Raw genomic sequence first — 144,179 nt, 5'->3', positions numbered from 1 at the left:
GTGAGGTACTGAAATGAGGGAAGATAATGCTTTGCAGGCAGCTTCACTCATAGCTGCTCTAATAGAAAATTCTCTCTCTCCTGTAGAACCAAAGTCACAATTCTACTGCAATTCCTCCTGCCCGTTGGATTTCTCCTGTCAGCAATTCCTCAGGCAGCATGTGCTTCAGGTCTTCCCAGAATTGTGTGCAGGGAATCACTTGCATCCAGGAGAGTCCAGCCCACGGCAGCCAGCGCATCAGGATTCTGATGAGAATTGCAAGAGGCAAATCACAGAAGGGCGGGAGAGAGAAGTCTCCAAACCCTTGTGTGGGAGCACAGGGGTGCGAGAGACCTCAAGGGAATTCTCCAGCCCAGCCCGGAGAGGATCAGCAAGCCCCAGGGAAGGCAACACAGGAGTGGGAATGAAGGCCTACTCCACCCAAAGGGGAAAAAACTGTGTAGAAACAAAAAAAAGTTTGAAGAAATTAGAAACCTCAAGATTTGGAATAATCCCTAGTAGAGAAGATGAGCCAGTCTGTAGCCTGAAATCAAACTTCACAAACCGGAGGGCCCCTTCCCAGGAGAAGCCACATGTGTACAGTGAGTGTTGCCAAGACCTTACCCAGAAATCCTATGTCCCTAGTCAACAGAGGACACACTCCAGTGAGAAACTTGATGTGTCTAAGGACCATGGGACAGGCTATCGCCTCAAGTCAACTCTCATCAGACACCAGAGGATACACTCAGGGGAGAAGCCACATGTGTGCAAGGAGTGTGGGCGAGCCTTCACCTGCAAGTCACATCTCATCAAACACCAGAGGACACACTCGGGGGAGAAAGCACAGGTGTGTAAGGAACGTGGGCGAGGTTTTAGAGACAAGTCAACTCTCATTACAAGCCAGAGAACTCACACAGGTGAGAGACCTTATGTATGTAAGGAATGTAGGAAAGGCTTTAAGCAAAAGTCACATCTAATCACACACCAGCTCATACACTCAGGGAAGAAACCTTACGTATGTAAGAAGTGTGGGAGAGGCTTCACCCGAAAGGCATATCTCATCACACACCTGCAGATACACTCAGGGAAGAAACCTTACATGTGTAAGGATTGTAGGCGAGGCTTTACCCGAAAGGCACATCTCATCAGACACCAGAGGACACACTCAGGGGAGAAACCACATGTGTGTAAGGAGTGTGGGCGAGCCTTCACCTGCAAGTCAGATCTCATCAAACACCAGAGGACACACTCAGGGGAGAAGCCACATGTGTGTAAGGAGTGTGGGCGAGGCTTTAGCCAGAAGACAAATCTCATCACACACCAGAGGACACATTCAGGGGAGAAACCACATGTATGTAAGGAATGTGGGCGAGGATTTAGCCGTAAATCAACTCTCATCACGCACCAGAGAACACACTCAGGGGAGAAACCTTACACGTGTAAGGAGTGTGGGAGACCCTTTGGCCGAAAGTCAAGTCTCATCAGACACTTGAGGGGACACACAGGTGATACGCCTTATGTATGTAAGGAATGTGGGAAAGGCTTTAGCCGAAAGTCAACGCTCCTCGGACATCAGAGGAGACACTCAGGGGAGAAACCTTATACCTGTACGGAGTGTGGGCGAGACTTCGCCTGGAAAGCAACGCTCCTCATTCACCAGAGAACACACTCAGGGGAGAAACTACATGTGTGTAAGGAGTGTGGGCGAGCGTTCGGCTTGAAGTCAGATCTCATCAAACACCAAAGTGTACACACAGGGGAGAAGCCTTATGTGTGTAAGGAATGCGGGCGAGGCTTTAGCCAAAAGTCAACTCTCATTACACACCAGAAGCTACATTCAAGGGAAAAACCACATGTCTGAAAAGAATGTGGGCGAGACTTTAAGTGAGGACTCACCAAAGACCAGAGGTTACACTCAGGGGAGAAGCCATATGTGTGCAAAGAGTAGGTGTGACCCTTTATCCTGTAGTCAACTCTCATCAGATCCAGAGAACACACAGGTGCAAAGCAAGGACTGTTGAGACTGTACTGTAGTATCTAACTGCACAAGTGTTTATACATTCTATAACCGAATGGAATAAGAAAACCAAAAGCTTTAAATCGTCTAAGATTGCTTGACTTTCTCTGCATATACCAGTTCTTTCCAACATTTGGTTGTCCTTTTGTTGCAGTAAATTTTATTTTAATAACCACAAGTCCCTTTTGTGTCACTCATTTGTCGTTAACAGCACTTCTCTGTCATTGAGTTAATTCGGAATTATAGTGACCCTGTAGGTCTGAGTAGAATTACCCTTTTGAGTTTCGAAGACTAACTGTGCAGAGGAAGAAAGCCTCACCTTTCTGCTACCGAACTTTGGATTGGAATTGTTGACTGTATGGTTAGCAGCTTGACATGTAATTCACTAACCCACCGGGACTCAAAAGTACACGGAATTCCAATTGATAAGTTGGTTGACTGAATTCAACCTTAAGAAAAAGTTGTGAACACGTTTCTCAGTGAGTCTGGTCTGATTAGGAATGGTAGGGCTTGGGTTTGGAGACAGATGCCTGATAGAGTGGTGGGTGTACCACGGGATCACCTTTTCTTCTAACATCATCTTTCAAAAGTGGCCCTTTAAAAACATGAATTCTTATTGTGAACTAATTAAGGGTTCACACTTCAGAGCATCAGTATTGTGTAGCTTGCCTCCTGCCCCTCTGGTTTCTTTGGTGGAGTACTACCTTCCTCTTCACCCAAGTGAACACATTTTCCCTGTATCCTATTGCTACATCTTCCCTCCCCACTTTGTAATGTAGCCTGTGTGCTTTGATGTGAAGACATTTGCATTAGGGAGGGCTCTCTAGTGAAGCAAAATCAGGAGACTTAGGATTACATAGATCTATACAGCACAAAGGAATATCACAGCTACTTAGTCCACACAGCTGTCCAGAGGGCTCAGTTTGATGCATTTTTGTGGAACGGTTAGTATACTGCAAGTCCTTCAACTCAGTGGCTGCTGGGTGCAAAGCCAAGGAAGCAGACAGCAGAGTCTCCCCACCAGCAGTGCAGGCACTCAGCCCACAGGCAGCAAACAGCAGGGTAGGTCAGCAGCAGCAGCTCAAGAAGCGAAGCAGGCCCACCCGGATACTACAGGATTCACCAGCCTAAAGCTCACGTGATGGACACACCAGCAGTGTGGTGAATAAGGTCTCACAGGAACCTCCAGCCCTAGTTACACGATCCATGGGTTGGCTGTCCCACAGGTGGTGTAACTCACAATTAAGGCACAGAACTAGCTAACGTAACAGTATGCTGGTTCTATCACCAGAGAGGAAGAGAGAGCGTGTTGGGCCTTGCTCAGCCATTTATCTCTTTGCCCTCTAATCAAACTGCAACCTTATTAATCCCACATGTTCCTATTGGCCAGGTTGGCACAATAAACCTATCACAACCTTTGTGTTGTTTTTTTTACCCTATTATCTATATACAGTGGAGTCCTATAATATTTTTTTCCGTGTGATTTGGCTGATTTCACTCAGCATGTTTTCAAGGTGCATGGAGACCATGAGAGGCTTCGCAGTTTTATCACCATCCATTAGCGATGGGTAGTATTGCATTGGGTTTAAGTACCAAAATCCCTTTATACATTTTCTACTGTTGGCCACTGAGGTTGTTTCCCTCTTGCTATGGTAAACAGTGCTGTGGTTGGCATAGGTGTGCACAGTTCTGTTCATTTTGTGGCTCCTGCCTAAGGAGAAAGGATTGCTGAGTCCGATGGAACGTCTGTCCCTAGTTGAGTGAGGTAGCACGGTATCACTTACAATAGTGGTTTCACATTTTTATAGTCCCGCTGGCAGAGTATGAGGGTTCCAATCTCACCACAACACCGCCAGCATTTGTTCTACTCTGTTTTTTTTAAATTTTTTACTTTGCTGTCAATGTTGATGTAAGCTGATACCTCATTTTATTTCTTGAGAAATTGTGGTTTGGCTTGAGACCACAAGTTATTTTTAAACTTCCTTACTTACAATATGTTATTTAATTGTTATTAATCAGGATGTAATACATATATCATTCTCTATTTCAGTCACATCAAGTACAATGTACAATTGCTACCACAATCAGTTTCCACTCTTTCTTCGTGATTTCCTTGACATCGTCTCCCTATTACTCCCACCACCACTGTACCACCACTTTTATATAAAGATATAGAATCACATAGTATAATTAATAAGCTAACAGTGTGTAATTATGTTGTTTTTAAATCAAATCAGTTGTTTTTTTAAAAACATGCAATTTTGTTCATGTGTCAATTTGAAGAGTGTCCATAGAGATAGATAGGTCTATAAGAAATGTCCTTAGCTGAATTAACTCGGAAAAAAAAAAAATGTCTGGAAACCAAGTGTTAAAAGTCTTCAAAGGGTTCTTTCTTTTTCTTGTTTTTCCCCTTTTCATGTCGTACGGTTAGGTGAAGGTCCACGGAGCAGAGCAGCTCTCTCTTCACTAGTTCACGTGCATTTTGTTTCATGGCATTGATGGCTGTCCTCACAATGCGCATCACTCATTCCCTTCCTCTCTGTTAGTCCTCCTCCTCCTTTGCTCACCCTTCTGAGTGCTGTCCTTGGGGAAATGCTGCCCTGTGATCTCACAGGGTTGATTATTCTAAGGCATGTGCACTCTAATATTCCTGTTCCACCCCTAGGTCTGTCCATTGCTGGGCGGAAAATGGAACTGGGAGTGGGCGAAGCTCAAGCCATCATCTATTTGGATGGCAGTCCAGGGCTTTACCCACTGCCCCACCTAGAGTCCTTCTGGATTGCAATAAGAAGGGTAATTGATAAAAATGGAACATGAGTGACCGGTTGGTAGGAAACAAATGGAGTTGGATCAATTGTGAATGACAAATGTGAGCGCAGGATTGCTGTTAATTGCCATGTAGAGTATGCCAACTCTTAATGAACACATGTGTTCACCAAGATGGATTAGCACAGCTCCCGGGGGGTTTAAGGCTATGGCCCTCTAGTTGCAGATTGTCAGGAAATCACTAGGCCTGTCTTCTGAACCTTCACCCTTTCACCTAGGTTTCCAATGCAGCGTGTGTGTGTGTGTGTGTGTATGAAAGTTTTCTTGTGTGTGTATGAAAGTTTTCTTGGGATTCCAGCAGGGAGAAACTGTCAGTCACAAGAGAAGGCAAAACAAAGACAGAGAGAAGGCAGCATACTCCTGATAGCTTCACCCAGAGCTGCTCCGATAGGAAATGCTCTCTCTTGCAGAAACAAGGTCAGAAACCTGCGTTCCACCTGCCTCCTTGATTTCTCCTGTGTGCAATTCCTCAGGAAGCATGTGCTTCTGATCTTGTGTACATAGAATCACTTGCATCCACGAAGAGTCCAGCCCAGGGCAGCCAGAGCATCAGGATACTGATCAGAACTATGGGAATGAAAACACAGAAAAGCAGGAGAGAGAAGTCTCCAGCCCTTTGTGTGGGAGCACAGGAGAGAGACCTCAAGGGATTTATCCAGCCCAGCCTGGGGAGGGTCAGCAAGCCCCAGAGAAGGCAACACATTCCCAGAGTGTGAATGGAGGCCCGCTCTGCCCAAAGGGGAAACAACTGTGTGGAATCAGACAAGGGTTTGAAGAGACTAGAAACCTCAAGATTTGGAATAATTAATTGTAGAGAGGATGAGCCTCTAGAGGAAAATCTGCTTCTCTTTGTGAACAAGGAACATTCAAGTTCATGCATCACTTATTTATTTTTCAAACCAATTGCCTTCGCTTATTTATTGTTAAACTCTCAATGCGGAAGCATAAAAACCAAGGAGGAAATTAGATATTTGCCAATACAAGTTCATTTAATTAGAATTATGCAAAACTCTTACTGAAAGTCAGCATTACAGACTGCTAGTGCTCTTGTGCCTACGCATGAATATCCATCAGGGTGCCTCAAATAGCTCATGTGAAAATAGGATTAAGAACATGTAAAGTTTCCAGTAGTTGAAGCCCCTCATATAGGTTTCAGAAGAGATATTTCTACTAGGGCATTTACCTATGTTCGAAATATATCTATGTTTGGGAAGGAGCCACAGGGGCAAAATTGTGAAAACTGAGTGAGACCCAAATAAATTATGAGAAGGAGTCATGGACGGTGGGCGCTCAAGATCCATGATCTTGGGTGACACCAAGGTCAACTGGCTTAACATAGACTACCATGCCCAAAAATTAAGTTACAGGAGAGTAGCCAGTCATGGTGCAATATAGCACTGATGAAACATAAAACTGTCTCTAGTTCTTTAATGCTAGCTGCCCACCCCTCCCACAAATATACTATCATGACTCCAATACTACGTACAAATCCAGCTAGAGCAAGGTACAGGAAATCCATGACATATATACCGCTCAGGACAAATAATGAGAGTAGCCATACCAGGAGTGTAGGAGGAAGGTGGGGGGAGAAAGGGGAATCGATCAACATGTAACACACATTCCACTAACCCCCACTTAAGGAACTAACAACAGAAAAGTGGGTGAAGGGACAAAGCGACCAATGTAAGACATGAAAATAGTAATTTATAAACAATCAAGGGTTCATAAGGGAGGGAGTGTCGTGGAAGGAGGGGGAAAAAACTGAGGAGCTGATACCAAAGGTTCAAGTAGAAATGTTTTGAAAATGATGGCAACATGTACAAATGTGCCTGACACAATGGATGGATGGATTGTGAAAAGGGTTGTAAGAGCACCCAATAAATTGACTTTTTTAAAATGAAAGGTTTTCATTATTGAGTGGTATGGATTAATCTGGCCAGGTACTACAAGTAGGGTTGGGTCGGTCAGTCACGGGCCTCAGCAGTGTCTCTGAAGTCCCAGGGCACTGTAGCCTGGCAGTAAAGCATCTGGGACCCAGTGTCTCAGGAAGCTCCACGGGGGTGACTGAGGGACAGGCCTTTTCCAGCACAGGAGCAGGAGCAGCAGGCAGGTTGGGTCCAGTGTCAGGGCAGAGGATTGGAGTGGTAGGGCTGGGGCTGCTCCCAGGCCGTTCAGTGGCCCCAGGTTTCTGGAGTTCAGTTTGTGGAGAAGTGGGCACTGCTCACGAGACACACTTGGGTGGAGGAAACTTGGTGGACAATAGCCTTGATCCTGGAGTTTCATGGCTCTCAAGCAGTCCTTCAATCCAGAACTTGGAATTTTACATTTCTTTTGTGACCAGAGTGGGATTAGTCTCAGCAGAACAGAGACTGCCTAGTCTGCTTGGGCCTTGTATTTATGGGTTTTGTGGGCTGTGGGGATGGGTTCAGCCTGTGTCCCTGTTACTGGGGCATAGCTAGGGCAATAGGTCTCAGGGTTTATGGTGAGTGAGGAGCGCTTGCTAGGTCCTGCATTTCTGGGTTCTGGTGGTGATCCAGTACCTATGGTGCACATGAAGGTTTGTTTTTTGTGGCACCTGGAGACATCCCAGGTGGTAGTGAAACAAGGGAGGGGATAGGAACTATCTCAGGATAAGGTGTGTCTTTGTTGGTTGCCAGTTTGGGAAGTGATTGGAGGTGACCTTTGTCAAAGAGTAACAGTGCACACTTGAAGGTGAGAGCAGAGGGGCTGAAGAGAGGAGGGTGGGTGTCGGGGCATTCCACTGGTTACCATGTCACCTTGTGTCAGGAAGGGGTTAGGGAAGCTGACTGGGTGGCTCCAAGACCTTTTCTCAGAACTGGTGGCTCAATGCAGTGTTTGAGACAGACTCCTTGGGGACAACCTGACTATAACAACTATTCCTTCTGTACTAGATCTCTAGGTTAGTTGTGATAGGAATAGAGTTAGCTTTCAGAGACCCCTGACATCACTGTCTTTACGTGTGGATGCTCCTCCAGGGTGTGGGTGGTTGTTTCCACCCACTAGCTGCTCCCAGGAAGAAAGGCGAAGCTATCCATGCCTGTAAGGATTGAATCTCAGGAACCAGGTATAGGGTCAGGGCAGCTAACCCCTAACAAATTGATCATAGGCCTGGTAATCGCAATGATACAGTGATAATAAGTAAAGATTAGTAAAGTCAGAGAGAATAAGGAGAGAGAGAGAGAGACTGAAATAACCCAGTCAGCATGCTACATTTCATGGTAGCATGCTCACCTCAGCTCCTCTTGGTGGTACGGGGCAGGAGTAGGACAGCGAGGGCAAGAGGGAACAGGGAAGAGGAACGGAGACCAGGCGATGGGGGAGAGAGGACCAGGAGAGAGAGCGCTCTATTTCTAACCAAGGCTTATATATCTTTGGGGGCCGTGCAAGCCCCCTAATTACAGGTAAAGACATCTGTCACAGGATGGCGTTGCACCATAGGTTATACAGCAATGAGAGGGGGATGATCTAGGGGGTTACATGCAATAGGAAGGGGATGGGTGGATCCTAGATTCAAGATGGCGCTTAATCTTGATTGCCCTTGAATGGAGACTTGAGGTAGCCTAAGCTTTCAGGAGAAGTAATCCATTGTCCTTAGCAGGGAGTGAGTGCCACTTGTGGTGGGACAAGTCAGAGGACTGAATGACTTCAGGAAGGACATCTCTAAGCATTTGACCTCCTACCTGTACTGGCAAACACCCTCTGATGTTTGACATATCTTTGGGGGAAGGCAAAGCTAGGGGAAAGTCTCTTTATAATCCCACAGTGTAGGGTTGTTGAAGCAGACACTACTTGTAACTTGATAGCGGTGGATTTGGCATTTGGTTTCCAAAGTAGAATCTTAAGTTAATTCAGGTGCCTAAGTGTTAATTTTAGGTAGCTTGTTTGTTATTGAATATTCTATAGAGCAGTGGTTCTCAACAATCCTAATACCTCGACCCTTTAAAACAGTTCCTCATGTTGTGGTGACCCCCCCCCCCAACCATAAAATTATTTTTACTACCTCATCACTAATTTTGTTACTGTTATGAATCAGCTGACCTCTGTGGAAGGGTCTTTCAAACCCCAAAGGGGTCTTGACCCACAATTTGAGAACCGTTGGCCTAGGTTCATCTACATCAGTTTTAACTAATATGACTGGTATTACTGCACACCCCCGCCCTGGAGAGGCACTGGTGTGAGATAGAGGACATTAAATTCATATAATATTGGTTTCCAACCATTAAGACTTAATGAAAATACAACTTCAATACTCCTATTGGAAACTAAAAAAATTAACATGAATATTTTAATAACTAATTTCTTTAGGCCGTTTTTTGTGTTGTTTTAATTTCTCCTAAAATTATCGTTTAAGAAGTCCAACCTGAGGACACACAGCGGGGCGTGAGTTTGGTGTAAATACACCACAGTGGGGCAAACCAAGAAAGAAACATAACAGCAATGGGTGCAAAGCCAAGTCCAAAAGCTCCTGAGGATCCCCCAAATAGACTTCAGATAGGAGGGGAAGTTCCCCTAATTTCCCAGGACTGGTGGGGAGCTAGTCCCAAAGGCCAGTGGACAGACACGGAACTATGTATGCTTTCTCTGTTGTTTTTTTGCCAGTTGTTTATTTTTATTGTTTTCCCCTTTTTATTCAATCTTTTGTTTTCTTTTTGTTTTGTCTCCATTATTGCTGGTTTGCCTACCTATATAAGATAGACAAGCCTGAGGAGAAAACAATGGGACCAAGGTTTGAGGGACCTGCGGGAAGGCCGCTAGGGAAGTGAACCATGAGCAAACAATGTCATAGACTGGGGAACAACTAGGGAATGAAATCAACAATGAGAAGGCTGTAGAGATCCTGGTAGTGTTGAGCAACAGCAGTCTAGCTAAGAGGAATTACTAAGAGACAGAAGAAGGACAAGTGTGATGGTGGGACAAGAGGAAGGTAAAAGGAAACAGGAAAGATCTAGGAAGCAAAGCTATGAATAGAGGTATAAGCATAGGTGTGTACATATATAAATATGTGACAATATATTGAGATAGTGGATGCACTTTGGTCCTCTGTTCAAGCCCTTCCTCAACACAATAACACTTTGTTCTAACAACCCGGCACTTTGCGATGCTCACCCTCCCAGCACAATTGCTGAAGACAAAAATGGGTGCACAAGCAAATGTTGTGAAGAAAGTGAATGGTGCCCGGCTATCAAAAGATATAGTCTGGGGTCTTTAAAGCTTGAAGTTAAACAAGGGGCCTTCAGGGAAATAGGTGAAAGAGCTGGGAGGGAAAGGCCATTTATAGAGGTCTATACAGACATGTACATATGCAAATATACTTATATAAGAGGATGGGGAAATAGATCTATGTGCATATATTTATAGGTTTAGTATTAAGGCAGCAGAAGGACATTGGGCCTCCACTCAAGTACTCCCTCAATGCAAGAATATTTTCTTCTATTAAATTGGCATTTAAAAAATAATAAATAAATTGGCATTCTATGATGCTCACCTTCCCGACACAACTGCTGAAAACAAAGCGGGTGAATAAGCAAATGTGGTGAAGAAAGCTGATGGTGCCCAGCTATCAAAGGATATAGCATCTGGGGTCTTAAAGACTTGAAGGTAAATAAGCAGCCATCTAGTTCAGAAGCAACAAAACCTGTTGGGAGCCATCGCAGCCATGCTGTCTAGCAAAGCTACAGTCTGGTGGAAGAAGCTTCTGCAGAGCAGAGCTTCCCAGGGAGGGTTTCCAACATCCTTCAAATATTTGCTGTTGTTAAATCCATTCTTGAGAATTTTGTGCATTGTCAGGTTTACCGCACCTGCAATGTATGCGAGGGCAGTCTTGAGAAGTTCAAATGAAACCAGATCTAAAACTTGCTTCAATATGACGGTGCTCTCCTTAACTGAGGCATTGGAGAGGCTTAGACAGCAAGACATCTTTGGGAATTCTGAGAAGGACATTTGGGAATTGAGGGAGAAACCCCAAAGTTGAGGTCAGAGGAGAAAATGAAACCCTTAAAAAAAAACCCTGGGTTCCATTCAGATTAGGTAGTGGGAGACTCTTTTGACCTCCCCTATATAGAGGAGCTTATAGACACCCTCCCCCAACTGATGCCCCTTTATCTTCGACAGGGGCTTACACTGAAGGAGAGAGAATGGTTAACATTAATAGAAAACAAATAAAAAGGGAAACATTAAGTCTTTGGCAAAGAATCAGACAGTTTGGCCTCATGGTGCCTTGGGAGCATAAAGAATAAAAGAGACATAGGTAGACAATGGAGCAGTTACCAGGGATAATTTGTAAAGGAAAATATTTGAGAAGCATTTAATTCTGCTTGTAGATATTAGGGTTCGAAGTAGCACATGAGGTAGTTTCATTCTGTTAAGTTAGTCAACCAGGAAAGAAACATTGTGGGAAAACATAAGGCAGTGAGTAGGATATGAGTCTAACCAAATCTTCTGAACACCTCAATCAAGAATAGCAGGTATCTTATAAGACAAGGAGTACAGAAAGAAAAAAACAGGAAGATGACAGAAAGTGATAGGAAAAAGTACAGACCTTACAATTATAAGGTTTATTTGGACGCGAAAATAGAATCAAAGGCCCAATTAACGAAGTTTAGAAGCAGGCTTTATTGAGAAGCTTGAGGGCGGGTTCAGCAACTCAGGGTATTGAGCTATTGGAGCCGCACAGGGGGAAAAAATCCTGGTGGCGTTTTTATACCCACTGCTGGCAAGCAAAGCTGGGGAGGATCAAAGCTGGAGAGGATCTCCGCGCACAGGTGCTTCAGAAGGGAGAATGTCGTTAATCTATACATCAGGGACGGGTGGAGTGACCATATCTTCAGAAAATGTTCTGGCTTTGGGACGAGCTGGTTCCCAGAATTTGGGGTTGAGCAGGAGAGGGGAGGTCAGTTAGGGGTCAGTCTTGAGAGCTAAGACAGAAGTGCAGGAATCAAAATGGAGTCTGTTGTGCCAAGACGGGTCAATAATGGCCTTTCCTCAGATTTTAGTGGAAGCAATAAGGGTGACTATGGAGTTAATTAAAAGGCATTGTTTTTATGTAGTGGTCTGCAAAATTTTTATGGTATAAATAAAGCTGTGTGGAAGAACTCAGCAGAGATTGCTTCCTCCAGAACATCTCTCATGTCTGCCTCGTCTCTGTTCGCTGACTCCACACCTCCTTCAGCTATCCACTTCAACCATCCCGGAGATGGACTCCGGCAAAAGCCCACATGGAAGAAGCACACTAGCCTGTGTGATCATGAGGGGCTGAAGGAATCAGTTATCAGGCTTCAAATACATAAAATCATATCATTGTGTGATCACCTCCATTATACGTTCGCTGAAGACAAATGGGTGCATAACAAAATGTGGCAAAGAAAGCTGATGGCGCCCAGCTATATAGCGTCTGGGATCTTAAAGGCTTGAAGGTAAACAAGCAGCCATCTAGCTCAGAAACAACAAAGCCCACATGGAAGAAGCACACCAGCCTGTGTGATCACGAGGCGTTGAAGGGATGAGGTTTCAGGCATCAAAGAACAAAAATCATATCATTGTGAATGAGGGGGAGTGGGGAGTGCGGACCCAAAGCACACCTGTAGGCAACTAACTGGACATCCTCTTATGGAAGGGTGGTGGGGAGGAGACCAGCCAGTCAGGGTATATTGTAGCAACAATTACCCTTCTTTTTTACAATTACCCTTCTTATTGCAATCCAGAAAGACTTCCGGCAGGGCAATGATTAAAGCCCTGTCTACAGTCCAAATAGATGATGGCTCACAACCACCAATATCGTCACAGAATGGTACTGCAGTCAGCTTCTGTAGAAATTTACAGCCTGCAAAACCCTACGGGTCAGATCTACCATGTATGTACTGCAGCTACGAGCTGGTATCAACCCAATGACCAATACAGATAGCCCACACTCAAAACCTTTGTGACACGCCAGCCATGTTAGAATTCTCAGAGGCAGGAAGGATCTGGTGCTGCTTGTGCTCTTAAACAGCTTCTCCTACAGCGGGCCTGTCCTTCTCCAAAAGCCCTCCAAGCCGCAGGCACTCACACTAATATATTCTCCCCTACCATTTTGCTATTACTTGGAAATAGCAATTCCTGTGACAATTTCTTACGGAAAAGTTCATGATTTTTCTCAGAATAAAGAAGAGCTGGGTTTCATGCCTGCAGACAGTGATGACTGCCAGAGCCCTGGAGATGCATCCACCAAAATTGAATCCAAAAGATTTTACATCCAACACCTGTGATGTTCCTTCCTTTTGCATCACTGCTTAGGCCAGGTGTCCTCAAACTATGGCCTGCGGGGCACATGTGGCTGATGAGGAAATTTATCCAGCCCACCAGGTGTTTTAACCCCGCTTGTTTTTTTTACTTCAAAATAAGATATGTGCAGTGTGCATAGGAATTTGTTCATAGTTTTTTTTTAAACTATAGTCCGGCCCTCCCAAAGGGTTTAAGGGACAGTGAACTGGTCTCATTTCAAAAGTTTGAGGACACCTGGCTTAGGGCTTCTGAATCTGAAGAGGGATTCATGGACTAGTATGGGATTTAAGGACTCGAGTTGGAGTAGACCAGGTTTTCCTCATACACAAGTACTTCTGGATAGAAAGCTTTCTTATACATATTTGAGTCTCACTGAATTTGTCTAGTCAACCCAGCCTAACAAATTACGGTGCCTTGGGAGTGGGGTACTAGAGAATCAAGTCATGAAGTTTGAGAGTGGAGATTTGTCTGACCTCTTCCTTATTTCAGTTTTCCTGCTTTGGGTAGTCAGAGGTCAGATATATTCATATGGCTTTAATGGGTGGTTGTCAGGAAAGAACATGACAATAAGTTAACATTTTGATTCTTTTCTTTGGATGTTGTCTTTGGTTGTTCCTGTTTGAAATGGCAAAAATCAATGTGATAAATGCAACATTTGAGTTCAGGGAGTGAAACCATCCCTTGAACAGGGAGGGCATGGTTCTACGTCAAAATAGCTGAGAGAAGGGTTGGCCCTACCTTGAAGCAGCCAAAGGTTTAAGGCTATAATACATATGAATGTGATAGTTTAGATAAGAATCGGATTTTAGTATTCCAAGGTTTAAGTTTAGGATCTGGCTATACTAGGTTTAAACTGATTTCCTCTGCCATTGTAGTTAATACAATGTGTGATAGAAGTAATTATTGGTAAGTATGAAAATGGAGAATTTGTAAGCCTACTGCTTGGAGATTAAATTGGATCTTTAAATGGGTATAGGACAGGCTTGCAAAGGAGGCTCCACCCAGTGCCTTGAGTGCTCAGTATATTTGCATTCAAAAAGACTTCCTAAAATCTGAACATGCCCTACAGAAGTGTCTGCAGGAGAGGAGCAGTCAGGGTGCAGTGTAGTAATGATGAAACATACAACTATCCTCTAGTTCCTAAATGCTTCTTCCCATCCCACCCCTCACTGTCATGATCCCAATTCTACCTTACAAATTTGGCTAGACCAGAGGATGTACACTGGTATAGATAGGAACTGGAAACAGAGGAAATCCAAGACAGATGATCCCTTCAGGACCAGTCGTGAGACAGGCAATACCAGGAGGGTGGGGGGAGGGATAGAAAGGGGGACCGGATCACAAGGAACTACATATAAGTTCCTCCCTGGGGGACAGACAACAGAAAACTGGGTGAAGGGAGATGGTGGGCAATGTAAAATATGACCAAATAATAATTTAAAAATACGCAAGGGTATATGAGAGAGGAGAGTGGGGAGGGAGGGAGAAAATGAGGAACTGATGTCAGGGTCTTAAGTGGAGAGCAAATGTTTTGAGAATGATGAGGGCAATGACTGTATAAATGTGCTTTACACAATTGGTGCATGTATGCATTGTGATAAGAGTTGTAATGAGCCCCTAATAAAAAATGATTAAAAAAATAACTACCTAAAAGAGTTGTTGACATTCTGATGAAATTAAAGAGAAAAAGGAAGCTTTTTCTTTGAATTTTGAACTAGTGGTTTGCTCATAAATTAAGACAAACCTGGAACCAGGAAGAAACGCCCCTGTCTAGAAATGAAAGTTAAGGGGTTTCTGTGGGCAGCCTGAAATGTCTGTTGGGTGACTGCCTGGACCACTTGTTGGGTGGTAGTGGGAGAAATGCAGCAAGAGAGAGGGGTTGAGTCTGGTCACTGACACCTGTGGACCTAGTTCAGAGAGTAGAGAAGACTAGAGCAGGTTGGCTGGTCTGAGGTTTCTGACGGGGCCCATTGTAAAGGCGACGTGAAGTTGACCAGAACCAGACCAGATGAAGATTTTTGAGCCTGTGACTTGGCACATATTACTGCTGATTTTATGGACAGGCAGCGTGATTTGATTTTGCTTATGGATGAGGATTCACAAGGTTCCAAACAGAATGTAGATTCTTTGCATCAAAAGCACAGCACGCTTGTCTCCTCCGAGTACTGGGTTGATATAAATGGGCAGTATAGAAATTAGATACCCAAAATTGGGGCGATAAAGACATCAAATGGCTGGCTAACAGACTTTCATAAGTGCAGGAATATATTCATAGGATTAGGGTGTAAATGTTCATATAACTTCAATGCATAGATTACTTTTGTTTTGTTTACATAGAATATTATGTTTACATGAGGCTGGCACATTTTAAGGTGTATGCATTTCAGTTTTATTCCATTAGACCCAATATGACTATTATTGTTTTGCTTAAAAATTATGTATGGGTAAAGAGTTGTAAAAACGTGTTAAGTTGACAAGGAGTGTGCTCTGGGGTACTTACAGAATTTCATGTCAACTTGACATGTAGAAGTGTAGGGTTGGAACCTAGACTATCAATCAGGTCTGATGGCACCTCCTTGTGGCCATGGATTTCTCACAAGGATGGTCCAGAGAGCCTTCCCACCTTTGTCAGCCTGCTTTCCCCTTCTGGCTTGCTGACCCTGATGGGTACCGCAGGCATGGAGATGTGTCGACAGCCAAGAGATCCACAAAACTTTGCACCCACTAGCCTCTGAAGAGAGTAGTGGGCAAACAGGGTAGTAACCCATCTCTGGGGTGGGTACAATGTCTCCACAGGAAAGGGAGAGAGGAACCAGACCTAATCCCAGAGTGCCAAACCGTGAGGGCAACATACCGGCATGGAGCAGCGAAGTAACAGAGAGGACTGTAGGGTCCGCCCAATTCAAGTTATGTTGGTCCCCTGCCCTGGAAGCATGTACTACAGAGGGCAGCACTACACTACAAAGACACAGTCTGGGGAGAGTGGCAGGTCTGCTCAGACCACATGGGGGCAAACTAAGAGGGAGAGAGAAAGAGATAGAGTGGACGCCACCCAGCCCACCAGCCTTGGAGCTGCCAAAGCACACAGAGGACCATAGGGCCAGCCTCACCACAAGACACAATATCCCCTCACCTACCCACAGTGTTATGGGGAAAGCGCTGGATACACAGTGTGGGAATTGTGCAAAGTCTGACCCCACACACTGGGACAAAACATGAAGGGAGCGCAACAGAGCAGTAAGGGGAGCAAAGCAACAAAGACCTTAAGGAATCCCGAAACAGACTTCAGAGTCTGGGATTCAGGCCTTGGTACCTGATTGGACCAAATCAGAAAGCATTCGTAAGAGTCAGCAGAAAGTCCTGGAACTATTTATAGACCTTAACAATTTTTTTAATTACGTCTATGTAGATAAGATATGTAAGATAAAAAATGGGACCAATGGTTCCGGGGGAACATGGGAGAGGAGGAGGCAAGCGCAAGGGAGTGGGAGCCAACAAAATCAGGGACAAAGGAACAAGAGATCTAAAATCGATGGCAAGGAGGGCATAGAATGCCTGGTGGGGTTTGACCAAGTGCAATATAGCTGAAAGGAATTACTGAGAGCTGAACAAAGGTCTAACATGACAGTGGGACAGGAGGAAAGTAATAGGAAAAAGAGGAAAAGAATTAATAGGCATAGAGAGGTATAAATATATGCACATATATATGCAAATATATTAATATATAATGATAGGGATAGAGGTCTATGTACATACATTTATATGTTAAGTATTAAAGTAGCAGGAAGACATTGGGCTTCTACTCAAGTCCTCCCTCAAAGCAAAGCTTGAAGATAAACAAGCGGCCATCTAGCTGGGAAGCAACAAAGCCCACAAAGAAGAAGCACACCAGCCTGAGTGATGACACGGTGTCAACAGGATCTAGTATCTGACATCAGAAGACCCAAAGCCCATCTGTAGACAATTAGACATCCCCCCACAGAATGATCACAAAGAAGGGACGAGTCAGCCAGGTGCAGTATACCACCGACAAAGCATACAACATTGCTCTAATTCCTTACTGCTGCCTCCCCACACTATCATGACCCTTACAACACAGCTAGATCAGAGTATGTACACTGGTACAGATAAGAGCACTGGATACACAGAATCCAGGGCAGATTAACCCCTCAGGAGTAGTAATGGAGTAGTGATGCCATGAGGGTAAGGGGAAGGTCAGGGGAGAGAGGGGAGAAACGAGAACCATTCACAATGATTGTCCTATAACACCCCCTCCCTGAGGGAGATGAATATCAGAAATCTGGGTGAAGGGAGACAGTGGACAGTGTAAGATATGAAAACAATAATATTTACCATGGGTTCACCAGGGGATGGAAAAAAAGGAGATGATATCAGTGACTCAAGTAGAAAGAAAATATTTTGAGAATGATAATGACAAAAAAAATTTTTTTAAAAAGAAAATGATAATGGCAACATATGTACAAATGTGATTGATATAATTGATGTATGGATTGTTATAAGAGCTGTAAGAGTCCCCAATAAAATGAATTAATTTTGTAAAAAATAGAGGTATTGATAAAATACAAAGCCACAGTATCTGGTGGACTTCAAATACAGGTGACAGTCCATGTGTGAAAATGGCAGAGGTATAGAACGTGAATCGGCCCACCTTTGAGTGAATGATCATCAGGACCAGCCAAAAGCTGATTAACATGCATGGCAGTCAGTCCTACCTCCAACCTCCAACTTTTTCATGAATTCTGAGAGTAGCCATCCTCTCCATGGAGCAATCTACTTCTCCTCTCACGCTGGTAATTCATTGCAGCGAGTACAAAGAACTCTCAGGTGGTGGAATCAAGGGCGGGCACGCGTGCACACACACAAACACACACACGGTGTGATCAACAGAAACATGAGTGAAAAGAGAGATGGTCGGTGTAAGATATGAAAATAATAATTTATAATTTACCAAGGGTTCACGATAATGGGAGGGTGGGGAATGAAGGGAAAAAGGAGCTGATACAAAGGGCTCAAATAGAAAGTAAATGTTTAGAAAATGATGGCAACATATGTATACGTATGCTTGATAGAACTGATGTATAGAATGTTATAAGAGATGTAAGAGCCCCCAACAAAATGATCTTAAAAAAAAAAGGATTGAACTATGAAGTTGAATGACATGTGAATTCTGTCCCAATATAACTATTTATATTTTAAAAGGAGTTAGGTCTGAACATAAACCGAAGTCCCTACATGTGAACTCCAGCTATGGGGTGCGGTATTACAGCCAGGGAGGTGAACGGTAATGTATGATCCCTGTGGGATGTGACCATACTTTTTTTTTTTTACTTTTTTTTTTTGAAACAATTTATTGGGGCTCATACAATTCTTATCACAGTTCATACATATACATACATCAATTGCATAAAGCACATCTGTACAGTCTTTGCCCTAATCATTTTTTCTCCTCTTTTCTTTTTTTACATTTTATTAGGGACTCATACAACTCTTATCACCATCCATACATATACATACATCAATTGTATAAAGCAAATCCATACATTCCCTGCCACAAAAATTCTCAAGGCATTTGCTCTCCACTTAAGCCCCTTGCATCAGGTCCTCTTTTTTTTTCCCCTCCCTCATGTGCCCTTGGTAATTTATACATCGTTATTTTGTCATATCTTGCCCTATCTGGAATCTCCCTTCCCCCCTTCTCTGCTATCCCTCTCCCAGGGAAGAGGTCACATGTGGATCCTTGTAATCAGTTCCCCCTTTCCAACCCACTCACCCTCCACTCTCCCAGCATTGTCCCTCACACCCTTGGTCCTGAAGGTATCATCCACCCTGGACTCCCTGTGCCTCCAGCCCTCATATGTACCAGTGTACAGCCTCTGTCCTATCCAGCCCTGCAAGGTAGAATTCGGATCATGGTAGGTGGGGGGAGGAAACATCCAGGATCTGGGGGAAAGCTGTGTTCATCGGTACTACCTCACACCCTAATTAACCCATATCCTCTCATAAACCCCTCTATGAGGGGATCTCCATTGGCCGACACTTGGGCCTTGGGTCTCCACTCTGCACTTCCCCCTTCATTTAATATGGTATATATATATATACATATATACACATACATATATACATATACACATATATATACATACACACAAATATCTTTCTTTTGCATGATGCCTTATACCTGGTCCCTTGGCACCTCATGATCGCACTGGCCGGTGTGCTTCTTCCATGTGGGCTTTTTTGCTTCTGAGCTAGATGGCCGCTTGTTCACCTTCAAGCCTTTAAGACCCCAGACACTATCTCTTTTGATAGCCAGGCACCATCAGCTTTCTTCACCACATATGCTTATGCACCCATTTGTCTTCAGAGGGATGTGACCATTCTTAATGTGAATTCATACATGGAAGTAAAAAGAGATTCATGAGATAACACTGGCCATGCACCAGTAAATGCTGAATCGGAAGGTGGATGCATGAAATTTGCATTAGATCCCCAAATCTAAAGACATTTGGTTTACCAAAGGCTGTCACCTACACAAGGAACCCTAACTGCATGCAGTGCCTTCACATAAATTTAGCCTACATTTAGGTCCCTAACGCATTTCCCAGTACTTTGGACCATTAAATCACAATGTACCAATTTGGAAATCGTACAAGAAGAGTCAGTTTCCAAAAACAAGACTGTGATGGAAAGGAGATTATGAGTCCAAGGAGCCATAAGAGAGGCAACTTCCCACAGAATGAGCTGGTTTTCCCATGAAGAATTAAGGAAGTTGGAAGAAAGGGCTGGCAATCTACTTCTAAAATAATTAGCCAGTGAAAATCCAACGAAGCATACTTCTACACTGTTAGCCACGGAGGCTTCTGATAACACTGGCATCAACTCCACAGAAATGGGCTCAGTTTAACTCTGGACGGCAACAGGAAACTCGGTAGGCCAAAAGGTGCATCGATGGCATAGATGGAACCCGAGTCCTCGTTCTGGTGCTTGGTACTGGGAATTGGACAGATTTTGACAAAGGGTAGACCTGATTTGCCCCTGTGGGTCCCAGACTGAACTCTTCATGGGAGGAGAAGCCTCATCTTTCTCATGGGAAGTGGCTGATGGTTGCTGATTGCTGACCTTGTGGTTAGCAGCCCCAACTATAACTCACTGTCACCAGGAAGTGCTTAGTGGGGACCAAGCTGGTGGCACTGAGATTGGCATTTTGGTTTCAAAGGGGAGTTGGCCAGCTCAGCTAACTTGTCTCAAGAGTAACTCAATGAATCGCTTCTCGGCCTTTTGGCTAAGATCAAGTGTAGTATCTGTTCTTATCAGTTTAATATCTGATACATCCTCTATCTGAGGACAATATATTAAATGGATTTTTGGAGCAGGGAGTTGGAATAGGAGCTTGCTCCGTCCACTCCACGCATCGACCTGGTGTTGCAGTGCCTCTGGGAACGGTGCACCAAAAAAAAAAAAAAAAGAGTAACTCAATGAGGTTTCCCCATGTTAAGAAAAAGCTTGCAGTCGTTCATTTCCCGAACAGAACATGCTTGAATTTTTGGTCTCTGTTCAGTTTTTTCAAATCAATCCCAAGGAAAATTGGATCATTGTTACAAGAAGGATCAGCCAGCCCTCCTAACCGTTCTCAAAATATCTCCCACCTCTAAAATCTCTAGGAACTGTATGCAGACCTGGCAAGCTCTCGCACACGCCCAAGAGACCTTACAACAGAATATGACCCGCCCTGCCCTAACTCAACCACCATCTGGGTTGTCTCCAGCCCGTATCATATACACACACGCCCACCTTACTTACCCGCCCAATGCCGGATTCCCACCACGACAATCAAGTATGCAGCACCAATTAAGCGCTCTCCACCAGAAAACTGCCAGGTTTGCTAACCTAACCTCGCACCCACCAACGGGGATGGGAGTTTACTTGGTGCTGTCTGCACCCACCCCCACATGGCCCACTGTATGTCCACCGCCTCAAAACCGAAATTCAAAGTTCGGGGTCACTCCTGGCCCAGCCACAGCACGGAGAAGGGACTCGGAGCGCACTCCAGGACCCAGCCCGTCTCCCACACTTTCCCCGCCCCACACGAGCGTGCAGAGCAGGGCGCCCGCCCCACAAACCCAATCCCAGGAACCAGGGGACATTGAACTCAGCTCCGCTCCGACGCCCTCGGGTGTCGAGGACCCTGCGGGCGGGCTAGTCAGTCAGTCAGCGGCGCGGGCTTCCCCGGAGCCCGTCCGCACGGGGCTCAGGCTGCGGCTCCCTCGGCCGCCACAGGGGAGGCGGGGCGGGACAGGGTGATCACTCCGTCCTCGGCTCCCGGTCCCGCACTCAAAATACCTGCTCGTCACCCAACAGCCACTGCTCCGTGAAGTGCCCCTCCGCCTTTCTAAAATCCACCCCAGGGAGAAGCTCCGGAAGCCGCTTTCTCCGAGAACCCTGCCCCGCCCCTCGCCGCGTGAGACGTCGAAGCGCGTCGTTCACCAGGCACGGCGCGGGCGCCCCCTACTGTCTGGGAAGTGTTGTTTGGACTGAGCGTTTTCTACTGAAGTAGAACCCAGTTGAGAGTGGTTTTTGTTCCCCTCGCCTGTTTCCCTTAGTCAAGGGCAGGCCGATTTGGGGCTTCCCGATCCCTGACGCAGCCCCGGGGTGGTACTTCACTCGTCAAAGTTTGGTGGAGACCACACTTCCCAGCTGGCGCTAGGGGGCGCCCGCGTCAGGCCTGGGGAACGGACGCGCCTCTGACGTCATCACGCGCCGGGGACCGAGTTGGGGCGCTCCTAGAAAGCGGCCTTGGAACTTGTGGCCAATGTGGACCTTGGGCAGAACAGCTGAAGGGAAGCTTCACTGAGCAGTGTCTGCGCGGTGACGAGCAGGTATTCTGAGGGAGGGACCGGGAGCCGAGGACGCGGTGACCACTGTCCGGCCAGTCCCGCCTGCCCCGCGGCGGCTCTGTGGCGGCCGAGGGAGCTGCAGCCTGAGCGCCGTGCGAACGGGCTCCCGGGAAGCCCGCGCCGCTGACTGCCTGACCCACGAGCGCGGCCGCGGAGTCCTCGACGTCCGAGTGGCTTTTCCCGCGCGGTCACGAGGCGCAGGGAAGGTGGGCCCAGCGTCGGAAGGGGAGGGTTCGGGCGGTGGCCGGGGCTGCGCTCTGGGGGCTCAACGTCCCTTGGTTCCTGGATCGCGCTCTGGGGAAGGCGCGCTGCTCTGGACGCGCTTCTGGGGCGGGAAAGGGCGGGAGATGGCCTGGCCTCTGGAGTTGCGGGCTGCTCTGTGTCCATTTGGTCCTTGGCTGTGCAGCACTGTGAGTGACCCCAAACTTCTAATTTATTGTTTGAGGTAGTGACATAACTCCAGGACAAGGGGCATAGAGAGGGCTACTCGGGCCATGTGTTTCCGGGTGTTTGGGTTGAGGGGCGGGTGCAGAAGGCACAAAGTTAACGCCCATCCCCTGATGGTGGGGGCACGGTGAGTGGCCCAAGCCTGACAACTTTGTGGTGGGAATCCGGCCTTGGACGGGTACGGAAGCGCATGTGTGTTAGATTGCGGCTGGTGACATCCCAGATGATGGGTGAGTTGGGGCAGGGTGGCATGTGCCGGGTTTTATGCTGCCATAGGAAGGTGTGAGGAGTTGAGATTCCTTGGGTTGTGGTCTCTTATGTCAGGTGGTTTTTGTTGGGTCAGGGACAGCCTGTCAGGGCTGTCTGGAAGGAAGCAGGAAAGCAAGTGCTGAACACCCACCCACCCACACACACACACACAAACTGGAAAGCAAGCCAGAACCGACCGGCAAGATAAGACAGCCCGTACCAGGAAGTGAGACCAGATGCACGGGGTACAAGGGAAACCGCATGAAGGGGACAATTCTGGGAATGACCAGCCCCCATTTGCTGGTTTTCACGCATTCCGAACATACTACACACATTGGAGACATTCTTCACGCCCCTTTAAAAACTCCAGTCCCAGGCTGCTCAGCGGGGCTTCCTTGACCTGTTTGCCCAGGTCTCAGAACCTGGCCAGGAGCTTTGCTCCTCGGTTATCTTTGTCCGTCTCCTTGTGCCTCAGTTTACCTTACAAGGTCCTCAACCCTTCTCGCTGCTTGTACCAGAAAATGAAGCTGATGAACTTTTTTCGGAATTGGCTCCAAGAACAACCACCTTTCCTCCCTGCCTGCAAAGACTGAACAGTTAGACTAAGGAACAAACATGATAGTAGTGGAAAATCCCCAGCAGCTGCAGCACCAACCTCTTCCCAAAGATACCCTCTTCGGCCCCTCCTTTAAAAACCTACTGCCTGGCCTTGGCACAAGAAACCCCATTTTGTGCCAGGCACTTCCACCTTAGTTTTTGAAACGTGCCCCTCACCGGCCTCCCTCTCCCTTCGGTAAACCACAGAGGTCCAAAATGGCATGTTCTTACTAACAGGATGCTTGGTCAACTCATCTGCTCAACTCCTACTGGATTCCCTGATAAGTTTAACAACTGCTTCCCTTTTGAAAACCCTTGTGTAAGCATGCCCCTGCCCCCAGCTGTGCTTGCCAGCATGGGGTATAAAAACACTGCTAAAATTTTCCACTGCATGGCTTCACTAGCTCAATACCCGGAGTTGCTGAACCTGCCCACAACCTTCACAATAAAGCCTGCTTCTAAAACCTTGTTAATTGGATCTTTGGTTCTGTTTCAAGCCCAAATAAACATTACACCTACCACTTTCCTCACTGGGCAGGACTTCTCTGTGCTACTTGCTAGACTACGAAACCTCATCCGGGAGCTTCTTTTCTAATAAAGAGCTGTGCCAGCCTCAACTTTTTCCTCTCATTGTTTGTCCTCGTGCCTCAGTCTACTTCCCAGTTTGTGCAACGGAAAGAAACGGGGCAAAGGCAGAAAATAGTGTTGAGTCAGGCACAGGTCAGGGATTTTAGGAACAGCTTGACCTGCTCTTATAGGACTGAGACAGCTAGCTTCAAAGGGCTCCAGGACAATGAGCCATCTTTTGGGAATCTGGTGGAAAGATCAAGACCATCTCTGAATTTCACGAAAGGAAAGGAAATTCCTGCTGCAGAAGGAAACCCCTGCAGCTGCAGCTCCTGCCCCTCCCTTCTCCTTTCCCTTCCTGACCAGCTTAAAAAGTTGCTCTTCACCACAGATGGGCATGATTTCACTGGCTCCTTGCTAGGATCTGTTAACCCTGCCCAGGAGCACAAATTAAACCTGTTTGCTCTTTTCTGGCCTGACCTCGTTCTTATACCCTCGGTGACCCCTCACAAATAGTTTTATTTGAGAACTCATGTGTAAGGTTCATGGGTTCTTAGTTGGGTCCAGAGAAGTCACATTGTCCTGGCGAGAGGTGAAGAGTTTTAAAGCCTGGATCTTGGGGAGCGAGTCCATTGTTATTTGTGTAACATGGTTGAGAGGTGCCAGAAACAAAATCAGCCGAATTTTAAGTAAGTAGGTTTTATTAGGGAAAAATTCCAGCCTGGGCGAGGTCCTGCAGTCCACAGCATCCGGGCTGATGGAGTGGTGCTTCTATTGCTGGGGAACATGTGGCTGAGCTGATTTAAGCCGGTATAAAGTAGTCAGGGATTGGAGAACACATGCATGTCCGGGTTTCTGGCTAGGCAGAGGTATCTTCCTGGTTTGGGTGGTCTGCGCTCCCGTGGTGTTAAATGCAAGATCAGGAGAGTTGCATCAGTCAGGTCTGGCTGGCTCCACAAGGGGGTGGGGGGGTGATGTCCAGAGGTCAGTCACTGTGGCTGATAAGAACCAGCTTGATATTGATCCGGCCAATTTGACTGTCTGCAAAACTGGGACTAAGTAACAATGTTAAATGTTATCTGCAATGGTGAGCCTCCTGAATCTGGGCTTGGAAGGTCACCAAAGGGGAGGGGGAGGGGGAGGCTTGGAGTGGTTTTCACTTGCTCAGGATCTTTTCCTCTTGCTTGCCCCACCAACTCCCGTTTCGCTTAACTTAGGCATGTGAGCGAGCCTGCCAAGTCTGCATGCAGTTGCTAGAGATTTTGAGAACAGTTAGAAGGAATGGCTAAGGTGGGGACTGAGCATGATAGTGGGACAGTAAGATAGTCAAGAGAAATACAGGAAAGAGCTGGGAAGCTAAGGGCATTTAGCTGCACATATGCAAATATATATGTGAGGTTGGGGAAATAGATCTACATGCCTATATTTATAGGTTTAGTATTAAGCTGGTGGAAGGAAATTGGGCCTCCACTCAAGTACTCCCTCATTGCAAGAAAACCTTTTTCTATTAAATTGACATTCTGTGATGCTCACCTTCCCACCACAACCACTGAAGGCAGAAGCTGCTCCTTCAGTGGGAAAAACACCTCTCAGCCTGACTTGTTGGACTTGCAATCTACTTTCAACCATAGTCTTTCTTATGCAAACTGACTCTTGTACTTTGTCCAAATTGGCCACATTGTGTTTTAATGTTGAAAAGCACTAGGAAGTACTGTAGGACCAAAATGTAGACTAAATTTATGTGAAGGCACTGCATGGAGTCAGGGGTCCCAATGTAGACCACAGTCCCTCAGGAACCACATACTTTTAGATTTTATGCTCGAATGTCAATTCCATGGAACCACCTTCTGCCACAGCATTTATTAATTCATAGCCATTCTTGTTTCATCAATCTCTTCTTATCCCGTTGTATCAATACACCTTGAGAATTGTCACACCCCGCAGGGATCATTCACTGCTGGCATTGTCATTGACCTCACTGGCTATAAAAGCTACAACCCATAGCTGGAGTTCAACTATAGGTACTTCAATTCATGAGAAGAACTCATTTTAAAACATAAATCCTTTGGAGACAATTCCCGTCATTCACTTCCATACTTAAGCCGTATTAAAGAGAGTTGTATAATCCTCACGATAATCAGTTCTAAAACATTTTCTTCCTTGTTGTATTCATTATTAGCTCCCTATTTCCCTCCAGCCTCCCTCCCCAATAACTGTTACTCCAGTTACCGTCTCGATAGATTTACCACTCCTGATGTTCATATACAGGAAAACATCCAAATAGAAAACAATAAAAGGTCAGCAGAGAAAGACCAATGGCTATATCAAAAGAAACGGGAATAAGAAAACATCCATTGAGAAAAAAGCAGTAAATATTAAAAACTAGAACAAATTTAAATGGGTCAAAAAAGAAGCAAATAGTCTAGTTTACAATACTCTCTGTCTTAAGAGCAAGGCTATGCACATTCCTCTACTCTTGGAGGGGATTCACCAGAGGCTTAAGGGACCCTGCGGCCTGTTGTCCCATCATTATCCATTGCTTCTGCAAATTGAGTATTGACAATTTAAGCTCTGACGCCACTGTCACTCACCACTGATAGGTGAGGATTTGAGCTGGCCTTCCTTTTGGTCCCCAGCCACCAGTGTGGGTCTTTGCTGATCCAGGGGGACAGAAGTGATTATCATCCGGTGGCAGTCCCTCTTAGACACTGCTTGTGAAAGTTAACAGTAGCTGCACTGTGTCAGACACGCTGACAATTCAACTGCTCTGTCTGTGTCCTCACCGCTTTGATCAGAGCTGTGTGGGTGAGGAGGGTGCAGTCATGTTTTGCAGGAAAGAGCGAGTGTCAGGGAACAGACGTGAGGGCTTCTCAACCAGAAATGAATCAGGGTAGAAAATCCAGGAACCCAAGTAGACTGACACCTCTGCTTGTTGACTGAGGATAATGGGAGAGGCCAGGATTCCCTGTGAGGAGTCCTGGGCTTAGATCCCACCGTAAAGGACCCAGCAGCATTAAATTGCTTCTCCATCCCTCAGGTCCTGGGTACCGGAAAACAAGAGAGGCTTTCCTCAGTGAGGCCTGACATCGTCACCCCCACAAGCAGCAGAAATCCACCTGGAAATGAAATAACTTCTGTCTGGGCCTGTGGCAGAATTTCCATGCAGCCACTGCACTGACTGGGGACATTACATGTCCTGGTTCCTACACTCAGCGAGAGCAGGCTGGAAGACCTTGGCGGCTTGAAGGGACGGGGAAGATAAGGACACCATGAAGAAGCTCACAGAAGGTGAGAGTTGCTGAGGGCCTGGGAGGTGAAGAGGGGACCTAGACTCCAGATACAGGTGAGAACCCTATAGAGCCCACAGCGAGTAAAGTAGCTCCAGCTTTTTCTCCAATAATCAAAACTACTGACGGATCATTCTGGGTTTGCTCTCTCACAGCTCCTTTCTTCCCTTAGGCTTGCCTTCTAATGACACCGACTGGCCCCAGGAGAAAAAGCAGAAGTCCCAAATACTGGTGAGTTCTAATCAGTTCATTTTCTGAACTGCTGTTTCATTTCTACCAAATAGGCCTATCTTCTCTGTCTGACTATAAGCGAAGGCCCCCACCGTTTACAGTTCATGTTATGTGCTGTATTAGTCTCTTTTTTTGGTTTGTTGGGGGTTTTTTTTGGTCATTTTCTTGGGAGGTCTTAGAGATAGTATAGCATTCCATAGTTCAATCAAGCTGTATTTTACAATTGCTACCTCATGCAGTTTGAAAACATTTTCTTTCCTCTTGAACTCCTTGATAACAACTCCCCTTTATTCCCTCTCCGCTTTATTCCCCAGGAACCCATATTATTATTTTTTGCCTATAATACTTTTTCCCCGTGTCTTACACAATCCAGTGTATCTGTTTACATACTCTTCTGTTGCTCGAGCCCATGAGTGGGTTATACAGGTATCAATGCTATCAGTCCCCCCCTCTCCCCGCAAGTTCTCTCCCAACACCCTCAGGGAACCATTACTCCTGTCACTCTTTGAGTCATCATTCTTGACTACCATGCACCAAGCAATCTTAAGTATACAAATCAACATTCGCAAATCTAATATCATTAATAAGGTAAAACAAATAAAAGGGAAGACCTTTTAGGAACTAGAGGATAGTTATGTGTTGCATCAGTACTATACCGCTCCCTGGATTTATCATCCCTTCCATGTGACCCTTCTGAGAAGAACTGTCCCATTATCTTACAGAGGGCTTTAGGGTCTCCACTAAATTTACGCCCCTTCTCATCAATTTGGTTTCTTGTTTATGAACTTCTGATATTTCTTCCCATTGACACCTCATGATCACACAGGCTGGTGGGCTTTGTTGCTTCCTACTAGATGGCCGCTTGTTTAACTATAAGCCTTTAGGACCCCAGACATTATATCCTTTAATAGCCAGACAGAAGAGCTTGCTTCATCACATTTGCTTATACATCCATTTTGTCTTCAGCAATCATGTCATACAGTGCCTCATCATTAGAGTAAACTGTTCTTGTACTGAGTTAAGATTCAAGTAGAGGTTGGGGGAGCTAACATAGCACACCCATCCTTGGGGTGTCTGGGACCTGGAGAAGCATCACTGCTTGTCAATCCCCCCCAGAGCCCCAGCCCCAGGGCCATGTCTGCTGAGCCCACAGAGAGCCAAACCCATTGCTGGCTCCCATTCCCCCATCAGGCCACACCGCTGCCCCTCCCACACCACCCCAACAGACGACCCAAGCTTCCTTCTGCTGTGCCAAGGATGTTGCTTCGGTTATTTAAATGAAAAGGAAGTGGAACTCAAAAAAAACCAAAAGATTCAAGTAGAGGCTCAAAGTCCATCTGCTTCCTCATTGCATTTGCTTATATACATATATATAAGCAAACACATATATATTTACATATATGTATTATTTTTCCTACTTTCCTCTTTGTTTCCTTCTGCCCCACTAGCATGTTTACCCATCGTTCACCTCATGGTCATTTTTGCATTTTATTTCTGTTGTTGGACAAACATACCCAAGATTAATATTAGGTATCCAGGGTAGTCTAAAAAGAAATATATATATTTTTTAATCGTTTTATTAGGGACTCATACAACTCTTATAACAATCCATACATACATCAATCAATAGTGTAAAGCACATTTGTATATTCATTGCCCTCATCATTTTCAAAACACTTGCCCTCCACTTCAGCCCCTGGCATCAGCATCTCCCTTTTTCCCCTCCCTCCCCCCCCACACCCTGCTCCTCCCTGTGACCTCCTCCCTGGGGGATGGACAACAGAAAAGTGTGTGAAGTGAGTCGTTGGACAGTACAAGAAATATTTTTTTAGACAGAATAGTTATACATTTTAATATACTGCTAAGTAAATTACTCTACCAAAAAGTCACATCACTACTATTGAGTTGATTGTTATTCATAGGGATCTTCTACGACAGGGTTGAACTGCCTCTATAGGATTCTCAGGCTGTAAACCTTATTTTTGGATTGTTCTTTTCATTTTTATTGGGACATAATCCATATATCATACAACTTAATTGTTCAGTCATATCAAGAACAATTGTACAATCATCACCACCATCAGTTTCAGAACATTTTCTTTCCTTCACGCCCCATGATTAAATCACCTTTAAAATCAGTTGTGTGATCACTGTGTTCTAGTGCTTCTTCCCTCTCCCACTTCCATTGTGTCCCCTCACCTGCCCCCTCTCTTTCCCCACTCCCAACCTCTACACCCCTACAAACCACTGCATCAGTTATTATCTCTGTGCATCCACTCTGTCTGTGTTTCATAAACTGGCAAACCCAACAAACAATAGAGAACAAAATGAAGTGGTACGGATAAAACCATAGCAATATAATGATAAAATACCAACAATGAGTGAGTAAGACAGAAAAGACCTCCATCAATATTTTTTAAGCCAAGGAAGGAATTTTTGACATGGAACAAGCAAGAAATCTTAGCACCTTGAACAAATTCAGGTTGTGTCTAGAGGGAGGTCAACTGACCAAGTTTCAAGGTCGAGCCAGCATAATCAGGATTACAATACTCTCTGTTTGCTAATCAGGCCTTTGCAACCTCTGCCTGTGGCTAGAGGGGATCTTCCAGAGGCTTAAATGACTCTGCAGATGGGTGTTGGCCTCCCAAGGTCCTCTACAGCAGGGATCCTCAAACTTTTTAAACAGGGGGCCAGATCACTGTCCCTCAGACCCGTTAGAGGGCCGGACTATAGTTTTTTTTTAAAAAAAAACTATGTACAAGTGCCTTTGCACACCGCACATAACTTATTTTGAAGTAAAAAAAAAAACAGGGCAAAATCACCCGGCAGACAGTAGAAATGGTCCTCTGCAGGTCCCATGTGGCCCGGGCCCCAGGCCGTAGTTTGAGGACCCCCTGCTCTACAGCCTTCCACAAATTGTGTGTTCACGATTGTAGCTCTGATACGTTTCCCTTCCTCATATTTGAAGTTTGTTATTATCATCTTTGAAGCACAAAAGCTGTTGTGCTCCTTCCATGTGGACTTAATTTGACTCCTCACATAGACAGCATAGTTGGCTGCTTATTTGAATACAAGCCTTTGTAGACCCTAGCTCCTATTGTGATTGATATCCAGGCGCCATCTGTTCTCTTCTGCACACTTTCCTGTAGCCCCCTTATCGTCAGTGATCATTTCATGAAGGCAAGTATGGAGCCAGGGCCATGTTATAAAGAACAAACGGTTCTTGGATATGGGCTAGAGCTAAATAACAATCAATCCTTCTCTCCCCTCCCTTCCAAAAAAAGTAGAAGCCCAGAGTCCATCTAAGCAGATGGCATGTGCATGAATGATGTTTATTTTGGCAGTCGTCTTATGACAAAATAGAACCCCGATAGAACCAACTACATCAGCACCAGCAAGAAGCCAACCAGCCAACAAACAAAATAAAAATGAAACAAGCTAAAGACAAGAAAACAAAACCACATAAAAAGTACATCATTGTGAATAACCCCCTCGCATAAAAGGCGATTGCACTGATGGTATCAATTTTCACAATGACCCAACCCCCCAACATAGAAATCTTTACTAAAACCTAGAGCCTCATCTTTCTGCCCTGTAGGGGCTAGTGGTTTTGAACTACTGATGGTGTGGTAGTAACCCACTACCCATCCAGAGCACTATGCATCTGTGGACATAATACTCTATCATATCCTATGCCCTGGGCTTCTTTTTGCTTTTTAATTTTTTATCTTTTTAAACAGTACAAATAGCATAATAAGAATATTTTTTCAGCTACCATTATGTAGCTTCAGCAGGCATCTATAATGGCCTCTTGTCCCAGGAATATGATATAGTGTCAACTCAGAATATCCACTTTCCACTCCCCTGTTCCCTTCTGACATCAGCTGCCCACACAGGACTGCTTCCTCTAATTCTCAGCAACTCACACTCACTGTCACCGAGTCTGTTTCCACTCACAGCAAAACCCTGTGGAACAGAGAAGATCTGCTCCTGTGTGCTTCCGATCCCATCAGTCTTTACCAGAGAAGAAAGCCTCATCTCCCCTCTCTGACCCGATCCACCTAGAATTAGGTCAGCTCTAGAAAGTTGAAAGGTACTGCCTTTCAGATTGCCACATGGACAGATTGTAGGTTTATATTTGACGGTCCACACAGCACCCTCCCTTTCCTGCTGGCTACAAATCTGGAGTGTCCCTTTTCCCTTGAGGATGTCAGTTTCACACTTGGTATCGCTCCGCGGGAAAAGCTCGTGAAGGCTACATCTGACCTGTGCTTTATGGAGAAGGAACATCTGACTCTGAACCCAGCTCAAGGCTGATTGCTACAAGGCAAGCGCTACCCATGCTTCCACCTTCCAGTGTCCTGAACCTGTTCTGACACCGACCAGTCCTCCTAAGACCCCCTACTTCTCCGCTGCGTTTGATTGGCCTGCAGCAGCACCTCTGCTCTTTTCTCCTCACAGATCAGGGTATACAGTCACAGCCAAAGGACTTGTAAAAAGAACTGTGTCTTCTGGAAAGAATCAGATGAAATTCGTCAGGTGTAGACTCTTCAGGGTGAACGGTTAAATTCTCCTTGTGAATGCAAGGGTGATGTTCTGATGGGTCACTGCCCTTTTGTTGTTCTTAGAAGATGTGTGTGATCCGAATGCCTGATCCCGGAAGAAGTTCTTTTGAGCGCAGAGGACAGCTGAGAGCAGCGCACCTGATCCCAGGAGGGGTTCCTATCTGTCCAAGGGTTGCTCATCTTGTGCTGTGGTTCTAGATTACTTGAGGTCTACCCAGATGTTTTTCACAAATGTGGGTACAGGCATGTCCATCATGTGTGAAGAACGTGCTGGAAGAACTAGATGAATTTCCTCAGATGCAGATTCTTCAGGGCCCCCAGTGAACTCCGGTGGTGAAAATTGATGGTGTTTTGCTGCATTGATTTCTTATTCATTCTAGGAGCCAATTACAATCCAGGATGTCACCGTGCTTTTCTCGGAGGCAGAATGGAAGACACTGAGCTCTGAGCAGAAGACCTTGTACAGAGACGTGATGCTGGAGATTTATAAGAATCTGCTCTCCGTGGGTGAGGATGTGCTGTTTTCCCTCTTTTACCTCCACACTTATTCATTGGGCGCCTACTGTGTGCCAAAGAATGAGCCCTGGATCAACTCACTGAACCAGGGGTCAGAACATCATCTGTATGATCCACATTATGCCACTTGACTCAGTTGTCGCTTTACCATAGGGACAACTTTAACCCCTTTAATTAGATGTACCAATGCAGTAAGTTATTTGGATATGTTTAGGTAGCCTCGATTAATTTTGCCCCTTATGTGTTTTATTACATAAATATATATATATGTGTACCACGTAGAAACATGTTTGTTCATGTGACATCCTGTGAGCACAGGATTGTTGTCAGTTGGCATCTAGAGTATTCCAACTCTTTGAATACGTATGTTCACGGTGGATTAGCACAGCTCCCTGTGGTGTTCACGCCTTTGGCCCTCTAGATGCAGATTGCCAGGAAATCACTGGACATCTCTTCTGAATCATCACCCTTTCAGCTGTTAGTGGAATGCACAAATGTTTGTGTGTGCGTGTATATGAACAGCTTGCTGGTACTCCAGCTGTGAGGTACTGAAATGAGGGAAGATAACGCTTTGCAGGCAGCTTCACTCATAGCTGCTCTAATAGAAAATTCTCTCTCTCCTGTAGAACCAAAGTCACAATTCTACTGCAATTCCTCCTGCCCGTTGGATTTCTCCTGTCAGCAATTCCTCAGGCAGCATGTGCTTCAGGTCTTCCCAGAATTGTGTGCAGGGAATCACTTGCATCCAGGAGAGTCCAGCCCACGGCAGCCAGCGCATCAGGATTCTGATGAGAATTGCAAGAGGCAAATCACAGAAGGGCGGGAGAGAGAAGTCTCCAAACCCTTGTGTGGGAGCACAGGGGTGCGAGAGACCTCAAGGGAATTCTCCAGCCCAGCCCGGAGAGGATCAGCAAGCCCCAGGGAAGGCAACACAGGAGTGGGAATGAAGGCCTCCTCCACCCAAAGGGGAAAAAACTGTGTAGAAACAAAAAAAAGTTTGAAGAAATTAGAAACCTCAAGATTTGGAATAATCCCTAGTAGAGAAGATGAGCCAGTCTGTAGCCTGAAATCAAACTTCACAAACCGGAGGGCCCCTTCCCAGGAGAAGCCACATGTGTACAGTGAGTGTTGCCAAGTCCTTACCCAGAAATCCTATGTCCCTAGTCAACAGAGGACACACTCCAGTGAGAAACTTGATGTGTCTAAGGACCATGGGCCAGGCTATCGCCTCAAGTCGACTCTCATCAGACACCAGAGGATGCACTCAGGGGAGAAGCCACATGTGTGCAAGGAGTGTGGGCGAGCCTTCACCTGCAAGTCACATCTCATCAAACATCAGAGGACACACTCGGGGGAGAAACCACAGGTGTGTAAGGAACGTGGGCGAGGTTTTAGAGACAAGTCAACTCTCATTACAAGCCAGAGAACTCACACAGGTGAGAGACCTTATGTATGTAAGGAATGTAGGAAAGGCTTTAAGCGAAATTCACATCTAATCACACACCAGCTCATACACTCAGGGAAGAAACCTTACGTATGTAAGAAGTGTGGGCAAGGCTTCACCCAAAAGGTAGGTCTCATCACACACCAGCAGATACACTCAGGGACGAAACCTTTCATATGTAAGGAGTGTAGGCGAGGCTTTACCCGAAAGGTACATCTCATCAGACACCAGAGAATACACTCAGGGGAGAAACCACATGTGTGTAAGGAGTGTGGGCGAGCCTTCACCTGCAAGTCAGATCTCATCAAACACCAGAGGACACACTCAGGGGAGAAGCCACATGTGTGTAAGGAGTGTGGGCGAGGCTTTAGCCAGAAGACAAATCTCAACACACACCAGAAGACACATTCAGGGGAGAAACCACATGTGTGTAAGGAATGTGGGCGAGGATTTAGCCGAAAATCAACTCTTATCACGCACCAGAGAACACACTCAGGGGAGAAACCTTACACGTGTAAGGAGTGTGGGAGACCCTTTGGCCGAAAGTCAAGTCTCATCAGACACTTGAGGGGACACACAGGTGATACGCCTTATGTATGTAAAGAATGTGGGAAAGGCTTTAGCCGAAAGTTATCGCTCCTAGGACATCAGAGGAGACACTCAGGGGAGAAACCTTATACCTGTACGGAGTGTGGGCGAGGCTTCGCCTGGAAAGCAACACTCCTCATTCACCAGAGTACACACTCAGGGGAGAAACTACATGTGTGTAAGGAGTGTGGGCGAGCGTTCGGCTTGAAGTCAGATCTCATCAAACACCAAAGTGTACACACAGGGGAGAAGCCTTATGTGTGTAAGGAATGCGGGCGAGGCTTTAGCCGAAAGTCAACTCTCATCAGACACCAGAAGCTGCATTTGGGGCAAAAACCACTTGTCTGAAAAGAATGTGGGCGAGACTTTAAGTGAGGACTCACCAAAGACCAGAGGTTACCCTCAGGGGAGAAGCTACATGTGTGGAAAGAATAGGTGCGACCCTTTATCCTGTAATCAACTCTCATCAGATCCAGAAAACACACAGGTGCAAAGCCAGGACTGTGGTGAGACTGTACCTGGAAGTTGGGTCTCAATGAACACCAGAGGAGTCACTGAAGCCAGAACCTTACATGTGTAAGGAGTGTGGGTGAATTTAGCCAATAGTCATTTCACACACCAGAGGATACATTTCAGGGGACAAACCACATGTATGTAAGGAGTGTGGGTGAGCCTTGGGGTGTAATTCAGGTCTCACCAAACACCAGACGATCCACTTGGGTGAAGCCATGTGTGCCCCGAGTATGCGTAAGGCTTTAACCTGAAGTCAACTCTTCACAAAGACCAAGCACACATTCAATTGAGAAACCTTATAAATGCAGAGGATATGTGCAAGGCTCCTTGCACATCAGTCAATACACATGAAGAGGTCATGTGTGCCTCATAAACCAGAGGAAACACACAGGAGACAAGCAGCATGTGAGTATTGTAGGTGATGCTGTGGCCAAACGTGACGTCAAACATCCAAGGATACACTTGGTAGGAAATCACATGGATCAAGACTGTGGGTGAGGCTTTAGCTCAAATTCAGCTGTCATCACACATCACGGTATACTCAGGAGACTGGGAAGCCCCAAATGTAGAACCCCTGGAATAGTTTAAGGAGAAATCTGGCTGCCTGTGCTCTGAATAAAACAAACATGTCGTGTCTGTAGTATCTAACTGCACAAGTGTTTATACATTCTATAACCGAATGGAATAAGAAAACCAAAAGCTTTAAATCGTCTAAGATTGCTTGACTTTCTCTGCATATACCAGTTCTTTCCAACATTTGGTTGTCCTTTTGTTGCAGTAAATTTTATTTTAATAACCACAAGTCCCTTTTGTGTCACTCATTTGTCGTTAACAGCACTTCTCTGTCATTGAGTTAATTCGGAATTATAGTGACCCTGTAGGTCTGAGTAGAATTACCCTTTTGAGTTTCGAAGACTAACTGTGCAGAGGAAGAAAGCCTCACCTTTCTGCTACCGAACTTTGGATTGGAATTGTTGACTGTATGGTTAGCAGCTTGACATGTAATTCACTAACCCACCGGGACTCAAAAGTACACGGAATTCCAATTGATAAGTTGGTTGACTGAATTCAACCTTAAGAAAAAGTTGTGAACACGTTTCTCAGTGAGTCTGGTCTGATTAGGAATGGTAGGGCTTGGGTTTGGAGACAGATGCCTGATAGAGTGGTGGGTGTACCACGGGATCACCTTTTCTTCTAACATCATCTTTCAAAAGTGGCCCTTTAAAAACATGAATTCTTATTGTGAACTAATTAAGGGTTCACACTTCAGAGCATCAGTATTGTGTAGCTTGCCTCCTGCCCCTCTGGTTTCTTTGGTGGAGTACTACCTTCCTCTTCACCCAAGTGAACACATTTTCCCTGTATCCTATTGCTACATCTTCCCTCCCCACTTTGTAATGTAGCCTGTGTGCTTTGATGTGAAGACATTTGCATTAGGGAGGGCTCTCTAGTGAAGCAAAATCAGGAGACTTAGGATTACATAGATCTATACAGCACAAAGGAATATCACAGCTACTTAGTCCACACAGCTGTCCAGAGGGCTCAGTTTGATGCATTTTTGTGGAACGGTTAGTATACTGCAAGTCCTTCAACTCAGTGGCTGCTGGGTGCAAAGCCAAGGAAGCAGACAGCAGAGTCTCCCCACCAGCAGTGCAGGCACTCAGCCCACAGGCAGCAAACAGCAGGGTAGGTCAGCAGCAGCAGCTCAAGAAGCGAAGCAGGCCCACCCGGATACTACAGGATTCACCAGCCTAAAGCTCACGTGATGGACACACCAGCAGTGTGGTGAATAAGGTCTCACAGGAACCTCCAGCCCTAGTTACACGATCCATGGGTTGGCTGTCCCACAGGTGGTGTAACTCACAATTAAGGCACAGAACTAGCTAACGTAACAGTATGCTGGTTCTATCACCAGAGAGGAAGAGAGAGCGTGTTGGGCCTTGCTCAGCCATTTATCTCTTTGCCCTCTAATCAAACTGCAACCTTATTAATCCCACATGTTCCTATTGGCCAGGTTGGCACAATAAACCTATCACAACCTTTGTGTTGTTTTTTTTACCCTATTATCTATATACAGTGGAGTCCTATAATATTTTTTTCCGTGTGATTTGGCTGATTTCACTCAGCATGTTTTCAAGGTGCATGGAGACCATGAGAGGCTTCGCAGTTTTATCACCATCCATTAGCGATGGGTAGTATTGCATTGGGTTTAAGTACCAAAATCCCTTTATACATTTTCTACTGTTGGCCACTGAGGTTGTTTCCCTCTTGCTATGGTAAACAGTGCTGTGGTTGGCATAGGTGTGCACAGTTCTGTTCATTTTGTGGCTCCTGCCTAAGGAGAAAGGATTGCTGAGTCCGATGGAACTTCTGTCCCTCTTTGAGTGAGGTAGCACGGTATCACTTACAATAGTGGTTTCACATTTTTATAGTCCCGCTGGCAGAGTATGAGGGTTCCAATCTCACCACAACACCGCCAGCATTTGTTCTACTCTGTTTTTTTTTAATTTTTAACTTTGCTGTCAATGTTGATGTAAGCTGATACCTCATTTTATTTTTTGAGAAATTGTGGTTTGGCTTGAGACCACAAGTTATTTTTAAACTTCCTTACTTACAATATGTTATTTAATTGTTATTAATCAGGATGTAATACATATATCATTCTCTATTTCAGTCACGTCAAGTACAATGTACAATTGCTACCACAATCAGTTTCCACTCTTTCTTCGTGATTTCCTTGACATCGTCTCCCTATTACTCCCACCACCACTGTACCATCACTTTTATATAAAGATATAGAATCACATAGTATAATTAATAAGCTAACAGTGTGTAATTATGTTGTTTTTAAATCAAATCAGTTGTTTTTTTAAAAACATGCAATTTTGTTCATGTGTCAATTTGAAGAGTGTCCATAGAGATAGATAGGTCTATAAGAAATGTCCTTAGCTGAATTAACTCGGAAAAAAAAAAATGTCTGGAAACCAAGTGTTAAAAGTCTTCAAAGGGTTCTTTCTTTTTCTTGTTTTTCCCCCTTTTCATGTCGTACGGTTAGGTGAAGGTCCACGGAGCAGAGCAGCTCTCTCTTCACTAGTTCACGTGCATTTTATTTCATGGCGTTGATGGCTGTCCTCACAATGCGCATCACTCATTCCCTTCCTCTCTGTTAGTCCTCCTCCTCCTTTGCTCACCCTTCTGAGTGCTGTCCTTGGGGAAATGCTGCCCTGTGATCTCACAGGGTTGATTATTCTAAGGCATGTGCACTCTAATATTCCTGTTCCACCCCTAGGTCTGTCCATTGCTGGGCGGAAAATAGAACTGGGGGTGGGCGAAGCTCAAGCCATCATCTATTTGGACGGCAGTCCAGGGCTTTACCCACTGCCCCACCTAGAGTCCTTCTGGGTTGCAATAAGAAGGGTAATTGATAAAAATGGAACATGAGTGACCGGTTGGTAGGAAACAAATGGAGTTGGATCAATTGTGAATGACAAATGTGAGCGCAGGATTGCTGTTAATTGCCATGTAGAGTATGCCAACTCTTAATGAACACATGTGTTCACCAAGATGGATTAGCACAGCTCCCGGGGGGTTTAAGGCTATGGCCCTCTAGTTGCAGATTGTCAGGAAATCACTAGGCCTGTCTTCTGAACCTTCACCCTTTCACCTAGGTTTCCAATGCAGCGTGTGTGTGTATGTGTGTGTGTGTATGAAAGTTTTCTTATGTGTGTATGAAAGTTTTCTTGGGATTCCAGCAGGGAGAAACTGTCAGTCACAAGAGAAGGCAAAACAAAGACAGATAGAAAGCAGCATACTCCTGATAGCTCCACCCAGAGCTGCTCCGATAGGAAATGCTCTCTCTTGCAGAAACAAGGTCAGAAACCTGCGTTCCACCTGCCTCCTTGATTTCTCCTGTGTGCAACTCCTCAGGAAGCATGTGCTTCTGATCTTGTGTACATAGAATCACTTGCATCCACGAGAGTCCAGCCCAGGGCAGCCAGAGCATCAGGATACTGATCAGAACTATGGGAATGAAAACACAGAAGAGCAGGAGAGAGAAGTCTCCAGCCCTTTGTGTGGGAGCACAGGAGAGAGACCTCAAGGGATTTATCCAGCCCAGCCTGGGGAGGGTCAGCAAGCCCCAGAGAAGGCAACACATTCCCAGAGTGTGAATAGAGGCCCGCTCTGCCCAAAGGGGAAACAACTGTGTGGAATCAGACAAGGGTTTGAAGAGACTAGAAACCTCAAGATTTGGAATAATTAATTGTAGAGAGGATGAGCCTCTAGAGGAAAATCTGCTTCTCTTTGTGAACAAGGAACATTCAAGTTCATGCATCATCTATTAATTTTTCAAACCAATGGCCTCCGATTATTGTTAAACTCTCAATGCGGAAGCATAAAAACCAAGGAGGAAATTAGATATTTGCCAATACAAGTTCACTTGATCAGAATGTGGCAAACTCTTACTTAAAGTCAGCATTACAGACTGCTAGTGCTCTTGTGCCTACACATGAATATCCATCAGGGTGCCTCAAACAGCTCATGGGAAAATAGGATTAAGAACATGTAAAGTTTCCACTAACTGTTGAAGCCCCTCATATAGGTTTCAGAAGAGATATTTCTACTAGGGCATTTACCTATGCTCCAAATATATCCATGAAGGGGAAGGAGCCACAGGGGCAAAGACCCAAGCAAATTATGAGAAGGAGTCACGGACCGTGGGTGCTCAAGATCCATGATCTTCTGTAACACCAAGGTCAACTGACTTAACATAGACCACCATGTCCAAAAACTAAGTTCTGAGCTCTTGGGATATGGTGAGTAGCCCGATGGAGATAAAGTGTGAAGAAGGCTGAAGGTGGGTAAAAACAATTGGACCGAAGGACTCTTCAAGTATCAGTCTTCATACCCTGAGGCCAGAGGAACCGGATAATGGCTTCCACCACTGCCAACTGATCTGAAGGGCATCACATTAGAAGGGCCTAGATGAAGTGGGACAAAAATGTGGATCAACACTTAAAGTACAAACAGAAACAAACTTATTGTTCAGATAGATTCTTGAGACTTTGTCCAAACCATGACTCTTAGTCACCTTTCAGGTTTGGACGTGAGCTTTGCCCACCCCCAGCTCAGTTTTCAGCCCCACAATGGACAGAGCTATGGCTGGAACAGAAACCCTAAGGAGGAGCACATACCTCAGAATAGATCAGCCCTGTGGGATCAGGGGCAGCATTGGCACAAGGAGAGCACTCAGAAGGGTGAACAAAGGAGAAGGGGGAACACGGATTCCCATCCAAGTGTCCCCTCTGCACTTCTCCTGCAGGACTACCTCAGGGTGGGGGGAATCTCCTCACTCACTGTCCAGGTGACCTCCTACCCCACCATGGTAGGAAGGAGACCCCAGAAGCACTTGAGGTCCTTGGGGACCATTCACCCTCTTAGCTGGTGGGAAAAACACACTGTCCATCAACTTGCTCAGCTAAAGGAAAACTCAAAACTCTGGAAGTTTTGGTAATAAATTGGTTGTCCCCTGGGAGAGTCATGTAGGTGGGGCCTCATGCTGCCTGTGCACCCGTGTTCACACACATTTGACCAAGGGGGACAGGCTGGGAAAGCAAAGCTGGCTCCGAACCTCTCAGTGGCAATTGACCTGCAACTCTAGTGCTGTCCTATGTGGTCACATTCCTCCTTTTGAAGTCCTCAAGTTAATAACAAGTTCTCATCCTGCTCACAAGTAAGACCCTGATGGAGGATCCATAGGTTGAACCACGACCCACCAGGGGAAAACCCCTCTCAGTTAGCAGATGAGAGATTGAAATATTGACGAGAAAAAATCTAAGAAACGTGAGTTTATTAATAGGGAATTTACAGGCAGGACGGCAGCACTGCTTCCAGTGGTGGGTGGACGGGAAGGAGGATAACAGATAAGTTACTGTCCAGCTCAAGAAGCTTTGGTAAAGGGGTTCCTAATGAGGCTGATTTATGCAAACAATTTCTGTAGGAAAAGGGATTGGATTTGGGGCAAGGAGATACTTCATTCTCTCCCACCCATATATTGGTATGCTCAACATACATGGAGCTCAAACTCACTGTTAGTCTTCCAATTCTGATTCATGGCCATCCTGTAAGACAGACAAGACCTGCCCCTTCAGGTTCCTGAGACTAAATCTTTACAGGAGTAGAAATGTACAATAAAGACTAAATGAAAACCTCTGACACAAAGCTCCACAACTATGACAATCCATCTATTTCAAACAATACTGCAAAGCGGCAAACAAAAATCCCACAAACAGAAGACAACACTAATGGAAGTTTTTGTCCTGTTGTTCACTCCTCTGGGCCTGTAGCATCTACCCTGACAGTTAAGAGAAGGACCACAGGGAGGAAGAGAGAGAAACAGGAGAAAGGGCAAAAGAGCTCCAGAGGCAACAGAAAGGGAAACTGAAAACCAAACAGCGCTTCTCAAGTGGCATCTGAGTGAGAAGGCTGCTTGGGAGGGTTAGGACTGCGTCTGGTCCCCTTCCCAAACCAGGAAAGACCGGTCCCAGAGAAAACGCTCCTTACCTCCGGAGGTGAATTTATCAGTCTCTCTCCCGGATGATACCAGAACAAGTAGCCAGAAAGACCAGGTGGCACCTCCCTAGAGTTTCCCTCCCTGGGGCAGCCATCCGGTTAAGGCTAACAAGTAAGGGGCCTCGTGGCCATCCCAGATGAGCCCCAAAATGTTGTAAGTCGCTGGAGTTAAATAACCACTTTGCAGCCCAAAGTTCTAATTAGTTGTCTTTAATAGCCAGTGGCTGCGGGAGGACCAGATGTCTCCTAAAGCCCAGCATCCTTAAGTGTTGCAAGTGTTCAGTTTATAAAGGCAAAAAACACATCCTGGATGGCAACTTGATAGATCTGAGTTTTTCCTCACAGCTATACAAGCGAGTCACAGAAGGCAAAGTAAGCGTTAGTTTATAGGATGGAGTGGGATATTCCAGGAATGGTTGACGTTGTGAAGGTCATTCTGACCACAAAGTACAGTCCAAGAACAGAAGAGGGGATGGGTCAGGAGGAGTTTAAAAATCTTAAAATGTTATGTTCGTTATGTAAAGTCAGCTTTAAGAGATACCTATTGGTAGAGTCTACCCAGGAACATCAATACTGGTCCATTGTCTCCCTAGGTTCCCCCCCCACCCATTGTTTAGCATCCCTTCCCAATGTGAGGATGCTTCTCTCAAATCACCCACCATACTCACCAACAGAACTATCACCGTCTCCTCCTATATTTAGATGCTCTCCTCCCCTTAGCTTGGTTTTCCAGTGAGGCTGTATCTCCTTCCATTCTTATGGGGGGACTTGATGGGCTTGATTAGACTCAGCCTTGCCTCAATGTTGAATAGCCTCAATGGATGATCAACTCCAGTTTCTACACTCTTGAGGGAGTAACCCCGCAGTATGTGCGGTCTCCTCTTTTAAGTTGGCTCTTGTGAAGTGCGCAAAAGGGAGGCGATGTATGGCTCATGGAGTGAAGGTAGACTTCAACCCTTTTGTTCAGGAATTCATTCCTAAAATTGGTTCAATTGGCATTTCTCCTGATAGCAGTGGGCTCATACAACACTTGTCCTTTCGTGATTGACTTACTTCACTCAGTATAATTGTTCCAGGTCCTTCCATGTCATGCTTGTTTTATGCTTTCATCAACTCTGGTCCATACACACTATTCCATTGTGTGTATGGACCAGAGTTGCTTTATCCATTCTTCCACTGTTGGGCATTGGGGCTCTTCTACTTTCTTGCTATTGTGAACTGTGCTGCTGTGAACATGGAGAGCATACATCTACTTGTGTTGTGTCTCTTATTCGGGAGGGTATACAATGGGGCTCCTCCCCCCCCCCAAAAAAAACAACAGAATTGCATCGGATAAAAAAGAGATTTTGTAGTGCGCATTTCCCCTGCTAGGCGAGCAAACAGCTCTGAGTTAGTGCACCCAGTGGCATTGCCTGAGAAAGTTCTCTCTGGCCACAATTAATTTTTTCATAAAAGTAATTTCGTTCTAACCTCGTTTTTGTGATGACCGATTTAAGAGAACAGGTTGCAGCTATGAAATTTTGTTTCCTGCTTGGAATAAATGCTGCAGAAACTGTTGTGATGTTACCACAGCTTACAAGGACAGTGCTATGGGAAAAATTCAACTGCTCAAGTAGTTTTCTCATCTCAAAAAAGGTGAAATATTGATTGATGACTGAGAGGTAAAAACTGACACACTGAACGAAGGTAGAATTAAGACAAGGAATGTGAGGTTAAGAGTGGCTTCATTAGAGCAGGGAAAGAGCTCCCAGAAGGTGAAGGGAGAGCAGAGAAAGGGACAGGAGCATCTTGAGCTCGGGGGGGCTAGAGGGGGGAGTTCCGCGACCCAAGGAGTTAGGGAAATCGCTCCTGTCCATGGGGTAGTGGGATATTTGTAGGATTTGGGTCAGAGAAATATGCAAATGAGGTGAAGAAAGCTGCTGGTGCTTGTGCCAATAAGGAGAAGGGAGGTTTCCTGGTGCTGCAGCTGCAGAGTCTGAGACCTTCCCAGACCAGCTTCTTGGAATGTGCGGGAAGAGCCTGCACAGTCCAGCTCTGGCCTTGGGAGGTGGGGGAAGGGGCCACACAGTTCAGCAGGCTATCTTCCTGGAGAGCTGGGGGAAGGTGCTGCACTAGACCAGACCCAGTCCAGACAATGACAAACCTTGTTCTGATGTCCATCATCTTCCCAAATAGATGACAATGCCAACTTGTAGTGCATTTGGAATTCATTCCACCAGGTCAGACTTTAATCAAGAGGTACTGAAAAGATAGCATAACAGTGTATAACAAAAAAGGCCTGCTTTTTGGCAGACGAGAAACTAGTTTTGTCACCACAACAACTACCTCAGTACACCAGTTTTTGGCAAAAATCAGCATGCCTCTCTTGCCGTGTACCTGACTGACCTGACCTCACTCCATGCCACTTCTTTTTGTTTCTGCAAATGAAGACGGACATGAAAGGACAGTGACTTGAAGATGAAGAAGAAGTGATGAAAAAAACAGGGAGGGGCTTTCAACCATCCGAACAGATGAGTTTGAAAAATGTTTCTAAGAACGGAATTGCAGATTTGACAAATGTATTAAGTTGTAGATAAAGATACAGTGTGGAGTTTTTGGCAGGCCCCTATTGGTGAATCACAGCATAGACCCTTAAGAATTTGGAATAAAGTTCTGCCATCCTTTGCAGCCAATTACTCCTTTTGAAAAACAGTTGTTGGCCTGTTACTGGGCCTTAGTGCAGACTGAAGGCCTCACCATGAGCCTGAGCTGCCCTTCATGAACTGGGTATTGTCTGACCCACAGAGTCATAGAATTGGATGTGCACAGCAACACACCATCATTAAGTAGGAGTGGTATAACAAGAGCAGGCTAGAGCAGGATCTGAAGGTACAAGTAAGCTGCATGAAGCAGTGGCCCAAATGCCCCATCTCTACTCTTGTCACAGTACCTCCCTTCTCCCAGTCTGCACCTATGGCCTCCTGGGCAGTTCCTTATGATAAGTTGGTTGAGGAACAGAAAATTCATGCTTGGTTTATGGATGGCTCTGCATGATATATTGGTGTCACTCGTAAGTGGACAGCAGCAGCACCGCAGTCCCTTTCTGGGATCTCCCTGAAGGACAATGGTGAAGGGAAACCCTCCCAATGGGCAGAACTTTGAACAGTGCTCCTAGCTGTCCAGTTTGCCTGGAAGGAGAAATGGCCAGATGTGAGACTGTATACTGATTCATGGGCTATTGCTAATGGCTTAGCTGGATGGTCAGGGAATTGGAAGGAACATGGTTAGAAATTTGGTGACAAGGAGGTGTGGGGAAGAGGTATGTGGATAGACCTCTCTGAATGGGCCAAGAAAGTAAAGATAGTTGTGTCTCATGTGAATGCTCACTGAAGGGTTACCTCTGAAGAGGCAGATTTTAACAATCAAGTGGATAAGATGACACGCACTGTGGAAACTATTCCTCCTCTTTCCTCCACCACTTTTGTCATTGCCCAATGGGCACATGAGCAAGTGGACATGGTGGCAGGATGGAGGGTATGTATGGGCGCAGCAACATGGACTTCCACTCCCCACGACTGACTTGGCAACTGCCATTGCTGAATGCCTCCATCTGCCAGCAGCAGATGCTAACACTGAATTCAAGATATGGGACTATTCCTCGGGGAGATCAACCAGCAATCTGGTGGTAGGTCGATTACATAGGACCACTTTGTCATGGAAGGGGCAGTGTTTTATTCTTACTGGAGCAGACGATTACTCTAGATATGGATGTTCCTTCCCAGCATGCAAAGCTTCTGCCAAAACCACCATTCCTTGACTTACAGAATCGCTTATCCACAAGCATGGCTTCCCACCTAGCATTGCTTCAGATCAAGGAACTCACTTCAGAGAAAATGCAGAGTGGCAATGGGCCAATGCCCATGGAATCCACTGGTTGTAACATGTTCCTCAACATCCTGAAGCAGCTGACTTGATAGAACAATGAAATGGTCTCCTAAAGACACAATTATGGTGGCAGCTAGGTGGCAATACCTTGTGAAATTGGGGCAATGTTCTCCAGGGGGTTGTGTACGCTCTAAACCAACAGCCAATATTTGGTGCCATGTCTCCAATAGCAAGGATCCATGGGTCCAAGAACCAAGGGGTGGAAGCTGGAGTGGACCACTCACTATTACTCCTAGTGATCCCCTTGCAGCATTTTTCCTTCCTGTCCCAGCAACCCTGTGCTTCAGGCCTGGAGGTTCTAGTTCTGAAGGAAGGAACTCTACCACCTGGAAACACATCACTGATTCAACTGAACTGGCAGCTGAGAATGCCCCCTGGCCACTTTGGGCTCCTCATGCCTCTGGATTAACAGGTCAAGAAGGGTGTCACTGGCCTGAGTGGTGTGATTGATTCTGATTACCAAGGGAAAATTGGCCTGGTGTTACATAATGGAGGTAAAGAATAATATGTCTGGAATCCAGGAGATCCCATATGCTATCTCTTAGTACCCTGTGATTAAAGTAAATGATAAACTACAGCAACCCACTCCTGACAGGATGTCTAATAACCTAGACCCCTCAGAAATGATCGTCTGGGTTACCCCACAGAGTAAAGAACCATGGCCAGCTGAGGTGCTGGCTGAGGGCAAAGGTAACACAGAACAGATAGTAGAAGAAGGTAGTTCTGACCATGTGATCATTTGCAAAAGCAAGGTTTGTGATTGTATTTCTTCTTTATATGTGCTTATTGAATATCTTTCCTTTGTTCATGTACGATGTACTAGATACAGTTAGATTTAGTGTGTTTTCATTTAAATGTAAGAAAGATGTATGATGTTAGGTGTAAGTGTAATTTCATTAATGTCTGGAAATTACATTTGGGTAAAGAATTGTGTACAGGTGTCAAGTTGGCAAGGGGTAGACTGTAATAAATTAGGTCTATTGTACTCCTCTGGCCAATAGGAACATGCGGGATTAATCAGGTAATAATTTGATAAGTGGCTCTGCAAGGCTCGCCCCTGTTTATCTTGCTCTCTGGTAATCCGACCAGAATGCTGCTGCTTTAGCTAGTTCTCTGCTTCAACCTGTGTGCCACACTAGCTGGGGGCCAAGCCAACATGTGGATTATGTCACTAGAGCTTGAGGCCTCTTTAAGACCTGCTTCACCACACTGCTGGTGTGTACATCGCTTGAACTTGAGGCTAGTGGATCCTGTTGCCTTGCATTACTTGAGTTTTACATCCCATCTGGGGCTTCGCTAATCTCCTGAGCTATTGACTATTGCTGACCCACCCTGCTGTTTGCTGCCTGTGGGCTCACTGCCTGTGGGCTGACTGCCTGCATTGCCTGAGGGAAAACTCAACTGTCTGATTCCTTGACCTTGGACCCAGCAGCCCTTGTGAGTCAAAGGACTTCAAGTATATTAACTGTTCCATGAAAGTGAGTTGAACTGAGCCCTCTGTACTGCTGTGTGGACTAATTAGCTGTTATATTCATTCTCGTTGGATAGATAGATGATAGATAGATAAAGTGTCTTGGATTTCTCTAGAGAACCCTGCCTAGCACACTCCTCCAGAGGTGAGTGAAGTCATAATTTGTGGTGGCAGTATTTTGTCCTCCCAACTCAGGTAAGAAATGACCCCAGAATCAAGTCCCCACCACACGCTCACATACTCTGCCCTCCCGGGTCTTCTCCTTAAGCGACCTCTGGTGCAAGAGGTGGTGTAACTTACTGTGAAAGCACCTCAGACTCTCCCTGCCCACATAATGCTTCTCTGGCCACAAAATCAAACAACCTGGTCTCTGGGTATGATGAAGTGTTACTTTGTCCTAAATTCTTGCCTAGTCTCTCAACATCCTAAACTTGAATTCCTTTTCCTCTGGTGAATAAGGGGTGAATTTCATCGAAAACCTCCACATATTCACTACAAGCACAGGGCTTCTCTGGAGTAAGCACTCTGATGCCTAGTGAGTTTAGCTTGTAGCTCAAACTTCGCCTGCATACAAGCCACTTCTCCCAAGTGCATTCTCTGGTAGGAAAGAAAATTTGACGGTGGGTAAAGCCTTGTCCACATTCTTAACACCGAGGTGGCTTGCCAACTTTGTCCTCTAGTGTATAAGATTTAATGTCACCAAAAATCTTACTCATCCTCCATACACATGTGGCTTTGACATCTCGAGTTTATCCTTTGATGTGTGATGAGTGTTGACTTGTAGCTAAAGCCATAACCACATTCCGTACACAGGTTCTTGTTTCTTACATGAGTGTCCTTTGGTATTAGATAAGACTCTTGGCCAACGCATCAAGCACACTCATTCATGTTGCTTATCTCCTGAGAGTGTCCTCTGGTGTATGATGAGATGTGACTCTTTCCCACCCCCGTCCCATTTGTGATCATATTCCACCTGTGGAAGTCCTCTTAGTCAGTAGCAAACTCTCACCCTGCTCAAAAGTTGGAGCGTGGCTCTCTGGCCTTTTTTCCTAGATTCCTGACGGAGAACTGGAGTGCGGTGGTCCACTGTGCAACACGTCAAATGGGTCTATGCAAAACACGTGTGCTTTAGCTCATGAAACGCGTGTGCTTTAGCTCATGAAACGTGTGTTCACATTGTCAGGGTAGATACATAATAAATTGAATACTTCTTGTACACAAAAAAGATTTTTCTCTATAGTCTCCAGTGACTACATACTAAACTATTCCATTTATATCCCATCCTCACAGAGATGAAGCTGTGATTGTCAGGTAGAATGGGAAGGTATTACTACAAAGGAATGGGACAAGATCTTTGAACCTATGAAACCTGAATTGTAAAAATGATGAAAGCAAATTAAGTTTAACCCCCTGCCTCACATATACAAATATAAATTTTAGAAGGAAATGTGTTAATGTTTGTCATCTTGATTAGGCAATGGTTCATAGACAGGCTAGCAAAGCATACACGACCAAAGGAATAATACATAAAATAACCCAATCAAATGAAGACCTCCCGTGTTTCAAAAAGCACCACTCAGAAACTGAAGACACCTCACAAATGCGGGAAAGTAGCTGAAGATCAGACATCTCACAAAGGACTTGAAAGGACTGAGAACAAGTAAGCCTGTGATAAAACTGGGCATCAGGGTCAGAGGCATTCAGTAGCACACTATGATAAGCAAAGAACATAACCTTGCTTGCTGAAAGCAAAGAGGATTTGAAGTACTTACTGATCAAGAGCACTTCAACACATATCCCAAACTCACTGCCATCAAGTTGATTCCAACCGAGACGCACTATTTATGATTTCCAGGGCTATACATTTTTAGAGGCGTGCATAGCCTCGTCTTTCTCCCATGGAATTGACAATGTTTTTGAACCTTCAACTTTGTAGTTGGCAGTCCAATGCTTATCCAACAGTGCCACCAAGAAAAATGGTCTTTGAAGCCTACCAGAAAGATGGCTTCGTCAATTGGAGCACACTAGGGACTAAGAAGCTTGGCCTAGGGGTATGCTCCTCAGAACTAAGATATGTAGATAAAGGGTAATCACATTTTTTATTTAGTTCAATCCTGCCTCTAGGGCCATTAAAAATCTCCTGAATGTTTTCCACTATAAACTTTTATCAGTGAGAGAAGAGCAATGAATAAAAACCCGCTGGCATTGAGTCCACTCTAACTCATAAGAACCCTGTAGGACACAGTAGAGCTGCCCCCTGTGCGTCTCCTCGGATGTAAATGTTATAGGAATGGAAAGCCTCATCTTTCTCTTACAGAGTGCCTGATGGTTTAGAACTGCCAACCTTGTGGTTAGCAGCCCAATGCATAATTTACTACACCAGTAGGGCTCCTTAGAGCAATTAATTAGCATATCTATGAGATAAATGAAGCCTCCTTTGATTTTGCATTTGCTTTTCAATTGTTCTTTGGTCTTTGTTGCTGTTGGTGGGTACCATGTTGTCAGCTCTGACCCACAGCACCAACCACTGCTCGATCCAACACCATTCTCACAATTGTTCTGATGTTTGAACCCATTGTTGCAGCCACCAGGTCAACCCATCTTGCTGAAGCGCTTCCTCTTTTTCTATACCCCTCTACTTCACCAAGCATAATGTCCTTCTCCAGGGACTGGTCTCTGCTGATAATATGTCCAAAGTATGTCAAACAAACTCTTGCCATCCTTGTCTCTACATAGCACTCTGGCTATACTTCTTCTAAGACAGATTTGTCCTTTTAGCCGCCCATGGTACTTTCAATATTCTTGGAGGGAGCAGATGTTCTTAGGATGTGCTCTGTTGCTTAGAATTCTTGGGCTGAGTAGCAGAGTACATTTATGGGATGGTCTGTAACTAATTTCCTCTTTCAAGTAACACAGGACTATCGCCCTATTCCATGATTTTCATTCTTCTCAAGGTTATCCATAGTTGGTTATGATCCACACAATCGAAATGCCTTCACATAGTCAATAAAATGCAAGTAAACATTTCTAGAAGGCTCCGCTTTTAGCTAAGTTCAATATGACATCAGCAATGATAGCCCTTGTTCCACATCTTCTGAATCCAGCCTGATCCTCTGGCAGCTCCCTGTCAATGTAGTGCTGTAACCGTTGTTGGATGATTTTTTTTTAATATACATATATCATTTCATAGTTCAATCATGTCAGAGTCGTACAATTGCTACCCGTTTCCAAACATTCTTTTTCTACATGTACTCCTTAAATATCATCTCCCTTCACCCACCTCCACCACTGACCCCTCCCCCTCCCACAGAAACCCTTATTCTATTTGCTGTCTCTATAGGTTCATCAATCCTGTTTCATATACTGAAAAGTGGAAAAATATATAACACAACTTCAAGAGGGTGACCTCCAACAACATGACACCTCTGGGATACATGCTAATATGGACAAGCAAAAACCAAACAACAATACAAACCAAAGATACAGGCAATGTTGGAAACCAGATCAGGTCCGGCATGCATTGTGTGTATGTGTGTGTGTGTTGGGGGGGAAGCAGGGGGAGGGTCTACAATGTTTTTTAACTGTTCAAGTCAGATTTGTCTTTGATGTTTTATACTCATTTTTCCAAAAACAGTTTTGTAACCACTTTCCTCCCACCCCTCAATTGATTGTTAGAGGGGGTTCTCTGGAGACTTACTTCCTATGTAGTTCCACTGTAGCTCTCACTGTCAACCATGGCCTTCTAAATACCAGGATTCTCACAATCAGGCTCTGATACTAGTCCTTCCTTCAACTTCAGATTGTATGGTTTACTATCCTTCAGTGACTGAAGATGGTGTGCTTCTTCCATGGGGGCTTGACATTTCACTTCGATGACTGCTTGTTGGAAACAAGCCTTTAAGACCCCACGCCCTATTTTATCTGCTAGCCTGGCACCATCTACTTTCTTTGCCACATTTTGCTATAGCACCCATGTCTTCTGTGTTTTCTTCCTGAGGGCCGCTATCAAGTAGGGCCATGATGTAAGAATTGTTCTTCAATTGGAGCAGGGAATATGAGCCCTAAGCCCATTCTGTTTTGTTTTCCCTTCTGTTATTTTGTGTTTTTATGTCTATCACTCTATAGTTCGATCTTGTCACACAGAATTGTATGATTGCTTCCATAATCAGTTTCTCAACACTTTTCCTTCCTGGTCTCCTTGATAGTGTCTCCCCCTTACCTGCCCCACCACCTATGTACTACCCACCCCCTAAACCAGTGGTTCTCAACCTTCTTAATGCCAAGACCCTTTCATTCAGTTCCTCATGTTGTGGTGACCCCACCCCCCAACCACAAAATTATTTTTGTTGCTACTTAAGAACTGTAATTTTGCTAGTTATGAATCGGGTGACCCCTGTGAAAGGGTCATTCAGCCCCAAAGGGGTTACGACCCACAGGTTGAGAACTGCTGCCTTAAACCCTTGTTCTATTTGCCATTCCTCAATCCTGGGTTTCATTTACCAAAAAACAAAAAATAACACAACTACCATAGTGTGACTCCCAATGACATAGCACTTCTGAGATATACCCTGCTATGAACAAACAGGCATGAACAAAATTAAAGAGAATGCCCGTCACCCATTTGCCTAAATGATACATAATTTAATAGAGCATATAGGGTGATGATGAAGCAGGACCTTGATTGTCTACCAAGAGTTCACTGCTCTTGGTACAGCTGTCTTCTGCTTCCTGAGACACCATGTATTTTCAATGTAAGTCCTCAGGTTACAAGTGTGTCTGAGGTAGGGTCCAATTGTTCCAGTGGGCTTCCCGCCTGGGATCTCACTGGCGTTGCCTCTGGAGCATATGGTGCATTGCAAAGTTCCAGGATTCAGTGACACAGTGTTCCCTGGTACCTGGCCTGGTTCTCTGAGATTTCCCAAGTCTCCCGTAATCAATGTGGCCCCTTTGTTGCATGTCCCCCAAAGCACTTTCAGTCATTCTTCTCCCACCTGGGGATATGTCCTCCCAACAGAAATGCCTTTGTGTTCCCCCAGACTCCCTTTCCTGTTGGATCATTAGCACAATTTTACTTTCATGTGATATTGGTCTATAATCTGAACATTCTCTTAGTACATTTTCCTTTGGAGTGGGTACAAATATGGATCTCTTCCTGTCAGTTGGGTGACTATTTGTCTTCCAAATGGCCTGGCATCACAAGTAGTACTTCCATGGTTTCATTGGTTTGTTGAAACATTTCCATCAGTACTCCATCAATTCCAGGAGCCTTGTTTTTGGCTAATGCTTTCAGTGCAGCTAGGATTTTTTCCTTCCAACATTGGTACTTGCTCATATACTACCTTCTGAAATGCAGGAATGTCAATTAGGCGTTTTTTGGTACAGTGACTGTATTCTTTGAACCTTTTGATGTTTCCTGTACCATTCAATATTTTGCCTATAGTCTCTTTCAATAGTGCAGCTTGAGGCTTGAATTTTTAGTTGCTGAATGTTTTTCATATATATATATATATATATATATATATATATATACACATACACACATGTACGCTGAACCTGTTCTTCCTTTTTGTTTTTCTAACTCCAGGTCTTTACACATTATTTTACTTTCTTTTCCTGCACTGTCCCTTGAATGTTTTTGTTCAGCTCTTTGACGTATATCTGTCTTTCAGCTGCCTTAGCTATTCTACTGTTACTCTTTGGGCTGCTAACCTCAAGGTCAGCAGTAATTAATCACCAGATGCTCCTCTGGAGAAAAATGGGGCTTGCTACTCCTGTAAAGAGTTATAGTCTCATCGGCAACACACAGGGGGCAGTTCTACCCTGTCCTACAGAATAAACTCTATGTCAATGGGGTTCACTCTATAAATTAAGAGTAAGTTTTAGTGTTTTCTGACATTCACTTTGATGTTTTCTTTTTTAATGACCTTTTGCTCCCTTTAAAAAGGATGTGCTTGGGAGATGAGTCAGTCAGGGTGTGATGTAGCACCGATGAAGAATAGTTTCCCTCCAGTTCCTAAATGCTTCCTCCCCACCAACTACCATGATCCGAATTCTACCTTGCAAGTCTGGATAGAGTAGAAGATGTACACTGGTGAAGATAGGAGCTGGAGGCACAGGGAATCCAGGGCGGATGATACCTTCAGGACCAGGGGTGTGAGGGGTGATACTGGGAGGGTAGAGGGTGAGTAGGTTGGAAAGAGGGAACCGATTACAAGGATCTACATGTGACCTCCTCCCTGGGGGATGGACAACAGAAAAGGGGGTGAAGGGAGACACCAGACAGGGAAAGATATGACAAAATAATAATTTATAACTTATCAAGGGCTCATGAGGGAGGAGGGAGCAGGGAGGGAGGGGAAAAAGAGGACTTGATGCAAAGGGCTTAAGTGAAGAGAAATGCTTTGAAAATGATGAGGGCAAAGAATCTACAGATGCGGTTTATACAATTGATGTATGTATGGATTTTGATAAATAAAATGTTTTTTTTTAAATTATGTCCTCCCACAGCTCATCAGGTCTTCAGTCACTAGTGTTTAGTGAAGCAATGCTATTGAGATGGTCTCAAATTTCAGGTGGAATATCTTCAAGGTCGTATTCTGGCTGTAGTGGACTTTAAACTTTTTTTCTTTAATTAAAAAAAATTTATTTCTTAAGCTTAATTTACATATGAGCAATTAATTGGTGGTTTGTTCCACTATCAGCCGTGGTCTCATTTTAGCTGCTGACATTGAGCTTCTCAATAAGTCTCTTCCCACAGACACAGTCAAAATGTTTCTATCTAGAGAAATCCACATGTATTGTTGTTGAAAAAGATATTTGCTAAGAATTAATCATTGATCTTGCAAAATTTTATTACGCAATTTCCACCTTTATTTCATCACCAACTCCCTATTTTCCAACTACTGTTTCATCTTCTTTTTTTCCAACTTCCACATTCCAATTGCCAATAATTACCAGTGCATTTTCTTATATATTTGATGAATTTTGGCTGAAGTCATTGGTAGCAATCAAATTTCTTCATCACTAGCTTTTGTGGTTGGTACATAAATTTGAATAATAGTTATATTTGTGGGATTTCCTCAAAGAAATAGATATTTTATCACAGGCATTATATTTCAAGATTGATTTTGAAATATCCTTTTTGACAATGAATGTAATGCCATTCCTCTTGTGTTACTCCAGGCATGATTTTCTGGTTCAAAACAGCCAATACCAGTCCATTTCAGTTCACTAATGCCTAGGATATTGATCTTTATGCGTTCCATTTCATTTTTGGTGACTTCTAATTTTCCTAGATTCATACATTGCACATTCCAAGTTCTGATCACTAGCAAATTTTTGCAGCTTTTCCTTCTTGAGTCCTGCCTCTTTGGAAAATGAAGATCCCAAATGTTCCATTTCCATAGGCATTGCTTCATTCATCACATCACCATGGTCAAGTCCAATCCAAGAAAAGCGCTTCTCCTCAGTCACATTTCAAGTACACTCCAACCTAAGGGGCCCCTCCTCTGGAACTATCTCCAACAATGTCTGCTTCCCTTCATTAGGCTTCAGTGTGTGACAATGTTTCAAACTATGAATTGAATCGGGTTTTCAGTGGCTACCTCCTCCAAAATGGGCTGCCAAGTCCTTCTCAGTTATCCATTCTTAGTCTGGAAGCTCTGCTGAAACCTGTTCACTTTGAGTGGGCCTGCTGGCATTTGAGCTTCCATTATCACAGCAGCACACAAGATACCACGTCCAAAACACACACACACACACACACAAACAAGGTGGTGGCTTCTGGTCTTAGGCAAATGTAACTTTCCCCCACTTTGCTGCACATGTTGAATAATATTTGTAATCTTCACTCTCACAATTTTGTGATAATATTCTATTAGGACAATTCTTGAGTACAGTGGGCAAGCTTTCTGAAGCAACTGATCCAGTGGATCCCAAGGAGATCTAGAGTGAGGAGTCGAAGTCTGCAAAGGCGACCTTACCTTCTGCACCTCACACATTCACACTCCTAAGTTCCTTTAAACCTCGGGCATAAGTGCTCTTAGGCAGCAGCAACTTTTGTTTTTCTCTTCTTTTGTTTTGGTTTCCTAATGTTTTGTTTGGCATATTGCCCAGAGAACAAATTGCTTTGATTACATAGGATCGTTTATATTTTTATGAGATCACTTGATAACAGAGCAACAACTAGTGACTCCAGAGGAAGTGTACTTTTGCATCCAAATTGAGTGTATGAAAGAGGCCATTCTACTTTGAGTGAAATTTGAGTCATGTGAGCCAACTTTCGGCATAAGCGAACCAGTAAAATCCATTAGGGTGATCACTGACACTCCTTATGAGCAATAAAGATCAAGTCTGGATAAGGTAGTCACAGTCTACTACATACTAAAAATTCTCATGTATCAAGTTTACATTGGTTCAAGCCAAACACTGTCCAAACCTTGTCATTTTATACATTAGTTTCTTTTGTGACCCCAAGAAAACTTGAAATAGTGCTGTTCTGAAACCCCGTTTCTTTTTCATCTAAAATGGGAGCTAACCAAAGATAAAGGAAAAGGACACTGACACCTGGGGCACCCACTGCCCACCTGGCAAAAACAACGGGTTCCTCCACTGATGTCCTGGTTCTTCACCCAGAATGTTTTGGGGGACAAGAGGTGTAAACTATTGTGAGGGCACCTCACATTCCTTCTATCCGCACAATGCTTCTCCGCCCACCAAAGCCTATTCTCTGAAGCACACTAAAGTGTGCTTTGGTCCCAAATTGTTGCCTAGTCTCTCTGTACACACAGCTTTAACTCTGTTATCTAGTGTAGGATGAACAAATTAAAAGCCTCAACACAATGAAAACACAGGGCTCCTCTGGAGCGAGCCTTCTTATGTTCTTTTTTCTTTAAGTTTTATTGACATATAAACCACATATATAATTTAATAACTTACACAGGTTAAAGAGCTAGCAGTCACCACCAAAATCTTGGAACAGTTTCTTCTTTTTAATATTCATTATTAGCTCCCAAGCCTTCTGATGTTTAATGTCTTTTCTTTAAAGCTAAAGCTTGACCCACACTCCTTGCACATTTGTGATTTCCCCCGAGTGTGTATTCTGGTGGGAAAATAAAATTTGATTGGTGGCTAAAGCCTCGCTCGCACTGTTACCACAAGTATGTCTTTCCCCTGAGTGTATCCTCTGGCGCACAAGGAGACTTGATTTGATAATAATGAACACACACACACACACACACACACACGGATAGGGAACGTCCCACCTGAGAAATCATCAATACCAGCTGACATCACAGGCCTCACCAATGAGAAGCAGTTCTAGCCACCATATTAGGAGTTAATGAGTTTTCTGATGTCTGATGACAACTGACTTGTAGTAAAGTCCCACCTACATTTCTTTCACTTACACTGAAGGGGTCTCCTCTAAGGAGGTTCTCAGATGTGTGATGAATGTTATCTTGCACCTAAAGCCCTTATCACACTCCTTACACATATAAAAGCTTCACACCTAAGTGTGTCCTTAGATGTTTGATAAGAATGGACTTCTGGCTAAAGTTTCAACCACACTCCTTAAACACATGGCTTCTCCCCCAAGTGTATCCTCTGATGTCTGTTGAGAGTGGACTTATGCCTAAAGGCTTGCCCACATTCCTTACACATGTAAGGCTTCACACCTGTGTCCTTTGGTGTTGGATAAGACAGTCCTTTTGTCTAAAGCCTTGGCCACACTCTTCACACACATGTGGCTTCTCCCCTGAGTGTGTCCTCTGATGTTTAATGAGACTTGAATTACATGAGAAGTTGCTCCGACATTCCTTACACAAGTATGGTTTCTCACCTGAGTGGGTCCTCTGATAGATGATGAAAGCTGAGCTGCAGCTACAGCCCTGCCCACACTTGGTACACCTATATGGTTTCCCATGTGCCTGTGTTCTCTGCTGCCTAAGAAGTGTTTTCTGTTTGCGGGGCTGGTAGCACTCACTATATAAATGTGCTTTCTCCCAAAAGAAGTGATTCTGGTTTGTGAAGTTTGATTTCAGGCCAGTTTGGCTCATCTCTATTGCTGACTGCTCCAAATCTTGAGGTTTTAAACTCCTTCAACCCTTTGTGTGTGTCCACAGGGCTGTGCACTCTTTGGGTTGAGTCGAGCTCCATTCCTACCACTGGGTAGTCTTCTCTGGAACTTGCTGACCATCTCTGGACTGGGCTGGAGAATGCCCTTGAAGTCTTTCTACCCGCTGTGCTCCCACACAAGGGTTTGGAGACCTCTTCTTTGTCCTGCCCTGGTGTGTTTTCACTCCTGCAGTTCTGATCAAAATGCTGCCTCTGGGGCCCTGGGTGGGCAGCCCTCAGAAGGAAGTGATTCTCAGTGCACAAATCTGGGAAGATCTGAAGCACATGTTGGCTGAGGAATTGCTGACAGGAGAAAGCCAGGAAGCAGGAAGAACAGGGGGAGATTTCTGACTTTGTTTGTGTAGAAGAGAGAACTTTGTTAGAGCAGCTATGGGTGGGGATGCCTGGGTAGTGCTGACGTCTCTAATTATAGACAGTATTGTTAGATCTCTCTGGAGCTAGAGTTATACCTCAGTCCTTGGCCCTGCACGAGAAAGAATACATGCCGAAGCCTGATTCGTGATCCAAGTGAGTTTTATTAGAGTTACAAGAAGTTTCAGGTTTACATGGTACCCATAGGACTCTTCCCGACCATGCAGCCTGACGGAAGCTGCTCAGCGTCACGCAGACAAAAGTCTCTTTCTCAACTCTGAGGCTCCTGCCTTTTCAAGGATTCCATGGGGAGGCATGGTAGACGACCCCTGATCAACCCCATTGGCTGAATTGAATTCACCTGACCTAGGTGGGCCAATCCAGGTTTAGCGCCCTCCCATGCCTACCGGCAGGAAACCTGAACCTCTGAGCATGTGCAGTGCACCACTCCTTGTTCCTGTGCTTGGCTCTCTGGGCATGCGTTAACAGACATTCCTTATCCCTACGCTAGAACTACCTAACAGTATCTCACTGGTACACAAAAAGTCAGTAGGTTGGTAAGAGAAAGGTAGGAGGAAATACATGTGTGAAAATAGTGGAGGAGTATCTCTTGAAGCTACTCAACTTCTGGCGGATATGGTAAGCACCAGCCCAAAGCTGATTAACATGACATGGGGTCAGACACATCCACCCTCCATCTTTGTTTTCTTCCAATTCTGATATCAGCCATCCACCGTCTGCTTCTCTTCTAGAGGTTATAACTAGTTTTCATTTTAGTTGCCACCTTGGCTATCGGTATGAGCTGTCTCAGTGAGAAATCTTAGGACTGGAAATGAAGCACATTCTAGACCCCTGTCTGAAGTACAGGAGGCTGACCAAGGTGGGACTATGCAAGTAGATCGTGTATAACAGTAGTAGAGACTGGCCACTTTTAGTTACATCCCCAGGCTGTAAGGATGTGGCATCTTGGCAAGAAGAAGAGAAATCTAGGACTACTGGAAGTGTAGATCTCTGCCTGAAGTAGTATCAGAGGCTGAGACAAAGAGACCATGAGACTCACAGGTGCAGCAGACTGTGAGGCAGACCCGTGGGCTGGTTTCCTCGCCCTCCAGGGACAGAGTCCAGGGCTCCATGTGGCTAAGAAGTTGAGGACTAGAGGAAGACTTAGCTACTGGCTGACCAGAGGTGTCACAGTGAACCAATGAGTATATCCTTAAAATTTTATAATCTTGACTTGTGGTAACCTATTAACTCCCTTAATAAAAACCAAACTCACTGCCATTGAGTCGATGCCAACACATAGCAACCCTACAGGATATGGCAGTACAGTCCCTGTGAGTTTCTGAGCCTGTAACTGTTTACAGGAATGTGGGATTATAAACAGACTTTCCCCCAGCTTTATCTTTCCCAAAGACATGGGGGAAAGTCAGATGCTTACAGACATCCTCCCTGAAAGCAATCAGTGACCAGACTAAGGCAGGCTCTTCTCCCTGCTGCTAGGGACAGTGGGCTAAGGCTTGCAACCATTAGCTTAGTTCCTCTAAGTGGGGTTTACACCCTACTGATAATGGATCCCTACTGATATGGAGATCCAGAGAACAGGTCAAACCAGTGGACATCCAAAGTTAGGTTGCCATCCTGAATCTAGGATCCGCCTATCTTGCCACACATAGACCCCCAATCCCTCTTCTTCCTATTGCGTGTATGTCCCTAGATTGTCCCCCTCTCATTGCTGTATAACCTATAGTGCAACCCCTTCCTGTGACGTATGTCTTCACCAGTAATTAGTGGGCTTGCACTCCCCACCAAACTTGTATGGGCCTGTATTAGCAATAACCATTTCTCTCTGCTCCTCCCTTGACTTTTCGTTGCCTCCCTCTCCACTCCTGTTCCCTTTCCCCTGTCAAGGAGTCAATTAGGCACTCCAAGTGTTCCGAGTAGAACTATTCTATAGGGCTTCTTTTTTGTTTCTAATTTTCTTATTGTATGTGGTTATGCCTTGGGCATAACCCACTGAACTTCAAGGTCAGTAGTTTAAAATCACCAGCCAGCTCCTTGGGAGAAAGACAAGGGTTTCTATTCCTGTAAAGAGTTACGGTCTTGGAAACTCACAGGCATAGTTCTACCCTGACCTACAGAACTGACTCAATGGCAGTGAGATGGGATGTTGTTGGTTGTAACTTTTGCAGCAGATTGCCAGGTCTTTGTTCTTTAGTGCCCCTGGATGCATCTTAACCACCAACATTTAGAGTAGTGTATCACAAACTGTATGTCACAGAGAAAACCAAAAAGATCTGTTCCTGTCCTGTAGATTCCAACATATACCAACTCCATCGAATAAATATACAGACCCATGGGATTCCCAAGGGTAGCAATCTTTTGAAAGAACACCCTGTCCCTTGGAGAGGCTGTGAGTTCAAATCAGCAAGTTTTCAGTTAACATCCAAGTGCTTATTAACCACTGGCTCCAGTAGGCCTCCTTTGGATCATACAAAACCCAAAAAGCAAATGCAGGGCCATCAAGTCAATTGACCACAGCCATCCTATAGCAGAGGGCAGAACTGCCATGAGTTTCTGAGGCTGTCAATCTGGATGTGTGCAAAAATCTTATCTTTCTCCCTCATAATAGAAAGTGGGTGTGAACCATCAACCTTTTACTTAGTAGTTCAACACATAAGATGCAACTGGGCTCTTTTGGCACAGAGATGGTGGTCAACAAATAAAGAGAATAATGAGAGAAGAGCACATACTCATACAAAGATTCGCGTGCATTTCCAGCATCACTTCCCTAAATAGGTTCTTCTGCCCAGAGCTCAGTATCTTCCATTCTGCCTCCGTGAAGACCACAGTGACATCCTGGATGTAACGGGCTCCTAGAAAAAGCAAGACATCAATGCAGCCGATTTCCCTCAGTGTTCACAAGGAGCATTTAACAAGTAATCTTATAGAGCCTGCATTTGAAGAAGTTCGTTTAATTCATTCCAGAGGCACAGTTCTTGTCGCAAGTTCTTTGGTCATGACTGTCTATCTGGATTTATGAGGAGCCAAACGGGATGCCAAGGAGAGGCACCATGGAGACCAAAAACCGTATCCTTCATGTTTCATTTTTTCAAAATCATTTAATTGGGAGCTAATACAAATATTACATCATTCCACAATTCAATCACATCAATCATATTACACAATTGCCACCAGTTTCACAACATTCTCTTCCTTCTTGAACTTCTTGATATCAGCTCCCTTTACCACCTCCCTCCCCACCTCAGGAACCCTATACTCCAAACCAGAAAAACATAAAAACATTTAAAGAGGGCTACCCACAATGACAAAATGTATCAGTGATAAACCCCAATGTGAAAAAAAACAGGAAATGTTGGAAACCAGATCAGGCCTGCCCCAGGTGTATTAGAGGGGCATCGAGTGACAAGGTTTTAACCATTCAAGTCAGGTTTCTCACTTTGATGTGCTGTAGTCATCTCTGCAATGCACTCTGTTCGGTAGCCAGTCTATTCCCGTCCCTCCATTATGGATAAAAGGGAAATCACTGGAGGCTTATTTCCTGTGTAGATCTCACAAATGTATCTTGGGTTTTCACTGTCATTCAGAGCCTTCTGCAAACCAGAACCTCACAATGTAGGCTCTGATACTATCCCCTCCTGGAGGCCTACTGCTTTACGATTCTGACTTGTAATCTGTCGGGTTCCCTAATAAGCCCCCATGATTGTATTGTGGGTGAGTTCTACATGGGTACTGTAATGGATTATTAAACCCATCAGAGAAGTAGAATGCCATGGGAGAACAGTTGGCTTCAGAACAGGGTTCAGGACAATGGAGCATAGAACATGTCTGACCTCTGCCTTGTGGAAATTAGCCCTGAATTGTTTAGAGTTGGATTCTCCTCCCTACTGAATCCAGGGAAGTCAGATGTAGCTTCCATGAATTTCCCAAGGGCTACCTATTTTGAGGCTGATAATTTGAAGTAAAAAAAGGAATACTCAAAATTTGTAGCTAGCAAATGTGGTGAAGAAAGCTGATGGTGCCCAGCTATCAAAAAATATAGTGTCTGGGGTCTTAAAGGCTTGAAGATAGACAAGCGGCCACCTAGCTGAGAAGCAACAAAGACCATATGTAAGAAGCACACCAGCCTGTGTCATCATGAGGTGTTGATGAAATTAGGTATCAGGCATCTAAGACCCAGAACAAAATCATATCAATGTGAATGGGGCTGGGGGTGGGGAGTGGTGACCCAAAGCTTATCTGTAGACAATTGGACATCCCCTGTCAGAAGGGTAAGAAGGAAGAGACGAGCAAGTAAGGGTGCAGTATAGCACTGATGAATAATACAACTTTTCTCTAGTTCTTTAATGCTTCTTCCTCCCCACTGTCAAAACTCCAGTTTTCTTTTTTTAAATTTATTTATTTATTTATTTTAACAATTTATTGGGGCTGATACAATTCTTTTCACAGTTCATACATATACATACATCAATTGTATAAAGCACATCTGTACAGTCTTTGCCCTAATCATTTTTTTCTCTTTTCTTCTTTTACATTTTAAAACTCCAGTTTTACCTTAAAAATCTGACTAGAGCAAAACTTGTACACTGGTACAGATAAGAGCCCGCAACGCAGGGAATCCAGGACAGATAAACCCTTCAGGCCCAATAATGAGAATAGAGATACCAGGAAAATAAGGGGAAGGTAGGGAAAGGGGAAAATCAATCACAAGGATCAATATATAACCTCCTCCCAGGGCAATGAACAACTGAAAAGTGGGTGAAGGGAGACAGAAGACGATGTAATATATGAAAATAATAGGAGGGTGCGGGAGGGAAGGAATAAAATAAGGAGCTGATAGCAAGGGCTCAAGTAGAAAGAAAATGCTTTGAAAATGATGATGGCAACATATGCACAAATGTACTTGACACGTGGATGAATGTATGGATTTTGATAAGAGCTGTAAGAACCCCCAATCGAAGTATTTAATAATTTTTAAAAAATTGTAGCTAGCAGTCAAGTTAGAGTATGGTATCATTTCAAACTTGCACCTAGAATTTGTCCACTTGATAGCTGAAAGATAGTACCTTTAAACTGTGGCCCAGTTTCAGGTGTCTAGGATCAGAGAAACTGGTGATGTGCTGGCAGCTGATATAATATTCCTGGAAATAAGACTGTCTATTATGGAAGCCTGAAATGATGGTACTTGAAATTTATTGTCACTATTTTCTCTATTATGCTGTTTAAAAAATCAATAATTTAAAAGCAAAAAAGTGCACAGTATATAAACTGCCATCATTCAAGCTGTCATCGTTGTTAGGTGCCACCCAATTGATTCCATTCCATAGAAAACCAATGCACAATAGGATGAAACACTGCACAGTCCTGTGCCATCCTCACAATTGTTTCTGTGCTTGAGCGCATTATCGTAGCTACTGTGTCAAACCACCTCATCGAGGGCCTGCCTCTTTCCCAGGTATGATGTTCTCCAGACACTGGTCTGTCCTGACAGTATGTCCAAAGTACGTAAGACAAAGCCTTACCAACTTTGCCTCTAAGGAGTAATCTGGCTGTACTTCTTCCAAGACTGGTAGGTTTGTCCTTTAGTACCACAATTCAAATGCATGGATTCTTCTTGGGTCCTCCTTATTCAATGTACAACTTTCATATGCATGAGGCAACTGAAAATACCATGATTTAGGTCAGGCACACCTTAGTCCTCAAAGGAACATCCTTGCTTTTCAATACTCTTGACATCTTGCATGGCAGATTTACCCAATAAAACATGTTGATCTCTTGATTGTTGCATCCATAAGCATGGATTGTGGATTCAAGCAAGACAAAATCCTTGACCACTTCAATCTTTTCTCCATTTATCGTGATGTTACCTATTGGTTATGAGGGTTCTGGTCTTCTTCACACTGTCTTAATTCACACTCAAGGCTGCCATCCTCGAGTGTTTTAAGTCCTCACTTTCTGCAAGCAAGGTTGTGTCATCTGCACATAGAAGGCTGCAAATAAGCCTTCCTCCAATCCTGATGCCACATTCTTCTTCATATCAGTCAGTTCTGATTTGCTGAGCAAACAGAATAAGTATGATGCACAGATACAACTCTGACACACACCTTTTGTGATTTTAAACCATGCGGTATTCCTGTTTTATTCACACAACTGCCTCTTGATCCATGTACAAGTTCCTCAGGAGCTCAATGAAGTGTTCTGGAATTTCCATTCTTCTCAACGTTATCCATAATTTGTTAGGATCTACATAAATGTCATGGCATAGTCAATAAAACACAAGTAAACATCTATTATTCTCTGCTTTCAACCAAGATTGATCCGCCATCAGCAATGAGATCCTTTGTTCCAGGACCTCTTCTGAATTGGGTCTGAACCCTGTACTGCTGTAACTGTTGATGAATGATCTTCAGCAAAATTTTACTTGCACGAGATTATCAATGACATTGGTTCTATAGTTTGTTCATTCTTCAGAATGATCTCACATATTGATCTCTTCTAGTCAACTGGTCAAGTAGCTGACTTCCAAATTTCCTGGCACAGCTGAGTAAGTGCTTCCAGTGCTTCAGCAGTTTGTTGATACGCTCAGCATATCTCAAACTGAAAAAATGTAAGAAAAAATTCAAGCCTCAAGTTGCAAATATTGAAAGATTCTATGGGCAAAATATTGAATGATACAGGAAGGATCAAAATAAGATGGGAAGAATAGTCACTGTACCCAATACAACTATTTGACATTACACCATATTAAGAAGTAACATATGAGCAAGAACCAATGGTGCTGAAGGAAGGATTGCAAGCTGCACAGAAAGTATAAACCACAAAAACAAGGCTCCAGGAATTGATTGAATCTACTGAAATGTCATCATTAGATATTATTTATGTGGATGTGTAATTTAGAAGTACATTCTAAAATGTAAGTAATCTGTTTTCCAGAAAACTCTCTGGGAAACGATCCAGCAGTTCAGAAAATTGAGGTGATTCAACTCACCAGTGTTTGCTGCTGCTTCTGCTTTTTCTCTTGGGGCCAGTCATTATCATGAGAAGACAAACCTAAGGGAAGAAAGAGAAGCCGTGAGAAAGAACCCTTACTATGCTCCCCGAGTAGCTCTGTTCATCATGGAAGGCAAGGAGGGAGGCACTGTACTCAGCCATGACCACTAAAGCAGTGTCACCTGAACCTGAAGTCAAGGTCTCCTCTTCACCTTTCCAGACTCCCAACAATGCTCACCTTTTGCGAGTTTCCTCACAGTGTCCATAGTTTCTCTGTTCTTTGTAGACAAAAGTCGGTGCAATGACTGCTCTGAAATTCTTCCACAGGGAAAATGGGTATAGTTTCAATTATAGATGGGTCTCTGCTGCTACCTGGGAGGTGATGTCTTCAGTCCTCACTTAGGAAAGCCCATCTTGCATCCAGGACCTGTGGCACGGAGAAGCAATGTGATTCTGCTGGTTCCTAGGTGGTGTCCTCTAGACCCGGGCCTCTTCCGCAGGGAACCTTCCTCTCTCATCCTTTCAATCAACACTCACAGGTGCCAGTATACTAGGGTTCTCTGTCGTCATAAATTCCCGATTTAGAAGCCCTCACGTCTATCTGACATTCTCCCTTTCCCTTTAATATTTTCTGTGTCCCCTTTCCCTGACAGCTTAGATTTATGTAGTGAGGTGAACGGACAGAGCAGGTCGATATTCAGCTGGCCTGACATACTGTGTGACCATTGTGAACCTTTACAGAGTGGTAGGGACTTTAACCTGATGCTAATCAGTTCCTGTCACCCAGCACCAAGAAAGGGCCGACACAGGTGGCTTGTAATCAGAAGCCAGGATAGTGGCCACATAAACTCAGAGGCAAACATAGTGCCAAAAAGACCAGATGTGCATCACCCTCATGTTTGGCATCCCCTATTGGGACTAGCAGAATGGGACTGGATAAGTTGTCTGTCCCCTGAAATTCCAGGGCAGGTGCAGGGTAGGATCTCCTTCTCTGACCCTGTATGTTACCTTCTGTTGTCCCCTGAATCCAAAAGAACTTCTGGATCAGGTGCCTTATCCCCCAAATCCTGTAGCACAGCAAAGGGTAGTGATCCGTACCAAGTGTCTGCCCACCCACAATTCCCTCCTCTTTGCATGCTGTCCTAACCCACTTCTCCCAACCTCGTTTTTACTTTTCATTTTCTTCCCTTCTGCCTTTCTCTTTTTTTCCTAACCTATTGACTCCATTTTGTTTTTATATTCTTTTTTTCTGTTCTTTTAAACTCTATTTTATTTATTGTCTTTTCTTTTTCCATTTTCACATTTTTTCTTATTACCCCAGGGTAGTTTTCCTCCCTTTATTATTTTCTTATTTGCTCTTCTTTGCTTTTTTCCCCTTCATGTCACACCAAGCAGAAGCAAGCAACCTTGATCACAGTTCCCTGCCACACCAGTACCTCCTGTAGCTGCCACCTTGCTGGCATTGTAAAATGGTACAAACACTGTGGCAAGCAGCATGACACTTCTTTAATGACTGAGCCATCCCATTACTTAGTGTCTATCCCTGAGAAATAAGAACTGCAGTGTGGATAGATAATATGCTCACTTATGTTCACTATGCCACTAGTCACAGCGGCAAAAATATGGAAATAATAATGTCCGTCAATGGAAAAAGGGACACACTATGGTGCGCACACACAACAGAATACCAGACCATGTCAAAAAATAGCTTAGGCTCTGTGGACAACTCGTAACATGAGGAACCTGAAGGACATCACACTAAGTCAATCACAAAAGGATATTCATGAGGCAACTATATAGGGGAAAAAAAGAAAGAAAAACAGTAGCAGAATGTGGGTAACTGATGGAGACACAAATCTTCCCCTGGTCATTTTACAATCATAACTACTACTTCTTGAACATGGTATTTTGATTTTTATATTGGATGAGGGGGGAATCAGATCCCATAGTATTTGTAAAGTACAGCATCTGGTAACTTAACAACTGTCCCATAAATTACAGCAATGATGAGTTTTGTTTCCACAGCCACTGCAAGAGTCCTGGGAATTAGCTATCAGGGTGAAATGCTCCTAGGGGCAAGAATGGAGGTGATCTGCATGAGAGGCCTGGTCTGGGTAACATTCTCAGTAAAGACCTGTAAAGATCTTGAAACAGGCCTGTAATGTAGGCCTAAAGATTTCCCATCATGATGTTACAGAGCACAAAGTGTCAAGGGGAGGCAAAGAAAATGTGCTCATCCTTTGGAGCATAGAAGATGCTGTAGGTATGCCAAGGGTAAGTAGTTTCCTCCCAGAACGGTCTTTCAGAGGCCAGCTCTCCTCTCATCTCCACCAGGTCCATTCAGGATAGGTCACAGGTGACGTGGACCTAAGATTAAAAAGGGTAGGAACCTTCCCACTCAGTCTCTCTGTCCCTAGATTTTAAGCTAGAGATACTTAATTTTCAAATGAGGGGGCTTCCTCTTCTTTAAAAACAAAACCCTCAGATCTGTCAAAGGAGAATGTGGGCCAGTTGTGACTTACCTGATATGGAGAAGGGAATGCATCTTTCTGGCGCTTTAAGACCTGTATTAGAGCTTAAATTCTGAGCAACAGGTATACAAAAGGTATACATAGGTGTTTGTCTGTATACTATTTGTTCTGCGTTTTACTGTCTGTCTTGTGGCTTTCAGTTTTCCTCTTAGAGGCATGGGATCAACCTAAAGAAAACATCAGTCCACCCTGCTTGATCTCATGCTGGCCCACTGGCCTCTATGGAAGAGGGGAGCTGCCTTGTATGGGGAGTCAATCGTAGTACCTTGCAGACCCTCTGTTTCTAGGACTGGCCAGTTTGACCTTGGGTGGCTTCTAAAGGCACTTTCAATCTTTCACTTTGTTTTCCTATCCAAGCTCATTTTAGGTAAGTTCACAGAAAAGCTGGCCACCCTGACCAGCTCATCTATATCACCCTTTGGATTGATACTGTGGAGTCCAAACCTCCCTGGGTAAAAACCCTTCCCCAAGTTCTCGTGACCTCTTTCCCCCATACCTGAGTATCTGCTGGGGAGAAACCTGTCCCTGTCCTACAAGACTCCAACCCTGAAGACCTTCCACCCCCTTATCCTAACCCAGACAGACCGCCTTACTTTCAAGACCCACAGGTACCCAGGCTCTGTCTCCAACCAACCCTGACCCTAAAACTCAAACTTTTTCCCCATCCCATACCCTAGATGGAGGTTGTTATAATCCCAGTCCCCCAACCGCATCTATTTTACCTGTCTGTGAGATAGGATCACCTCCAGGAGCCCAGCCAGGATGCCCTTTCATGATTTATGCTTTTTCTACCTCTGACCTTATAATTGGAAACAATAGAATCCACTTTTTCCTACTGACTCACAGGGCTTGATTTCACTTTAAGAATCCATCTTTTCTACTTATCAGCCCACATGGGATGACTGTCAACAACTGCTTCAGACTTTTTATAGGCAAAGAATGAGATCAAATACACAAGGAGAGCCTGAAGCAAGTCCTGGGGGCAGATGGATGGTCTGGACCCCCAGGAATTGGAAATTGTGTTCCCTTTGTGTAGCCCTGACTGGGATCTGAACTGCCCTGAAGGTAGGGAGAACCTCCTCGCAGACCACTGGACTCAGATGAGTGGTCTCCAGGAGGCTGCACGCCATCCTATCAATTTGTCCAAAGTTACTAGTGTGATTCAGAGCAAGGATGAGAGCCCGGCCGCCTATTTAGAAAGGTTGTTTGAGGCCTACCACTTAAAGACCCCAAAAGACCCAGAAGCACCAGACAACCGAAAAGCTGTTATCCAACCTTTTGTGACCCAGGCAGCCCCAGACATCAGGAAAAAGCTTCAACAACTAGAAAGACTTGCAGACAAAAATATTAGTGAGTTATTAGCAATGGCAAAGACTTATAACAATTAGAAAAGATTTATAACAATAGGGACCCGTGGGAGGAGGCAGGTTAAAGCAATGGCCAGAGTCCTCACTCAGGCAGCAGGAGGCCCAGGATCTCAGCTGGGGCCAAACAAAAGGCAGAAATCAATATGTCTATTGCAAGGAAGAAGGACACTGGAAATCTAACTGCCCTAAACAGCCTTAGCGGGGAAGTCGACCTGACAGGATGGAAACCACCCATGTTCCCCCGGAGCCCATGGTAACCTTGAAAGTGGGGAAAAAGCCGGTTACTTTTCTTGTGGACACAGGAGCAACTCGTTCGGTTTATAAAGCAGCAGCAGGCCCCTTCAGCAAAAAGAAAACCACCATTCAAGGGGCCACAGGCAAATTGGAAACTGTCTCCCGGACTACCGGGAGGAAAGAACACCTGGGAAAGGTGAGGTTGAACATTCATTCCTCATGCCGGAAGGGACTTGCTGCAGAAACTTAAGAGGCCATCAGTTTTCAAGCAGATCACGTTGGGCGGGTCTGAGGAAGAAGGCCCCTGGTAAGTCTCCGTGACCCTCCCTTTAAATGATAGCTTTCTTTTGACAATCATGGAGCCTTCTCCTCCAGTTTACAAAGGAAGATTTCTAGCTGAAATCCCAGGGGTTTGGGCAGAAGACAACCCGTGAGGACCAGCAGCCCACGTGCCCCATCCTGCAGCTCCTATGCTAAAATCTCCATTTGTTGTCCATGACCCGCAGTTGGGCCACAACTGATACAAGTCAAACCTGAATATGGGATGTGTGAACCGGAGACAGTGCACCTATCTGAAGCACAATAGAGGGTGTGGGAATCTCAGAAGTGAGAGGTTTGGGCAGGGAACTGATGCCTGTGTGTGCCCCATTACCAGTCCCAGATCCTGCCACAGTGAAGGACAGTCTCATTGAGTCATGGAGCTTTGTAACAGAAGCCACCAGGTGGACTGTTTCCCCCTCCGACCCATATATTTTTCTCAGCAGACACAAATGTAACTAAATCCTGCCAATTAACCCAATGTAAGCTATATCACATTCAACGCAGAAGGTATGACCCAACCTCAAAAGGATCTGAGTGGGACTTGGGAAGAACTTGGAGACTTAGATTGTTTCAGGCCCTGACCCAGGAACAGAGATCCCCATCTAACAAAGTTTCTCCCTTGAACCAGAGAGGCATTAATAGCTGGCCCAAATTAAAACCCATAGGCCCTCATGCACCCATTGTAGTCCATCAACCAACCCTGACAGTAGCCTTGTCAGTTCAGACAAAGTATTAGAGCTTCTAGGCACGGTATTTGATATTTCCAACTTCACTAACCCAAATATTACAGCTGATTACTTTTTGTATTTAGATCCTAAACCTCCTTATTTTGTAGGAATAGCTACTAACCCTACTGAACAGCAAGCAGCCCATTAAGCCTGCAAAGTCTGAGTCTTTAGAAACAGTCTGCCCGAGGCATCAGAACCCGAATTACTCTGGGAGATGTCTCAGGGACTGGAACTTGCATTGTAGGTGATGCCCACTCACCTGATTACAGCCATTACCGTGACAATTGTAACCAGACCCTAATTACAGCTGACTTTACCCTGCTCCCCAGTGAAGAACACCAATGGCTTAAAAGCCCCAACAACACCTGGTTTGCCTTTATGTCCAGACTCATCCCTTGTTTGTATGTTCCTATCCTTAACCAGAGTAAAAATTCAGAGCTGTGTATTTTGGTCCCTGTGGTGCCCCAAGTATATTTGTTTCGTGGAACAGAGGGAAGAGAACATTTAAACCTGATCACAGGAGGTAGTCTTTAACTGCCCCAATCTCAGTCCCATTGCTGGTTGGTGGGGAGTGGGGGGTGTAGAGTAGGAGGCTCCCCAGCTATTGGAACCTCAGCTCTTATAGTGACAACAGGGCCTAGTCCAGTTAAGTAGTTAGGTAGATAGCTCTTCTTTAAGAAAATTAGAAATGGCCATTGATACTTTAGCTGAAGCAATGGACTCATTGGCAGAGGTTGTCCTCCAAAATAAGAGGACTAGACCTGTTGTTTTTTTTTTTAAACAAGGAGAACTTTGTATTGACTTAGGGGAAATGTGTTGGTTTCATTGAGTGTTGTTTTATGTCAATAAAACTGGGATTGTGAAACAACAGACATTAGCAGAAGTCAGAAAATTGGATGAGAGACAGAAAGCAAGAGAACAAGGGCCACGTTAGTTTGAAAAGTTGGTTTAATGTGTCCCAGTGGCTAACCATCCAATAGCCACTTTAATTCTCTTGTTGATTTTAGGTCCGTGTCTTACAAATGCGTTAGTAAAGTTTGTGCAGGATCGAGTAAGTGCAGTAAAGTTCATGGCCGTGAGGGAACACTGTGAAGTATTACAAATGCATGGCACTGTGATAGGAAGTTAAAATTGTTCTGGACTTGCAAAATGTTCTGCTTCTGTAGTAGGGTGTTCCCAAGATTGTGTAATGGTTAGCTAAACAGCACAATGTTCCCCTTCTGTCCCCTGCAGCTGCAGCTTCTTGGAAAAACCACATGCGGAGGAAAGCGACATGGTTGACACAAAGTGCCGCTGTGTTATGCCTATAAACGCTTGACTGGGCTTGGATCCAATACACCTCTTTATGCTGTATTCAGGCTCTGCTTAATTTGTTTATTCAACGACCTGCTTACATTGTCAAAAGAGAACATCGAAATGTGGGGTCACTCCCATCCCAGCACGGGGCGGCGCGCCCAGCAACTCCAGGTACCCAGGCTGTCTCCCATTCTTCCCCCCCCCCCCCCCCCCCCGCCAGTCTTGAGCCGCGCCCCCTTCTCCGAGATTGTAAGCCTGGGAACCCAGGGACGCTTAACCTGTAGGCCATGGCCATTCCGCCGCCAGCCTCAGCACTAGAACCCACCTCGGACCCAGGTGCTGGGCCCAACCTTCCTTCCCTGCGCCCCCAGCCCGCGCGCGGGAAAAGTCGAGGGCCCCGGGGTCGTCCGTCCGTCGTCGTCCTGGAGCTTCCATCCCCAGGATCCTCGCGCTGCGGCTCCCGGCCGGCGACGAACCGACCCAACTACGGTCACCGCGCTCAGAGCCTCTCCGGTTCCGGCTTCATGAAGGCCCGCTCGTCGCACGGCCGGCGGAACTCGCCACAGGGACTGCTCCTCAGAAAGCCCGCCGGTCGCAGGGCCACGCCCCCTCGGCGCGCGAGGCGACGTCAGATGCGCGCGCAGGCTGAGCCGGGCTCGCTCCCCACGAGCCGACTGCGGTGAGTACTGTGTTGAGACTTTCGGCTTCAGCTGAGCCCAGGTCCCTGGGTTTCTGCTCGGTGATAACCGGCCGCCACCCGGGAGCACCTAGTAGGCCCACCTCGTGCTGCCTGTGCACCCCTGCCTTTTCTGGCTTGCAGGGAAACCAGGTCGGGAAAGCAAAACACAGGCTCCCATGGTGGCACTTGAGCCTTTACCGTTAATTCTAAGACTTTTCACTCGTTTCCCCTGTCCAAGCTCTAGAAGTTGGTAACAAACTCTCACCATGCTCGTGGAGGCTAGGTGCCTCCCTCATGGGGGCACCTACAATGGTCCCTTGTGCAGTACTTCAGCGGAGACTCCACAAAGCAGGTGCCCTTTTGGTGCTGGAAAGGATGTTCTAATGGTAAGAGTAGACAAATTCAATTGCATTTTCGTCGTTGCCCAAAGGGAGAGATAACATAACTTTTTCCCATACTCTCAGGACACTGTCTTGTAGAATTCCATTAATATTCCATTCTCAGAGATGAAAGTACAGGGATGACAGAGTACAAGGGTACGCAAGGGGTTTGAGCCAGCTGTGGTCAGGATTAAAATGAATTTATGAGCCTGCTGCCTCACAGATATACAAACATCATTTCCCTCAGAATTATAGATGGAAGCATATGAGCTAAAACAACAAAGTTCTTAGAAGAAAGTATAGCTGAATCTTTGTCATACTGAATAGGAAAATGGATTCCTAGATTGGTTACCAAAGTACAGGCAGACAAAGGAATAACCCATAAAATGGACTTTAATCGAATAAAAAACATTGGTGCTTCCAAAAACAACCAAAAGATGACACACAGAGGAGAATTTGAAAATTCATACATCTCATAAAGGACTTGTATCAATATTAATCCAAGAGAAAAAAATGGTAGAAGTTGGTCTTTAAAAGTAAAGATTAGATGCAGACTCTAACACATCACACAACTTTGCTGAAAATGACAAGTGAAACTGGTGAACAAAAGTACAGGCTTTGTGTGACACCTCAACATGAAGAAAATTAAAATCCTTATCAGAACCAGTGTGGAACACAAAGCCTTCTACCAAGTTGCCTTCTCCAAATATATGCCAAACCCAAGATGCTGCTTGCTACAAATGATAAATGCCTGCACAGGAGGTCATCAAAAGTAGGTCAGAGGTTATTCGCCCAAGGGTTATCAGCCATCTAGAGCAAGCAGACTGTATAGTCTGACCCACCCTAAGTAGGGTCCACTCCCTTCTGATAAGGAGAGCGATTGTTCTCTGGAAGCCCTGGAAGAGCCTGAAGGCAAGGTTGGAGCCACTCAAGGATGGCTATGGTTAGGCTATTATATTGAGTCTGGGGTCCGCCCTTCTTGCCACATGCACCCCGATTTCCTCCCTTTCTTCCTTGCATGTAAACCCCTAGGTCATCCCTCTCCTATTACTTGTATTGCCTATGTTATAACCCCTTCCTACAATGTAGGGTTGTTATATAGAATCAGGAAGCTTGCATGCCCCCAAAGATATATAAGCTTTGGTTAGAAATAAATTGAGGCTCTCTCCTGCCTTCTTCTCTCCCACCTCTACATGTATCACCAAGAGCAGCTGAAGTGAGCATGCTACCATGAAATGTCTGACTTCTTTATTTTACTATCTCCTATTCACTAGGACTTTCTGTAATCTTTGTGTATCAAACCATACAGTTGCACCTACTGAACCCGTGAGTTGTGAGGGGCTGGTTACCCCCACAAACCAGTAAGCAGGAACATGGTTAAAGGAGACAAGATTAAAGTTGCCAAGGGTTTTTGTTTTACTTGGGTCTGTAATTAATGTCCATTGAAGTACTCAAGAAATCAAATGTGTTGCAAAGGTGATCTCTGTGTAGATGTATCCATAAACACACACTGAATGGATATAGGAGAAAGAGTGTACACACACACACACACACACACACAGCTTGGCAAGAAATACATCCATGGATGCCGGGTAGCTAACTAGGGACAAAGTTTTGAAAACTTTTTTTTGAGAGCAACATGTTTTATTGTATTAAGTAGTTTATTTTCCAGAAGATCTCCCCCCACCCCCCACGCCAGGAGATCTTTTGAGGTAGCAAACAAAACAAGAGAAAACTTCTTAGTTATAACCAAACATCTTGAAGGATCGTCACGGGGTCAGGGAAGATCAGAACCATTGTCTTAGGGAAAACCAAGGTCAAGTGACATAACAGTCCACAAAGATAATATTCTTCATCCTACACTGGTGAGTAGCAACTGGGGTTTTAAAAGCTCATCAGCAGCAAACTAAGGTGCAACCACCAGTTTCTCCCTGGCAAGAAGAAAACAAGAGTGATGAAAACCAGACACTTAGGACCGTGTCAATACTGGTCTTCCCAAGGCTGACACCAGAGTAACTAGAAAGTATGTGGTCACCCCTATGAACTGCTGTTAAAGTGGTTACATGAGAAGGTCCTGGGTAGAAAAATGTTCAACAGAGTTGAGTCAGAAGAGAGATCAGGTTTACATGGACAGATAGATAAAGATAGGTGGAACCCCTGAAAGTATGGGCTTTGGTCACCCTGTCTGGAACTGAACTCACCACCATGACCATTGTTCAGCCAGGTGTGTAAGGGAATCAGTATGAGGTATGCACACACCTTAGATTCATCAACCATTTGAGACAAAGAGAGCAGCGTTTCACAAGGACAAATCCATAGGGCTTGGAAAAAGGAGGACTGGAAATCGGAAACAGAAAGGAAGTGGGATACGTGATGTCATATTGAAGGAACTGAAATGAAACAAAACTGTGGAATATAAAACTGATGAACCGCTCTGTAAACCTACACCCAATTCACAATACATTTTTAATAAGTGGTGGATTTAGTAGGACAAATATGCTACAAATGCCACCTTATTAAAAGAACAAATATTTCATTGTTCAGACTAAGGTATTCTTGATTCAGGCAATGGGATTTTCAAAACACCTCAAATGCATTGTTTTTAGTCTGGCTAGACTAGAGAAACAAATCCACAGAGACTCATGTTTGTAAGAAAGAGCTTTATATAAAAGAGTAATTAAGTAAACTTCCCTTTAAAAATAAAAGACTTCCCAGCCCATATCAAGTTCATAAATCCAAAATTAGCGATGACTACTCTTTGCATACAGACCGGGCAATTAAACTAGGTAATTATATTTTCAAAAAATCTGGGTCAATGTGAGCCTTAAAATACAAGTAAACCAGAGTCCTGCAGATAAGCAGATTGATGTTGGGCTAACCCCTAACTGTAGCTCCAAATCAAGAAGTTAGTTTTGATAACAGGGGCCTGCTTGATATTCACCTTCATGAAAGATCACTCAAGATAAGGGTGCTTTAGTAGAATGTGGTAAAGAAAGCAGATGGCTATCAATTGGAATAGTGTCTGTAGTTTTAAAGACTTGTACTCAAACAAGCAGCCAACTAAGTGAGAAGTCAATCAAGTCCATATGGAAGAAGCACAGCAGTCTGTGATCCAAATATGAAAGGAAAAGTATCAGAGCTTAAATTGCAAACACCTGATTTATAGAAGGCTATGGGGACAGTTGGAGCCCAAAATTCATCTGTACAGTATCGTTAAACCTCTGCCAGATCCCTTCCAGCCATAGCACAAGCAAGGGACTCAAGCATCAGTTTGACTACGATAGATTACTGTAACCTTATGATGGATCAAACAAGGTATAATTTGATACTTGCTTAGTTGACCTCCATCTTGATCCAACCTGAATTTGATCTAGGCTCAAGTATTTCTTGCTTGTTCAACAAAAACTTCTTTGGTGGGAAGTCCTTTCTATTTTTATTGCTCGGTTTCCCAGTTTGTGAAGCAAAAAAGGAGTAGCTGCAATGGTTTTTTGGGGACGTGGGGTGGGGAGATGAGGGTGGTGGAATCTGGGGAGAAAACAAGTAATCTGGGAGTGGGGAGCAAGCATTGGAACAGATTGTGATTATGTATATAAAACGCATTTAAAAAGTGATTTATTTAACCAAGGAGATGTATGATTTGTGAATACTGTATCAAGAGAACCATTATAAAAAGGTGAAAAATGTAGCAATGTCATTGAACAATATGTACAGAAACCGTTTAATGGGAACAAAGTTTGCTATGTAAACGCTCACCAAAATACAATAAAATATATTTAAAAAATACTGGTATGAGTCAACCAGTTGTTTATGTGCAAATGATTCCAATCTCAAATATAATTTAAAAAGAACATTTATTAAGTCTTAAACGGAACAAAGACACACCATCCTGATGAGGGAGAGCATTAGGAAGTACAGGTCATAATGGCATCAGATAATCCATAGTTACACTACTGCGTAAACAAGGGGTGAAGCATAAAGGACTGCTATGGAAAATGAATATATCACAATGCCTCAGGGCACAAGAGACCCTGATCTCAAATATAATTTAAGGAGAACATTTATTAAATCTTAAAAGGGGCAAAAACAACAGTTACCATCCATATGAGAAGACATTGGCACAGGATCAAAATGGCACCTGAGGATTCACAATTGGGATGTTAGTAAGACAGACCGTCACCAAAGGAACCGTCTGTTACAAAGTCCTGATTGGTGGCAGATCAATACACCAATCACACGTGGAACTACAGAAGTAGGTACAAGACCTGATTGGTAGATGTAGTGTTAAGTAGAAGGGTTTACAAGATTGGTCCTGTGTCTTGACCAAGGCAAGATGGATAGACCATGATTCATGGCAATTCAACTTACCAGAAAGTCCTAAACATGGTGATCTCCTTGGTGATCACCCAAGCAACGGCCTAAGGGAAACCACACCTCTGGATTGGCTGGAGGCATCTATTTCCCAAATGCCCTGTCGAAGGATAAGTTCTTCTATATCCTTGGTTACTGATCAGAAGGAATTCAATGTTGGCTTAATCTGTGAGGATTCTGCAAATGGGGTTTGGGCTGTCACACAGAAGCAAACAGGGGTGGCTCAGAATTTAATCTGGAACACAATCTCCCTTCTGATTATGGAATATATATATATATATATATCTCAGATCAGAGAGGCTGATGTGCTTCTTCTGTGTAATTAGATGACACTTTGCTTAGATGGCTGCTGCTTGTAAAGTAAGCGTTAAAGATTCCAGATGTTATTCTAATACTGTCTCATAGCCATGCACCATCTGATTTTTCTTTTCAGTGATCTCACCTACTTTCCCTGCACACACAAGTTCTACTCTATCGTCTGGTACACGAGGAGTTACAGTGAATGCCTTGACATACTCACTGTAAATACGTGGCTTCTCTGGGTTGTGCCTACGGTTTTTGCTTTTAATTTTAACCATTTTATGATAGTTCACATATCATGCATTGCTATAGTTAAAATATAATTATACAAGTGGTCTAATCATCACCAAAATAAAATTTGGAGCATTTAAAAAATTTCTTGCCTTATAGACCCCTGAGCCTTCTGATGTTTAATGATGCTTTTCTTCTAATTAAAACTAGACCCACACTCCTTGCCCTCAAGACTTCTCTCCTACGTGTGTCTTCTGGTCAGAAAAAAATTTTTGATTGGTGGGTAAAGCTTTGATCACAATTAACACAAACAGGCTTCTCTCAAGTACATCTGCTGGTATATTTGATTTGTAAGATTTCACAGAAAAAGCAACTCAAAAAAACAAACAAACAAACAAAAAAGCAACTCACACGAATAATTCCAGCGTTGGGGAATGCCAGGCCTGCTGGCAGTAAAACGCCCCACAAATCACCACCGGCTAACATCACATGACTCACCAAGTAGCAGCAATTCCACCTATCACAGGAGTGAGTTAGTTAAATGTTTCACCAGAGTGGCCCTTAAATAATGTTATAAATATCCAAATGGCCCTTTTCGGGGGCGGGTGAAAGAGCAAGCTTTCTTACACCTGCTTGACACCTATGTGCATCTTCCCTGAGTCTAGTAATGTCTGATAAGTGATTTGGTTTCTCACTTGAGCGTTTTCTCTGATGTCTGAAGATGTGCAACTTTTGGCTAAAGCCTTGCCCACATACCTTACACAAGGTTTCTCACCTGAGTGACTCTTCTGATGTAAGATGTGAGCTAATTTGACCCAATGCCCTTCCTCCTGCCCACAATCGTTACATATGTAAAGTTTCTCCTGAGTCTGAACTCGGATGAGCTAGTACCTTCAGGTAAAGCCTTGCCTAAATCTCTCACACAATTAAGGCTTCTCACCCGAGTGAGTCCTCTGATGTGTAAGGAGACTGGCCCTGCAGTGAAAGCCTCGTCCACATTTCTTGCACATACAAGGTGTCTCACCTGAGTGTCTCTTTTGGTGGACGATAAGATGGCCCTTTTGGATATAGCCTCGCCCACAATCCTTGCACACATAAGGTTTTTCACCCGAGTGTCTTCTTTGGTGGATGAGAAGATGGTATTTCTGTATAAACCCTTGCCCACATTCCTTACACAAATATGGCTTCTCCCCTGAGTGTACCCTCTGATGTTGATTGAGAGACGATTTCCGGGAAAAGCCTCGCCCACAAGCCTTACACGAGTAAGGTTTCTCACCGGAGTGACTTTGCTGATGTCTTATGAGAACGGACTTCCAGCAAAAGCCTTGCCCACATTCCTTACATATGTAAGGCTTCTCATCCAAGTGTGTCTTTTGGTGTTTGGCAAGATAAGACTTTTGGGTAAAGCACTGCCCACATTCTTCACACAAGTAAGGTTTCTCACCGGAGTGTGCCTTCTGATGTTTGATGAGAGTTGTCATTTGGCTAAAGCCTTGTCCACACTCCTTACACACATAAGGCTTCTCACCTGAGTGTATTCCCTGATGTCCTATGAGAGTTGACTTGAAGGAAAAACCACGCCCACATTCCTTACACAAGTAAGGCTTCTCACTCGAGTGTGTCCATTGGTGTTTGAGGAAAGATGACTCTTGGGTAAAGGCTTGGCCACACTCCTTACACACAAATTTCATGTCCCCTGAGTGTGTGCTCTGGTGCATAAGAAGATATGCCTTGCAGGTAAACCCCCGCCCACATAAGTTACATGTGTAAGGTATCTCACTTGGGTGTGTTGTTTGGTGTCTGATGAGATGTGAATTTTCACTAAAACCTTGCCCACATTCCTTACAAACATATGATTTCTCACCTGAGCATGTCATCTGGTGGTTCTTATGATAGGACTTAATGCTAAAGGCTTGGCCACAGGCTTTACAAACAGAAGGCTTCTCCCCTGAGCCTATCTTCTGCTGTCTGATGAGAGCTGATTTGCTGTTCAAATCCCCCTCACGCTCATTATATGTGTAAAGCTTCTCATCTGACTGTGATTTCAGGTCACAGTTTGGCTCACCCGCCCTAGAGCTAACTATTCCAAAGCTCGAGGTTTCTAATTCCTTCAACCCTTTGTCTGTCTCCACGGAGCTGTTCACCCTTTGGATTGAGTCGGGCTCCATTCCAACCCCGAGGTTGCTGTCTCTGGGGCTTGATGACCGTCTCTGGGTAGGGTTGGATAATGCCTTTGAGCTCTCTCCCCCCACTGTGCGCCCACGCAAAGGATTGGAGATGTCTTCTCTGTCCCAATCTTGAGTGTTTTCACTCTTGCAGCTCTCATCAAAATCCAGCTGCTCTGGCTGCTTCTGGTGCCCCGGGCTGGATTCTCCTGGATGGAAGTGATTCTCTGCACACAAGCCAGGGAAGACCTGAAGCACATGCTGGCTGAGGAACTGCTGACAGAAGAAAACCAGGAGGCAGGAGAAACAGGGGTAGATTTCTGACTTTGGCTCTACAGGAGAGAGAGAGAGTGAGTTTCCCATTAGAGCAGCTAGGAGTGGGGCAGCCTGGGAAGTGTTGCTTCTCTTATGACACCAGTGGAGTAGCAGGAGACGCACCTAGTTACTGGCTGGACAACAAGTTGAAAAGGTGATGACTCAAGACAGAAGGGTGATTTGGGGGCAATCTGAGAAGGGTATAGGTTGGAAAACTTCATGGAACAGCTCTAAGCTACTCTTGATACATGTTCACTATGAGTCAGAATCCACTTGACAGCAACTACCAATCTTATTAACACACTGGAAACTGTTAATATATGCAAGACAATCTTCCACTCTAACAGACATTTATGTTCCATTTTTTACAAATTACACTTTTTAATACCACCCAGAAAGATTCAGGTTAAGCACTTGGCTGTAATAAAATATTGGTAGATGAAACCAACTGATAGTTCTAAGGCACAGAGAGACTCACACTGATATATTGTGCCCTTAACACTTTGCTAAAATTTAGAGATAACAGTTTCTAGGACCTAGGTAGCAAAGTTCATGATTTTCTATTATAAAGAGGCACTGATAGACATTAAGTTCTAAGTGTCGATGGGCTTCAAAAGTCGAGACAATCTAAAAATGGTAGCTAAGTAGCATCTGTAGATGTCCAACTACTAGCGGAAATGAGCTGGATTAGCCCAATGTTGATTAACATGACAGGGCAGTGAGACACACCTCCTCCCTCCAACTCATACACCAGCTATCCCCTCTACTATGCACTGTTTCTCTTCTAGGGATGATGAGTCCTTTCAATGACCTCACAGACCATACTTACAGTTTACACTCCCTTTTCTCTCACTTCAATTCCCCTTTGTACATTGTGTGCCCATTGCACTGGCCTCACACTTCCTGACATGTGGAATGAAGTTCCTCAATGTGGTACTGCCATTCATGGCTCGGTATCTCCCACCGAATGATTGGGTGAGACTGTGCAGATTAGGCCATGTGTCACAGTAACAGAGGAGACTGGTCAGTCTCGGTTACCATCCTGCGCTATAAGAATGAGCCATATTGGGAAGAAGAAAGAGAAATCAAGGACCACTGAAAGTATAAATCTCTGGCTGAAACCAGAGGGCTAGCTTCCTGATCATCAGAGACAGAGACCAAGGCATCATGTGGCTAAACAGAAGTGTTGTTGTGGATCAACGACTATATCCTTAATAATCCTGACTTAGGGTAACCTATTAATTGCCCTAATAAGGACTCTTTCAATGTGGGTATTCTCTTTCAGTTCTGTGTGACCACGATTATAAATTACTGAACCCAGTATACAAGGAGAGTGGCGTGCAAATAATGATTGGTGTCAGAATAGTTAAATTACAGTCCATACTTGAATATATACATATAAAAAGTGTTTGATTCCTTTCTCTTCATATAAAAAGTTGGAAGGGCAGAATATGCTCAGACCTATCAGCAGAAACTATGAGGAAGAGTGGAGTAACATATTCAAAAAATTGAAGGAAAACAATGCAAACCCAAGAATAATCTACCCAGGCAAATTATCAATCAAGATAGATGGTGAAGTAAGAGTCTTCCCAGACAAGAAAAAACTCAGAAGAACACATTAGAAGAAACCCAGCCCTACAAAAGATCCTTGCCGACCCACTATGGGCAGAAGAACAACACTCACCAAGCATACATGAGAGACCATCACATAGAACAACCTCACCCAGAGGGCAAAAAAGAGAAAACAGACTTCAAGATAGCATTGACTTAAATATAGAAAGACTTGAAAGGCTACTGAGGTTAAAAAAAAAAAAGGCAAATAGGGCATAGGGAAAAAAGCTACGGTATACAAATATTCCTGGGGTGAGGACCAGGCAATATGGCAGGGACCAGACCAAATACAGGGATACACATGGTAGACAACTCTAAAGGAGGTGGGGAAAGGAAAAATAATAAATAAAAAAAGAAAAGGGTAGCAGGGGCACAGAGCACTAACCCACCCAAGGGGAAGGTATTGTTTGTGTCTCCACAGGGAAAGAGGGACCAGACTTCAACCCGGTGCTCCAAGATGTGAATGCAACATGGCAGTGGAGAGGTCTGGGGGCCCGGCCCCAACCCCAACTACTAAGGGGACATCGGCCCCTCCCCACAGAAGAATTTATTTCAAAGGATGGCACTGAATCTACAGCTCTGGAAGAGGGACATATCTGATTGGAGCACACGGGAACAGATGAAGGGGGAGGAGGAAAGCGTGGAGCACATCATGGCCCACCAGGCCAGGAGGTCGAAGTTCCCAATTAGAACAGCCAGTCAACAGAGAGGACCACATGGCCAGCCCCACTATGAGAGACACGACGTCCCTCACTGACCCATAGCCCTATAGGCGACAACACCGGAGACACAGTGAAGGAATTGCACCCAATCGGATTCCACCACACCGAGGCAAAACATTATGGGGGTGTAACAGAACAGCAAGGGATGGAGTGGCGATGCCCCCAGGGGATGCTGAAGGTGTACTTTGGGGCCAGGGGTGGTGCCCCAACAGACTGGACTGGAAAACACTCCTAAAGGCCAACAAACAAGTCTTGAACTAACTACAAGCTTTTCTTCCTTATAGTGTTTGGTTTTGTCATTGGTTTGTTTTGTTGTAGATTGTTGCTTGGTTGTGCTCCGTCTTGTTTTTGTGCATGTTATTATCTCTGAAGGTCTGTCTAAATAAGACAGGCTGGATGAACAATTGGAGGAGAAAACAACAGGACTGATAGTTCCGTGGGGACATGGGAGAGGGGGAGGTGGGGGAAAGGCAGTGGTGTTAATAAATCCAGGGACAAGGGAACAAGCAATCCACATCAGTGGTGAGGAGGGTGTGGGAGGCCTGGTTGAACATGATAGTGGGACAGGAGGGAAGTAAAAGGAAATAGAGAAAAGAGCTGGGAGTGGGCATTTATAGAGGTCTAGATAAAGACATGTACACATGCAAATATATTTATACAGGAGGATGGGGAAATAGATCTATGTGCATATATTTATAAAGTTAGTATTAAGGTAGCAGAGGGACATTGGACCGCCACTCAAGTACTCCCTCAATGCAAGGATACCTTCTATTAAATTTGCACTCTATGATGCTCACCTTCCCAAAACAATGGCTGAAGACAAAGTGGGTGAACAACTAAATGTGGTGAAGAAAGCTGATGGTGCCTGGCTATCAAAAGAGATAGTGTCTGGGGTCTTAAAGGCAAATAAGCAGCCATCTGGCTCAGAAGCAATAAAGCCCACATAGAATAAGCACACCAGCCTGTGTGACCAGGAGGTGCTGAAGGGATCAGTTATCAGACACCAAAGAACAAAAAATCATTACATTGCATGCTCATCTCCATATGATCGCTGAAGACAAATGGGTACATAAGCAAATGTGGTGAAGAAAGCTGATGGTGCCCGGCTATCAAAAGATATAGCATCTGGAGTCTTAAAGGCTTGAAGGTAAACAAGCGGCCATCTAGCTCAGAAGCAACAAAGCCCACATGGAAGAAGCACACCAGCCCGTGCGATCACCAGGTGTCAAGGGATCAGGTATCATCAGAACAAAAAAATCTTACCATAGTGAGTGGGGGAGTGCGGAGTGGAGACCCAAAGCCCATTTGTAGGCCACTGGACATCCCCTTACAGAAGGGTCTTGGGGAGGAAAGACAGGGTGCGATGTAGCAACGATGAAAAATACAACTTTCCTCTAGTTCCTAGATGCTTCCTCCGTCCCCCTCCCACTGTCATGATCCGAATCCTACCTTGCAAGTCTGACAAGACCATAGGATGTACACTGGTAAAGATGGGAACTGGAAACACAGGGAGGTCAGGGCGAATAATCCCCTCAGGACCAGTGGTATGAGTGGCGATACTGGGAGGGCGGGTTGGAAAGGAGGAAGTGATTACAAGGATCTACATGTGACCTCCTCCCTGGGTGACAAAGAACAGAAAAGTGTTGGAAGGGAGACGTGGGACAGGGCAAGATATGACAAAATAATAATTTATAAATTATCAAGGGTTCAGGAGGGAGGGGGAGGGGGGAGGGGGGAGTCGGGAGGGGAAAAAATGAGGACCTGATGCCAGAGGCTTGGGTGGAGAGCAAATGTTTTGAGAATGATGAAGGCAATGAATGTACAAAAGTGCTTTACACAATTGATGTACGTATGGATTGTAATAGTAGTTGTATGAGTGCCATGGGGTCCTTTCTAACTGGCAGGGAACCAACACGACAGGAATACCTGGGATCAACTGCCTCCTAAGAAGCAGCGAGTGGGTTTGAATTGCCTCTCTTGCGGTATAATGCTTACTGACTACAAGGCTGCTGCCAGAGTCAATTATAACAAATGGCCACTCCAATTGTTCCGAGTAGCCCTACTCTACAGGATTCATTTTTGTTTTAAGTCACTTGCTATATTTGATTGGGTTTCAAATTTACTGTTGGTATGTAACCTTAGGAGAAGCAGATTGCCAGGATTCCGGCCCGTAGCATCCCTAGAAGCACTCAAACCACCATCCTTTAGGATCATAGTTGAGCACAAACTGTATGGCACAGAGAAGATAAAAAATATGAGTTACTGTCAAGTAGGATACAACTTATACCATCTCCATTAGATAGATATACAGCTCACAATTTCCAAGGTTATCAAACTTAAGGTACATTTTTATCCATCGAAGAGGCTGCGAAGTCCAAACCAGCAACCTTTCAGTTATCATCCAAGTGTTTAACCACTGGCCCACTACGGCTCCTCCTTTGGCTCATACAAAAGCCAAACTCAGTGCCATCAAATCAACTGACTCATAACCATCCTACATGACAGAACTGCCCTTGTGAGTTTCTGAGGCTGTAAATGTGGATGGGCCTTGAGCCCAGATCATCTTTCTTCCTCATAATGGCCAGTGGATGTGAACCAACCACCCACCACTTACTTAGTAGTCCAATCCATAACCCATGCTTAAACCAGCCTGAGTATTTGGCATATAGCTGAAGGCAAATAAATATCTAAATGAGTTAATAAAGAGAAAAGAGAGGAAGGACATCCTCACCCAAGGAGAGCAGATTCCTATAAATTTCCAGCATCACTTCTCTAAATAGGTTCTTCTGCTCAGTGCTCAATGTCTTCCATTCTGCCTCCGTGAAGACCACAGCGACATCCTGGAATGTAACTGGCTCCTAGAAAAGCAAGACATCAATGCAGCGAATTTCCCTCAGTGTTCATAAGGGGCATTTAATAGATCATCCATCGTAAAGAGCCTGCATGTGAAGCTCATCTAATTATTTCCAAAGGACAGTTCTCTGGACATGACGGTATCTGTGAGGAGCAAAAAGGGGTGCTGAGGAAAGGGACTGCGGAAGATGAAAGACTATATTCTTAAGGTTTTATGATACTGATTTGTGGCAACCCATTAAGTTCCCTAATAAGCCCCACAAATTGCAAGTATTGTCTGTGAGTTCTATGTGGCCATGGTAATGGATTATCAGTTCTAGCAGCGTGCCATGGGAGGGATGGTTGGCCTCAGAATACTCAAAGATGGAGAACAGATGTCTATCTGGCCTCTGCCTTGTGGCATCCTTCCTTGGTATGATGGGCTCAGAGTTGGATTCTCCTCTATCCAAAGTCCAAAGGAGGTCACATGTGGCCTCCACATATTTTCCAGGGAGCTACCAAGTTTCAGGCTGACACCCTAAAGGGAAAAAGAACACTTCAAATTTGTAATCAGTAGGCAAGGGAGAACACTGCGTGGACTCTCAAACTTGCACCTAAAATCTGTCCAATCAACAGTCTGAAGAGCAGTACCTTTAAACTCACTAGATATGACCTAGTTCTAGAGAAAATAGTCTTATGTTGCAGGTGGAGCCAGAATTGAACAGGGAAGTGGAAAGGTGGTTATTTTTATTGGTTGATACAATATCCTATTCCTGGAAATAAGATCGTCCATTAAGAATGCCAGCTGAAGCTAATGATGGTCCCTGATAATCTACCATCACTACTTTATTTCTATGTTTAAAAAGATCAGTAATTAAAAAGCAAAAAATGTGCAGGACACAAGATTTCACCACCAGATACCATTTATATGGGTGTGTAATGTAATTTAGTAATACATTTTAAAATGCAAATAAAATCAGTTTTTCTGAAGAATATTTCCTCTCTTAAAGTTCCCTGGATTCTTAAATGCAAAAACTACTAATGTGGCAGGAAGGGATGAAATGTTTCTCATCTTAAGGCAGAAAAGGCTTATTCACTGGGAAATGACCCAGCAGTTCAGAAAAAAGACGTAATTCCAACTTACCAGAATTTGGGGCTTCTGTTTTTGCCCTGAGGGCCACTCAGTCTCATTGGAAGAGAAACCTAAGGGAAGAAAGGGAAGCGGTGACAAAGACCCCTTACTATGCTCCCAGAGTAGCTCTGTTCATCATGGAAGGCAAAGTGGGAGGCACTGAAGCAGTGTCACCTGAACCTGGAGCCTAGGTCCCCTCTTCACCTCTCCAGACCCACCACAGTGCTCACCTTCGGTGAGTTTCTTCACAGTGTCCATATCTTCCCTGTTCTTAGAAGCCAAAATTCTTCCAGTCCTTCTATCGCTGAGCATAAAGATCAGGTTACCTAAGGTCTCCAGAGACGGTGCAATGACTGGATTTGATTTCAGTTCCAGATGGAGCTGCTACCTGGGAGGTGATGTCTTCAATCCTCACTGAGGAAAGCCGCTCTTGGTGCCATGAATCCAGGACCTGTAGCATGGAGAAGCAATGTGGTTCTGCTGGTCCCTTGATGGTGTCCACTACCAAGTCCTCTTCAGCAAGGCGCCTGTCCTCTCACATCCTCCTCAGTCAACACTCACAGGGGCCAGTATACAATGCTATCTTCATGCATTCTGGTTTACAAGCCCTCAAGTCTGTGTCCTGACACTCTCTCTTTCCTATTAAAATGTATGGTGCCCTCCTTGTCCCAACAATTCAGAATTAAGTGATGGGAACAAATGGCTGGACAGTTGCACCTCTACCAGTCAGTGACAATACACTCCCTCAGAGGCTCTACTCTACCTGAAGTCAGAAGCACATATGGTCCTAGAAAAGACAAATGTACAGCCCTCTCATACTGGCATTCCGAGACTAGCAGAACAACAGGGCTAGGTTAAGAACCTGGGCTGCTCTAAACCCCCAAGGACTACTGAAGCAGGAGTCCTGATGCCAAAAATCTGTTGCCCCAAAAAGGATAATGACTCTTATCAGGGGCTGGCCACTCACATCCCCTCCTCCTTGTGTGCTGTCCCACCATGTGCTCACCCACCGACTTTTTTTTCTTTCCTTCCCATTCTCCTGAGTTTTGCTTGTATATTCTTTTCTTTTTATCCCTTTTTACACGATTTTTTCTTGTGAAGTGCCCTTTAGTAATCACCCCACATTTATTATTTTCTTACTGTGCTCACCTTAGCTTTTTCTTTATTTCTTGTCCCCCCCCCCCACCCCGGCAGAATGAAGTAACCTTGCACACGCTGCCCAGCCACACCAGTACTCCCTGTAGTCACTACCTGGCCTTGGTGGAATTCTAAAAGGGTGCCAACACTGTGGAAAACAGCGTGGCGCATCCTTAAAAAGTTAACAATGAAAACATGCAATGATCTAGCCATCTCATTACTTCATATGTATCCCAAGGAAATAGGAGCTGTAGCATGTGTGGATGTGCGCACTCAAGTTCACTGTACCACTGTCCCGATAGTAAACTTATGGAGAGAACCTACATGTCCATCAAAAGAAGAAGCGACAAAGAAATGACAGTACACACACAACAGAATACCAGACTGTGTCAAAAACAACAGGGACTCTGTAGACAACTCATAACATAGAAAAGCACCTGAAGGATGCCATGCCGACGAAAATGTGTCAATCCCAAAGGACTGTTATAGAGAGACAGAAACGTGTAGAGGAATGCAGGTACCTGGTGAAGTCACAAATCCCACCCCTTGCCATTTTACAACCATTGCTAATGTACTATTACTTCTCTAAAACGGGATTTGACCTTCATACGACATCAGGGAATCAGATCTCAAAATAGTTGTAATGTGCAGTACCTGGGAAGTGAACTACTATCCAGCAAATTACAGCGATGAACTTTATTTTCACAGCAGCTGCCAGAGTCCCGGGAATCAACTGTCAGGGTGAAATGCTCCTGGGCAAAAATGACTGTAGCCCGCAGGAGAGCCTTCAACTGGGTAGTGGTCTAGGGCGTGCAAAGGAAATATGGCCATCATTTGAAACACAGGTGACACTAGGAATGTGATGTGTCAGTGGGACTGTCCCCCAAATGTGGTGTTAGGAGTCAGGCTTCCTCATTTCTACAAGATCCATTCAGGACAAGTTATTATATGGGATAGACCTGGGCTTGACACTGGCAGTGTGAACCTAGCCACTCTGACCCCTTGTGTTCAGAATTCAAACTGCAGGTGCCCAAGTTTCAAAGAAGGCTTCCACTTCTTTACATACAACCAGACCTCCAAATTCACTGCCATAGTCGATGCTGACTCATAGGGGACCTATATGAATGACAGGGCAAAACAGCCTCTATGAGCTTCTGAGGCTGTAACTCTTTGCAGGAGAACCGTCTTCTCTTTAGTGATAGATCTCAGGATTTATTTTTGTTTTTGATCTTGAACTATGAACAAATGAAAATCCCAAGATCTGTCATAAAAGAGAAGACTGCTGGCTGGCAGCTTCTCGCACAAAGACCGGTGTCTATTTCAGAATAAGGCCGGCAGTGATACCTGATAATGACAAGGGGATTTGTCTTTTTGATGCTTCGGATTACAAAGTTGTATCACTATTAAAAATAGTTGGAACAGACCAACTACAGAATACTGAAGTAATTCTGGGTCTCGTACAAGTTAACTTCTTAAAAGGCCCATAAGTTAGTTCTTCCCATAAACTGAGGTTCATGTTATATATCTTGCTGAAGGTGGAAAAAAAACCAAACCCAACCAAACTCCTTATATTTGAACTCGAGCTATGGGGTGCCACATTTAGGCCAAAATAATGCCAGCAGTGACTGATCTCCGAGGAACCTGAAAATTCTTAGTGTGCAATCCATCCATGCATAGGGGTTAAGAGGCGGTAAATGAAAGGAAATTGGCTATGAATTCATAAATGCTGAATCAGCACATGGGGCAATAGGATTTGCATTGGAGCTTAAAACCAAAAACTTTTAGTTTGTGAAAGGCTCTGCCCCACAGCTGGACCACGAACTCCATGTTGTGCCTTGGTTCACGCTACATCGGAATCCCTCTAATGACTTCCAATGTTTTGGATCATCAGGTAACATTGTGGCCAACATGGAGAAACTACAGTGCAAGAAGAAGTCTTTTCCCTAAGCAAGAACATGGCTGAAAGCAGACTCTAAGCCCCTCAGAGGTGCCCTTCCCAAAATGATTGGTTCTCATGCAAAGAATTAATTAAGGAACTTGAAAGAAAAGTCTGACAATCTACTTCTAAAATAATTGAAAAGCCTACAGAGCACAGTTCCATGATGAGAGGGGCCCTCATCATAGCTGCCATCAACTTCAAGGCAACTTGTTTGGTTTGACCCAAAGGCATGACTCCTGGTGTTGCGGTCATACCTGGAGTTGGTATGAATCCACTGAGTTACCAAGCACTGCACCCTGGCCCCTCCCCTGGGAGACCTGTCCACCCTGAAAGGTATCATTTGAAGCACAAGGGCTCTGCTCTATCACTACTAAAATCCCCACCCTGCAAAAGCCCACCACATTGAGTTCAATGTGACCCATGGCTCCAACACTACAGTGGGGTCTATTCTGGTGGCTTCGTGCCTGTCACATAGGTAGTTACATATTTTTTTAAACTTTCACTGCAATTTCCAGCATTTTGAAATTAGGATATTAAAAATGGCAACTCTACTCTCTTAATTAAAAAAGTTCCTATTGCATGTTCTGCTCTGTGGTTTAATAACCCATTGACCCAGAATTTCCAGCAATTCCAACTCACAGCATCCCTGTAGGATAGAGCAGAATTACCCCCCATAGTTTCTAGGATTGGCATACAGGAAAGCTAACTGCTTCTTCCTCCAGCAAGGCATTTGATGAGTTGCAAACAACCTAGAGATTAAGCACAGCCCCAACAGGAATCCTGTGGGCTGAGCTATCCACACCAACAGACTCAGTCTCTCCACTATTCTTACAAACCACACACCACCATCACACCATTACCATCTCTAAAGGCAGGGGCCACCTCCTTCAAACAAACTGGTAGAAAGTCACTTCAACAGGAAATTCTGTAGACCAAAATGTGTATCACAAACACCCTCCATTTGCATAGATAGCTGGTGAGTTCATTCTTATTTAAATGCAATTGCAGGGGCACTAGGAATCTTTTGAGATCCTTCACTGGGGGGGGGGAGAGGGGAGAGACTAGCCATGCTAACCAGGCTCACCATCAACAAAATGCTATTTCCTAACATTATGACAAAGAGTATCCTACTTTGTTTCCTGAATAGAACATGCTTGATTTAGGGCTTTCTTCAATATTTTTAATTAAGTCAAATGGAAAATTGGATCAAAGTCACAAGGAAGGATTAGTCAGCTCGGTTAACTTGTCTCTAAGATTTCCAGGAGCTGCAGACCTGATAAATTCTCTCAAGACACGCTAGGGATGTTACACCAAGGTTATGACCTCCTGCCCCATTTGTGTTAGTCTGCGTGATCTAGAGAAACAAAACTTGTGACAGTCATCTTGTTGGGCTGCAAGGCATGCAGAGAGCCTGTTACTGTAAAAGAGATCAGGTTGATTCTAGAAATTCCAAATTTATTTCAGAAGGCAAATAGCCAGGTTTGTCCTCTGAGCTGTTTCAGGGTTCAGTCCTGATGCCCGTTAGTGTACAAGAAACAGGTTTTTATTACAAAGATTAAGCAGGTATTCTGAAATTATCATTAGGAAATTATCTACGCTTACATTTCTCCAGGGGCCATGAGATCACCATCCCCTGAAACTGGTGTGATGTTTTTGTCCAGCTACTTATCTTTTTGTTTGTTTGTTTGTTTTTTCAGCTACTTAAGTTACTGACCTTGTTAGCCATCTTCCCAAGTTGGAACATCCCAACTGATGAAGTTTCAAATGTTTATAAGGGAGGGGACTGTTACATTTTGAGATTTTTAGCAAACTAAATCCTAAATTATTTCCTGTTTCGAGTATTGGTTTGTCCTGTAACAATACAGGTGTAAGAAAGAGCGGTATATCCAAAGTAATCTTGTGCCAAGAAGGCATCCCAGTTCCGGGCCCTATGCTGGCCAGACTCAAGGAGTATTTATTAGAGCTTAAATTTTGAGCACCCTGGTTTGCAAGAGCATGGATGACAGTGGAACTCCAAAATCCATTTGGCCCAGTTCCCATGATTCTGCTTTGGCTGAAGGCTTTCGGATCATTAGCCAAGGATGGAGATAATCTTGTCCATAGGCAGAATGCCTTGGAGAGTGGATGGCCTCCACCTATCTCTGGCCCGTCCAGGGAGGGGCAGGTGGGTGCAGAGTAACTTTGGTCCATGGAAACATGACAAGACTCAGCTGTGGGGGTAGGGCAGCCCACAGGAGGCCGGCCCTGGAGGCAAACAGAGTCCCACAAAGCAGGAAGGTGTAGAGAAGGTTATGTAAAGTCCTCTTTTAACAAGGCCACACTTCCAAGGAGGTATCTGCAGGCTGACTTGATTGACAGGTATCATCAGACTACGACCCAACTGCCATAAAAATCTAACAGCCACATCACACCAGCATAAAATGACACACGTCGGTTTGTCAGCCACCATCCTACCTGCCCCACTCAATGACCACCTGGGCTGTCTCCAGGCCCCAACAAATGACAAACATTCTACTTTTCAAGCTGGCTTCCCACCACGCCCTGGAAATGCAGCACCAATTAAGCACTCCTCCCCCTAAGCCAGTCATCAGGTTTGCAACCCTGGCCGCACACCCAACCCACCGGACTCGGGACTACGCGGCGCAGGCTGTACCCAACCCCCACCGCCCTCAAACCCGCGAGTCCACGGCTCTCGCAGCCCTAGCTAAGAGGACTCAGTACGTCCCGGGTAACCCAAGTCCTCAAAAAGGAAATTCCAATATCAAGGTCGCTCCATGCCCCACACCCGGATGGAACAGGTGTCGAGCGCCCAGCCACCTCAGGACCCAGGCTGGTCCCCACCCACTTTCCTCGCCACCAACGAGACTCTGGAACCGCGCCCCCTTCCCCCCCAAATAGAGCCTCGGGAGCCGCGGGGCGCTAAGCCGCCCGGACGCAGCCCCCCGCATCGCCCCCAGAGACCCCTCGGGCCCCGACGCGGGACCCACCTTCCCTGCGCCGCCGGACCCGGCGGGAAAAGCCACTCGGGTCGAGGGCCCGGCGGCCGCGCTCGCGCGTCAGGCAGCGCCGCGGGGCTTGCCCGGAGCCACCGTCCCCTCAGCGCTCGGGCTGCGGCTCCCGCGGAGCAGCGCCCGGAACACAGGCTCCGCGTCCACGGCCCCTCAGCCCCCGGCCCCCAACACACCTGCGTCCGGCCGGCCGCGCACCTCGGAGAAGTCGCGCCCGCTCTGCCCCCGGGCCGCTCCCCGCCCCGCCCCGCCCCGCCCCTCGGCGCGCGCGGTGACGTCAGAAGGCGCGTCCAGTCGCCCGCGCGGCTCGGAGCCCGCGCGCCATTTGAAAGCCGGCTCCCGAGCGTCCCGGCGCCGCCGAGTCCCGGCTCGCACTTCCTAACCGAGCGCCCGCTGCCCCAGCGCCGCACGTTCTTGCTGAAGGTCATCCAACCGCGGCCCCAACTACCGTGATGGAAACCTGACGACGTCTCTGTGATACAGCGACTGCGCATTCCTTCCGTCTTCTTTGGATGCTTCCTGCATCCCTGGAGATATTGCCCATGGAGTCATTCAGTGTCGCATCTCGAGGGTTGAACTTTTTCTTGAGTTCTTTCAGCTTCGGATAGGCTGATTGTGGTCTTCCCCTTTGGTTTTGAACTCAAGGTTTTTGCAAACGGCAATCCAAACCCGAGGCTTACCGGGACACGTATCTCCACTCCAGACTGCCCTGACTTCTCTGATGCTCAGCGAGCACTGCAGTCCTCCCAGCCACAGTTGTAGCGAGCGCCGTTGGATCGGAGCAGAAATGAAGACACGGGCTCGGGAACGGTGGTTTAACGCCAGCGAAGGGCTGACACCTCGGGCTGGCTGTCGCCCTGATGGGCGCCCTGCATGGTCTTTTATTTTCTCTGCTAAGCACGTATGCACTTCCTCAAAGTAAACAAGGGACGAGGGTGCAGACTAAGCGCTAGGTTTTCAAAACAAAACTGCCTTATCAGGAAACTCAAGGTTTTGTCCTTGGGAAGGACCACAGCGCCTTCCTTCCGGCTCCAAAAAATTTACATCCAAGCCGCTTGCAGCTCAGATACCCAGAGCCTCCCAGGTTTGCGGAGCTATCTGGTGTCCATGGAAACAGTCCACTGCCCACAGCCTCTGTTAACTCCTTCGGGGCCAAAAACAGTTACCTTTTTGACTAGTGAGGTGGCTCACATTATGCTGGTGCAATGGAACCTCCCTCCTGAGTCTAGTCTTCTCCATTGTGCTTGTTTAAAACAGCTCGCTGGCAGACACAGAAAAATCATAAAATGGGTGTTCACTGTTGTATCCTTTCATCATACTTATTCAATATATGCTGAGCAAATCATTAAATAAGCTAGATTATATGAAGCACGATGCCACAGGATTGGAGGAAACTTATTAACAAATTTTGATATGCAGATGTCACATCTTCCTTGCTTGCTGAAAATAAAGGACGCTTGAATTATTTGCTGATGAAAACAAATGGCTTCAGCCTTTACCAAGGATTGCAATTTGATGTAAAGAAAACCCCAATCCTCCTTATTGGACCAATAGACAACTCCATGATAAACACAAAAGGTTGAAGTTGTCAGAAACTTCATTTGACTTGAATCCATCATCTATGCTCATGGAAGCCACCTTAAAGAAATCAAATTATTTGCCCTTGGGCAAATTTGCTGCTGTTTCGGGGTACATATGAACCACCAATTTCAAATATCATTTAGGGAGGGCATTTATTAAGTCTTAAAAGGGACAAAGTCAAGACATGGACACCTCATCCAGATGAGGGAGGTCATAATGGTGTCCTAGGATACACAGGATGCTAATTAAATACGTAAAAAAGAATACTGTCTCAATTCATGCGTGGCAGCAGATCAATACATCACAGGCACAGGTGAGACTCCAGAAGTGGGGAAAGGATCATGACTGGGACATGTGCACAATCCCCTAATAGAGGGGGTTACTGTTAGTTGCCATCAAGCGGATTGTGAGTTCTGACTACCTTGTGCATTTCAGAAGGGAAGATTTTTTGGTTCTGCAACATGGTCAATGATATGTTTCAGTTCATTGTTATAGTTTTGGTACCAATCCGTTTCTTTAAGAGTTTCTTTTATTTCCGTTAGTCTTCTATTTTACCAAATAGACATTGAGACATCAGTATGGTGTGCAGGGATGTGAAATCATCCCCATGGGAGCATCATGGGGTAGCTCTGATATGGGCACTGGACCCTTGGGTCACCTTTGTGTGAACATGCTGGCCGTAACAAAACTCTCACATGGCTTGTTGGAGCCTGCCGACGAGTCGAACAGTCCTGAAAGGGGGAGTGAGGATTGAGGTAAAAAAGAGAGACATAAAGTATTGGGAGGGCAACAGTGAATACTGAAGCCCTGAGTTTATACTACACACTCCTTTTATCCATGCAGAAACAACCCGGGGTTAATTATCTATCTCATTGTTAAACAAGCACATTTGATACACATAGCAACTCTATTGTCTGCCAAGCCAGACATCCTTGAGAAAATTAAACCACCTATTTTCCCAGACCTTACATACTTTCTTGTTCTTAACAGTCTGTTCAAAACGTAAAGTCACAGAAGAAATCAGCAAGCCCTGACACATAGGTCATGAGACTTCTCAGCTGTTTCAAGGCTGAGTCTTAATGGCCTTCAACAGTGGCTGGTAATGCTGCTCATCTAAGTCTAATCAGCATTACTTCAGTGTGGAGAAATTAGTCTGAATGGCCCCATATTTCTGGAGGCTGTTCTTTTTTTTCCCTTTTCTTTCTTTCCTTTTTTTTTTTTTTTTTGAGGCTGCCCTTGGAAGTAGATTTGGGTAGATCCCAAGTAATTCCTTATTCATGATAAGCAGAGGTTCTTGGCTGCCTGACACTGGCCTTGGGATATTCTCCACACCCAGGGAGAGAGAAAGCTTCTTTGCACAGTCCTCAAAGGCACAAGAGAGGCATGAGGAGATGAAATGAGAGGAGATGATGGCATCCAGGAGGGCACAGAACATGTAGCCGGGGCCCCCTGTATGTGGGCAATGGGTCATGACTCTTTCTACTGGACTTGGTTTGGTCTGTGCAGGACTTTTTTTCACGTACTTCACACTCATAACAGAGTTGCAACTCTTATCTCCATTTTTTAACTGCTACTTCTGTGCGCATTGATGGCGAATCCAAGCAAAATGAAAACCTTGCTAACCTCAATCATTGCCTGATTATTATAATGTTGTCTATTTGTCCAGTTGTGAGGATTTGGGGTTTTACATTGAGTTGCAATTCATACTAAAGGCTGTGGTGTGATTTTCTTTTTTTCCTTTGTTGTTGTTGTTGTGAATTTCATTAGCTAGTGCTTCAAGTCTTCTTGGCTTTCAGCAAGCAGGGTCCTGCCATTTTCGTATCACAGGTTGTTAGTAAATCTCCAATCCTGGTGGCACACTCTTCTTCATAGCGTGCAGTTTCCCAGATTATTTGTTCGGCATACAGACTGATAAGTATGGTGAGAGGGTACAATCTTGATGCACAATCTTCTTGAATTTTAAACCATGCAGTATTCCCTTGTTCTGTTATAATGGCTGCTTCTTGGTCTATGAACAGGTTCCGCTTGAACATGACAAAGTGTTCTGGAGTTCCCATTCTTTGAGATATTATCAGTAGTTCAGATCACTACAGTTGAAGGCTTACAATAGTCAATAAAATACAAATAAACATCTTTCTGGTATTCTCTGCTTTCAGCCAAGATCCATTGGATGTCAGCAATGATACTCCTTGTTCCACATCCGCTTTTGAGTCTGGCCTGAATTTTTGGCAGCTCCCTGTTCATGTACTGCTTCAACATTTGTTGAATGATCTTTAGCAAAGTTTACTTGCATGTGCTATTATTGATATTGTTAGACACTTCTCTCCTTCTGTGAACTGTGTGCTTCGAGTATTTAATCAGCTTGTTGAAATCTTTCATTTGCTATTCCAATTCCTGGAGAGTTTTAGCTAATGCTTTCAGTGCAACTTGGACTTCTTCCTTCAATGTCAATGGTTTTTGTTCATGTGCTACCTCTTGAAATGGTTTTTCACTTAAAGTGGGCATTTTACAGGAAGTGGGCATTGCATGTTAAAGTGAATTGATCCAGGCCTGAGTCAGGACTTTAGTCATATCAAGCACTTTAGATTTTAGATTGCTCTCACACATTTCCTCCTGATCATGATTTTTTTTGTTTTTAGAAATTATTGATCACTATTACGAATGTTCTCTTTTACATGGGCTCTTTGTCGCATAGAAAGAGAAACTAATCTTAGATAGGCATCTGCAAGTTTGCGGTTTTTTTATAACCATTTTTATTGGGGGCTCTCACAGCTCTTATAACATTCCATACATCAATTATATCGTATTGAGCACAATTGTACATATGTTTCCATCATCATTTCCAAAATATTTTCAAAGTGAGCCCTTGGTATAAGCTACTCTTTTTTCTCCCTCCCTCCCCTCCCCTCCCCTCCCACTTTCGTGAATGTTTGATTAATTATATAGTTATTATTATTTCATATCTTACACTGTCTGTTGTCTCCCTTCAACCACATTTCTGTTATTTGTCCCCTTGGGGGGGCTATATATCCAACCTTGTGATGGGTTCCCTATTTCTCCCGCTTCCCCCTCCCCGACTATCCCTCTACTCTCATGCTATTGCTACTCCCACTACTGTTCCTGAGGGGGTTATCTATTTTGAATTCTATTTGTGGAGAGCTCTTATCTGTACCAATGTGTGTTCTCCTCTAGCCAGATTTGTAAGGTAGAACTGGGTCATGGTAGTGGGGGTGAGTGGGTGGGGGAAAGCATTCAGGAACTAGAGGGATGATGTGTGATTCCTCAGTGTTATACTACACTTTGGTTGACTCATCCCTTCCTTATAACCCTTCTGTGTGTGTGTGTGGGGGGGGGGATATCCAATTGTCTACAGTTGCATCTGCAAGTTTTGAAGACCCCAGACACTCCTTATAAAAACGGTATCCCTAAATCATCTCAGGTAGGGCTCTTTGCCATGCCACAGGTGAAACATTCTGCTTCTGTGGTCTTTTTGTTGGGAGCGTGGAGGCAGATCACACCTAGAAGAACAAGGCGGCATTCCTACTCGAGTTTCTTACAGATTCGTTTCAAGGTACGTCTAATTCTATACGTTATCAAGGGGGTGGGGCTTCACATAGTTCATATAACATTGGATTTGTCCAAAAAATTACGATGATAAAACCAACTTGCAAGAAACAGTATTACTAGGAAATAAGGCTACAAGCAATAAGGCTAGCAACATAAAAGTAGCTTCTATGGATGATAGTGGCAGCCTGTCATTTTCAGGGTCCCCGCGTGGACTGACTACAGCTCAGGAAAGTGAACAGCCCTCCTATCAAAGCACGCCGGAAAGTGGATTTTAGCAGTTGCAGTTGGGCTGCAATGTAACACCTTGTCATTAAATCTCCCTTTAGCTCATTTTGAAATTATTCTAGTTTTAAATATTTTCTGCTTCCTTTTGATTGAGGGTTTACTTTGTTTTATTGGATTATTGTTGCTAGGTCCTGTGTGTGTGTGTGTGTGTGTGTGTGTGTTTGTTTTATGTATAGGCAAGTCAGGATGGGTCCATCTTTGACGATAGCAACTGGATGAATAATTCCCTGGGGGCATGGAAAAGGAGGTTCAGGACAATGGGGTGTCAAGAATAATGGGTACAAGAAGAAATGTTCTAAATTAATTGTGGTGTTGTTTGCACAACCTCCACCCACCTCCAACAGTTTTATTGGCATATAATTCACCTATCACATAATAGTTCAATCACATCAAGAAGACTTCTACAATTATCATCACAACCAGCTTTAGAACATTTTCTTTCTATCTTGTACTCATCATTATTAGCTCCCCATTCCCTCTCAACATGCCCTAACATACCCTCAAGGGACCATTAATCCAGTTATTGTCGCTACAGATTTACCTATCTTATATTTCCCTACATTAACCCCTCATCATGTAATTGAACTACTGAATTGTATGATATGGTAATTATAGCTCAGTGAAATGATTTTTTAAAATAGGGATTAGACAAAAAGTAAAGATTGAAGTTCAATAGAATAATTTAGCGCTTAGTCTGCAATATATGAACATATTCTCTCAAACAGGGGCTAAGTGTTACCAAGAAAGCTCACCATGTGTCAATAGTTTCATACAGCAGGCTGCTGTATCAAACATATTTAAAATGCATTATCTCATTTCTATGATGGTTGGTTTGGCTCACGGTCATTTTGAATTTCATATAAACAATCTGAAGCTGCTGGATCAAAGTTAAACATACTAGTGTTTAATTCCATGTCAGACATTTCTATCATTTTCTGAGCTGAGCTAGAGTCTAGATTTTCATATATTATTAACATTTTAAATTAGCTTTAGTCTTTTCCATTGCCCAATGATTATATCACTTTATTCCCTTTTCCCTTAGAATTTACTCAATTGCTGTTTCCACTTTCCTTTTTTCTCCTTCTTTCATTTATATACATTTTTTCTTCCCTTACAGTCTTTATTTCAAAGTTTTTCTTTGTCCTAATTCTTTTTTTTTTTTAACCTTGGCTATAAATATGGGAAAAGTTACAATGTATCAGGAATCAGCAAATAATCAAACCCTGGAAATTCATTCCCTGAACCACCTTTTTTCTTAGAAGAGTTTCTCATCCTAATCTTTTAAGAGCATCTCAACATGTTAATTATATAAATGTAGTTTCTTTGAAAAATAAATATGTTTCTTTTTATAAATAGGTAATGTTAGATCTTGAGCCATTAGAAAATTTGTTGTGATCTTCCAGCGCTGGGTTTTAAGCAATTTATAGAATGGACCCTGCCCCCTCCCCCGGCCCCCTACCAATGCAAGAAAACTTTGTTCTAACAACCTGGCATTCTGTGACGCTCATCCTTTCTGAAGACAAAAAGGGTACATAAGCAAATGTGATGAAGAAAGCTGATAGTGCCTGGCTATCAAAAGACAAAACACCTGAGGTCTTAAAGGCTTGACGTTAAATATGCAGCCATCTAGCACAGAAGCAATAAGGCCACATGGAAGAAGCCCACATGTGCAGAGAGAATCAGGTAAGACACCAGAAGACCCAAAACATACTGAGAATGAGATGGTTCCGAAGAGAGACCCAAAAGCCATCTGTGGCTCATAGGACATCCCCTCACAGAAGGGTCATAAGGAAGAGATGAGTCAACCAGGGCACAGTATAGCACCAATGAAATACATAGTATTCCTCTGGTTCTTTAAGGCTTCCTCACCCCCCACTATCATGACCCCAGTCTTGCCTTTCAGTTCTGGCTAGACCAGAGCATGTACACAGGTACAGATAAGAGCTCACAAAATCCAGGTCAGATAAACCTCTCAGGTATAGAAATGGGAGTAGCAATACCAGGAGTGGGGGGTGGGAGGGGAGGGAAACCGCATAATCCCCCAACCCCCCAGGGAGTGAACAACAGAAATGTGGGTGAAGGGAGACAGCAGTCAGTGTAAGATATGAAAACAATAATAATTTATCATTTATCAAGGGATTAGGAGGGTAGGAGAGGGAGGGGGAATAGAGGAGCTGATATCAAGGGCTCAAATAGTAAGTAAATGTTTAGAAAACAATGATGGCAACACATGTACAAATATGCTTGATACAATTGATGTGTGGAATGTTATGAGAGCTGTAGAAGTCCCCAATAAAATTATTTTAAAAAAATGAATAGGCCCTTATACCAGAGGCAGCTAAAATGGAAGACTTTATAAGTAACAAAGAGCTTCTACCTTTTTCAGTACTTATACTTCAGTGTGTTTCTTTTCTTCTTCTTTTTTCTTCCGCCAGGGTCTGTTTCTGTATATCGGGGGAGACAGGCAAACGATTTTTCTTTCATTAAATGCTAAGTGACATTTTTATTGGGAAAAGAGATAACTTTTCAACAAATAGGACTATTACAGCTGTTAGGCGTTTTCCAGCAGGTTCTGATTCAAAGTAACCCTGTGTGTAACAGAACGAACCACCGCCAGTCCGGCACCACCATCCGCTCAATTGCTCTTTTTATTTTTCAGCAGTTTTATCGGCGTACAATTTACATATCACAGCTCAGTCACATCACAATTCCTAGCTCAATCACATCGAGAAGAGTTGTACAATCAGCACCACAATTATAGAACATCTTCTTTATTCTTGTACTCATTGCTATTAACTCCCCATTTCCCCCCAACCTCCCTTGCCAGACCCCCAAGGAATTATTAATCCATTTACTGTCTTTAAAGAGTTACCTATCCTGAATTTCATATACAGAAAAATATTACCAAGCCCCCTCTTCCCCCCAAAACAACACCTAAGATGAAAAAAAAAGCAAAACAGATGGAAACCTCAACAGAGAGGAAAGCAGAAACTATTAAAAATCAGAACAAATTCATGAGGAAGTTCCAGTGATAGGGGACTGCATTTTCCCCTAACTGCATCTGCAACAATCCTCTCTGCGGCGCATTCTGCATGTCAGAAAGGCGATTCTCATCCCCGTTCCACGGTCAGATGGGATTGATTCACCAGGGGCTTAACTTCTCATGGGAGAAGCACACCAGCCTGTGTGATCCAAGGATGGTAAGTAATAAAATCCAAATCCAACGGAGGGGATGATATCAGAGCTTACATTGTGAACGCCTGTTTGCAAAGGGCTAGGGATGACCGAGAGCGCCCAAAATCCATTTGCAGGGTTAGCAGGTGGATGAAGCCCCATGAATCCTCCCTGACCCTTGCTGAGGGGCGTGGATACACCTGTCATCAGAGAGCACTGTAGAGTTCATTATGGCAGATGTAGTTAGGTTAAAATGTCACATCTTATCATTTGATCTCCCTTTAGACTCATTTTAAAGTTGAAGATTTTTATTGTTGTTGAAGTGAAGGGGAAATACACATGGATTAAGCCTCTGATGAATTACCGCTGACCACAGACCAGGGATGTGGACGGCCTTGCTATTATGCAGAATGCGCCAGAAAATGGATGACTACAGATGCATTTAAGTTTAAATATAACGCCATATCCACTGATCTCCCTGCATGATCCATTTTTAATTTGTCCTAGTTTTTAATATTTTATTTTTTAATCGTTTTATTAGGGAATCACACAACTTTTATCATAATTCATACATACATCAATTGTGTAAAGCACATTTGTACATTCATTGCCCTTATCATTCTCAAAACATTTGCTCTCCACCTAAGCCCCTGGCATCAGCTCCTCATTTTTCCTCTCCCTCTCCGCTCCCCCTCCCTCCTGAACCCTTGATAATTTAGAAATTATTTTGTTATATCTTGCCCTGTCCGACGTCTCCCTTCACTCACTTTTCTGTTGTCCGTCCCCCAGGGAGGAGGTAACATGTAGATCCTTGTAATCTCTTGCCCCTTTCCAACACACCCTCCCAGTATCGCCACTCACACCACTGGTCCTGAAGGGATCATCACCCTGGATTCCCTGTGTTTCCAGTTCCTATCTGTATCAGTGTACATCCTCTGGTCTAGTAGCCAGACTTGCAAGGTAGAATTGGGATCATGATAGTGGGGGCGCGGGGGTGGGGGGCGGGGAAGCATCTAGGAACTAGAGGAAAGTTGCTGCATCGCACCCTGACTGGCTTGTCTCCTCCCTGAGACCCTTCTGTAAGGGGATGTCCAGTGGCCTACAAATGGGTTTTGGGTCTCCAATCCGCATTTCCCTTCCCCTCCCCATTCACTATGGTAAGATTTTTTGTTCTGATGATGCCTGATACCTGATCCCTTTGACACCTCATGAACACCCAGGCTGGTGTGCTTTCTTCCATGTGGGCTTTGTTGCTTCTGAGCTAGATGGCCACTTGCTTACCTTCAAACCTTTAAGACCTCAGACGCTATATCTTTTATAGCCGGCCACCATCAGCTTTCTTCACCACATTTGCTTATGCACCCATTTGTCTTCAGGGATCGTATCATGGAGGTGAGCACACAATGATATGATGTTTTGTTCTTTTATTCCTGATAACTGATATCTTCAGCACCTTGTGATCACACAGACTGGTGTGCTTCTTCCATGTGGGGTTTGTTGCTTCTGAGCTAGGTGGCCGCTTGTTTATCTTCAAGCCTTTAAGACTCCAGATGTTATATTTTTTTATATCTGGGCACCCTCAGCTTTCTTCATCACGTTTGCTTATTCACCCACTTTGCCTTCAGCGGTTGTGTCAGGAAGGTGAGCATCATAGAATGCAAATTTAATAGAAGAAAGTATTCTTGCATTGAGGGAGTACTTGAGTGGAGACCCAATGTCATTCTGCTACCTTAACACTAAACATATAAATATATGCACATAGATATATTTCCCCATCCTCATATATAAATATATTTACATATGTACATGTCTTTATCTAGACCTCTATAAATGCCCTTTGCCTCCTAGCTATTTTCCCTATTTCCTTTGACTTTACTCCTCTCCCACTATCATACTCAGTCCCCACCAGAGTTTCAGCAATTCCTCTTGGTTACATTACCCTTGATCATGCCCTACCAGGCTTCCCACACCCTCCTTACCACTGATTTGGATCACTTGTTGTTCCCTTGTCCCTGGGTTTATTAACATCACTACCTTTTCCCCAACCTCCCCCTCTCCCATGTCCTCCCGGATCTGTCGGTCCTGTTGTTTTCTCCTTCAGATTGTTCATCCAGCCTATCTTATTTAGACAGACCTGTGGAGATAATAATATGCCCCAAAACAAGACAGAGCAAAACCAAGCAACAATATACAACAAAACAACAACAAACCAATGACAAAACAAAACACAGTAAGAAAGAAAAGCTTGTAGTTAGTTCAAGGATTGTTTGTTGACCTTTAGGAGTGTTTTCCATTCCAGTCTGTTGGGCACCATGCCCTGGCCCCAAAGTCCACCTTCAGCATTCCCTGGGGACCTCACCGCTCCGTTCCCTTGTTGGTCTGTTGCACCCACCCCCTTAGTGTTTTGCTTTGGTGTGGCAGGATCAGATCGGGTGCAATTCCCACAGTGTCTTTGGTGTTGTTCCCTGTAGGGCTATGGGTCAGTGAGGGGCGTCATGTCTCATAGTGGGGCCGGCCATGTGGTCCTCTCTGTGGGCTGGCTGCTCTAATTAGGAACATCGTCCTCACGGCCTGGTGGGCCAGGATGTGCTCTACTCTCTCCTCCTCCCCCTTGATCTGCTCCTGTGAGCTCCAATCAGATATGTCTCTCTCTCAGAGCTGCAAATTTAATGCCATCCTTTGAAATAAATTCTCCTGGGGGAGGGTTCTTTTTTTTTTTAATTGAGGTTTTTGTTATACTTTAAAAAAAGGATTTTTGTGTAGGAAATCCAGGATAGGTAAATCTATAGAGATAGTAAATGGACTCATGGTTTCTTGGGGGTATATGGCAAGGGAGGTTTGGGGGGAAATGGGGAGCTAATAACAGATAAAGAAAATGTTCTAAAATTGTTTGTGGTGATGATTGTAAAACTCTTCTTAAGATGGTTGAACTATTGGATTGTATGATTTGTTAATTATATGCCAATGAAACTGCTAAAAAATTCTACAACTTCAACATATTTATAAGGATCCTGATATAACTTAGAAAAATGTCTCACACCTCTGATCTAGCCCAAGAAATAAAAGTAACATTGGTTTTAACCTTCATCAAGATGGATAGTAAAAGGTATTTCAGACAAAGATTAAGCAATAGATTCTTTTTTGAAAAAAAAAAAAAAAAGAAAAATGTGTGTGGATAAATTCAGAGTTTTATCAGCAGGTAGAGAAGAACACAGAGGATTAATAGTTGATGGCAAAGCAGAAGTGGGGATTTTCAGAATCTGACTTTGCAAATGCTTGTTTTATGCATTTAAAAAACTTTTATTGGCATATACTTCACATATACAATTCAACAGTTCAGTTAAATTTGGCATCTCATTGGGATTGTTTGAGTCTAATTCACTGCACAGAAAATCTAGTTTACCCAGGCCACAAGTACTTCACGGCAGATCCTGAGTATGGAGTCAGACTTTAGTATGGAGGACCATAAACCTAAGCACAAGCCACACTGAGGTCAAAGGGTATGTACATCTAGGAATTGGAGGTACCAGAGCCAGTCCCGTTAAATCTTCAGAAGCAGCATTTTAAAAAGAATTTATTATTAATTAGGGCTTAATGGTAATACATATATCCTATTATTCCAAAGGTCAATTATGTCCAGTGGAATTATACAATTGCTACCTCAATCTGTTTCCAAACATTCCTTTTCTACATAGACTCCTTGACCTTATTTCCCTTCCACCCAGCCACCATCACTATACTCCCTCCCCCGAAACCCTTGTTCTACTTGCTTTCTCTATAGGCTAGTCAATCCTGGGTTCCATATACCGAAAAACTAAAAGAACATAAAACACGACTTCAAACAATGACCTAACACCACTGAGATACAGCCTAATAGATAAAACAGTACAAACCAAAAATACAGAAAGTGTTGGAGACCAGATCAGGTCCAGCAGGCATCATAGGGGGTATCTGCTGACAAAGTTTTTAACTGTTCAAGTCAGATTTGTCTTTGAGGTTCTACACACATCTCTCGAATGCACTCTGTTCAGTAACCACTTTCCTCTATCCCTCAACTGTGGATAGAAGTTGGTCACTGGAGGCTTATTCCCTATGTAAGGCAGTTCCACAAACACGTCTTGGGCACCCATTGTCATCCACAGCCTCTGCAAACCAGATTCTCACACTCCTTTGACTTCACAGACCTCTGGTGACTGGTGATGGTGCACTTCTTCCATGTGGACGTAGTTGACATTTCACTTAGATGGCTGCTTGTTGGGAGACAAGCCTTTAAAACCCTAGTTGCTATTGTATCTAATAGCTGGGCACCATCTAATTTCTTCATCACATTTTGCTATCGCACCTGTCTCCTGTGTTCCCTTCCTGAGAAGGAGTATCGAGCAGGGCCATGATGAAAGAACTAGTTGTTCTTAAGTTGGAACTAGGATTTAGTGTAAGCCCCAAACCCATTCCTGGATGTGTTTGGAAAAAAAACAACATTTTAAAATTGTTGTTGTTTTTATTATTACTTGGGCATTAACACAAATGTCATGTCATTGCATCATTCAGTCACATGATTGTACTGTTGCTTCCATAATCAGTTTCCAAACATACTATTTCTTCCTAGGGTCCTTGACATCATCTCCCTTGTACATCGCAATCCTGCACTCCCCCTCCCTCTCGAAACCCTTGTTCCACTTGCTATCCAGTAAGTTCATCATTCCTGGGTTTCATTAACTAGAAAACATATATCACAACTTCAAGAGGGTAACCCCAATGCCATAGCACCTCTGAGATACACCCTAATATGAAAACCCAAATAAAACAGGATGACTATCACCGGTTTACTAGAATAATACATATCTTAATACACATATAGGACATTGATGTAGAAGACCTTATTTTTGTGCCTACCAACAGCTCACCAATCATGGTACAGCAACCTTCTGCTTCTGCACACACCACGTCTTCAAGTTCTAGGTGTGCCCGAGGTGAGACACAGCATTTCTTATTAGGGTAGCAACCAAAGCGCAGGTGCCACTGACCCCTTAATCCCCATACAGAGAAAATAAACCCCCAAACAGACTCGCAGTTTTGGAGTCACTGCTGTCTCATAGTGACCCCCCTGTGGGGAACCGAAACTGTAACTGTTCATGGGAGTAGAAAGTCCAGTCTTTCTCCCGGGGAGATGCTGGTGGTTTCGAACTGCCAGCCATACAGATCACAGCCCAACACGTGACCACTCCACCAATGAGGGCTCCAGAGAAGAGAAAGTGAGGTTCAAAATAACAGCCCGAGGCAGGAGTGCCAGCATATTTTATATGGCAACAAACTTGTCCAAAACACTTAAGAGAAGGCAAACAGAAATGAATGGCAAAACTATAAAACCCAAAGTGCTCAAGACGAGAAAGGCAGAGCTATTTGCGAGTTGTCAGATTGGATGCCCCTGTGAGTTAGGGCAGCTGGAGAATCAAAGGAATGTTTGGTACTGATTTCCTACAATCGTTGAAGGTGTGATGTCATCAAAACCCCGCAGATCGGATGTCTAATGGTGTTAAAACAAATCACAACTCGACAAGCAGCCACCTAAGTGAGACATCCAGTAAGTGCACAGGGAAGAAGCACACCATCACCAGTTGCCAAAGGATGGCAAGCCTATCATTCAAAATCCAAGGAGGGCCTAGTAACAGACCCTAAATTGTGAGGACCCAGTACACAGAGGCGACGGTTGACGGTGGGAGCCCAAGGTTCATTTGTGGAACGCCACAGGAACTAAGTCTCTGGAGCACTGCCTCTATCTGCAACTGAGGGGTGGGAGGGAAGTGGTTACTAAACAGAGAAGGTTGGAGAGATGAGAAGATCAAAGGCGTAAATCTAACCTGACCAGTTAAAACTTTGTCCGCAGCTACCGCCGTATGGTACATGCAGGACCTGATCTCATTCCAACATTGTATTCTTGGTGTGGCTTTTGTTTGCTTATATTAAGGTGGCGTGCTGAGGTGTCGTGGCATTGGAGCTCACCCTCTTGAAGTTTTATATTTTTACCATTTTTTGATATATGAAGCCAGGGATTGATGAACCTATAGAGACAGCAAGTAGAATCAGGGGTTCGGTGGGAGCTGGGGTTCAGTGGTGGAATGGGGGTGAAGGGAAGATGATGTCAAGGAACCTGTGTAGAAAAAGAATGCTTGGAAACTGATTTCGGTAGCCATTGTACAATTATGCTGGATGCTATTGAACTAAGGAATGATGTGATATATGTATTAATTAAAAAAAGATTACAATCTTAGAAACCTTTGGGGAATTTCTACTAAGTAAACACTCAGAAACAACGATCATGGACTTGGCTTTGGGGGGTTTTGTTCTAACCTTGTAATGAGTAAAGAAATTTAACCAATAATCAAAAACCTCCAAACATTAAAAAAAAAAAAGTCCCAGCAAGCCTTGAGGACGATATTCCCGATTAGAGCAGCCAGTCTACAGAGAGGACCACATGGCCGGCCCCACTATGAGACATGACGTCCCTGACTGACCCATGGCCCTATGGGGGGCAAAACCAGAGACATAGCATGAGAATTACACCCGATCTGATCCTGCCATACCAGGGCAAAAGACTAAGGGGGTGCAACAGAACAGCAAGGGAATGGAGCGGCGAGGTCCCCAGGGAATGCCGAAGGTGGACTTTGGGGCCAGGTTTTGGTGCCTCAACAGACTGGACTGGAAAACATCCTAAAGGCCAACAAACAGTCCTTGAACTCACTACAAGCTTTCCTTTCTTGTTGTGTTTTTTTTTGTCGTTGGTTTGTTGTATATTGTTGCTTAGTTTTGCTCTGTCTTGTCTTTTTGTGCATGTTATTATCTCCGCAGGTTTATGTAAATAAGAGGCTGGATGAACAATCTGGAGGAGAAAACAACAGGAATGACAGTTCTGGGGGGATGTGGGAGAGGGGGAGGTAGGGGGAAAGGAAGTGGTGTTAGCAAACCCAGGGACAAGGGAACAACAAGTGATCCAAATCGGTGGTGAGGAGGGTGTAGGAGGCCTGGTTGGGCACGATCAAGGGTAATGTAACCAAATGAAACCCAAATGAAGACTGAGCATGATAGTGGGACAAGAGTAAAGTCAAAGGAAATAGAGGAAAGAGCTAGGAGGCAAAGGGCATTTATAGAGGTCTAAATAAAGGCATGTACATATATAAATATATTTATATATGAGGATGGGGAAATATATCTATGTGCCTATATTTATAGGTTTAGTATTAAGGTAGCAGAAGGACATTGGGCTGCCACTCAAGTACTCCCTCAATTGAAGAATACTTTCTTCTGTTAAATTTGCATTCTATGATGCTCACCTTCTCGACACAATCGCTGAACACAAAGTGGGTAAATAAGCAAATGTGGCGGAGAAAGCTGATGGTGCCCAGCTATCAAATAATATAGCATCTGGGGTCTTAAAAGCTTGAAGGTAAACAAGCGGCCATCTAGCTCAGACGCAACAAAGCCCACATGGAAGAAGCACACCAGCCTGTGTGATCACGAGGTGCCGAAGGGATCAGTTATCAGGCATCAAAGAACAAAAAATCATATCATTGTGTGCTCACCTCCATGATACGATCCTCAAAGACAAATGGGTGTATAAGCAAATGTGGCGAAGAAAGCTGATGGTGTCTGGCTATAAAAAGATATAATGTCTGACAGCTGTCAGGTTTCTCTCCTGAATCTGGCATTCGATGTCTGGTAAGAGCTGACTTGTGCCTGAAGCCTGGGTCACACTACTTGCACACATAAGGTTTCTCCCCTGAGTGTGTTCTCTGATGTCTAATGAGATTCAACTTGTGGCTAAAGCCTCACCACACTCCTTGCACATGTAAGGTTTCTCCCCTGAGTGTGTCATCTGGTGCATAAGGAGGTTTGACTCTTGGTTAAAGTCTCGCCCACAACCCTTGCACACACGTGGCTTCCTTTCGGAGTGTGTTTTCTGGTGGAAAAGAAGGCCTGACTTCTGGGTATAGCCTTGCCCATACTCCAGGCACACAGAGGGTTTCTCACCTGAGTGTATCCTCTGGTGTCTGATAAGAATCGCCTTCCAATGTAAGACATGAAAAAATAGTAATAACTCAAGGGTTCGTGAGGGAGGGAGGGAGGGTGAGGAAAGGAGGGGGGAAATTAGGAGCTGATACCAAGGGCTCAAGTACAAAGAAAATGTTTTGAGAATGATGATGGCAACAAATATACAAATGTGCTTGACACAGTGGATATATGTATGCATTGTGATAAGAGTTGTGTGAGCCCCCAATAAAATGATTCAAAAAGAGTTGCCTTACAGCTAAAGCCTTGACCACATTCCTTGCATCCATATGGATTCTCCCTTGAGTGTGTCCGCTGGTGGGAAAGTAAGCCTGATTTCTGGGCACAACCTTGGTTGGCCACACTCACTGCAAATATAAGGTTTTTCCTGTAAATGTGTCTTCTGGTTCATAAGAAGCCCTGATTTCCATTTAACACCCTGTTCGCATTCACTGCAAACATACGACTTTTTCTCTGATGGAAAAGGAGGCCTGACTTCTAGCGGAAGCCTCACCCACACTCCAGGCACATACAAGGCTGCTCACTCAATTGTGTCCTCTGGTGTGTGATGAGAGATGACTTGTGGCTAAAGCCTCGTCTACACACTGCAAACAGAGCTTCCTCTGGATGATGGTCCCCCGGTTTGTGAGGGTGTATGATTTCATTCGAGCCTGGCTCATCCTCTCTAGAGCTGACTGCCTCAAATCTGGAGCTTTCTAATGCCTTTAACCCCTTGTCTGTTTCCACAGAGCTGTTTGCCCTTTGGACTAAGTTGGGCTCCATTCCTACCACTGGGTTGTCTTCTCTGGGCTTGCTGACAGTCTCTGGGCTGGAGAAGTCTTCTCTGTCCAGAGCTTGTGTGTTTTCACTCTCGCACCTCTGATCAAAATGTTGTCGCTCTGGCTGCTTCTGCTGCCTTGGGCTGGCATCCCCTGGATGGAAGTGATTCTCTACACACCAGTTAAGGAAGATCTGAAGCACATGCTGACTGAGGAATTGCTGACAGGAGAGAGCCAGGAGGTAGGAAGAACAGGAGCAGATTTTTGACTCTGGTTCTGCTCAAGAGAGAATGTTTTTCATTACAAGTGAGACTACCTGGGCTGTGCTGGCCTCTCTTAGAAAGTCCCTGAGTAGTGATTGGACTTAGATACAAGGGGGTACCCAAAATAAAACAATGGAAAAAAGCTCTGCTGGGAAGAGCTTTTGTAGTACACATTTTTCCCGCTAGGTGAGCATTGAGCAACTCTGAGTTAGTGCACCCAGTGGCATCACCTGGGAAGATTCTCTCTGGTCACAGTGAATTTTTCTGTAAAAGCAGTTTTGCTCAAACCTTGTTATTTTGTGTGTGTGATGGCCAATTTAAGAGAACAGCGTGTGGCTGTGAAACTTTGTTTCCTGCTTGGGGAAAAATGCCACAGAAACTGTTGTGATGTTGAACACAGCTTACAACGACAGCGCTGTGGGAAAAACTCAAGTATACAAGTGGTTTTCTGTTTCAAAAAAGGTGAAATGTCGATTGATTAGAAAGCTCATCCTGGATGTCTGTGAACTTCTCAAATGGACAAAAATGTTGATTCATAGTACATTTGGAGTTCATTCCACCAGGTGAGACTGTTAATCAAGCTTTCTCTTTAGAGGTTCTGAAAAGATACAGTAACAGTGTGAGACAAAAGACCTTATTTGTGGCAGATGGGGGACCGGTTTTGCTACGACGACAATGTACCTGCTTATGCAGTCATCTCAGTGCACAGGTTTTTGTTTTTTTTTTAAAAAAAACCCAGCATCCCTCTCTTGCCTCATGCATCTTATTCACCTGACCTCACTCCATGAGACTTAATGGAATTGCAGATTTGACAAATATAGTTAAGTGCAATAGAGAGTACTTGAAGGTGGTAAGGTTTGGCTTTGTAAAGAAATTTAAATACATAGCTTTGAGGGGGAAATCCATTTTGGGGTACCTCTTCATAATGTATGTTTATTTCTGGACTTGGTTCTATTGAATTGGTCTATGTACCTATTGTTATGCCAGGTAGGCGGTTTTGCTTACAATAGCAGTAAACTATGTTTTAAAGTCAAGAAGTGTGACGTTTCTATTGCATGCCTCTTCCCATTTGGCAAGTATGGCCAGAATGTTCCTTGGAGGTGAGGATGGCAAGACTTCATCTTATACTCTTTGGACATACTGTCAGGAGAGCCCAGTCCCTGAAGAGGGACATCATGCTTGGTAAAGCAGAGGGACAGTGAAAAGAGGACAGCCCTCAATGTGATGGACTGACACAGTGGCTGCAACAGTGTGCTCAGGTGTGGGAATGCTTGTGAGGATGGCACAGGACCATGTGGCATTTCGTTCTGTTGTGCAGTGGGTTGTGCAGGACCAGCCTGATGACAGCTAACAATACTACCACCACCGTTTGGCATAAAACCGAGGATTGCCCTTTCCATTTCTCTAATGAAGACTGCTGGAATTTTTATCAAGATTGCACTGGTTTATAGGTATCTCCAAACAATACGATGAGCCCTGGTGGCACTCTGGGTTAATCAGTGGTCTGCTAACAGTAAGGTTGATGGTTCAAATCCACTAGCAGCTCCTTAGGAGAAAGATGAGGTTGTCTGCTTCTATAACAGTTTGGTCTCAGAAACTCTGCTGAGCAATTTCACACTAGCCTGTAGGCTTACAACAAACAGCAATTAACTCAGTGGCAGGGGGTTTGTTTTTGCCTTCTTCCCCGCAGTAATATTTACATCTTAACAACATTTAGTTTTCTAGCCCATACGCAGGAAACACCTTTCCAATTTTTTGGTCTCCTTTAATCTCTTTCTGCAGTATTTTATAGTTTTTATTGCATAAGTCCTTCATGCCCCTCGTTTTTGGCAGACCTCTAATTTATCAAGCCTGATGTTTTCCCAAGGAGTGGCCCCTCTTGATGACATGTACAAAGTACACGAGACAACGTCTTGCCACCATCACTTCTAGGGAGAACTATGTGTATACTTCTTCTAAGAGAGATTTGTTCCTTTTTCAGGCATTGGGATGTAGTCAATTAATGTGGACCTTCTAGCCACAGTCCCTTACTTGATGTATTATAAACTCTAGCATCGAGGCCTGTGGCTATAATCCCGTCTTGGAGGGAGTGCTCTGCTCTGCTAATAGACAGAGCTAAGGTCCGATGTATTGTCTCTGCATTACTAGAGGGTTTCAACCAAGTCACCATCCTTCATTTCCTTGGGGATCTGTGAAAGACACCAAGGCTGTTCTTTTATATATCAGAGGTGTCTCAGAAGCAGGAAGAGAGAACAATCCTTGGATCTTGAAGAAATAATGAACAGCAGCCAAGCATGTTCTAAATCTCTGCCTGAAGTCATGGAAGGCAAGACCTGAGGCCCCAGAGGTTGTAGCATGGGGACCACAGGACAGAGCAAAGGAGCCAAGACAAGAGGCTGAGGCGAGGAGAGCAGAGCAGCAGCACCAAGACCATGCGACGCGATAGCGAGGGTTCTTGGATCAGGCAGGCAGAGTCAAGGGGTAACGTGGTTGAGAGGCTGAGGACGAGAGAGATTTAGGTGCCGGGTGAGGAGAGGGGCTGCTGTGGATCAATGGCTGTATCCTTAATGTTTTCTGATGCTGGCTCCTGGTATTAGAGAGGTATTAGCCTCTCTAATAACGCCCCCTGAATTGTGAGTATGGTCTGTGAGTCGTGGCTGGCCCCTGTAACGGAGCATCGGAGCCAGCCTAGAGTGCCGTGGGAGGAACGGCTGGTGCCAGTATGGGTAAAGGATGGTGGGCGAAGGCATATCTGACCTGTGCCTTGTGGCAATAAGGACATCCAAGGAGGTCACACAGGGCCTCCACACCGGTTTTGCAGGCACTCACACTGTATTTGCCAACATTAAAATTCAAATGTGTAATTCGGATTCTTCTTCAGTCACCCTTACTAATGGTTAAGATCTGCATGTCTATGAGGCCACTGAAGTGCCATGGCTTTTGTCATGTATGCCTCAGTCCTCCAGATGATATTTTCCTCCTCCTTTTCACTCTCTAAAGAAATCTTTAGCGGATTTATCAAGCACTGTTTGTTGGCTTTCTTGAGTGCTGTTTCTGTGGACAGTTAGACTGATTCCAGATCAAAAACCTAAGCCCACCACTGAGTTGATTCCGGCTCACAGTGAACCCAGAGGAGAGTAGAAAGCCCCATCTTTCTCCCACGGAGTGGCTGGTAGTTTTGAATTGCTGGCCTTGTGTTAGAAGCCCAACTCATAACCACTACACCATCTGGGCTCCTTTGACCCACAGTAGGGGGCCAATAAATATTTACTGAAGAGAAATGAGCACATCCTCACTCAATGAGCACAGCTTCCTGTACACCTCCAGCATCATGTCTCTGTACAGATCCTCCTGCTCAGAGGTCAGCATCTTCCATTCTGCCTCGTGAGGACCACAGTGAGACTTCCTCCAAGGGAACCGGTTCCTACAATAAGCAAAGAAGTCAATACACAGCAAGTCAACATGAATTTTTATGAGTGTAACTGGCTTATCTTTGCTTATATATTTAGTAATATTTGCTAGTAAAACACTTCATTGTGTAGAACAGCACACCTTCCCGATGCAAAGCGGCTAAAAGGTACCTGCCAAAAGGCACGTTTACGAGCAGTGCCACACTTTCACCAGCGGCCACGGAGCGGCCATTCTACAGGTCAGAGCAGAGCTGCCCGAGCGTCTCCAAAGCTGGAGTCCTGAGGAAAGCGGACTGCCACATCCTTCTGCCACGGAGTGGCTGGGGCGTTCCAAGTACCGACTTTGTGCTCAGCAGCGGAGAGCTTACTCACTGGTTCACAAGGGCTCCTCCCAGCACTTTATGGAGGTCTGCTTTCAGTGAAGCCTTCAAACAGGGTACAGTATGCACAACTCTTGGAGACATTATGCTGAGTGAGCAAACCCCGAAAAGGAGGGGGGAAATGGTTAGAACAACTGGAAGTGATGTCGCTACATTGTATTTGGAAAAATTGTTGGAGAACTCGATGATTTGTTGAACCCAATGAAATAACAGCACATAAAGGTTAGGGGAAAGAGCAATTTGCTCTAGTAGTCCCCCAATCTATATATAGGAGCTCCTCACTTTGCAGCTTCAACATACACACACTTCATAGAGCACAGTTTAGTAAAGTAACGTTAGTTCCCCAACCAAATGGTTCAAATTTGATTTGTCCTGGTACAGTAACTGTGAACATTTGCATAAAGTACAATTTTTTTTCTGGTAACACTTTAGTGCACAGATTATTTATATATATGCATCAAGATTAGGAAAGGTTCACACCACTTCTTTCAATTGACACCAGGGTAGGGAGGGCCTGATTCTCTCAGTCATGACTCACTCACTCAACCTGTGGGGTTCTGAGATAGTAACTCTTTCAGGAGTAGAAAGCCTCATCTTTCTTCTGCAGAGCCGCTGGTGGTTTTGAACTGTTGATGATGTGGTTAGCAACTTAACTTGTAGCCCACTGTGTCACTAAGACTCCTCCGCTCATGACGAGGTAAGGAAATTAACAAGATCTCTGGACATAGCAGATCCACGGGCTTCCTGGTTGGTGAGAACCATCAATGTATGTGGCATGGCTGTACATGCCTTTTTGGAACAGAGCACTTGCTCTGGGAACAATACTTTTACCCATGTGTTTTTAAATTTATCCTTTTAAGGTGCTAAATAAAGTGGAAATGATAAATAAAGCACCCTTTGTGAATTTTTGTGCTATTTTAGCAAACTGTCGAACACCAAAAAGTCTTGGAAGCCAATAGGTCAGACGTCAGGGAGCCAAGGGGGTGCAGATGGTGTATCAGTTATGAAAGGGGACATTCTTAGCCAGCGGGTCAGAAGTGAGGGTGGCATATGGACTCTCAAACTTGTAGCTGGAATCTGCTTATTTGGTGGTGTGACTGATGAACAGTATCCTTTAAAAACATTTTTTTGAACAGTATCCTTTTTAACTTGTGTGATCCGACCCAAGTTCCAGGTGGATCTTGGAAAAATGGTAGCTGATGTCAGAACTGAAAAAAGAACTGGAAAAGTGAGTATTCTGTGATTTTTTTACACAATATCATATTCCTGGAAATAAGATTGGTCATTAGATATGGGAGGGGGGAGCAGGGGAAAGGAAGTTGGTGTTAACAAACCCAGGGACAAGGGAACAACAAGTGACCTAAAATCAATGGTGAGGAGGGTGTAGGCGGCCTCGTAGGGCTTGATCAAGTACGACGTAACCGAGAGGAATTACCGAAACCTGAATGACGGCTGAACATGGTAGTGGACAAGAGAGAAGTAAAAGTAAATAGAGGAAAGAACTAGGAGACAAAGGGCATCTATAGAGGTCCAAATACAGGCATGTATATATGTAAATATATTTATATGTGATGATAGGGAAATAGATTTATTTACATATGTAATATGTTAAGTATAAAGGTAGCAGACAAACACTGGACCTCTCCTCAAGTCTTCCCTCAATGCAAGAACATGTTGTTCTAATAACCTGGCATTCCATGATGCTCACCTTCTCAACATGATCGCTGAAGACAAAATGGGTGCATAAGCAAATGTGATGAAGAAAGCTGAGGGTGCCCGGCTATCAAAAGATATAGCCTCTGGGGTCTTAAAGGTTTGAAAGTAAATAAGTGGCCATCTAGCTCAGAAGCAACAAAGTCCACTTGGAAGAAGCACACCAGCCTGTGTGATCACGAGGCGTCGAAGGGATCAGGCATAAGGCATCAAGGACCCAGAACAAAAAATCATATCAATGTGAATGAGGGGGAGTGCAGAGTGGAAACCCAAAGCTCATCTGTAGATAATTGGACATCCTCTGTCAGAAGGGTCACAAGAAATAGATGAACCAGTCCGGGTGCAGTGTAGCACCGATGAAACATATAACTTTCCTCTAGTTCTTTAATGCTTCCTTCCCCTATCATGATCCCAATTCTACCTTACAAATCCAGGTAGACTTGAGGGTGTACACTGGTACAGATAGGAGCTGGAAACACAGGGAATCCAGGACAGATAAACCCCTCAGGACCAATAATGAGAGTAGCGATACCAGGAGGGTAAGGGTAAGGTGTGGGGGGAAAAAGGGGGAACCGATCACAATGATCTACATATAACCCCTTCCCTGGGAGACTGAAAAATGAACATTTTCTGTGGGATAGGGTTGAGGTAAGTGCATGTTTGCTTGTGTCCTGAGACTATGTCTGACTAGGTCCAGAGGAGGGATGAGTCCCCTACCAGAGGTGATGAAGAAGGAAAGTTTCCGAAGAGGAAACATTAACTCCAGTGGACTGAGAAGGAGAGATTGGGAGATGTGGCTCTTGTATGCACAAGGGCAAGAGGTATGAGCTGAGTCCAGGGCAGGGGAAGTTCAAGAGGCAGTCTGCACAAGTGAGATTTAAGGATGTGGTTAGCCTTTTCTACCTTTCTTGATGATTAAGGGCAGTAAGGAATGTGTAGATTCCATTTTACATTGAGAGCCTGAGCTGTCAGCTGGGTTCCTTGTGAGATGAAGGCTGGGCCACTGCCTGATTGTAGGGGTCTAGCAAGCCAAAATGAGGAATGATTTCACCTGGGTGACTTGCTTTGCCCCTTCTGAGGTAGAAGGACATGCTTCCACCCATCCTGAGAAAGTGCCAACTATTGTGAGCAGGTATTTGACCTTTTAGGAGGAGGAGGAGGAGGAGGAGTGTGTGTGTGTGTGTGTGTGTGTGTAATCGATTTGCCAGTCTTGTCCAGGGATACATCCTCCAGCGTGGGGGGCAGGAAGTGAACAGGATGAATTCCTCCCCGAGATGATGTAATGGAACAAATAGTACATCTTGGTGTGATGTACTCGGGCAACATGGATATGCGTGGGTGAAAAAAGATGGGTCTTATTAGTTGCAAAAGAGGACGGTACCCCACATGTAGCAGAGTGTTGTGCACATCAGTTAGGATGTGCCTGTGTGTCTGGTAAGACATATTGGCCTTCCATCATGATCCATCCATCTTTGAATTGAACCCCTTTAGAAAGGAGTTCCTGTTTCTCTACGGGAGAGCATTGAGGGCAGATAGGAGAGATGGCTACTAATCGTAAATTGCGTGTGGTCTGTAGGGCGGCTTTCTTGGCTTCAGTGTCTGCCCTGTTGCTTCCTACTGCTATGGGATTGTTGGAATGTTGGTGTCCCTTGCAGTGAAGACTAGCTGCCTGTCGCGGAAGTAGAGCAGCCTGTAGAAGCGGTTGCATTTGGCTGCCACTCGTAGTTGGCATTCCTTTGGTCATCTGATATCCTCTTTGCCGCCATACAGCAGTATGAGCATGCAAAATATGAAAACAATACTTTGAGTCTGGGTAAATATTTACCCTTTTGTCTTCGGCTAAGGTTCAGGCTCATGTCACAGCAATAAGCTCAGCTCTTTGAGAGGCAGTGCTGTGGGGAAGGGGGCGTGCCCCGACAGTCCCTGAGGAGGAGCTATAGCACAGCCAGCTCTTAGGGGTGAGTGGAACTGCCATCTATGCACACGTGTCATCTGGAGAGGGTACGGGCGAGGCAGAGATGGGGGCGGGGCAGAGTGGCCACCAGAGCAAGGGTTTCCGTGCAGGAGGGTTGGAGCGAGGGTGAAGTAATGGGAACTAGTGTAGCTGGGTTTGGTGTTGGGCAGGACCGGGATGTAAAAGCTGAGCTGAAACAGTTGTAGACAGAGGGTGTGAGGCCTGACATAGCATGGTGGGAGAGCAGCTCCGGTAAATGATGAGGGGATTTAAGGCAGGTGTCCTGGCAAGAAGTCGTTTTTGAGCTTTCTTGGCCTAGGAGAGCAGCCGCTGCCATGGCCCGTAAGCACGGCGCCCATCTTGCATCTCTTTAGATAAGTAGGCTACTGGAGTGAAATTTGGTTCCATTTCCTGGCCGTGGACTCCCACAGCCAGACCACGAGTTCCATGCACACATAGAATGAAAGCGAGTGTTAGAGTAGGAGAGCAAGACCAGGAGCTGATCGCAGGGCAGGTTTAAGTGTTTTGTATGGTTTATCAGTGGATGCTGTTGGGTCTAACGGTTCAATGACTTGTCCCTTAGCGGCTTCCTAGAGAGGTTTGGCTCATGTGCTAGAAATGGGAATCCATAGCCTGAGATAGCCTCGTTCAGTTTTTGTAGAGGGAGTTGGGAGTTGAGCAAGAAGTTGCTTTCTGTCTACTGTAATCTCTCTGAAGTTCTTTGTGAGTCAGACTCCCAGATAGATAACAGAGGGGAGAGAAAGCTGGACCTTGGTGGGGACACTCGGTATCCCTTATCTGCTAGGAAGTTTAAAAGAAGGTTGGTGTGATTTTGGGAATCCAGAAGGGAGGGATTACATAGCAGGAGATCATCCACATAGTGGAGGAGGAAGCTGGGGGAAAAGATCTAAGGCAGCGGCTCTCAACCTGTGGGTCTTGACCCCCTGGGGGTTGAATGACCCTTTCACAGCGGTCGCCCGATTCATAACAGTAGCAGAATGAGTGATGAAGTAGCAAGGAAAATAATGTTATGGCTGGGGAGTCACCACCACATGAGGAAGTGTACTAAAGGGTTGCAGCATCAGGAAGGTTGAGAACCACTGGTCTAGGGACAGGTCTGTTTCTAGGGCTTGGCTAAATAAGTGGCTGCTATTTAAATAACCCTGAGGCAAAATGCCCCAACCTAACTGTTGAGGATGTGAGGTATCGGGGTCTGTGTGAGGTTTCTCGCATGGTTTCCCCTGGTTCTGTTTGTCAATGAGGAAAGTATTCACACGGCAGAAGCGCTTTGGTAAAGACAAGTAACTTTCATGAGGGAAAGGGAAGTTTTGAGTAATACAGTCTAACTAGTACACGCTAGCCCTGGACATTATGCCAGGCCATGTGACGGCGAGGTGGTGGGAGAACTGGTGACTGAAAGTGGCAGCTTCAGAGGAGCGCCAAAAACCAGTGGAAAATGGCCAAGGGAGGAGCCCACAGAACCGAAAGAGCAACTCAGGAAGCAGAGCGAGTGATCCCTGACCACGCTCCCTCTGACCTGAAAGAGAGCCTGCCCCTAGTCTGTGCGTTTTATCCCCTCCTATCCCCACGTGGTTGAGGGTCTGGCCGATCGCAGTCGCTGAGTTTAGGTGCAGGTGTGACAGTAATGTTGCTGGCATCTAATATGTGTATGCCCAGGTAGACCTTCACCTGCACCCAGGTGACCTTGGTCTGTGCATGCCCAGCTTTGGATCTTTCCTCCATAGGTGCCTACTTTCTTTCAAACCTCTTTATTGTGGCATGGCCAGCTCATTTTCATTTAGCTAGGCATTCAGGGGAGCAGATCACCCCCCTTTATCCTTAACCGTCCTACCTATCAGGGGCAGGTGGGCTTCTCTGGTGTGTTCTCAGGTGTGTTGGATGGATGACAGAGTGCTACTCAACTTTGTGACGGTAACGGCAGTTTAGCTGTGGTATGGGTGGCCCCCTTCCTAAGGTGGACAAGAGAACAATGGCCCAAATGACCATGACGAGTAACCAAAAACGTGTCTATGGAAGACTGAAGCATGAAAAGAATGAACTATATAAAAGGTTAAACTTAAAGAGTTAGGGGGAAACATAGACAATTATATGATGGAAATAAGGAGATAAGACAATTTCACGTCAAGCTTTGCCCGGAATCCAGGACCCGCGCTGAGCTCTGAGCTGTTCTTTGTTGTTCTCATGGCTCTGCCACTAAACTGCATCGCCGCTGTGTCCCACAATCTGGGCATCGGCAAGAACGGAAACCTACCCTGGCCCATGCTCAGGAATGAATTCCAGTATTTCCAGAGAATGACCACGACCACTTCCTCTTCAGTAGACGGTAAACAGAATTTGGTGATTGTGGGCAGGAAGACCTGGTTCTCCATTCCTGAGAAGAATAGACCTTTGAAAGAGAGGATTAAGTTAGTCCTCAGTAGAGAACTCAAGGAAACCCCACAGGAGCTCATTTTCTTGCCCAAAGTCTGGATGGGGCCTTAGAACTCATTGAGCAACCAGAATCAGGAAATAAAGTTGACACGGTTTGGATCATAGGAGGCAGTTCTGTTTACAAGGAAGCCATGGACCAAGCAGGTCATGTTAGACGGTTCTTGATAAGGATCCTGCAGGAATTTGAAAGTGACACATTGTTTCCTGAAATGATTTAGAGAAATACAGACGTCTCCCAGAATACCCAGGTGTACTTCCTGATGTCCAGGAAGAAAAAGGCATTAAGTACAAATTTGAAGTATATGAAAAGAATGACTAATATGAAGGCATTTTCTCATTTACTTCAAGTTGCTCTAGACAGAATTAAGTCTTTTAACATCAGGAAAAGAGACTTTGTTGGCTTCAGATCTGTGGATAATTATTTCTCAGCAGTGATTCTTATTTTTCAATTTTGTTTTTCCTTCATTAGTCCTAAGTGGACTATATCACATACCACGTGTGAAACAGTTCTTACCCTGATTATATAAATGCCTGTCCCTCCTGGTCCAGGGTTGGGTCTACACCTGCCCACATTAACATACAGAGTCCCCGACAGCGTGAGTTGAAATGAGGGTCACAGAGATAAGAGCTAGACAGATGAAACAGAGTGGTGCAAATCCATACACACAGCACGACCTACAGTTTCTAATTCAAATGAAAATTTTATCAAAGGCTATACATTATGCTGAGTATATCAGATTTCTGATAAAAAAATCTGTTCTCTCAGACCAGTGGATCAGTGAGCTGAGAACTCTGGTTATTCAGTAAAGATGGTGAGAGGTGGGTAAAAGACTAACTTTTTTGATGGTTAAAAGTAAAGAAAAGGTCTGAGACTCTTACGTATTCTGTTTCCGATCTTCAGTGAGATTCCATGGGGTATTGTAATGTGAGAGTGCTCTATTTAAAGAAATCTAATAGCAAGCATAATTCCAAAGATTAAAAGTTCAAAGATATAATAAATTACAAATAAATATTCCTAGAAACCCAAATTAGTGAATTAGAAAATAAATTTCACAAAATTAAGTATTGAGAACATATTTTTATCTATTATGTTGGCAAAGATTATTATAGTATATGAAGATTTTCTGTATTGTAAGTTACAACCACTTTAAAGTACAAAATTAATAATAGGAATTAAAATTCAGAATGTTATAGTTTTGCATCCAGAAATTTTCCTTCTAGAAATTAATTCTGAACAATAGGAATTACAAACCACGCCAAAACAATGGTGCCTTGAACATAACCAGAAGTTCTGCTGTCTGGAGTTTCTGGAGCTGAACACTCAACTAATCAATAAATAGAAATTGATATATATTTAAAAAAAAGAAAATAAGGAAATAAATGCAAGAACAAATGTAAGTCACTCAACTTATAGAGTCAGTTCTAATTCATGGTGACCTCATGGACCTGGCAGAACTGCCCTGTGGGTTTCTGAGCCTGCTGTTTATGGGAGTAGAAAGCCTTGTCTTTGTCTTCCGAGTGGCTAGTGGTTTCAAACTGCTGGACACGTAACCACTATGCCCGCAGAGCTCTTTAAGAAAAACGAACTCCTTCACCGCTCCAATCATTTCTCTATTCATCGTGATGTTGTCTTATTGGTCCAGCTGTGAGGAAGTTTGTGTTATTTATATTTGGTTGTAATCTCTGCTGAAGGATGGAATTGTAGATCTTCCTCAGTAAGTGCTTCATGTCCTCTTGCTTTGGACAAGTACGTTTGTGTCATCTTGATTTCGAGCCTTCCCCCAGCCCTGATGTTGTGTTCCTGTTCGAGTCTAGCTTCTTGTACTATTTATATGGTGAAAGGGTGCAAACCGATGTACACCTCTTTTGCTTTTTAACCAGTCAGCACCCCCGTGTTCTGTTCAAACGATGGTCTTGTCTACTTTCAGGTTCCATATGAGCACATCAAAGTGTCCTGAAATTCCCATTCTTTCCAGTGTCATTTCTAGTCTGTTATGATCCACACATGCCTTTTCACGGTCAATCAAACAAGTACACCTCTCTGGTGCTCTTTGCTCTCTTTCAAGAATTATTTGATGTCATCAGGGAGATCTCTTGTCCCATTCCTCTTCCATTTGTCATTCCAGGTTTGGCAAACCCTCGGGTTGTCCCATTGAAAATGGCCAATAACAGTCCATCCCAGCTCACGGGTGCCTAGAAGACGGATCTCCACATGTCCATTTCACTTTGGGTGACTTCCAGTCTTCCGAGCTTCATACTGCGTCCATCTCCAGTTCCCATGATTAGATTTTCACGGCTGGCACCCAACAACAACAACGACAACTCAAGTGGACCAAGCACAGTGTTTCCCATCTTTTCATTGTCCTCCTCCCTGCCCTTAGCTCCAGGGAAGTCATGGGGCAAACCTGACCACGTTTACTAACCAGGCCTTGAGTAACAGCAGGAAAAACTTGCAGCTATTAATGACCAAAGCCACCAGCTGGTAGTCCTCCAGAACCAGATGACTCTGGACATTCTAACGGTCACTCAAGGTGAGGCAGGCTGTAGAGAAGACGGAACGTTGTGCCCAAAGAACAGCCTGCTACCAGAACATTACTGATTTTTTTTTGCCGCCTGCAGGAAGTGACAGAGGCCACGGACACATCTGATGACTGGTTTCCTCTTGCACTACCTGCTTCCCATCTCTTTCAGTTAGTGAGGATGGGTTTATGCTGGCTGCTAGCCCTTTCCTGGGGCGAGGGCTCAGGCTGTGCTTGCTTGTGTTGCTGCTATAGCCTGTGTCTCCAGATGCAGCCACGCTGCCTATCCCCTAGCTACATCAGTGGTTCTCCACCTTCCTCACGCCATGACCCTTTCATACAGTTCCTCGTGTGGTGGTGACCCCCCCAACCATAACATTATTTTCATTTCTATTCATCACTGTCATTTTGCTACTGTTAAGAATCGGGTGACCCCTGTGAAAGGGTCATTCAACTCCCAAAGGGGTTGTGACCCACAGGTTGAGAACCACTGACCTACATAGTCATGATGCCTCCCCTAGGGAAACTCCTGGAAGATGCAAAGCCGAGAAGGGTCCAGGGGTGTGGGTCTCATGCCAGGCTCTTCCCCAGCCTAGGAGGAATGCAGGCTCAGGGTGGTCCAGATGATCCATGCTGATTTCCAAGCCTGGCAAGGGACCTGCAGCACCCTATCCTTCCTGGAACCTGGATCCAGTGTATACTCCACCCTGGAATTCCAGCACTGATGGACTGACCCTCTGTGTGCAGGGGTGAGGAGGGTGACGGGGGTGGAATAGGGGCAACGGTGTGGCCTCCTTTTGATTCTCTGAGTTATTGAAAAAAATTAATACAAAAGGAACAAGAGCCCTTAATGCGTGTGTGCCAGGAAGAGAATGGTGGCGCCCCTGGACCCTGGGTGGGTATCTAGAGAACATCCAGGGAATGGCCTGCATGGCAGGGACCCTGGACACCAGAGTCTCGTCACCCCTCAGTTTCTATTGCTGATGCTGAGAGATCTTACATTAGAACTAATGGCCTCGGATGCTGCTTTCCCGAGGTGTACCCCTGGGGGCGCTGTTGTCATGGTTCTAGTTAGTCGTGGGACACCACAGGTGGGCGGGTATCTCAGTTGCACACTGGCCCCAGCAGAGGGCGTTGAACCTGGGCACGGTCTATATCGTCAGGTGAGGCCCCTGAACTTAGGTGAGGCTCTGAGGGTGCTCAGTGCCCCACTTCGCCCCAAGACCAGACTGCAAAAGGTGAAGCAGGGGGCCCAGGCTCTCAAACTGAAAACCAAAGAACCACGTATGATTACTGAGCGGTGTGTGTGTGTGTGTGTGTGTGTGTGTGTGTGTGTGTATAAAATGTACCTGCAGATACTTGTAATAGACTATTTTTCAAACTATAGTTCCAAGAACGATGTGCACGGCGGGCCTTTGAATGAACCGAGTTTCAATTGCATGGGCCCTCTGATAGGGGGATTTTATTCCTCCTGCTGCTTTTAGGTTGAAGCATATCCACAAGAATCTGCTTAAAAGGCTGCGTCATGCTAATCGGCTCCGTGTGAGCAGCTCGTCTCTCTAGTCCCATTTACTGTAATTACACAATGTGCTGGTAGAATGTATCATTTACTGGTATAATCTAGAATTGACTGCAATTATATCATTTCTCATGTACTGGAGAGACAAACTGCCCACGCGGTCAGGGTGTGTTTCACATGGAGTTTGAAGTAGAGATTCCCAACACTGGAATTTCCTGCAGTGGCAACAAGGATCAGTGGGCCTGCACAGTTCAAAACCTCGGGGTTCAAGGGCCAACGAACTATAAACAATCCCCAGGTTCTCAACAGTATGGGAGGGCTGTGGCCCTAAGCACCACGTTGTGAAAAGGCCAACTGCATTTACTGAGCAGCTACCGTATGCCCCCTATCAGAGGGCACTTCCTAAAACGTCTTCTGTCAGGGTGCTGTCAGTGTCCATGCCCTCCCAAGCCCAAGAAGGCTGCAGAGGCCACTCCACGGCGGGTTTGTTCAACATCCCCAAAGTCACGGGGGACCGGGGTTCTGTCCACTTTTCCCCTTTGTTCCCCCGAACTGGCTCCCTGTGGGCTTAGGCCATGTGGGCAATGCCAAGGGTGGGAGGGAAAGCATGTCAGTCTGTGGGTCTCACCTAGAAGCACCCCCTGATGTGCAAGGGGTCTCTTTCCATATGGCTTTTTCTGATCTAGGTTTGTAGTTTTGTCGGGATAATTGGCTAAGCCACCATCTTGCAAAGGGATTGGACAGTTTATTCTGCAGATGAGGGGCTGGTGGCTGACCTAGAGGGTGGAATAGACTTCTTAAAGGGGTCACTGGAGGAAAGGTTAACATTGTCCAGGAGTTTGTCTTGCTCGGATCCACAATCAATGCTCATGAAAGCAGCAGTGAAGAGATAGAAAGATGTGCTGCATTGGGCAGACGCGGAGGTGGAGAGGGAGTTCATGACTATCAAGAAGAGCGCAGAGCACGTGGAGTCCCTGTGCGGAGAGCCTCCTAGACTCTGGAGACAGAGAGCAGTAACACTGGAGATGTGGAGAGATAGGGCAGGGGCACAGGTGGCAGGAACCAGGAGATCAGTACGAGACGGCACAGTAGGCTTCCTGACCCATGAAGCAAGAGAGCTGAGCACCATCACGGGGCAGCGAAGTGCCAGTCACTGTCTGCAGAGCCAAAGGGCTGTAGTGCGCCCCAAGCTGGCCAGCGGGCTGAGGCAGAACCCAAGGGCAGCCTGCCTGCAGGCACCACCAAGCAGGAGCCGAGGGCTGACTTGGTTGGAAGCTGCCCTGATCCACAAATTGCATCTGGTCTCCAAGTTGTATCTGTTTCTTGCAAGTTGACCTTGAGCCTGAATTGCAGCCTGTTACTTCCTTTACCCAACAGACTCTACTGTCCTGAGTCTGATCAGTGAGTTCTGGGTGCAACGGGCTATTGGACTCAGCCTACCAGCAGAGGGCAAGAGGAGGGTGGGTGGCATTAGATTTGGTAAAACGATTGAGGACCAGGTAGTTCTGATGTTCCCCTCCTGAGAATTAGCTTTGGGCTGATGGGGATCCTGAGTCTCATCTCTCCCCCTACAGTTAAGTGAGGTATGGCGCCAGTACCATACATGCCCCCAGCAGATCTCTGCCTCTCCTTGGCCCAAACTGGGTCTCATGCCCACCACACCCCAATCCCCACCTAGGGGCCTATTTAGCACCGTTCATTTACAACCAAAGGCCCATGGGTCCACTCCACAGAGGGAGAACTGAAGCCAGCCAGGCAGCCATGGTGCCTGCTACCAAGGTCTCCTTAATCCTCAGTGGCAAGCACATCCCCTAACACGCATTGCAGAAACATGCAATGCCACCCAGTCGGTTCCACCTCACAGTGATTAGAATGCCTTCTGTGGATTTCTGAGACCGAAGCTCTTCATGGGAGTGGACAGCCTCATCTTTCTCCTGTGGAGCTGCTGGCGGTTTCACACTGCTGGTCTTGCTGTTGGCAGCCCTACCCCCACACCCCCAAAACCAAAGGTCATCGGATTAGCTCAGACTCATGGAGACCTCAGAATAGAACGATATCCCGTAAGGTTCTCAATGGCTGAATTTTCAGACGTTGATCTGGCTGTTCTTCCAAGGTGCCTCTGGATGGGCTCGAACTCCTGACCTTCTGGTTAGCAGCCAAAGGCATTGATTGTTCATATCACACAGGGACTCTGTGTTTGGGTCTAGAGCAGTGGTTCTCAACCTTCCTAATGGCGTGACCCTGTAATACAGTTCCTCATGTTGGGGTGACCCCCAACCATAGCATTATTTTCGTTGCTACTTCATCACTGTCACTTTGTTACTGTTATATTTTCTGATGGTCTTAGGTGACCCCTGTGAAAGGGTCATTCAACCCCAAAAGGGGTCACAACCCACAGGTTGAGAACCGCGGGAGTAAACCTTCTCAAGTGAATCAGCTTCTTCCCAGAATCTCTTCAGGTCTGTGGGCAGATCCTAGGGCCCTCTGGACAACACAGGACAAGAGGCACTCCGTCGCCAGGGTTGACTCAGACCAGGGTTTGGGCAAACGATGGCCTGGCACCAGGTCACATTGCTGGACGCTGCCACTGCCACAAGCACAGGGAGCACATGCCAACATCGTTTGTCTTCTAGCGCTTTAGGAACCATGGTGTCTTGCTCAAACCCAGCTCCCCCAGGCCAGTGGTGTGTCTTTGGGGAGCTCCAGCTCCTCTGCGGTCTGGACCTCCATCTATAAAAGGTGGTTAGAGGGTGCCCGAGAGGGTGCTGCAAGCAGTAAGTAAGGTGTAAAGTGAAATAAGCCAGTCCATTGCGGCTGGATCGGTCTGACTCACAGTGACCCTGTAGGAGGGGCTCCAAGACTGTGGCCTTTACAGGAGCAGCAGCCTCGTCTTCCCTTTGCCAAGAAGCTGGTGGGTTAGAACGGTCTACCTTGTAGTGAACTGTGGGATGCTTAACCTCTGCACCAGCAAGACCCCTTTGGTAAAACAGACCCGAATATAGACCCCAATAGACCCACACCTTAGGTTCCCTCGGAGAATGTCCTAGTGACGTTACGTTGTGAGAAGCAGCCAAAGGACGCTGTGGTCCCACTCATTAGACTCAAGATTCTGTCCTCACACTTCCAAAAGTCACCCGACCCGAACTAGAATGTTCAGGTGCTTTCTGGAAACCGGGAATCGCTGCTGATGAAAATCTAAGGACTGTTGTGTAGTATGGCACTCCTGAGGGGCAGGAGTTGTTGGGATGGTTTTCCTGGGGCTGCTGGGCACCCAGGGGTGTCTCTGGGAATTTGGGCGCTGATCCCAGTGGAGGGAGGGGTAGACACCATGAAATGCTGAGACAGCAAGCATCACGGCGCTCCAGCTTCTCACCCCTGTAGTTTGCCAGAAATGACCACCAAGCAAGAGCTTTCACTACACAATGCATTGTTTCTGATTATTAAGAACAAACCCCAACCCAAACCAAGAGCATACGTAATAACCACCCTGTGTTTCGGCCGGAGCGAAGACCCAGGGGCCTGGGGCGGAGAGCTATGGGCTGGGCCAGCCCGGATGGCACTCTGGTTCGCCCCTGACCCAAACCCCTGGTGGCACAGCAGTGAAGAGCTCGGCTGCTAACCAGAAGGTCCGTGGCTTGAACTCACCAGATGTGCCCAGGAAGAAAGATGTGGCAGCGGACATCCAGAAAGATGACAGCTTTGCGCTGAAAGGGATCCCAGCAGGGGGTCCTGGGGAGAGTGGGAGAAAAATCCGGAACAAAGCTCCAAATGATAACCAAAACCAGGTTCAGGGGTCAGACAGGGACGGTGGAACCCTGAGACTTAGTCCTTAGTCACCCGTCAAGCCTAGAACAGAACTCACCCAAAGGGCTCAACTTTCAGCCAACAGCAGACACAGGTGAACCAATAGCTCCTGGGAGGTCCACACACATTTGAGTAGACCAATCAACAGGTGAGACCCAACACCTAGGGACAAAGCGCCCGGGACAGGAAGGGTTAGGAAAGAGGGCCGGATAGGAACTGGAAGCACAGAGAGGCAGGAGGCTGAGCTTGGTTCCATTGTGGGGATCGCAATCAATGGTCTGAAACAAACTGTGTCTGAATTGTTGAAAGGAAAACAGATTTGTTCCATAGGCTTTCACCCAACTCACCCAACCCTGACACCCTGTGGGGTAGTCCTGCTCCGTCCCACAGGGTCGCCAAGAGCCGGAAGCAACTCAGCAGGGATGGTTTTGCTTTGCGCTCTCCACTCATTGGCTGTGTGTGACTTCCAGAGATGCAGTGCCTTCCCTCTGTAATGTGGAAAGCACAGTGTCCCCTCCCCCCAGCCCGGTTCCTCAGACCAATTACATTCTAATTAGACCATGTCAGTGAAGTGGTCAGCAGAGGGCCTGGCACTGTGCTCACCTGTATACTAGCATTTGCTCCCGTGCTGAAGGTAGACTTCAGTGTGTATCACAGATGAGAAAATCAAGACCCAGAGAGGTTAAGTTACTTGCCCAAGGTCACACAGCCAGAAGTCGCAGAGCCAGGGTTGAAGCTTGGTCTTGGGAAAGAGGGATTCTTTCAAGTTAGTGAGGAAGCATCAGGTCACTCTGGCCACTGGGAGTGACTGGGGTCCCCACTGAGCATCAGGCATTTCTGCCCCAGCACAGAGCTGGGTTGCTGGAGCCCAGGCCACCTTGACCTAGGAAATGACTTCTACTCTGTACTGCTGGGTCTCTGTTGTCATTGAGCACGTACACGGATTCAACAGTTTCTACGGTGCGATCCAGGGACACTGTGCAGCTATTCCCATCCTCCGCTTCTGAACCCCTCCTCACTAATTCACATAAAGGAGCCCCATTACGAGTTACGCAGCCAACCACAAGGTCACCAGTTTAAAACCACCAGTGACTCCTCAGGAGAAAAAAATGGGCTCTCGACTCCTGGAAAGAGTTACAGTCTTAATTGGACATCCCCTCGCAGAAGGGTCACAAAGAAGGGTCGAGTCTGCCAGGGTGCAGAGTCTGCCAGGGTGCAGCGTAGCACCGACGAAACACGTGACATTTCTGTAATTCTTTAATGTCCCCCCCCCCCACTATCATGACCCAGTTCTACCTCACAAATCATCTAGAGCAGGTACATTGGTGCAGATAAGAGCTCTCAACACACGGAATCCAGGACAGAAAAATCCCTTAGGAACAGAAATGGGAGTAGCGGTACCATGAGGGTATGGAGAACCTGGGGGGGGGGTGAGGGGAGGAAGGGGGAACTGGTCACAGTATAGTCCCCCCACAAGGAGTTTTGAACAACAGAAACATGGGTGAAGGGAGATAGCAGATGGTGTTTAAGATATGAAAATAATAATAATTTATAATTTATCAAGGGTCCACGAGGATGAGGGTGAGGGGATGGGAGAGAGAGGGGAAAAAAGAGCAACTGATACCAAGGGCTCAAGGGGAAACACAATGCTTTGCAAATGATGATGGCAACATTTGCACAAAAGTACTTGATACAAAGGATGCATGGATTGTTATAAGAGCTGTAAGAGCCCCCAATGAAATGATTAAAAAGAAAAGAAAAAGTTACAGTCTTGGAGGCCCACAGGGGCAGTTCTCCCTGTCCTATAGTGGGCATCAACGCAATGGACATGGAGTTTGGTTTCTCTTTTCATCCACATCATCTCATTGGCCACCACCCACAGCTCCTTATCTAAACGTTCCAGTCACTGCTGTCCACTGGATCCCGTCTGCAAGTGAAATGACCTGTCTGCAGCACTGACTGTAACTTATACCTGGGCAGGCCTAACCTCACCTGAAGGTGGGACCCGCCAGTCCCGCCCCCAGGAGAACCAGTCTCAAGATGCCCTAAAGATAGCCACCAGGGGGCAGCAAAGGCCTCTCTGAGGTGGGACGGTCCGGACTAGTTAGCTGCAGAGGGCTGCCAAATAGCCAGGTGTGTGAGCTTCCTGTACACACGCGGTGACTTAAAACAACACAGACATATCCCTCACAACCCGAGGGTCCTGAGACAATCACAGTGGGGACCCCAGCCCTGATGGAGTGCAGGCCCGGTGTACTTGGACGAGGTCCATTCCCCAGAGGTGTGTGATGGTGTGGGGCGCCATGTCCACACCCGGCCATCTGATGGGAGCATTCACTCTCCTAGTGTTACCTGAGAACAAGCATGGTGCAGGGCCCCGAAGTCCTGGGAACCACAATTTTGGGAGATCAGGACAATTGATGCCCCTTTTGGGGACACAGGGACTGAGGTTTGGAGAGTGGCAGGGAGAAGCTTATCCAGTGTGGACCGGAGGCAAATGGCTCCTGAGCCAGTGACTATGTCGCTATGTCACCTTCTCTTCTCTGGCAAAGAGGAACTCGATCGATTCATCCCTTATCTCTGTCCCCCAACCCTCCCAGCTCTTAAGAAGCTGCCATTCATTCATTCATTCATTCACTCACTCATTTCTTCATTCACTTCTTAAATAGATACTTATTGCTAAGCACCTACTACGTGGCAGACAATACAACGTGTTTGGACAGATAGGCTGGTGGGGGAGGCTCAGGGGTCTCAGAGCCCGGCCTGGGGGCAGAAGGAACATCACAGACGGTTTCTGAGGAAGGAAGTCTTAATGCCCAGGAGCTGGGAAGCCAGTCACAGGGGAAGGAGGCATTTAATTCTCATTCAGTCATTCAGGAACCAGACACTAAGCACCCACTACATCCCAGGTACCGAGCAGGGAGCTGAGGATGGCATGATGTGGTCAGTTCTGTTAACGGGGACTCCTGCGGGGTTGGGCCTGGGCATAGGAGGCACACACCAGGCTTCCCAGGAGCAGGGCACGGATCCTTGCTGGGCCTTCACCAGTTATGGAGCTGGTGAGTTACTTACGTTCTCCATCTCCTCCCCTGTACGATGGGACCTCCACGTCGTCCTGTCGTAAGCACTGCATTACAGTCGTGCTCAATCACACACACGCACTGGTGCCCAGAGACGTTGACACTCGCTCACACTCACACACACACACACACACACGCCTACGCATTCCCTTCCTCATGGGCATTCACATTCCACTGCCTCCCACACTCCCACTCACACACACTCAGCTGCGTTGCCAAATGAGCCAGGGAGCCCAGGGTGAGCCTGTCCTCCCCCGGAGGGGCAGCCGTGCGCTGCCCTGGACAGACAGGTGTTGGCCCAACCTCCTGGCAGATTGCTGAGCTCAGAGCTCTATTTGGAGTCCGACCTGCCAAGCTGTGAGCCCAGATCTCAGGCCTCTCAGCTCTGCCCCCACGTGACACCAGGCTGACATGCTCCCCATTGGCTGGAGTCCTTTTGCCCACAGACAAAGCCCAAGTGCCAGAAAGTACTGTCCCGATAGACCCTGGGAGCCCCTCACCTCTCTGGGCGGCACTGCTTCCCTGCTCTTCTCTCTCCCTCTCATGCTGCTCTGGGTTCCCGTCTCAGGGCATCACTTCCTCCTCTGGCCCCAGCATCACAACGAGCTAGCTCCTCCCTTGGTCTCCAGGTGGCCTCCATAAGCAAACCTCATGCTGATCCTCATGGACCAGCTGAGAGGGAGAAGCCAACCTCAGAACTGTTTGTCTCGGTGGCCCTGCCAGTCCTGGCCCAGAGCGGGCGAGCCCTTTCCACAGGTCCTTTGTGAGAGCGGGCTGCACAGGGCCCAACAGAAGGCCAGAGCGTGGTGACCCCGTGTGTGTGTGTCACTGGCAGTCAATGAGTGGCCACTCAGGGGCTGGACAATGCCGCCAAGGTCCAGGTCCTGTCAAGCGCTCGTTCCGGGGCCCTCCGTGGCTGGCGATGTCATGCCTCATGTTCACAAGAAGGCAGGCCCCACATCCAGCAGAGAACACGAGCACCCTCTTTTGGATTTCTTTTGAGGAGGGAAGCAATTCTTTTTATATTAAAAAAAAATCATTTCATTGGGGGCGCTTACAGCTCTTATAGCATCCCATACACTGATTGTATCAAGCACCTTTGTACATAGGTTGCCATCATCATTTCCAAAACATTTTCTGCTTGCACCCTTTTGTATCAGTGCCTCTTGTTCCCCCTCCCCCACCCTCGTGAATCCTTGATCTATGATATATTGTTGTTATTTCTTATCTTACACTTTCTGGTGTCTCCCTCCACCTACATGTCTGGGAGGCAATTCTTTACCAGAAAGTCGAGCCCACAGGGCTTCGCTTCCCACTGTCCTGTAGTTGGACCCGTCGCCCAGGCGCCACTGCAAGGGGGTGTGGGGAAAAGTCGTCACCTGGGGAAAAGTCGTCACCGTCATCGTCTCTGTGTTCTGTCTCTCTGAGTCTCTCTCCCCAAGGGTGTCTCCACCCGTCCCTGCTCATCCCTCTCTGTGTCACCCCCTGGTGGAGCAGGCTGCCTGAAGCCCGCAAACACTGGACATATATATGCAAGGGCCTTCGGTGGCCCAAGAAGGCTGGAGCCACTCCACCCCAGGTGCCCTGAGGGCTTGAGCCTGGAGATGGGTGCCTCCTCCGTATGAGTTCCCGGCTCCCTCCTCTGGTTCTCAACCCTGTAACCGCTGCTCCATCCTCACCCTATGACCGGTACCCTCGCCCTATCTCTACCCTCACCCTTAGATCCTCTTCATCCCTACAACCCCAGCTCACCTATGACCCCAGTGACCCTACCATCAGTCCCGTGGCCTTCCCTCACCCCTATGAGTCCCACTCTCACCTAGGACCTGCTGACCCCATGACCGCTACTGTCACCCTTAACTTCCTCCCCCCTGTGACCTCACTATCACTCGTTTTACCCTGCTTGCCCCTGTGGTCTCCTGACCTCCTGACCACTGTGGTCAGCAGAAGCCCCCTCCCCTTCAGGTGGGGACACATGGGAGGCACAGAGAGGCTGGAACCGGGACGTTGTAAAACTGTGCCGTGGAATGGTTGGGAGCAGAAGATCCCCCATAAGAGAACGCTGACCCCTCTTGTTCAGCTTCCCGAGCCCACAGCCGGGTGATTATGAAGACCTTCCAATAGGCACCCGTGTCCTTAGCTCCAAGCTGCGGGTGGTCGGGGAGGGAGCTGCTGGGGCCAGTGGCTTCCTGTGTGTGTGGAGGTGGAGTGCTAAGTGAGTGTGCCATCCCTATGACTGTGGGGTGCTGCCCACTGCCCACCCTTCTCAGTGAGCCGGGGAGACCTAGACTTCTACTAACCCTAGACTTCCACACACAGACCCCTTTGCCCTTGGTGAGCTTTGCCCCCACTGGCCACGTCCCTGAAGAGCGAGTGCATCCTCTCCTGGTTGCCCCACCAGAATAAAAGACCCAGCGCTTTGGCAGTTCCTGATGGCAGGGACAGGAAGTGGCAGGGGCAGGGGCTGGCATCTGCCTGAGCAGGGTGTGCACTTGGCTAGACAAAGCCCCTCATCCAGAGAGGCGTTCGTGGGTGCTGACGTGGAACAGGGTGGGCTTAGGCCAGTGTCTTGGTTTTTTTGACGCTCTGTTTCCCTGTCTTTTTGTTCTCCTTAAATTATGATTTCTGTTCATCTCCAGAAAAAAAAGATGGGGCGGGGGACACTGAAAGGGACGCCTCCTGCCTTGCCCTCCATTTCTCCACACACCCCTCCCAGAGCTGCCCCCTCTTTCCTCTATCGCCGAGTCCTTAGTGTACCTGCCTGAGATGTGGCCACGAGCTTCCTGCAAGGGGACAGAAGAGTCCTGCGTCACAGCACAGGTGCCTGTCCTGGAGGGGTTGGACAGGTGCCTGTCCTGGAGGGGTTGGGAGTCTCAGGCCCAGGTGGCAGGACACAGACCAGTGCCTGGCCACGGCTGCACACTCGCACGAGGGTGGGCGTTAGTCTCAAACAAAGCTCTCCCTCTCTGGATCCATGGGCAACAGCAAGCTCTCTGTTTTGAGTCGAATTTAAGACGACTGTTAGGGAAAAAAAGAGCCCTTGGGGGTGTTGTGGTTGCACATTGGGCTGCTAACTTCAGGATTGGCAGTTCGAAATCACCAGCCGCTCCCCGGGAGAAAGACGGGGCTATCTACTCCCGTCAAGAGTCCCAGTCACAGAAACTCACAGGAGCAGTTCTACCCTGGCCTGGAGGGTCGCTATGAGTCGGCACTGACTCGATGCCAGTGAACTTTGTTTTTGGTTTGGTCCTACTCTTAGCCAGTGTTGGAGTCCCCAGTAAGCAAGGCAAGCACAGGCTCCCTTGTACTGACAGGAAAAACATCCCCCCCTCCGCCCCCGCCGTCATCACGTCTATTCCACAGGAAAGAGCAGAACTGCTCTGCCGGGTTCCCGAGACTACAGGTATTTATGGGAGTAGAGTCTCATCTTTCTTCCTTGGAGCAGGTGATGGGTTCGAACCACTCACCTTTTGTAAGTAAGCACCAGTAGGGCCTGCTTACCTTGCTTATTGCATAATCTGCCTTTCTCCAAGACCCGGCTGGTAGTGCTGCTGCTTCTCTGAGCCGTTTCTTGTACCAACCCAGTCCAGCCACACTCTGCTTGTTCTGCACGGGCACCTCTTTGCCTCAGGACCTGTGCACCTGCCACTCCCTCCACCTGGGATTCTCCTCCTGCAGACATCTGGCTTTACTTCCTCCTTCCACCTTCTGTCTGAGAAAGCCATTCCCTCAAAGGGGTCTTCCCGGGGCCCTTTCATCTCCGCTCCACGAACCAGCTTCATTTCACACCACCACCCTCCTCACTGGAAGATTCTGGCCAGCACACAGAAAATCTGAAGACCAATGGGCCCTGTCCCCTGGGGCTCTGGTATGGGGTGGGTGAGAGGACATGGGGGTCAGCAGACAGGTACAGTAAGGGACAGCCTCCCTCCAGCCTGCACTTGTCCAGAGGCCTAAGGTCTGAGGTCTAGCTGGGGAGCTGTCCCTGGGCTGGCCTCTCTCCTGTTAAGGATTTTCACGAATAATGTTTGGTATTTCCACTTGCCAGCTCTGGGTCTCAAGGGTGGTCCAAAGCTGTGGATGGTCACCCTGGTAACAGGTCATCTGAATCAGCAGACCCCCACGTTGGAGCCACCCATAACCAGAACCGCTGCCTTCTGGCCTCACCCAGGACACCTGCGCCTTGCCCTCTTAGAAGGCTTCATTTTCGTGAGTGTATTTTTCATGGTATTTTACCCCATCCTGCTGGGACTTGTAGGAGTGTCCTAGGGGTATGATTTGTTCTGCATCGACTGCTACCCTCAAGATCAGCCCCTGGTCCCCACACATGGCTCCATGTACTCACGATGGCCTGTAGAACGGGGTAGAACTGTCCCTAAGGATTTCTGAGAAGGTAACTCTCTTGGGAGTAGAAAACCTCATCTTTCTCCTGCTGAGAGGCTAGTGGTCTCGAACTGCTGACCTTGAGGTTAGCAGCCCAATTCCTAACCCGCGACATCACCAGGGCATCAAGTTGAGGTGGGTGAGCTGCTCCTCAGAGGACATGAAGTGTGCCTGACTTCTTGCTGGTTGGCGTCGGCACTCAGGAGCAGTGCCCAGCGGCTGAGGGCTTGACTGCTAACTGCAAGGTCAGCAGTTTGCGCCCCTCAGTGGCTCCATCTGTTCCTGTAAAGATGATAGCCTAGAGTAGCAGTTCTCAACCTGTGGGTCTCGACCCCTTTGGGGGTCGCCCGATTCATCACAGTAGCAAAATGACAGAGATGAAGTAGCAACGAGAATAATGTTATGGTTGGGGGTCACCACCACATGAGGAGCTGTATGAAAGGGCTGCGGCCTTAGGAAGGTTGAACACTGGCCTAGAGAGTGCTGGGGCGCAGTTCCACTCTGTCCTCGAGGGTCCTTCGGAACCAGAACCGATATGTTGGCCTAGGAGGACAGCAGGATTGGAACTGACCCAGCATCTCCTGGAGTGTCACAGCCCCAAGGTCAGCCCGGATTCAGGGGAGGGAGTGGACTCTACTCCGCCTTCGGTCCTGTGGCCCATGGGGAGGACAGAGAGAGCGGTAGGGAAGGCGGCCGTGTTCACCCTCCTCCACAGGAGGACGGCATTGTGTGACTGGATGCCAGTCGAGGGGCGGAGGAAGACCCTCGACAAGATGGACTGACGCTGTGGCTGCAACAGGGGCTCAAACATACGGACAAGTGTGAGGATGGCGCAGCACTGGGCCGTGTTTCATTCTGTCGTCCATCGGGTCGCTGTGGGTCAGAACAGACTCGGTAGCACCCAACCACCATCACCACAAGAGCCGGAAGGTGGAGGGTCCAGGACCTGTGCAGGGACTTCTATCCCTCTGTAGACCTCTCCGTAGCTGCCAGCATTTCTCTAATTCAGGACTGGAGAGCTGTCCCTCTGGCCATGTCCATGGCCTGCCTCCTCCTCCTCCTTCTCTGGCCCAGGTCACCTGTGGGGGGCTCTCTGGAGGACAACCCTGAAGGCTCCCTCGGGCTTGTCTAGCCCCAGGCTGAGTTCCCACCCAGGGCTTCCAGCCCCCAGGGCAGCCAAGGACGGCTCTCCCCTGCTGGGCTCTCCCCTCACCACTCAGGAGATCTGCCCTGCTTGCAGCCGGGAGAGCCCATCTCTGTGCCCCTCCACAGAGTCGGTTTCTGGGTTTGGCCTGGCCTGTGAGGATCTTTCCAGATTTGCAGTAAAATCTGACCTCTGGTTCAACCCGGCTTAATGAGTTCGTGAGGCTGACACAGGCCCGGCCGGTCCCCAGAGCTGCTTTAGGGTGAGGCCTCTAGCCGTGGGGCCGGGCCTTCCCTGTGATCTCAGGCCCCCTCCCAGTCCCCACAGAGCCAGCAGGGGCAGCTGTGGGGCGGCAGTTTGGGAAACAGACTCTGGCGCCTTCTGGAAGGCGGGCGTCAACATGCTCCGAGTTGGGAACGGACTTGACTGGGCTGGGACGTCTACGCAGGCCTAGTTGCATGGGGCTGAGGGGCTCAGGTTAGTTGGGACAGCACCATGTGGCTGTAAGCCAGGTTTAAATCCCAGCAGGCGACTTAGCCTTGCCGAGTGCCTACATACCAAAAAAGAACACATCCACTCACTGCCACGGAGTCGATGCTGACTCACAGGGACCCGGCAGGACAGGGTACAGCTGTCCCTGTGAGTTTCCGAGGCTGTAACTGTTTACAGGAGTAGAAAGCCCCGTCTCTCTCCCCCGGAGTGTATGTTGGCACCTGCAACATGGGGTTAAGGTCCCCTGCCCCTCCAGAGTCACTGCAAGGACCACAGCAGAGCCGAGAAGAAATGTTTTCACCCACCATCGACTGAGAACGGGCCGCAGAGGGCAAGGCTGTGTGGCCAGGCCACCCAGTTGGAGGGTGGATTGGGTCTTAGCTGCACAGGGCACCCAGTGTTTGCTGCCTGGCTGGGCACTGTGCTGTCAGGCCACTGGGTCATTGCGTCCAGAACTAGGTGCTGTGACCACCGAGTCCGTGCCAGCTCAGGCGTCCAGCAGAACAGAGTGCCCAGGTTGTTTTTCAATAATCCTTTCTGGTGTCTTGGGGGAAAGTGGACACAGCAGACCAGGGTCCCACTGGGCAATTTCTAAACCAACTGCTCAGTGTCGTCACTTACGTTTGCCACAGGTGCCAACGTGCTCTCTGCGGGCTGGCTGTCCTGTTCCAATCCCCCCATTCCCTGCTCCCAAATCGCCTCCTCTTTCCTTAAACGACAGTGTGGGCCTCTAGATCCCACAGGAGTTTGAACAGCTGGGTTTTGGGGTCAGGAAGTCACCAGGCCTTTCTACTGTGACGCCACGTGGGCAATCGTGAGTCAGAATCAACCTGACAACTACTATTTTGTTTTGTTTTGAATTGCCCAGGGGGTGCCTGCCCACCCTTCTACTTCCTACCTGCCCACCTGCCTAAGCAGAAACGAAGAGCTGAGTCCCTGGTGGTGCACAGAGTTAAGCACTGAGCCATTAGGAAAAAAGATTGGCAGTTCAGAACACTCCCCCCCGGGGGGTGGTGTCTGAGAAGACAGGTCTGTCAATCTGATTCCAGGAGGTCACAGCCTTAAAAGCCCTTGAACGCAGGGCTCCTCTGTGTATATCCGTTTGCCATGGGTCAGAGTTCACTCCGTAGGGAGGAACGCCAACAAGAAACTGAAGCAAACCCGCTGGCCTGGAGTCGAACTCCCACCCGTGGTCGCCCTACGGGCTGGAGTGGAAGTGCCCTGGGGTCCAACAGCCAGGTTTGGGGTGTGTAGCCCCGAGTCCCAGGGCTCCTTGCAACAGCATCTGTGTGACACGAGGTCGGCAGTACAAGGCCGAGCCCCTCCTCGGCTCACATTACCGTTGCCACTAGGTGTGACCAGAGCCTTAGGCTGAGCGGTGTGTCCGTGCACGGTATCCACTGTGTCTTTTTTTCTCGAGAGGTGTGGTTTTGGTTGGTTTTATGTAGGGCTGGAGAACAGATCCTACTATTTGGTGGTTCGATGGACTCAGGAGGGGAGGGCCCTCAGCACCATAGTCAACTCTGGGACAGTTCCTTCCTCCTGTGTGCACGGGTGCTGACCTACAGCCCCTGGGTTTTGAGCTACGAAATCTACGGAGTCATGTGGTCCTGCCAAACACGTCATTGTTTTTCTCATTTCATGACTAGGCTATTTAAAAAAAATTCTTTTAAACCCACCCCTTAACGCTGGGCATAGCAGGGGATTTTAGTTTGGGTCTTTGCTGAGCCTGCTCCTCTGAATGGTTTTCAGCCCGTCTTCGAGAGCTGGCCCTTGTCATTTCCAGCACCTTCTGTAACCCTGTCCGTGCGCTCTGCCTGGCCCATGGAGAGGCGAGGATACAGCGGGGGCTGCAAACCCATCCCAGCCTCTGACTGAGCTGCAAGCTCCCGGCTGCTCTCCCTCCTGGTGGAGCCAGGTGTCCTGCCCTGCCTGGTCCAGGCCCGGGAGGCAGGTTTGCTAGCAGCACCAGTGGAGGGAGGTGCCCGGATCAGCAGCCCTCTGCTCACACACAAGCCTCTGCTGTTTGGTCTCCTCAGTTGGTCCTCATGCCTGGGGTGGAAACAGGCCTCTCCCAGGGAGGGCTGCTTGGGTCCCCACCTGGCCTGTGCCACCCCAAAAGGCCTATCAGGAGGAGTGTCTTTGGGGTTCCGTTCCTGCGTGCAGGGCATTTTCCCACATGCTGCCCTGTTCCCTCTGGTGCTGGGGGGTGGGTTGGGGGGAGGGTCCCACAAGGGCAATCCTGGGAAAGGAGGGTGGGTGGTAGTATGGAGACCTTTAGGGTTTCAGGGAGAAACTGAAGTCTGAGCAGAGTCCTGCCCCTGCAGGGTGTGGGGGGAACTTGGCAATGTGGTGTTAGGGTGACGGGTGGGGGCCAAGACGGGAGAAGGCAGGTGCTACTTCAAATAGCATTTGCTACCTGATGCCAAGGAGCCCTCCCTGGTGGTGTGCTGGGTTACACGTTGGGCTGCTAACTGCATGGTCAGCAGTTCAAACCCACCAGATGCTCCTTGGGAAAGGGATGAGGCTCCCTACTTCCATAAAGATTTGCCATCTGGAAACCCACAGGGGCAGCTTATGCTGCCCTACTGCGTGGCTATGAGTCAGAATGGACTTGATGGCAGTGAGTTTTCTGTGCTTGATGTGAACTTCCTCTGAAACCCAAAGGCGGCCACAGACCCCGGCGTCTAAACAGTGCCTGGGCGAGGACTGAGGGGTAGGGTGAGGACCATCACATAGAGACCCTGCAAAAATTTTAGGCAAAAATTCATCAGTATATACACAGATGCATCTTCTATTGTTGACAAATCAATTCCAACTCATAGTTACTCAATGTGTATCACAGCAGTACTGAGTTCCGCGGGCCTTTCTATGCTGATCGAAAGCCAAGCCTTTTCCACAGCGCTGCAGGGTAGGTTGGAACTAACTTTTAGACTAGTGGCCAAGTGCAAGCCATTTCTATCACTCAGAGATACCTGCTCCCCCCTCCCCCCCCCCGCCACACACATACACACACACACCCCAGAATAGAATTACCCCAGAGCCTTTCCAAGGCTGTAGGTCTTCGGGGATGCAGACAGCAGCATCTCTCTCCTGCAGAGTAGCTGGCGTGAACCCTAAGAGTGAAGCACTTAACCACTGCGATCATTATGTCTACCAGGGGGCTTCAAAGTTTGTGGAAAACCACAATTAAAAGTCCATGGGAGTTTTCCACCATCTTTTTGAAGTCTTTATGTGTAAATATACATGTTTATCTTAGTCCTCAAAGTTGACTACTCAAAACTCACTGCCACTGAGTCTGTTCTGACTCCTAGTGACCTTACCGGACAGGCTAGAGCTGCCCTTGTGGGTTTCCAAGACTGTAACTCTTTATGGGACAGACAGGAAAGTCTCATCTTCCTCCCTCAGAGTAGCTGGTGGTTTCAAACTCTGACTTTGCAGTTAGCCACCCAATGAGTAACCCACTATGTCACCGGGCTCCCTTGTCCGGACAGGTGACTAGAATATGGGATTTCAAGCCGCCCCCCCACCCCCGCCGCCGCCTATACACGGGAAAGCCGGACAAGCAGTAAGGAAGGCTGCATTGATGCACTTGCGCGATGGTGCTGATGAAGAGTGTGGCACCCGCCATGGACGTCTGAGAGAACATGGCCACCTGCTTCAGAGGAAAGCTCCTAAGAAGGGCGCGGGGAGACTGCGTCTCATACTTGGACACCTTCTCAGGAGAGACCAGACCCTGGAGAAGGACATCCTGCTCGGTGGAGGGTCAGTGTAAAAGAGGCAGACCCTCTGGGGGATGGACGGACACAGTGGCTGCAATAATGGGCTCAAGCACAGCGGGGATTGTGAAGACGGCGCAGGACCAGCCGCGCTTCCCTCTGGGGCACAGGGAGTCACCATGTGACCGAGCCCACTTGATGGACCTAACCCAAACATGACCTGAATGGAGACACCAAGGTCACTCGGCACAACATAATCCACACAGTGTCCTGCATCCTACTTTGGTGAGTATTGACTGGAGTCTTAAACGCCCCTGACAAGCTCCCAAACAGCCATCTATTGGTCTCTCACCATTCGGGGACAAGAAGAGTGACAACAATAGAAAGGGTGATGGAAACAAGTAGTTCAATGGACTAATGGGCCACACACACACACACACACACATGCAACTCTCCACAACTCTAAGACCAGAACTAGGAGGTGCCCAGCCACCACTGTCAGCTGCTCGAAAAAGGACCACATTAGAAGGTCCTGGGCAGATTGGGAGAAAAATGAGATATAAAACTCAAAATCCTACAAGGATTGTGGCTGACTGGTCAGATGGAGATTGGTGGGGCTCTCTACACGCTGGATCGTAGTCACCCTCTGGTCAATTCCCGTGTTAGACTAATCCACCATGGGAGCTCACAAGGGCAGCATTTACCAAAGACAAAGGAAAGAAGGCGACACGGACACAGGAAACACAGGGAAGAGTGCAGTAGGCGATGGCCCACTGAGGGCTTCCAATGGATGAGTTGCAGCAAAGAGTTGTCCAACTGGTTGAATGTGAAACAGATGATCAGCTCTGATCGCCTCCACCCAGTTCACAACAAAATATCTCTTTTAAAAAAATTACCCCAGGAGGAAAGTCAAGGGAGATGGAGGAAAGAGCTAGGAGTCAAGGGGCATTTATGGAGGTCTAGACAAAGACATGTACATGCAAATATATATATATGAGGATGGGGAAATAGATCTATGTGTCTATATTTATAGGTTTAGTATTAAAGAGGCGGAAGGACCTTGGGCCTCTACTCAAGCACTCCCTCAATGCATGAATAATTTCTTTTATTAAATTGGCACTCTACGATGCTCACCCTCCCGACACAACTGCTGAAGCCAAAGTAGGTGAACAAGTAAATGTGGTGAAGAAAGCTGATGGTGCCCGGCTATCAAAAGAGATAGTGACTGGGGTCTTAAAGGCTTGAAAATAAACAAGCGGCCATCTAGCTCAGAAGCAACAAAGCCCACATGGAAGAACACACCAGCCTGTGTGATTGCGTGGTCCCGAAGGGATCAGTTATCACGCATCAAAGAACAAAAATCATATCATTGGCTGCACACTTCCATGATACGATCACCGAAGACAAACGGGTGCATAAGCAAATGTGGCGAAGAAAGCTGATGGTGCCCGGCTATTGAATGAGATAGTGTCTGGGGTCTTAAAGGCTTGAAGGTGAACAAGCGGCCATCTAGCTCAGAAGCAATAAAGCCTACATGGAAGAAGCACACCAGCCTGTGCGATCACGAGGTGCCAAAGGGACCAGATGTAAGGCATCATGCAAAAAAAAAAAAAAAGAAGAAGAAGAAGATATATGTGTGTGTGTGTGTGTGTGTGTATACCATAGTGAATGAAGGGGGAAGTGCAGAGTGGAGACCCAAGGCCCATTTGTCGGCCACTGGAGATCCCCTCATAGAGGGGTTTAGGAGAGGAGATGGGTCAGTCAGGGTGCGATGTAGTACCGATGAAGAACACAGCTTTCCCCCAGATCCTGGATGCTTCCTCCCCCCAACTACCATGATCCGAATTCTACCTTGCAGGACTGGATAGAGCAGAGGTTGTACACTGGTGCATATGGGAGCTGGAGGCACAGGGAATCCAGAGTGGATGATACCTTCAGGACCAGGGGTGTGAGGGGTGATGCTGGGAGAGTGGAGGGTGAGTTGGTTGGAAAGGGGGAACTGATTACAAGGATCCACATATGACCTCCTCCCTGGGAGATGGACGGCAGAGAAGGGGGGGAAGGGAGACTCCGGATAGGGCAAGATATGACAAAATAACAATCTATAAATTATCAAGGGCTCATGAGGGAGGGGGGAGTGGGGAGGGAGGGGAAAAAAAGAGGACCTGATGCAAAGGGCTTAAGTGGAGAGCAAATGATTAGGACAAAGAATGTACAGATGTGCTTTATACAATTGATGTATGTATATGTAGGGATTGTGATAAGAGTTGTATGAGCCCCTAATAAAATGTAAAAAAAATTACCCCAATAGGAGTCTCTGGGTGGTACAAAGGGTTAATTTGCTCAAGTGCTAACCAAAAAGTCGACAGTTCAAGTCCACCCAGAGGCACCTTAGAGGAAAGGCATGGCTTTCCTTCAATCAGAATGAGGGTAACGGGAGGTGTGTTAGTCTGGGTTGACTAAAGAAACAAATTCATAGACACTCATGTGTATAACAAAGAGCTTGATATGGAAGAGTAATTGTATATTAAGAGAACATCCCCCTTCCCTCAATACAAGAACACTTTGTTCTAACAAATTGGCATTCACTGAAGACAGAATGGGTGCACAAGCTGATGTGGTGAGGACAGAGGATGGTGCCCAGCTATTAAAATATAGAGTGTTTGGGATCTTAAAGACTTGAAGTTAAACAAGTGGCCATCCAACAGTGAAGCAACAAGCCCACATGGAAGAAGCACACCGACCAGTGCAATTGTGAGGTGCCATCGAGACTGGGCAATGGGCACCAGAAGATTCACAACAAACAGTAAACAAACAAAAATGCATTGGTGAGAATGGAGGAGGGTTGGAGCGGAGACCCAAAGCCCATCTATGGATAATGGAACATTCCCCCACAGAGGGGTCGCAGGGAGAGAGTGAGTCAATCAGGGTGAAGTAGAGCACTAATGAGTCACACAATATACCTCTGATCCCTGGAGGCCCCCTCACCCCCTGTGAGATAGTGAGTTTATTGTGACAACCTGGCCAATAAACACACGTGGGATTAATTGAAGGCTAGACAGATAAATAGCGTGGCGAGATTCGCCTTTCTTGTCTCTTGCTCTTTGATCATTGGACCAGTGTGCGGCTGCCTTGCTTGTTCTGTGCCTCAATTTGCAAGCTACACTACCTGTGGGACACCTAACCTGTGGACTGTGTTGCTGTAATTTGAGGTCCCTTTAAGACTTGCCTCGTCAGAGAATTGGAATGTACATCTCTGGAGCTGGGGACTGACTGTTGGTGACCTGCCTTGCTGTTTGCTGCCTGTGCTGGGATAGCCTAGCTCTCTCTACAGAGAACTACCCGGTGGCCCTCAAGACTTGGAGGACTGCTAGTGTCTCACAACTTTCTCACGGGAGTGAGTTGCACTGAACCATTTGTACTGCTTTATAATTTAACTATTCATTTCTTGTATTATATATCTATACATCTGTATATAATTTAACAGTTCATTTCTATCTTTATAAATATATATATATATATAAAATTATCAGCAATCTGGTTTTATCTCTCTAGAGAACCCTGTCTAACACATGACCCCAGTGCTGCTTCCCAATCTAGACTAGACAGGAGCATGTACATAAGTACAGGCAAGAGATATAACTCACAACACATTGAACCCAGGAACAGGAATGGGAATAGAAATACCAAAAGGGTAGGGGTGTGTGGGGGAGAGGTGAGGAGGGAGGGGGGCACTGATCACAATGCATGGCACATAACCAGACACCCCCATCCAGGGGGAAGAACAACAGAAATCAGAGGGGAAAGGAGACAGTCCTCTGTGAGAGATTTGAAAATAATTAACAATCTACAATCTATCAAGGGGCTACGAAGGTTGGGGGTGGGGGGGGGAGGGAGGGAAAAAGAGAGGAGCTGATCCCAAGGGCTCAATGGAAAGTAAATGTCTATAAAAAAACGATGGAATATATGTACAAATATGTCGGATACAATTGATGTATGGATTGTAATAAGGGTTGTGGGAGCCCCCAATAAAATGATTTTTTTAAAATAAAGAAAACATCCCAGCCCAGTCCAGATCTAGTCCATGAGTCAGCTATTAGGCCCTATGTCCAGTACCAATCTGTAAGTTTCTCTTCAAACTCAC

At 45.8% G+C, this 144,179-nt stretch overlaps 3 protein-coding genes, 1 non-coding gene and 2 pseudogenes across 5 annotated transcripts in view; 4 read left to right on the top strand and 2 right to left on the bottom strand.

Annotated features, from left to right (window-relative positions):
* LOC142423196 (uncharacterized) overlaps positions 1-2,172 on the top strand; it is a 13,436-nt gene extending 11,264 nt beyond the window's left edge. Inside the window, 1 exon segment of the mRNA XM_075528411.1 lies at positions 87-2,172. Within this exon segment, the coding sequence (XP_075384526.1) occupies positions 87-1,840 (1,754 nt within the window). The 3' untranslated portion in view covers positions 1,841-2,172.
* An 18,213-nt stretch (positions 2,173-20,385) lies between these two features.
* Positions 20,386-20,576, top strand: LOC142423483 (U2 spliceosomal RNA). Its single transcript, XR_012779129.1, has one exon. It is a non-coding gene; the product is annotated as a U2 spliceosomal RNA (small nuclear RNA).
* A 1,292-nt stretch (positions 20,577-21,868) lies between these two features.
* On the top strand, positions 21,869-35,821 carry LOC142423194 (uncharacterized). Its single transcript, XM_075528407.1, is given in 5 exon segments — positions 21,869-21,999; positions 26,915-27,165; positions 27,337-27,395; positions 32,341-32,467; positions 33,103-35,821. Coding segments are annotated over 4 exon segments (2,037 nt in total). The 5' UTR covers positions 21,869-21,999; positions 26,915-27,068; the 3' UTR covers positions 34,857-35,821.
* A 21,807-nt stretch (positions 35,822-57,628) lies between these two features.
* On the bottom strand, positions 57,629-92,013 carry LOC142423191 (zinc finger protein 343-like). 2 transcript variants are annotated; one of them, XM_075528405.1, is made up of 7 exons: positions 91,952-92,013; positions 85,922-86,142; positions 85,704-85,762; positions 84,459-84,585; positions 64,718-64,906; positions 64,478-64,539; positions 57,629-60,344 (listed from the first exon to the last, which is right to left on the bottom strand). In XM_075528405.1, exons 2-5 carry the CDS (start codon positions 86,001-86,003, stop codon positions 64,875-64,877), a joined length of 300 nt encoding a protein of 99 aa, XP_075384520.1. In that variant the 5' UTR covers positions 86,004-86,142; positions 91,952-92,013; the 3' UTR covers positions 57,629-60,344; positions 64,478-64,539; positions 64,718-64,874. The 2 variants fall into 2 exon arrangements, with proteins under 2 accessions (XP_075384520.1, XP_075384519.1); XM_075528404.1 differs by lacking the exons at positions 57,629-60,344; positions 64,478-64,539; positions 64,718-64,906 and adding an exon at positions 77,537-79,411.
* A 1,997-nt stretch (positions 92,014-94,010) lies between these two features.
* LOC142422287 (uncharacterized) lies at positions 94,011-112,836 on the bottom strand (annotated as a pseudogene).
* Positions 112,837-119,126: 6,290 nt separating this feature from the next.
* LOC142422335 (dihydrofolate reductase pseudogene) lies at positions 119,127-119,694 on the top strand (annotated as a pseudogene).
* The last annotated feature ends 24,485 nt before the right edge of the window (positions 119,695-144,179 follow it).

Source organism: Tenrec ecaudatus, chromosome 12 (genome assembly GCF_050624435.1).
Source record: "Tenrec ecaudatus isolate mTenEca1 chromosome 12, mTenEca1.hap1, whole genome shotgun sequence".
NCBI lineage: Eukaryota > Metazoa > Chordata > Mammalia > Afrosoricida > Tenrecidae > Tenrec > Tenrec ecaudatus.
The sequence above is the reverse complement of the archived record's forward strand: the minus strand, read 5'-3'. Positions and strand labels throughout refer to the sequence as shown.

Bases quoted from the DNA above. Each gene is read 5' to 3' on its own strand.
- LOC142423191 (XM_075528404.1), bottom strand. From the start codon at position 86,003: ATGCTCAGCGATAGAAGGACTGGAAGAATTTTGGCTTCTAAGAACAGG. The intron at 85,763-85,921 runs GTGAGCACTGTG...TTCTTCCCTTAG, and splicing joins TGTGAAGAAACTCACCGAAG to GTTTCTCTTCCAATGAGACT. The intron at 84,586-85,703 runs GTAAGTTGGAAT...TTGCTTTTCTAG, and splicing joins AACAGAAGCCCCAAATTCTG to GAGCCAGTTACATTCCAGGA.